At 34.4% G+C, this 110,538-nt stretch overlaps 4 protein-coding genes and 3 pseudogenes across 11 annotated transcripts in view; 3 read left to right on the forward strand and 4 right to left on the reverse strand.

Annotated features, from left to right (window-relative positions):
- LOC124839484 (receptor-like cytosolic serine/threonine-protein kinase RBK1) overlaps positions 1 to 2,297 on the reverse strand; it is a 3,273-nt gene extending 976 nt beyond the window's left edge. The window contains exons 1-5 of the mRNA XM_047315305.2: positions 1,340 to 2,297; positions 781 to 1,038; positions 504 to 655; positions 338 to 417; positions 111 to 249 (exon numbers count right to left, since the gene is read on the reverse strand). Of these exons, the coding sequence (XP_047171261.2) occupies positions 111 to 249; positions 338 to 417; positions 504 to 655; positions 781 to 1,038; positions 1,340 to 1,838 (1,128 nt within the window). The 5' untranslated portion in view covers positions 1,839 to 2,297. The remainder of the gene's footprint in view (positions 1 to 110; positions 250 to 337; positions 418 to 503; positions 656 to 780; positions 1,039 to 1,339) is intronic.
- Positions 2,298 to 27,077: 24,780 nt separating this feature from the next.
- LOC148206603 (uncharacterized) lies at positions 27,078 to 32,227 on the forward strand (annotated as a pseudogene).
- A 1,500-nt stretch (positions 32,228 to 33,727) lies between these two features.
- Positions 33,728 to 37,448, reverse strand: LOC124839485 (UDP-Glycosyltransferase superfamily protein). 3 transcript variants are annotated; one of them, XM_088104427.1, is made up of 2 exons: positions 35,778 to 37,448; positions 33,728 to 34,201 (listed from the first exon to the last, which is right to left on the reverse strand). In XM_088104427.1, exons 1-2 carry the CDS (start codon positions 37,136 to 37,138, stop codon positions 33,802 to 33,804), a joined length of 1,761 nt encoding a protein of 586 aa, XP_087960553.1. In that variant the 5' UTR covers positions 37,139 to 37,448; the 3' UTR covers positions 33,728 to 33,801. The 3 variants fall into 3 exon arrangements, with proteins under 3 accessions (XP_087960553.1, XP_087960554.1, XP_047171262.1); XM_088104428.1 differs by lacking the exon at positions 33,728 to 34,201 and adding an exon at positions 35,314 to 35,443 and having other exon boundaries at positions 35,778 to 37,416; XM_047315306.2 differs by lacking the exon at positions 33,728 to 34,201 and having other exon boundaries at positions 35,595 to 37,390.
- A 17,798-nt stretch (positions 37,449 to 55,246) lies between these two features.
- Positions 55,247 to 56,395, forward strand: LOC148206604 (uncharacterized; annotated as a pseudogene).
- A 14,396-nt stretch (positions 56,396 to 70,791) lies between these two features.
- On the reverse strand, positions 70,792 to 78,551 carry LOC124839489 (Transducin/WD40 repeat-like superfamily protein). Of its 6 annotated transcripts, XR_015783623.1 has the most exons (14): positions 78,376 to 78,551; positions 75,242 to 75,343; positions 75,056 to 75,147; positions 74,818 to 74,918; positions 74,346 to 74,446; positions 74,196 to 74,262; positions 73,986 to 74,085; positions 73,772 to 73,885; positions 73,525 to 73,662; positions 73,353 to 73,437; positions 73,013 to 73,062; positions 72,069 to 72,265; positions 71,703 to 71,916; positions 71,294 to 71,602 (listed from the first exon to the last, which is right to left on the reverse strand). XR_015783623.1 is itself a non-coding variant. In XM_088104431.1 (13 exons), exons 2-12 carry the CDS (start codon positions 75,246 to 75,248, stop codon positions 72,116 to 72,118), a joined length of 1,005 nt encoding a protein of 334 aa, XP_087960557.1. In that variant the 5' UTR covers positions 75,249 to 75,343; positions 78,376 to 78,551; the 3' UTR covers positions 70,792 to 70,929; positions 72,069 to 72,115. The 6 variants fall into 6 exon arrangements, 5 of the variants coding, with proteins under 5 accessions (XP_087960557.1, XP_087960556.1, XP_087960555.1 ...); XM_088104431.1 differs by lacking the exons at positions 71,294 to 71,602; positions 71,703 to 71,916 and adding an exon at positions 70,792 to 70,929; XM_088104430.1 differs by having other exon boundaries at positions 71,294 to 71,874.
- A 5,073-nt stretch (positions 78,552 to 83,624) lies between these two features.
- LOC148206605 (G-type lectin S-receptor-like serine/threonine-protein kinase SD2-2) lies at positions 83,625 to 85,244 on the forward strand (annotated as a pseudogene).
- Positions 85,245 to 91,662: 6,418 nt separating this feature from the next.
- On the reverse strand, positions 91,663 to 95,515 carry LOC124839491 (1-deoxy-D-xylulose-5-phosphate synthase 2, chloroplastic-like). Its single transcript, XM_047315313.2, has 10 exons — positions 95,340 to 95,515; positions 94,925 to 95,086; positions 94,625 to 94,789; positions 94,260 to 94,410; positions 93,897 to 94,168; positions 93,525 to 93,798; positions 92,974 to 93,281; positions 92,592 to 92,873; positions 92,215 to 92,499; positions 91,663 to 92,108 (listed from the first exon to the last, which is right to left on the reverse strand). Exons 1-10 carry the CDS (start codon positions 95,436 to 95,438, stop codon positions 91,962 to 91,964), a joined length of 2,145 nt encoding a protein of 714 aa, XP_047171269.1. The 5' UTR covers positions 95,439 to 95,515; the 3' UTR covers positions 91,663 to 91,961.
- Between the last annotated feature and the right edge of the window lie 15,023 nt (positions 95,516 to 110,538).

The following is a 110,538-nucleotide window of genomic DNA, read 5'->3' on the forward strand; positions in this document are numbered from 1 at the left end:
TTGTAATCCGGTCTTCCCTAATTATGAATCTTAGTTGAAAGTAATGCAGAAGATTGGAGAGAAGGTGAAGGAGACAAGGATTTGAGTAGAGCTAGCTTATCAGGACTTACCCAGATCACAAGACTTTCCCTGCTATTGGAATCAACTGCTCGACGCCCTGTTATAAGCTCGAGTAACAAAACCCCAAATGCAAAAACATCAGTCTTCTCATCAACTATTCCATGCATAAAGTACTCCGGAGCTAAATACCTGTAGCCATTGATCATGCAGCTTCTCAGTAAATGGAGTTGCAATGAGAAGAAAATATGCAAATTAAAACAAAGGCTGCAATGCGTACCCAAATGTGCCTTCTATTGGGAAGACAACATGGTGAGCCCATTTATCTGGGAGCCACTTTGCCAATCCAAAGTCTGATATCTGCAGTTTATCACAAGAAATTTTTTACCTTTCCACAAAACAAAGATCAAGTACACAATAGTACATTGTAGACTGACACAAAGTACCTCAGCTTCATTATTGTCGTTGAGTAATATATTTGAGGCTTTGATGTCTCTGTGAATGATTCTTCTCGGGCAATCGTGGTGGAGATACTGTAATCCTTTTGCAACCGCAACAGCTACTTTAAACCTTACAGTCCATTCCAGACATTGAGGTCCTGAAATATTACGTGTCATTTTTATTAGTCATGTAACCTTAACACTATTCATATAGGGAGTCTGTCTATGCTTGAAAATAGAAGAGATGAAATGAGAAGTGGGAGATAGAGGCATAGAGCTGCACCAAAGAGCAGAGAGGCAAGGCTGCCATGTGGGGCCAATTGTAGAACAAAATAGAGACCTTGGTCGATCCCAAACCCTATCAAGCGTGTTGCATTTGGGTGGTTAATGTGAGCAATGATTCCAAGCTCTGACAAGAAATCACCAACTGTATCCTCGATGTCCTTTTCATTCCTCATTAGCCTCTTAACTGCTACAACTCGACCATCAGGTAAGCATCCTTTGTAGACTTCAGCATGACCACCTTTTCCGATCATGTTCTCTGCATAAACACAAATATAAACATGCGCATACAATATCCAATATCCAAAAACGTGTAAAAATCTGTGAAATAATGATGATATGTAAGCGAAAACGTACCAAGTACTTATTTATATTACATATCTAACGCTCAATTAAACCAAATTTTTTTCAAGCATTTCTTAACCAACTCTATGAAGACGCAGCCGAAAATACCATAAATTAAGTTTGGCATCAAATAACCTTTAAAGTGTGAAGAAAGAACGTGCATAAATTGAAAAGTGAAAACGAAAAGGGATGCATAATTTGGCGTTGATTCATACCAGGGTTGAAATCGTCGGTTGCAGCGACGAGGTCAGCGTAATTGAAGTTTCTCCAAGAAGGCTTGGTGGCAATGCCGTCAATGTCAATACAAGAATCCAAATCATCGTCGTCATTGGCAGGTCGAATACGGGCCAACTTGTTCCTCAGGCTCCGGCGCGAGATCTCGTAACTCGCCCCAAGCAGAGGAATAGTCGAGAATCTTCTAACGGACTTGAACCTCAACACGTCGATCATCGTCTTCCATTGCTGGTTTTGCGGGTCTCTCAGGCACCGATTTGAGACCACTCCGGGCGATCCAAGCCCATTGTAGTTGCTGCTCCCCGTGCTGTCCGAATCCGTCCCCGAAACGGGAACCCCAAATACATCCCTCGGCGACGCCAATACGTCGTCGTCGCATGCAACCTCTTTCTTCGGGTTCCCCATTATCGACGGTAACTCCAGTTTCCGCGTCCATTTCTTTTCTTTGGTTTCTTTTCCCTTTTTCTCTACTTTCTCCATCTAAATAATAATAACAACAGCAATAAAACAAAAAAAGAAAACAAACCTCTACCTCGTACGGACAGTTGCACGGTCTTGTTTTCTTCGAGGAAAGGCTTGCAGTTATTTCTATGTTGATTTTATCGGAATGTAATCGCCATATGGCGTACTTTGTTGAAGAGGAAGTTGACAGGGTGAAGGAATTAAGGTTAGGGTTGTCAAGGAGGCATGGTTGGTTGTGTTAGTTTCCCCCTGGAAGGGTTTACTGGAAAGATTCGAAGTGGATGAAGGTGATCACGCCCTCACCAGAAAAAAAAAGAAAAAGGGTGGAGAATTTCAACGCTGAAAATTCCTTACCTCATTTTTCCTTCTGATGAGGGCGTGGAGTGGTGGATTGGAGCAGCGGGGATAAGAGAGAAGAAGGTGGTGTAATTCAAAATTGGTATATCTTTGAGCGGTGGTTATTCTTGGAAGGAGGAGGAGGAGACCATACCAGCTCATCAGGATGTTTCGAATCTTTACTATATTTATGCATTTATCTTATGTCATTCTACGTTTCTTTTTATGTTTTTGTTTTTCGACACATAACGCACCAAAGCCATGTAACAATATGCACGTAGCCTCATCATCATTTTCACTTACCTTAAGCTTTCATTTTAGGCTCTGAAAGTATTCAACTGAAAAAAGAAAAATCTTAAAACTATCATTATTTGTATCACCTTATTACATAAATTTGTCAAGTTTGGAGACTAAGATAATAATTACTAGTTGGTTTATTTAACATTTATTTTATGAATCTTAATCAACGTGAACATGAGATGATATATTTATATTATAGTAATATCAACATGAAATTTTAATCATACTCAGGAATAGTAAAATATAGCACGAAATATGGTGAAATAGTATCACAAGTTACAGGTAGGAAAATAGAACAAAATCTTAATAACGTTTACCTTTTAAAACGTTATCTAAATAGAAAAAATAATTTATTTATGGAAAACGTTTTTTTGACTATAGTTGCCAACTTTTTGACAACAAACAACATGTGGTGCTTTTTTATTGGTTAGTTTGTAATATTTTATTAAGAGAGTGCATTTTGTCATGGAGGGTATTTTTGGAAAGGCATTTGAGACTTTTTTTTTCTTCATTTTACAGTTTCATTTGAGACTTCCTCTCTCTCCACCATTTTCATTTTCCTCTTTTTCGTCTTTCTTCACCATTTTCACTTTCTGTGGAGCATTGCTTTCATTCTCGCGGGTTTTTCTGTCTATCGAAAGAAATTTCGCCTTCGTGTGTTCCTGTTTTCGGGTTGATGGCATTTTCCTCTTCTTTGTCTCTCCCCACCATTTTCACTTTGTCTTGAACATTGCTTTCACTCTCACGGGTCTTCCCCTCAATTGAAAATCATGATTATAAATGTTGGGTAATATGTACTGATAATATATTATATCAATAAAATTTCAATTTTGATCTAGTACCATACCTTGTTCGACCATATATATAGGTGCTCTACTCAAACTTAAACACTAAAAAAAGCCTCATCCATTCAAAAATATGAAAAAATTACGTAAAATGTCTTTGGCTACTTATGTGCCCACAACTGGCTCCTACAGAAGTTTTTGTACAAAACCATATTTTTGTTCGTGTAATCGTTTATAGGGTCCTTGTAATCGATTACAAAGGCCAAAAAGGCATACACTTGATAATCAAGGCATAATTTGAGAGGTCTTTGAGTATAGATTCCAACAAAACAAGAATCAACTCATTTGAAGTTCGGTGAAGAAAGTTATGAGCAAAACAACCAGTAAAGGTCAGAGGTGGCAGGAATGTATAAAACGTTAACTTTAAGGAATTAACTGCACCTACTCATATGTCCAAAAATCACAAAATTAGTAGTCATTGGAAAGAGTTTTGAGTCTATTTTCTAATAAAAAAAGAATCACATCATTTAGAGGTCTGTGGAAAAAGTTATGATTAAAATAGTCATCAAAGGTCAAAGTTATCAACATGTTATCTCACTCAAATTTCCTTTGGAGAGTGACGTTCTGACAGCTGGGTTCAGGACTTAGCTAACATGATCATCACTCCAACATTGGGTCTTTTGTCCAGCATGGGTTGCCCAAACCTAAGTTTTCAGGCTCTACTCACACTTAAATACTAAAAAGAAATCTCATCCATTAAAGAGATATGAAAAAATTAAGAAAAATGTCTTTGGTTACTTATGTGCCCACAACTAGCTCATGTAGCACAAATTTTTGTACAAAACCTATATTTTTTTTTGTGTAATCGTTTACAGGGTGCTTGTAATCGATTATAATGGTCAAAAAGGCCTACACTTGATTACCAATGCATAATTTGAAAGGTCTTTGAGTCTAGATTCCAACAAAACAAGAATCAACTCATTTGGAGTTCAGTGAAGAAAGTTATGAGCAAAATAACTAGCAAAGGTCAGAGGTGACATGAATGTATAAAACGTTAGCTTTGAGGAATTAACTGCACCTACTCAGATGTGCAAAATTCACAAATTAGTAGTCATTGAAAAGAGTTGTGAGTCTACTTTTTAATAAAAAAAGAATCACATCATTTGAAGGTCTGTGGAAAAAGTTATGATTAAAATAGTCAGCAAAGGTCAAAGTTGACAACATGTTATCTCACTCAAATTGCCTTTGGAAGTGACGTTCTCACAACTGGGTTCAAGACTTAGCTACCATGATCATCACACCAACATTGAATCTTTTGCTCCACCATAGGTTGCCTAGACCTCAGTTTTCAGGTTCTACTCATACTTAAACACTAAAAAGAAGTCTCATCCATTAAAGAGATATGAAAAAAATTAAGAAAAATGTCTTTGGTTACTTATGTGCCCACAGCTGGCTCCTGCTGAACAAGTTTTTGTGCAAAAGATTTTTTTTCATGTAATCATTTACAGGGTGCTTGTAATCGATTACAAGTGACAGAATACCCTACAAATGCTTGAATTCCAATAAAATTTTGTCAATTCATCATTATTAATGGATGATACTCAATCACATTGGACACTTTGTTTTTAACATTCCAAACAACAACTGACTTGACAATGCCAATAGGGAAAGGAATAACACTTCAAATAACATTCACAATAATGAATGCAAATCTCGATCCATTTTCATTAACGTTAAAAAAATGTTACAATACATTATTTTGTTCATCTATGTACAATGATCTCTTACTTTTTATATTAATTAAATACACAAATCAATCATGTTTCGTCCTATTTCCACTGTACAGAGTCGTAAGGGCTCTACTTTTGTATCGCTTTTGTGATCCGACCCTCACAAACCTCTCTGAAGTGGGTTGGTTGGTTTAAATGTCTCCCGGGCTTACAAAGGGAGTGTTCATGTAGGATTCTTAACGAGCCGTACTGTGTTCACCATCATCTTTATTCATCTATTTGTTCTTCTCTTCAACCAACTCTGCCTCCAAAGCAATAAAAACACAATTAAACAAAACCCCAACACCAAGAAATAAAACCCCAATTTAACAAAACACAAAACACAAAACCAAAACCGAAAACCCAAAACGAAAACCTAAAGCCAAACCCATAACGCATTTAAAAAAATGGAAAAACTCATTTACCTTGCTCGAACCACTAACGGATGCCATTGTGCACAATACCGTCAACGGGAACTTTTGGTCCGTCCCACGAAATTGAGGAGGTTGAACAAAGCTTGAAGAGAGGATGAAAATGGAGGGAGAACGAAAATGAAGAGGGAAAACGCAAAATGAGAAATATGAGATAATGGAGAGAGATGACGAAGATCCAGAGGTAATTTTGGAATCAACAACTTCTGAACGCTATGCTCCTTTCCACGTCCAATTTTGCATTAAATTCTTTTTCAAACGAAACAATCTTGTACTGACATGTGGCGTTGAAAGAAAGTTGACAAAGAAGAGTTGTTAATAAATAAATTATTTGTGATTGAGTTGTTAATAAATAAATTATTTGTGATTGAGTTGTTGCAAATTTAATAGAATTTTTTTTAAGTTTGTTCTCATTACAATATTTTGCCACGTAAGATTACCAAGCATATTTGAAAGTCCATTTGTGTATTTACGATCAATTAAATGAATTATTTGAGAAAAATGTTGACTGAAAACTCCAAAGGCAAATACTGCATGAAAATTACAATATATAGAAAAAAAATATTATAATATTTTCAAAAATATTTATTCTAAAGAAAAAAAATAAAATAAATGCATCTCAAGTTATCCAAAGAGATGATATTTGTTTTCAATTTCTTCAACAAAATATATGAAATTCAATTAATTAGTATTAAATTTAGCGTGGAATGTAGAAAGTAAGAAGATGAGCCGAGGACATTTCTTTAGATCCTTCTAATAATGACGACGTATGAGTATCGAACTAAAGTTTACTTATAAAAGACTATTTGTTATTAAAGTTAGTACAAATAATAATAGGAGAAATGATAATATTTTCTTTTTGTAAAATCATATATTTGTAGGTCTTTGTGTCTCCATAGACATAAGTAACAAAATATCTTTTTTCAATAACTTGGTTGCGTTTTGTGTGATTCATATGTTGTAAAATAATTAAATAATAGTTTTCATTTCTAACCGATTTAACTGTCATCTAGACACTATATTGTCTTGTTTTCTCTGTATAAATTTCTTGAGTGCGGATGTGGTGTTTTTTTGTTCTAGTTCTTGTTTAAAAAATCGTGTTGCACACATGCTAAATATTATACTGTAAAAACTGCGGTGGTTTTTGATGGAATGAACGCGGTTCTTTAAATAGCTACAAAATATAAAAGGAAACAGTTCTTCCTGCATTCTGTACCTCTAAAAATTCTAATTTTGCACTTTTCGTTAATAACTATTGGCATTTGAACGTGGGTTAACATTATACCAGCGTCAAACGATTGATATATTTTTTTAATTTCTTTTCATTTACTTTTTTATTTTTTATTTAATAATAATAATAATAAATTACAAAAATAAAATTCAATATTTTAAATTAAAAAATATTAAATTTAAAAATTTATTTGTTTTAATTCAATAATAAAAAAATAAATTATTTAATTAAATTAATATTTTTATCTAATTAAATATATATTAATATTTTAATTATAAAATATTATTTATTAAACAAAAGTAAATAAAACTTATTAAAAAATTAAAAACAAAAAAAATTAAAAAAATATCTCAAATATGGTTAACATATTTAATTTGAATTATTTATATGTTAACGGTATATCTAATTACGATTAACATATTTTTCATATAATATTATATATATATATATATATATATATTAATATTTTAATTTATAAAATATTATTTATTAAAAATAAATAAATAAAACATATTATAAAATTAAAATAAAAAAATTGAAAAAATATATAGGTTAAATATGTTTTTAGTTTCTCAACAATTTTAGATTTAGTCTATTTTTCAAACTTTGATACACTTTGATCTTTGTTCTTAAAGAAACTATAAATTTTCGTTCTCCAAAATCAATGCCGTTAAAAATAGGTTGAGCTGGCTAACGGTGTACCACGTTGTAAACTTAGAAACTCTTCCTCTGTCCACAACCACCCACACCTCCTCTTCTTTTTATCCTCCGTCAACAACGACGCGTTCTCCCCCCTCCACCACCAAACGTCTTTTCTCTTCCTCCCATCCGAAAAAGTGTTGCTACACTAGTGTCCCTAACCCACAAACTGCAGACCCACAAACTCAAGGTTCTATAATTGTCGCAACCCGTTCTTCTTCATTCTTCTTCTTCCTCACAAGCTCTTAGTTTTACCATCTCTTCCCCTTCCTCCAAGCTCTAAACCTTAATTTACAGCTTTAACAGTGTTTTTCGATAACACACTAACATTGAATTACAACTAGAACACAGCAACAAAATATAAGAAAATTGATGGTAAACTATGTGAAAAAAAAAAGTTTATTAGACTAGGTGGAAAATACAAGAACCACTTTTAATAACGCAACAAAAATACATTCCTAAATCAATGGTAGGAGACATGAAAAGTATATCAGACTAGGTTTTGTTGGATCATCCAACAGACTAGAATTCCTGAGACTAGGTGAATATCAATAAGTCTTGAAGTCTAATATATTATTAAGTATTGAAATCTTATATTTTGTAAATGCCATGTAAGCTATTTTAATAAACTTGAGTTTGATCTATTTTAATGTATACAATATTGATAACTTTTTGGCAAGTATACCTAATCGTTACAAGTAATACAGTGAATAAGTAAAGTATCGTTCTCCCAAGAGAATTTGAGTCGCGTTATTCTTTCAAGATTATTTATCAAAATCAATTATTGATGATAACATTTGATTTCAACTTTGAAAAATAGCATCAAATTAACAATGAAAAAAAAATTAAGATTGTAAAACTGGAATAAATATAACTGGAATTGGTCTTAGACTAACATTACAATAATATCCCGAACAACATACGTTCTCTATTCAAGCATTCACATAAGCGTATCTTGATTTAATTCCTTAAAGCAAGTTCTAAAATTATCTATTAAATTATTAATTCCTTACTTAATTTAACAGATAACTTTGCATTAATTTCAGATGTTGAGAATGACCAAAAGCACAGAAATTATTCCTAGCGTAGTTACTTTTAGTTTCTTTTCTTACGTTTCTGTTCTAAAAATACTTCCCCAGTACTAAAGGACGTTTAAATAAAATTATACTTCCATATAATCATAAGCAAGTCAAGAAAAGCACAAGAACACAAACATATATTGCACAGGAAAATTACATTAATGTAGAGTCATACAACCAATTCCAATGAACAGAAAAACTAGCCTCTCCTAGACATCTAGAACATACTCTTTACAGCAATTCCTTGCAGAAAGCGAAGTCTTGATGCCTTGAAGTGTCTCCTGATCGTCTCCTAAAGTTCTCCAGTATTTTTCGTGCTCTATTTCTGTTAGAAGATAGTTTCTGTCTTTCTGTCACGTCTTTTAAGCCAACATCATTTAATTAATTCGCTCAGCGCACAGGTGTGTATGCGCTGCGCGAATTTCTTAACTGCTGCTCTTCAACTGATGACATTCGCTCAACACATAGTGCTGGTGCGCTATGCGAATGGCTTCCTTCTGACACTGCGAATTATGGCTTGCACTTAGCGAATTATGACTGATAGCCTATAAACTTTCCTGTACAATAATTCCAAAACTTTGTACTTCGTATTACAACTTTTCAATGATTAACCACATGAATAATTACAAGATTGAACTTATTTATAAGTGTAAAAAAACTCTTTTTCACACTTATCAAATATATTTGTATGGTGAAGATTTGAGCAGTTGAAATTACAACTAGAGATAACCCAATTCCATCATCATCTTTCACTTCGAAATTTTAAAACTTCATGATTAACGATGATAGACTTTAAAAAACTTGAGATGAAGTTTAGTTAGGGGTTTAACTCAAATATAAAACTAATCGACAATTCTATCTTCATTTTTGTGTGATTTATTTGATGTTGATAAGAAAATATATAGTTGAGGATGATGTATGAAGATTTTGGATGGATGAGGAGAGCTTCTAGAGTAGTTGATAGGAAATTGGTTGAGGATGGACTAAGCCAAACTATATTGACACTTGCTTTACTGTAGCTACAGGCTGTGTTACTAAATTGGTTTGATAGTTTTGTTAATAAAGGAGATGATTTTCCTAATATACAGAAGGCATTTGAGATTTGGTGAAGAAGGACATTCATCAGACAATATTCAACTGAGCCTGATGATTCCTAGTTGCAAATAACTCTTTCTCATTACACCAACTGAAAGGTATGCAAGGGACAACTTAAAATAAAGAGATTAGTTCACAATTCTAAATAACAAGTGCCATTTTCCATTTGCACTTATGCTTTTTGGCCTGATAAGATCCAAAAATAGATGAAAGTCATGTTACTTGCACTCTGGGAAAGTTTTGTATTTAAAATGAACATTGAAAGGTCGGAGACTTTTCTAACAAATATTTCATATCACTTTATAAAATATATAAGAAAATTCATTTGTTTCAAAAAAGCTTCATGAAATTTAAAAAAAAAATCTAAATGATTAACATTGAATTATTTGACCAAAAATGGGTTTTAGACGAAAGAAGAATTTCAGAAGTCTACCCAACGAGGGAGTGTCTGTGGCACATTACTAGTCCAAGACAGGCAAAAAAAGTTATGAATTAAATTAACATTTTCAATACTATGAAAATTTAGGAACAATATGAAACTTTTTGCAAAAGCCAAAGATTAAAGAGAGTTACTAATATGTTTCCTATGACAACTTTTTGTCAGGTTTTTGAGTGATAAGTACACAGTAGCAGAAGGCGCTTATATAGGAGTGGCAACACCAGGAGAATATAGATCATGGCAAAGAGAATGCAAGGTTTAAGCAAACGATGGATGCATATGCTTCTTTAATAACCTAAAATTTGAGTTTTGTTTTCTTTTTCTGAGTCAAATAATCCAACACTTTGAATGCCTTCTTGTTTGCTCAGCGATACCAACTTTGGAGCAAAGCAAATGAGAAAGGATACTTCTCAATCGAGAATATATGTAGTGGGGATTACAATCTCTACGCATGGGTTCCAGGTTTCATTGGAGAGTATTGAAGTAATGTTCTCCTCATGATAACACTGTGAATACAATTAAGGTAAGAAACGCTTTTTGAATGTAATCTTTAAATGTGTTATTCATCTATGTGATTACAAACGTTTAAATAATAATAAAAGAAAGTAACTGCTCTTTCCCATTCTCCTAAATGAGTGATAAATCTCCTAACTGATCACGTTCCTAAAACTCAGCTCATCAACCCCTAATAATAGGTCAGCATAAGACCTTTATTTAACTGCATAAAATAAAAGACTTTTAAAAATATTTAAACTTAAATAAAGCAGCATAAAAAACCGTCTAACAGTCCCTACCTTAAACTAAAGTCCAAAGACCTTCAGTTTACTTCCGATGTTGTAATCATGCCCAGCATAATCTTAATCTACACAAACTGTTCCAGCTTGAGTGGTTTAGTCATTATGTCAGCTATTTGATTCTGAGTGTTGCAGTGACTTAACTTGATTTTCCCTTCCTTAACCAGATCTCTTAAGAAATGAAATTTAACATCAATATGTTTGCTTCTGCCATGCAATACTGAATTCTCTGACAACTTAATAGCTGAATTGTTATCACACATAATCAAACTATGCTTTTTGTCTTTTGAAACCTATGGTCTCCAAAATTCTCACGATCTAGATGCATTGACATGCACATGAAACTACAGCTATGTATTCAGACTCTATAGTAGATAATGTCACTATTAGTTGTTTTTTGGATGACCATGAAACTGCACCAGTTCCTAATGAAAAAACAAATTCTGATGTGCTCTTTCTATCATCTACATCACCTGCATAATCACTATCTGTATAGGCCATCAGAGTTATATCTTGTCCTTTCTTGTAAAGTATTCCCAGTTCTGTAGTTCCCTTTATATACCGTAGAATTCGTTTGACAACATGCCAATGAATCTCTGAAGGATTCTCCATGAATCTACTAATGAGGCTAACCACATACATTAGATCAGGTCGAGTTGCCGTTAGATACATGAGGCTTCCAACTGCTTGTTTGTAGAGTGTGGCATCTGCTTTAGGCCCTACATCATTTTTGGATAATTTCATTCTTGGGACTATTGGGTTCTTGACTGCATTGCATTCCATCATATTAAACCGAGCCAAAACTTCTTGTGCATATTTTCTGACATATAAAAATGCCATGTGAATTCTGCAAAACTTCAATTCCCAAAAAATACCTCATCTTCCCTAAATCAGTCATGTCAAAGGCTGACATCATAGACTCTTTAAACTCATCACACATACCTTTATCATTGCTGGTGTAAATCAAATCATCCACATATAGACTTACAATAAGAATTTTACCTTCCTTTGCTGACTTTGTGAACAAAGTGTGTTCGCAGAAACATCTTTCAAAGCCATTCTGCAAAAAATATGCTTCTATTTTGTTGTATCATGCTCTAGGTGCTTGTTTGAGTCCATAGAGTGCCTTCTTCAATTTATATACCTTTTCTTCCTCCCCCTTTTTGATGAATCCAGCTGGTTGTTGAACGTATATTTCCTCCTTCAGTTCTCCATGGAGGAATGCGCTTTTCACGTCTAGTTGAAATATGAACCATCCATTTTGTGCTACTATAGATAGAATTATGCGAATAGTATCTAATTTGGCCCCAGGTGCAAATACCTCAGTGTAATCCATACCGTAGTGTTGTGCATAGCCTTTTGCTACTAACCTTTCTTTAAACTTGTCAACTTCACCGTTCTCCTTGAGTTTTGTTTTGTAAACCCATTTTACTCCAATTGGTTTTACATCTTTGGGAGCATGAGTCAATTCCTAGGTTTTGTTTTTCTCTATAGCCTCCATCTCTTTCACCATTGCCTCTTGCCACTTCTTATTTCTAACTGCTTCTTCAAATGTTACTGGATCAGTTTCAGCTATCATAGCATCAAAGTATCTGCTTTCCCCTTCTTCATAGTCTGTCATCCACACTGGTTTTCTCCTATTTCTTCTCGCCCTCCCTTCAGTTGGAATCTCACGTGTTGGAGAGTGAGATTCGTTTCTGGTGTGTGTTTCTGCAACTACTGTTTCTGGTTGTTCTTTCTCTGATTCTGCAGGTTCTGATTCGGGTTGCTCCTCCTCTACTTCAGAATCTGTTTCACTGCTTTCTTCTTCTCTTTCAATAATTTCTTGGTGATTTTCTGCTTCATTCTGCTCCCATTTCCAGCATTTGTTTTCTTCAAATACAACATCCTTGTGATAATGCTAATTCTTACCATTATCTAGGCATCATTTTAGTAGCAAAATCAACTCTTCTTTAACTTATTACTTGCTTAAATCCTCTATTTTATTTAGTTTTAGTATTTATCTATATTTTGAGCTACATTATGTAAATAATACTCTAATCCCTTGTTTTCTTTGATCTATTTTGATGTTAGGAAGATCCTCCATTACATTGAAGAGCCTCGATGATCCAGGAAGTCATTGATTTAACAGTCATTTTAGCTTAAGCGAGAATAATTTAGCTTAAGCGAGAATGACTATCTTCTCCAAGAAGAATTCTCGCTTAAGCGAGAATAATTTAGCTTAAGCGAGAATTCGGGCAGTATATATACTCACGAGGCAGAAAGAAAAAAGGGTCTTTGGTTCTTTGGAGGTGCGATTTCACGTCTAGAGCTCATGGAGGGTGCGAGGAGCTTGTGGGAACATCTCCTCCTCTTCCTTTGGGTCTCCTTCTTCTTCCATCTTCCATGTTTGTAAGCTTTAGGGTTCTCCATGGAAATGGAGAACCAGATTCATCTTGTTAGGGTTAGATGTAGCCTATGAACTCTTGTGTAATGAATGATTATTTCGTATTTATAAACGCCTTTTCTATCTATTACTAGTATTCTTGTTTCCGATCTTAAAGCTTGCATGTAATGGGGACGTTCATGACTTGATTTTGGGGTTTCATTGAGCCAGGGATGGGATATGAAATCTTGAACTGAAACAAGAGTCCTTGTGGGTCATTGAGCCAGGGATGGGATATGATTCACATGTTGTCTTAGATCCTAGTTCTTAATGCGGGTTTGCTTGTTAGATTGTCCAAGGGATTGGAGTTTGATAAGGAAAACATAGGCTCTTTCACCTAAGGGATTAGGGCTAGAGTGTTTTAGTGGATTGACTTTAGTAAATTGATAGAGAGGAGATGAAATTGGTTATACACAAGAGTGCATTGGTGAAAACTAACCTTAACAATGTCATTTCATACCATTTGTAGTCCTTTCCATTTCCAAGTGCCTTCAATACCAAAGTCCAACCTTGTAATTACTTGTGAATTTATCTTTTTGCACATATTCTTAAATGATGAGTTGTTCTTGAGTCTAGATGAGTTGTTAATCGCACAATTTTCTAGTATTACGAGTCTCTTGGGAAAACGATACCTGGTCTTACCACGGTTTATTACTTGAACGATTTGGTGCACTTGCCAAAGAGTTTAACACCTTGCTGATTATTAATTTCTTTCTGATTGGATCAAAAAGTCTGTATGCCTTGGATTCATCACTGACTCCAAACAGAACACACAATCTGCACTTGTTATCAAGTTTAACTCGTTGTTGGTCTGGTATGTGGGCATGAGCAAGGCAACCAAACACACGAAAGTAATCAACAGATGGTTTTATTCCACTCCATGCTTCCTCTGGAGTCATATCTTGTACTGCAGATGTAGGACTTCTATTCAGAATGTGTGCACACCATTTTGTTGCTTCTGGCCAAAAGATTTTTGGAACCTGTCTTCCAATCAGTATAGTGCGAACCATATTCATGATAGTTCTGTTTTTCCTTTCAGCAACTCCATTCTCTGGGGAGTATAGGCAGCTGTTAGTTGCCTTCTTATCCCTTGATTTCTGCAAAATTCATCAAATTCTTTTGAGCAAAATTCTCCTCCTCTATCAGTTCTTAAGCAAATAATGCTTTCTCCAACTTCTTTTTCAACTAGAGCCTTGAAGTTTTTGAACAAGGAGAACGTTTCAGACTTTTCACTCAGAAAATATAGCCAAGTTTTCCTTGTTAAATCATCAATAAAGCTTAAAAAATATCTCTTTTTGCTGCTAGAAGTTGGCTGGATTGGTCCACACAAATTTGGATGAACAAGCTGCAATTTCCTAGATGCTCGCCATTCTCCTTTCTTGGACATAGTGAGTCTATGCTGTTTTCCTTCCAAACATTGTGTGCAAATTTCTTGAGGGGTTGTGATAGAAGGCAAACCTGTTACCATTTGCTTAGAAGCAAGATTGCTCAAACCATCATAGCTTAAGTGCCCGAGCCTGTTGTGCCAGAGTTGAAAACTGTTTTCTGCATTAATCCGAAAACACATATTTGTTCCCATAGTATTACTTTATCACGATGTGTAATTGTGCAAGCATTGCTTACAATTTTGATGCTTAGCCTCTTTTCCTGAAGTTGTCCTATGCTCAATAAATTATTTTTCAGTTGAGGAACGTAAAATACTTGCGTAATAACATGCATCAATCCATTTACCTCCATTCGAATACTCCCTTTCCCCATTACATTTATGTGAGTATTATTTCCCAGCTTGACTTTGCCTCTAAAGTTCTCATTTAACTCTGAGAACCATCCCTTGTTGCCACTTATGTGGTTGCTGCATCCTGAGTCCAAGAACCAATCAGTTTTCCTTCCTTCTTTGCTATTCACGAGAGCCATTAGTAAGATCTCTTCCTCATGTTCTTCCATTTCTGCATAATTTGCTTTCTTCTCCCACATCGGACATTCATATTGAAAATGTCCAAGTTTATGACATTTGAAACATTCAACTTCATTTTTGTTAAATGTTTGTCTCCCTCTTCCTCTACCTCGGAAGGCTCCCCTTGCTCTCCCTCTTCCTCTTCCTCTTCCATATTTCTCCTCAAATACAGATTGCATAACATGTTCTTCTTCCACTGAGCATGTCATTCGTTGCTCATGCACCAATAGACTGCTTTACAATTCATCTATAGTCATAGTGTTCATGTTGTTGGATTCCTCAATTGAGCATACTACATAATTGAATTTAGTAGTCATAGACCGCAAAATTTTTGCAGTTATGACACTCTCTTCTATTCTTTCTCCTGCTGCTTTCATGCTTTTGGCTATTTTTAAAGTTCAGCCAAAATATGAATTCACCGACTCTTCTTCTTTCATTTGAAATATCTCAAATTCCTTACGTAAGGCCTGCAACTGCGCACGTTTCACCCTGGTGGATCCTTGAAATTTCTGCTTCATGGAATCCCATATATTTTTGGACGTTTCATCGTTTAGGATTGTGTCCAAAATCTCTCTATCTATTGCTTGATAGAGATAATTCTTTATCTTCAAATCTTTAAGTTGTTGTTCTTCCAGTTTTTTGAGATCCGCATCTGTTGCATTTGTTTTGTCTGGAACACCATCAATTCCATGCTCCACCAAGCTCCAATACTCCTTAGAACGCAAGAAGTTTTCCATTAACTTTGCCCAATGGTCATAATAGTGACCATCAAATTTTGGAATAGCAGTTTGGACATATTTTTCGTTTTCTGCCATTTTTAATAGCACTCTCAAATTTCCTAAAACTCACAGTGTATCACTCTTCCCAACCCAATCCAGAAAGCAAAGCTCTTTAGTGTTTCTCTCTCACTCACGTGTGAATTTTCTTGGTTCAGGCCCCTGTGAAGGAGCTCTGATACCAAATTGTGAACACAATTAAGGTAAGAAACGCTTTCTGAATGTAATCTTTAAATGTGTTATTCATCTATGTGATTACAAACGTTTAAATAAGGTTTAATACCTATTTTGGTCCCTCGATTTGTAAGGTTTGTTCAAAGTTATCCTTCCTTTTTTTTAAAGTTCACTAACATCCTACTTTTCGCAAAAACAGTTTAAGTGGATCCTTTTTGCTTACAGCGTTAAAAAACTAACAGCAAAGTTGCTCTGGTGGCCAAAATTAGATGACCTGTCCATATAGTCCAATTAGTTGGCAAGTTCAGCCAATAAGAGAGTGCCACATGGCAGTCCTCTTTCCACTCAAAAGCTTTATCACACTTCTTCATCTTCATCATTAACCAATCATACTGTAATTCAGTTGCCAAGATTCAAAAAAATCAAAGTGAGGGAGAAAAACCTTCAGAGGGTGAAGACCAACGTTAACTGAGAAGAAGAATCTATTGTTTGATGAGCGTTTTCGGGATTATTGGCACTGTTGTTCTCTAATTCCTTCTTCTCCATTGTGAAATCCATAATCGCACGCTAAACCCTAATCCCCTTTTCCCCTCTTCCCAAACCCTAATCCCTAATTGCACATTGCTTCAGAAATAATTTAACGTAAAAATCCTCACAATCTTCCAATCTCAATGTTGCACCGTTGTCGTAAACCAAGATCGTCGTCGCCCCGTACGCCTCCGCTCTCTCCGCTACTGCGCTGCGCCCCATCTCCTCGCCCTTCCCGCACTCAAAACAAACAAAACAGTTTAGAAATACAGTGTAGGGAGGGGAGACAAATCCCTCCGGGGGCGGTGGGTTGAAGTCAATGTCTTCTAATGGGTTGACGTTGTCGAAGAAGAAGGTGTCGATGTCATAGGAGGGTTTGCATTTGGCGTAGAGGATGGAGGGGTGGTGTTAAGGTTTGGCGAAGAGGAGGGAGATGGTGTGCAGCGGCGAAGGGAGGAGAGAGAAGCGGAAAGAGGGAAAAACTAACAATGCCACGTAATAATAAACTGTACAGCTAATTCAGGTTTCGCCAGGTAAGCAACTCTACCGTTAATCTTTCTAACGCCGTAAGCAAAAAGGACTAACGTGCACCGTTTTTGCGAAAAGTAGGATGTTAATGAACTTTTGAAAAAAAGGAGGACAACTTTGAACAAACCCTACGAAACGAGGGACCAAAATAGGTATTAAACCTTTAAATAATAATAAAAGAAAGTAACTGCTCTTTCCCATTCTCCTAAATGAGTGGGAAATCTCCTAACTGATCACGTTCCTAAAAATCAGCTCATCAACCCCTAATAATAGGTCAGCATAAGACCTTTATTTAACTGCATAAAATAAGACTTTTAACAATATCTAAACTTAAATAAAGCAGCATAAAAAACTGTCTAACAAACACCAGGTTCTGTTTTCTGTTAAGTGCATATTGAATCAATATAATAAAGTATTAAACAATCATACCAAAAACTCATTTTCATCATCTAAATGCAAAATCAAAAGATCAATCTCTCATTTCTTTCATTTTTCATTGTGTTTAAGCTTAGGAGGAGAATTCCTTCCTACTCCTATTGATGGGTTGTTAGGTTTTTTTAACCTTCAACACACACGGTTTCTTTTGAAACTTCCAAATATACTGATTGAAAGCTAAAAATCTGAGGAATAATCAAAATTCGAGAATGTCAACCCATCAATGTTTGCGAGGAAGAAAGAGAATGAGGAAGAACGAGTTGTGACAATTGTAGAACCTTGAGTTTGCAGGTCTGCAGGTTCGTGGGTTAGGGATGCTGGTGTAACGACACTTTTTCCGGTGGAAGAAGCCGAGAAGAGGTTTGGTGGTGGAGGGAGGGAGAAGGCGTCGTTGCTGAAAGAGGATAAAAAGAAGCGGAGGTGGGGTGGTTGTGGAGAGAGGGAGAATTTCTAAGTTTACAATGTGGCACACTATTAGCCAGCCTATTTTTAACGACGTTGGTTTTGGAGGACGAAAATTTATAGTTTCCTTAAAGATAAGGATCAAAGTGTACCAAAGTTTGAAAGATGGACTAAATCTAAAATCGCTTGATAGTTGAGGGACGAAAAACATATTTAACCCAAAATGTATTAACCTTGAAAATACGGTTAACATATTCAATTTAAATTATGAATTATGTTAATTGTAATATATATTTTTATTTTATTTTAAATTTTATTATATGTTTTATTTATTTTTGTATAATAAATAAGGTTTTAATAGTTTTTAAATTTTATATATTTTAATATTGTAATTATTATAATTACTTATATTATTAATAATAATATTATTATAAATATTATTAGCATTATTAATTATTATTATTATTAATTAAAAACAAAAAAAAAAGTAAAGTAAAAAAAGATCTTAACTCGTGTTCAAACGTCGATGGATATTTATGGTATTTTCAAAGGTGTAGGATGAATATTGGGAGGTACAAGCAGAACTGCTCATATAAAAGTTACCTAGGAAATAAAAACGAACCACTAACATAAAGAAAAATTGACCAATACAATAACCAAAATACCGAATACTAATTGAACACAATAGTGACCATGTTCATCAAAATAAAAACTGAACCTAACAGAAACAGTGAAAAACAAAACTGCAAAACAAAACAGAAAATAAATACGTAAACCTAATGGCAAATAAATCCTAAATTTTAAGTTTATTCTAAAAAAATTCCTCCATAAAGTTAAGTTTTTCCTTTTTCATCCATCACCAAGTTTACTCGTTTCATGAAGAGTTGGATTCTTCATTTTCTTAATGTTGTTCGTGATGTGTTTTACCTTAAAAGAATTCTCTAATGCTTTGACCAACTTGTCATTGACATTTTCTCATTTGTTCTTTGTTTTGGCGGTCTTCTCAATAACCTTGTTCCGCCATAGTTTATGGCAACTTCAACAACATTATTTCCAAAATTCAATTTGTTAGTGGCTACTTCACTCTAATGGTGGTTCTTCATGCTGAAATTTTTCACTTTTTCTTAAAGCATCCAATTTAGCTTCTCTATACACTGTATCTCCTCATCCTTTTCTTTAATTTTCTTTTCTACGTCCGCCACCCTCACCATCATGACCTCCAACATCTTTGTCGATCTTTGTATGATCTCTAAAATTTCTAGTGAGCTCTTTATGGCCACTTTTGAGCTCTCTAGGTATAAAACCGGGCTCTCCTGCGGTTTCTTCTCCTTCTTAGCCCTTCACCAAGCTCTCCACCATGGTTTTCGAGCTCTTCACCTTGTCTATTGAGCTCTTTGATAGCTCGACATTAACTAGCTCGGTTGTCACATGCTCAAGCTCAAGGAACTCGGCCTCCCGCTACTCAGCTTCAAAGAACTCAACATTAGTTGGCCTCGCACCAACCAATTTAACACACCCTAGAAACAACTTGGCATAACTCGACCTAAGATAGCTTGACCAAAACTCCCCACAGCTCGGTGACACGTCGTCAGAGCTCATTGTGATCAACAATATCCCATCTCCTTGTTGTCTTCTTTGTAAGAAGATTTTTCTACTCTTTTACAGCTTGACATAATTTAGCAATGTGACCGAACTTACTACAGTTGTAGCACATGCTTGATTTGCACTCGTTTGCATAGTGACCTTGCTTGCCACACTTAAAACACTTCATTCTTGACCGATCCTCTCGTCCTTTCTCCTTTCCTTGGCCATGCCAATTCTATTGATCGATTTGCTCTTCACCATCATCCTCAAAATTACCCTGGCCTTGTCCACCTCGTCCTCAGCGTTCTCATCCTCTACCTTAGGGACCTTAGCTTTTAGTATTCTGAGTTTCGTTTGAGTCAAACTATGCTTGTAGTGCTTGGTCAAGAGGTTCAACCTGTTCATTCCAGTTCCATCTTGTTTGTTCGTGGGCTTCTAATGACCCAACAACTTCATCCACTATGAGAACTTCCAAGTCTTTCTATTCTTCAATAGTGCACATGATATTTTTGAAATCTTTTGTGAGTGGTCTCAAGATTTTTCCCACAACCTGACTAAGTGACATTTGTTCTCCATTCCTATCGAGTTGGTTGGGCACCTTCTCCACACGAGTTTTGTACTTGGTTACATGCTCTTTAGGCCTCATCTTTAGCTCTTCAAACTCCCCTCTAAGAGTTTGTATTTGAACTTGTCTGACGCAGTTGTCACCTTTATACGCAACCTTCAATATCACCCAGGTCTCCTTTGTTGATGCGACATTTACAATTTTTTTGAATCTTGACTACTGCATTGTAAAGAAAATATAACGTTAATTGATGAATTCATATTTATGCCCTCATTTAGCCTTTAATATTGCCTTCTTAATTGTTTTTTTTTACTTTAGTAGAATATTTTAATTAGGATTTGCTATAATTGGATTTATTTAGCATAAAATACAAAAACATGTTAAAAATAGCTTTTTAGTTCCATAAATGTTCTTTGGATATTTTGAGGTATGTTAGTACAGTTGCAGCTAAGTTTAACTCATTGAGGTGTGGAAATAAATTTGTTAAAATTTCATAACACCTTAAAGATAAATTCAAGAATAGAAAATAATCAAGACCACGAGGAATCCATCCAAGTATAACACGAAAAAGTGAAGAAATTTAGCTAAGCTAAGAAGAGGGAAGATGCAACAAAAATTGGATCTTGCAGTTTTCTCTATTTTTTTTCTACTAAAAGGGCTTTGGTAATTGATAAATGTTTATGATTAAAATAATTTGGGAAAAATATATCTTAAGATATTTTATTTGATATTGTTAAATAATTACCTTATTTAATTATATCTTTAATATCAAAAGATAATATTTACCAAATCTTTTTTTAATCTGGCATATATCTTCTCAAATATGTTTAGATCTCCACCACAATCAAGTATATTTTGAATATATTAGATTATTTAGAAGATAATTGGTGGAGATTACATTATCATAAAGAAGATTACAACAACAGAAAAGCCTGAAACAAAGAGTCCAATCCAATTTCTATATAAAGAGACTTAAGAAAGAACATTACGAGCTTAGGGAACCCTTTGGGGGGTTTAAATTTCGTCCACGCTCTCTTATCTTATGTTCTTCACCCTCTCTTCTTCTATTTTCATGTTATATCAACATTCCATGGAGTGCTAAACCTTTTGGGTTGATTCTACTATAATTTCTTAATTGGATTATGAGGTTTGATGAGTAAATTTGTTTGTTCTTTTTATTCTTTTTGTGATTTATTTCTATCTTTGTCTTTTGCTTCTTAATAAGGTAAAAGTAATTATTTTCACATTATAGCAAGTTAACATGGTCTTAAATCTACATAAGATATCAATCATATGAGTTCAAGAGTTTTTACTTTTAATTAAGAATTTACTTTGTGTTGAAAGGCTTTTTGGTCGCACTAAAGCCAACAAAACCTAGTCCTCACTAATGTAGTACAGGGGCAACCTAGGGAATCAATCCAAGGACTTGGTACTTATTAAATTTAAAATTGTAGAATTAAAACCTATTTACTTATTTACTAAAACTAAAACTAGGTAGGGAAAGAAAATAAATTATTAAAAATAAGAGAAACTAAATGCAAAGGCACGATTAAACCTATCTAGATTATGTATCCTGCTGTTATGAACCAGATGCAATGATGAATGAAAATGTAAACAAAATCTAATAAGCTAAAACCTGAAGATGGACTACTATTCTATTATTGTAAAAAAATAAAAAATTTTCAGAACCTAACTTATGAAAGCAATACCATGTAACATACTAAAAGCTAAAATAAGAAAGTAAACTATTTATGAAAGAACTGAAACCTGAAATAATCCTAATTGTACTAATGAAAAGCTCAAATGACAGTTTGAAAAGAAATCTCCAATGGAAACAACAAAATAGAAAATTGTAATAGAATTGAAGTAAATGTCCTAAATCTATCATCTATCAAATTAACCAAGTAAAAAAAAATCTTACAACGAAGTTAGGTAAAAATAATTTCAAGATTAAACAAACATTGAGTTGCTAAAAAGGGTCTCAGTCACTCTCAAGAATACATCCTGTAATATAAAGCCCACTTTAGGGTCTTTGAGTCCATATTTCAGAACTTGAAATGGTGACTCTCACTCAATTTATCTACCCAATATTTGTACAATTCAAAAGCGTGTTATAGTACTCATCAAAAACCTCATAAAACTACTCTAAAATAAAAAAGAATTAGAATCAAAACATATACTCTAAAATATGAAAAGCTCATCAAACTCAGAAACAATAATCAAAAGAGTAGGATCAATAATAGTGCAATTACAGAAACATAAATGGAATCAATAAAGGCCAATGACAATCAAATGTAAAGTGAATCAAGATTGAAACGTAAAAACTCTTATTGAAAACTGGAAATGAGATTTCAATTGATACCAGAAATCAAAGAAACCGCAAAGTTTGTCACCCAATGTGATCATCTTCGAGTTCCAGTGAAAAGAATAGAGTTCTCTCTCTATGAAAAGCTGATAAAGTCTAAAACTAAAGACAAGAATTTGGAAAAGGCACTACCCGTCTACTCTAAGCACACTGTCTGTCACTCAATGCACATATTTTGTTCATTACAAAACTTCTCGGGAAAGTCTAAAAAAGAAAAAGAAAGAAAGGGAGAAGAACTGAAAACAAACTTGGAAGCTTCTCGAGCATTCTTCAACTAACTTTATAATCGTTCTACTTCAAATGATCCAGCTCTGCAAGCCTCCGATCACGATTTTGGTTCGATTAGCTTCTGGGCCGACTTCCTTTTGAGCCGTGGAGCTTCTGGTTCTTCTCCTGGACAGCGACAATAAGCTCCTCTCTTCGATCTTTCACTTCACTCTTTGCCCTAGCTCATGGGTGAAGGAATTGGGGAAAGTCCCAAAATGAACGAGCTTGCTGCCTCTACCCTCTTTTGCATCAGAACACCAAAATGGTGTGTTTCATTAAGGCCTTGTTCACTTGAGTGGATTTGAGGGAGAGTAATTGAGGGGATTTGAGAGGATTTGAAAATAATTTTTTTTGTTGATTATTTGAATGAATTTGGAGGTAAATGAGATTGGATTTGGAAGTAAATTTTTTTAATCTGTCACGTCAATCTAATCCTACACTAATTGTCATAATCTTTACTTCCAAATTCATTCTCACTTACCTCCAAATTGACTCAAATAAACAACAAAAAAATTTATTTTCAAATCCTCTCAAATCCCCTCAATTACTCTCCCTCAAATCCACTCAAGTGAACAAGGCCTAAGTCTCATATAAGGAGCTTCAAATGAATTCCAGCACAACAGCCTAGCTCATTGCACACATTGTTGCAGCTTTTCAACCCTTCCTAGCCCATTTTATTCAGCCCAATTCAACTCCAGTAGCTTCATCGGCCCAAACTAGTAAAAGGGTAGTGGCTTTCCATTCAACACTGATCCAATTCGTGCATAGCGTCTTCGCACAACTTCATTTACGCCTTAGCCCACTCAATGATTTACTTCCAGATTAAAACATTGGGCTTTTTAATTTAGCCAAACAGCCCAAGAATTGATCTGCAAAAGGAAATTTAAGGGTTAAACAGTAAAAAGAAAAGCTAAAAGCCTACAAAAGCAAAAATAAATTATTTATTTTTCTGAATATTTTTATCTAAAGAGAAAAAAAAACTTATTTATTTAACTAAAAAGGGAAAATTAACATTATTTCTATCAAAATCCTTTTTTTATCCTATTTATACTAATCTATCTTAATTGTAGAAAATTAAAAGCTAAACTAACCTAAAAGAAAAGTATTATCATAGAAAAATAGGGGAAAATGGAGAGTTATCACTTTGATTAAAGTTAGAAACTTTCATATGATTGAATGAGATTTTGCCAATAATTGAGAATGTACTTCTTTGATTAGTGATAAAAACTTTAACAAGAATTAATCAAGAATGTACTTTGGTTAATTAGCTTTTTATTTGTTATAAGAGGTAAAAGAATAGACATGATTAGGCATAGTAATATTTAATTGAGAATGTATGGTTAAATTTATTATGATTAATCTACAAAGTTCTTACTTTATATGGTGAAAGAATTTTAGCTTAAACAAAATTTTTATTGATTTTCATATCCCTTATAGGTGGTGTAAGATTTGTAGCATAAACTTGATTAAATCACCTATATAAGTGTTAAGTGGGGCCGCTTGCATGAGATCTTGGTATGATCTCTAGAGCAATCATGAATATTGGACACGCGCATGGCCTAATAAGCGTAACACAATGATAACAACAAGGATTGTGGGGGTGTATTGGGATTGTGGGGGTGTATTGTGATTGATAAACAGTGTCTTTGATTCATATAGTTTGCTATACCAACTACATTGTGTGTTAAGTTTCTCAATTTAAGACTCGTTCATATAGCTTGCTACATGAGGTCTTATGCATTACAACATGTGAAACCCATAATAAAAGTTTCTTATATTTCTGTTGCAATATGTAGGGAATTTTTAACGTTAGATTTTTAAACGTTGGCCAACAATTTTTTTCTCTCATTAAAGTTTATAAGTTATTTATTTGTTATTCATTATTGTGGCAACAATTTTTTTTTTACCAAATTTATGCTCTATAAATAGAGCATTTCCTACACTTCAAAAAACACACCAAGTCAAGCTTTCTTTTCTCCTCTCAAAAGGAAATTTTATTCCTCAAGCTATCTTCTTAGTTTTTTCTTCCTTTATTTTCTTATCCTCTTTATATCTTTGGTTTATTCTCTTACTCACTTTAGAGTTTCTTAGTTCTGAGATCCTTAGAAATTTCTAAGAAGTTTCTGTTGTATACTAGGAGACTCGCGTAATACACCACGAATAAATCTATAAGGACAATGATCTACATGCCTCGAGAAATTTTGTTCGTGATTTAGTAAAAAATTTTACAACAAGATAGTATTGTGATATTCTAAAAGTTTTAATAATTAGAAGATTATATAAAAAATATGAATTAGTTTGTTAGTTTTAATTTAAAGAATTTATTTTATTTTAAAAGTTTTTCTAAAAAGATAAGATTTGGTGAATAATTATTTAGTTAGAAAACAAATATGTTAGAAATTGGTTGATATTCTTGGATATTATTACGAATTAAAAGATATCATTATTTTTGGTTAGATATTATGAGAATTTTTATATATTGTTATATATTATTGTTATATAATAAAATAATGTATTTTTCTTAAATATATGAAGCTTATAAATATGGAAGGACAATGTTTAGAGGGGGAATTTTAGTAGAAGTGTCGCAAGTCAAAGAAGAAGGAAAAAATTTTTAAAGGTTGAGTTTTTGTGGAGAAAAGGAAGAATTAAGAGTAAAATGTAAGAGGAGCTAACATTCTTGTTTTCATATTTTATGTTCTTGTCTTCTTTCTTGAATGTGTGCATGATAAATTGGGTTAAATTGTGGTTATTTGTTTGTTGTTTTTTTTTTTACATGTATATATGATTATTAGTGTTTTGTGGTTGTTTGTGGAAGGTTCTTAAAGTCAAAGCCAAAGAGTTTATGTATCTGGGTAGAGAAATTTATGAACTATGTGTGTGCTTGTTTATGGATGGTCCAAAGAGTGTTGGGAATGTCAAAGATAAGGGTTGATCTCTCTGGACAAAGAACTCTATTGATTGATGTTTGATATTTAGTTCTTGAATATCAAAGTCAAAGGGCTTATGTCTCTCTCGACGAAGAACTCTATGATTCAAAATTTTATTATTCTTTAAAAGATTATTGGTAGATTGTTTTCAATTAACTAAATTCTAGAATGACTATTCAAATGTTTTGGGATTTTAAACACTGAAGTTTATTTGCAAAATTAGGGTTTTTTATGTTGTTTTGTTAACTTACCCTACCATGTGTGGTTGTGGTTTCCAATAGGATGATCTTATTTTTAGCCAAGAAAATGAGTATAGGTTATTAAGAGAGTTTGTTTATAAAATAATGTCCTTTTTGTTTGATGGGTTTTTCAACAAAAGAAGAATAAGTTTTTATTTTAATTATTGTTGATTTACAGAACCAAAAACTTGAGGTGTTACAAATATTATATTTTTTCATTAGTTTCGTCTTTCACATAATGGACACAAACTCAAAAGTCACACTTAGGTTCATGTATGCAATAAATAAAAACAAGGTTTAATTACGTGTTTGGTCTTCATTTTGTAAGAAAATTTCAAATTGATCTCTTAATTTGTTTTTATTTAATTAGGTCCCTATTTTTTAAATGGGAAGCAATTTGGTCATTTTGATTAGTATTATACTAATAACATTAACTCATGTATCATGCAACAGTTGATGATTTATTTTATTTTTTCTTTATTTATTTTTTAGTATCTCTTTTTAAAAAATTGTCACGTGTTAAATGAGTGGTTTGTCATGTAAAAGAGACATTGTGATATAACTTGATATTGTCAAGTCTGATGTGAATTTTAAGATTATATAGATTTATAAATTTATATTTCAAATATTTGTATAGATTTATAAATTTATATCCAATTATTTAAAATATAAATTTAAATAAAAGATAATATTAAAGTATATTGTAATAAATATCAATACAAATACATTTAAAATTTAAAAATAAAATTTAAATAAGTTCAATGTAAAATATAAATTTAAATAAAATTAATCTTATGAAAAATATTTAATAAAAGTATTAATTTTCATAAAAATATGAATATAATATTTATATAAAAATTTAATTTAATTTGAGAAAAAATTATTCATTTTTTACATAACACTTGTCATGAGACTCAACACGTGATAATTTTTCTAAAAAATATTAAAAATAAAAAGTTAATAGTTTTTTGGGTTAAATATGTTTTTCGTCCCTTAAGTATCACACGATTTTGGTTTTAGTCCCTACTCAAAACTTTGATGGTTTTTAGTTCTCGAAGTTTTGAAACTCTTAGTATTAGTCCTTAAAAATGGATGGCGTTAAGTTTTAGTGGATGTGGCAAACGGCGATGCCAGGTTTGATGCCAGCTATCGTGCAAACGGCAAACGCCCTTTTTCTGCAGCTTTATGTGTTGGAATACTTGGTTGGGGTTTTTGCCTTGGTTGGTGTTATTCTTTTGTTGTTGAAAGGAAGAAAGAAACATTCAGGCCTCCAAAACAAATCAAGAAACGTTTATTCTTCTTCCTTCAGAAATACAATGTCCATGGAAAGTGGAGGTGTTTACTTTGGGATCTCTGTCTTCTCCTTCGACGAGCTCAGAGAGGCAACCAACAATTTTGATGAAGCTAGGAAGTTTGGGGAAGGAGGCTTTGGAACTGTTTACTTGGGTAAGAACTAAACTTAAAAATTACCTTTTTCCGTGATTTTGAAATTTTTCTTTAGATTTCGCCTTAATTTTACAGTAAAATCCAATTTAAAGAAAAGACCATTAACTTCTGCAAAATCATCAGTAGTTTGTACATGTTTGGTGAAGAAGAAAAAGAAGAAAAACAGCCCCTCATATAATTTACAAATTTTATTTTTATTTACAGGGACAATGAGAAAGAAAGAAATACACAAGAGAAAAGGGAACAACTAACAAAAACATCATATGTTCCCAGGTTCTTGTAATTGCTGCAAATCATAAAAAAGGATCAAAACAATCTCAAGAATCCAAAACTTTACAAATGAAAGGGGAAAAAATAGGCAGACTTTTTTGTACACGTTCCTCTGGCGATCAACGCAAAGTGAAAAATGAAAATTTTCCATTAAAAGAAATCCAAAGAACTAATCAGGGAAAGACCAATTCAAGACTATTTTCCCTGGAATAACGTAGCTGCAGTGAGATTTGTCTCTCCATCTGAAGCTGCCGTCTGAAATTGGTTATGAACATCTCTGCTCTCTTATCAATATCATCATCCGAGGGACAGCTTATGGTCCTCTGAAGGGTTTGCGCAGGAGGAGAAATGAAACCTTTCGAATCTGTTTCCTCTGAAGAAGAAGTAGCACACATCATCAATGTGGCACGACAGCTGGCATCAAACCTAGCATCGCCATTTGCCACATCTACTAAAACTTAACGCCATCCATTTTTAAGGACTAATACTAAGAGTTTCAAAACTTCGAGAACTAAAAACCATCAAAGTTTTGAATAGGGACTAAAACCAAAATCGTGTGATACTTAAGGGACGAAAAACATATTTAACCCTAGTTTTTTTTATGAAAATGGAGACTAAATATATAATTAAACTTAAAAATAATGATTTTATATGTGTGCTAAAAGAAACAATAGTGATAGATTGGTAGGACTATTTTTACATTAAGTACAATATAATAATGTAAAACAATAACGTTATCTAAAAATTGGAGATTTATACATTATTTTATAATATAATAATATAAATTGTCAGAGGTTGCTGCTTCTGATAATAATATAAATCGTCACTATTCACTTCAGCAATGGGAGAAGCATTAGAGTAACAGTCTAGTGTCCATTAAGTGAGTAACGTAAAGAGGTAAGAATATCACTTATTCGTTAAGGGAGGCATCAGAAAAGATTGAACTCTAAAGATTTTCTCATGTGAATCAAGCTGGAACTAACCCTTTCGTTTCATTCCTCCAGTAATTTGATTAGAATGAGTTTTATGAGTATCTAATTTCATAATTGTCCGTACCCTGTCAAGCTAGAATGAGAATCTTAATTTGAAACTTGTCTGTGGCACGAATACTCTAGTAGTGGCCAAGAAAATGTAACAACAGAAAGGCGCTGCCATTTTTCAAACATAGAATGAGAGAAACTGGAACATTAATTTGCAAGCCCTTGCGCATCTCTTTCACATCTCTCTCGCATCGAGCACAACAACCACCGCAATCACACCAAGCACGGCTACCACAAATTGATGGATAAAAAATCTTAATTTTACTTCTTGTAAACCTAATTTTGCTTGATTAATTGAAGATAAGTAAAAATCCTAATTTTTGAAGTAAATAAACTTATTTTCTAAGATTCATACAAAAATAGAAACGTGACACATAGTGGACAAATAAGTTCGCATCATCAGTGGTACACCTTAGTCATTTTAGAAAAAATTTAACGTTATTTTTCAAAAACTAAAAATTATAGTTTACTAAGAAAGAGGATAAAAGTGAATCGAAAGAAGGACAAAACCCAAAATTTAATTACTTAAAAAAATTATTAAAATAAAAAATAATTTATTTTTAATATAATTTGAAATCAAATTTTTTGTTACTGCTTTTTGAAAAATAAGAATATTATAATAAAAACTACTTATGGAAGTTATCAGGTATTATGCATATGCATAAACAAAGGATCGTGAATGAAAATGACTGGAAGTTGGAAGTTAATGTATTATTTTATTACTTTTAGTTTTTTGGTTTAATGTCTCAATAAGTCCCTATTTTTGTTCAGAATTTGAAATAGGTCCCTTTATTTTTTGACGTCTCAATTGGGTCCTTATTTTTGTTAATTTGATGCAAATAAATCATTTCCGTCAATTTCATCAAACGACGTTAATGAATGTGTGACGTGGCCTTACACGTGTCAATACTGTCCTCAGGCCACGTCACACATTCATTAACACCGTTTGATGAAATTGACGGAAAGGATTTATTTGCATCAAATTAACAAAAATAAGGACCCAATTGAGACGCCAACAAATAAAGGGACCTATTTCAAATTCTGAACAAAAATAGGGACCTATTGAGACATTAAACCTAGTTTTTTAAATATGGAAATTTATAATTTATAAGAAATTGAAAAACATTTAAATTGAATTGATTTTATTTTAAATTATTATATTTTTTAAATATTTATTTGGATAATATAATCCAAATTAAGTGAATTTCTATTTTTTTTATTTGGATAAAATATTTCAAGTTAGTAAGGTTAGATTCATGTAAGGTTCAACCAAACTAATCTGGGTTAGAGTCAAACTTAGTAAATCTAAATTCAAGTTGAGTTGATTTGATTTGAATTCAACTTCAGTCAAGTAAACTCGAACCTCGATCAAGCCACGTTGGCCTATATTGAAATCAGGTCAAGTCGCTTTGAGTTTAGGTCAAACCAAGTGGACTTAGGCCTAGTTGATTCAAGTCGAGGTAAGCCTACATTCAGTTGGACAACCCACATTTGGCTGAGTTAAGTTATGCCTAGTATGATCAAGACTACATAAAGCCTAGTTTGATCAAGACATGGTCAAGCAAGGTTGGTTCGAGTATACTCAAGCCTAAGTTGACTTAGGGCAGAGTTGAACTAAGTTGTTAATTGCCAAGTTGGGGAAATTCCATGTTTGTGGGAGTGGTGGTTTAACCATGTTCAATCAAGCTTTGTTGAACCGTAGTAGGTTTATTCTGATAAAGATCAGGTTAGGCCTAATTCGTTTAAGACTGTTAAGAAGTAGACTTTAAACTTAAATCAACCTTATAAAATCGATTTGTAAGGTGACGTTGGCACTCACATATATACATTAAATTGGCATTATCTCTAATCAATTTGAGACTTCTAGCATATCTCCTCAAGCTAAGGTATATACATCTTGTGCGTGGGACTAGACATTAATAGGTGGCCTGATAGCGGCCTGATAGTGGCCTGATAGCGGGTGGAATGATATGCCTAACACACACAAATCCCGCTAGGATATGCTTTGACCCATGACTTTGCTATCACGTTAAAAAGTGGACTTTAAGCCTAACTCAACCCTATAGAGTCGGTTTGTAAGGTGAGATTTGCACCCTCTTATATACTCTAAACTGACTTTATCTTTAATCGACGTGAAACTTTCGCTGCACCCTCTCACGTCGAGGTATATACATCTCTTGCATGAGATTATACATTATTGGGTGGTTCTATAGTGACCCAATTACAGGTAAAACAATAGACCCAACAAACAATAAATTTCACTAGGATAGACTCTAACAATGATTTTGATACCATACTAAGAAGCTGACTTTACGCTTAACTCAACCATACATTAAACCACATTTTATATTTAAGGGTTAAATATGTTTTTAGTCCCTAAACTATCAAACAAATTTGTTTTTAGTCCCTCTTTCAAACTAAGCTACATTTTGATCATTCTCCTTAAGGAAACCATAATTTTTCGTCCTCCAAAACTAACGGCGTTAAAAATAAGTTGAGGTGGCTAACGGTGGTATGACACATCGTTTTTTCTCTGACACCAGTTAATCTTTCTCAGCTCCTCTCCCTCCCTCACCCTCCGACTCTACCATAGCCACCTCCGGCGCCACCTCGAACATCTCCAGCGTCACCATCAACCTTGAAACCCCCATGTGCAACCACCCTCCACCACACTCACCTCCATAGCCAACATAAAACCTCCATCTCCACTGCCTAGAAAACCCCCAAATTGCGTATTAGTTCCTCTCCTCCCACCACCATAGAGACCCAAATCAGAAAACTAAAAACACCCAAACCTTCATCAGCGCAACGCCCCCTCCCCCCCACCCACCGCCTCATCAGCCCAACATCGCTTCCACTCGCTACCCCTTCTCGCGCCGCTTCCTCAAATTCCTCGCCATGTCCCTCACCGCAACACCTTCCAAAAATACCACCACAACCACTGCCCTCAACACCCTACCCCCGAGCCCCCACAACTTCGCGTCTCCCCAATCCCTCTCTAATTGGCTCAAACCCCGCCTCCCCTCTGAGTCCTTCGCCTCGTTGGGCGTCAAGCCCGGCACCAAAAACGTGCACAACCTCTGGCTCAAACTCTCCCAGGGAGAGAAACCTCCCTCGCCGATTCCAGTCCTCCGATTCGGATAGTCCACATCGTCCTTGTCTATGTCACCGCCAAACACGACAAGGTCCTCATCAAGTCGCACCAGGAATTGTCCGATGGCAACATCCGGAAGCGCGGCAGGCCCTTGTCGTAGAAGATGAAGCCCAACGAGGACCCCAAGTCTGCCGCCGTTAAAGGCATTTTCGAAGAGCTTGGCTCTGCGATTGTTGGTGCAGGACCCAATCCTGAAATCGTTGACATTGTCACCATCGATCCCAATTCGTACGAGATGCAGGTCGAAGAGCGCGAATCGGGTTCGTACCCGAGTTTGCCCGGTTGGGTGTTTTGTCGTTTCCTTCTTGAATGCCAATTACTTCATTTTGTTCAAATGAATTTAGAAATAGGAGTGGTAATCAGATAATGGGTTGAATGAGTTGTTGTTAAGTTGTAGCTAATGAATTCAGCTTGTGTTGGTAGTTGTGATGCGGAAGGGAAGGGAGGGTCGTCGGTGGCTGAGGAGACGGTGGGAACATCCATGGTGGGGGAATGAGGTTGGGTTGGTGGAACGACAGAAAATCTGAGGAAGATTGATGTCAGAAAAAAAAAATGATGTGACACTTCACCAGTCAGCCAGCTCAACATTTTTTTAACGTTGTTAGTTTTGGAGAACGAAAAATTATGATTTTTTTAAGTAGAAAGATCAAATTGTAGCTTAGTTTGAAAGGACGACTAAAAACAAATTTGTTTGATAGTTTAGGGACTAAAAACATACTTAATCCTATATTTAATTTGGATGGTTGGAGAAAATTATTTAATATAGAAAGTATAATAGGAAACTTGAAGATTCAGCTCGAACTCCTTAATGTGGATGAAAAATTACTCTTAAAGATTTATGATTTAAAAATTAAAAGACACAAAAATATTTAAGCACTTAAATTTTCTAACTTGAAATATTGTTAATTTTAAATTAGATTAGTTTGTATTTATTCTCTTATTTTAAAAAATATTATTAGAATATTCTCCATCAATCACAGGACAAACACCAAAAAATATTTAACAACAAAATATAAAAATTATTCATAAAAAACATCAACGTTAAGAACGTGTGCATCAACATTAATTTGACACGGATAAAGTGCATAACAAAAAACATCAACATCACCGTTAAAAAGTGTTTGTACATCACATTCATTTCAACCGATAAAGTGTACAATAATGACTAATAGTACATAGACATTTATATTTATTTAACACATATTATAACAGCAAAATAATTATAAAAAATAAACTTGTATATATTAAAAAAAAGTGTGATTTTTCTTATTACAATTTCTCATCATTTAACATGATCTTTGTCTTAATCTTGCAATCAAAACAATATTACATATTTCACTATGAATGCATAAATGGTAAAAAGAATTAAAAATGAATTAGTAATAACAAAGTATAGGAATTAACTCGACCAATCACGCGTCAAATTAAAATTAGTCAATTTCCATGCTACCTTCCCAATATGTATAACTAAGTTGCATTTTTCCGTCATATCCACTAGTGCATTAAGAGGATATGACACCGGTTACTTTTGGTTATAGGCACCGGTTCTACAACCGAAGTATATACCAGCGAGGTAAAAAGGGGTAGGTTTTATGCTTCGGTTGTGAACTGGGTTAAAAAAGATAGGATTTATGCCTCAGTTTTTGAATAACCGAGGCAGTAACGTGTTTGTTTTCTGATTCTACGACCTCGGTTAGAACCTAAACCGAGGTAGTAGGATTTTTTTTTTCAGATTCTAATTTCAAACTCCAGAACCCCAAACTGAAAAACGTTAAAAATGAAACAGAAAGCCAGAGATGAAACTCAGAGATGAAACAACAAATTACATACTCAGATGAAACAGCAAATTACATACTCAGATGAAACTGCAATATTACGTACTCAGATGAAACAACAATATTACAAGACACAATATTACAACATCCAATGTCAAAATTCTCTCTACAGAAGCAACGAAATTACATACTCAGAAGCAATATTACAACAATAGAAGAAACTCAGAGATGAAACAGGAAAGCCAGAGAAGCCAAATTTCTTCCTCTTCGCACATGGTGAAAAAGAAAGCCAAGTTTCTCTATTCTTCCCAACGGCGTGGTCAGAGGTCCAAAGGTTTGTAAAATACAAAAGCCTGAGATTTACCGTGTGAGCTTTTTCTCCTCCAAACCCCAACCGCCGCAGGCCCGCCATCCCTCCACCTCTGCAAATGGCTTTTGTCCCGCATGCCTCTGCAAACGCCTCGTCCTCCTCGACCCCAACAACAACAACAGCCTCGCCACTGCTCGCAAACCTCCATCCACTGCCGCCGTCACCGCCCTTAAAGCCCTCTTCCGCCCTAGAAACCCTAGAAGAAAAAGGAAACTTATTATGGACCGATTGATCGGTGTAAATCAAAGTTTAATCGGTGGAAAAAGTTTCTAACGGTGAAAACAAGCTTTTAATCGGTAGAATCGAAGGGAAATGGTGAAAAGGAGAAGAAACCCTAACGGAGGGTTTAGATCTATGAATGTTTCGGTGGAAAATGAAGGATAGAAGAAATGGAGATGATTATGTGAGTGTAGAAGGCTTACCGTGACGATGAAAGGCTTCCAATGAGGAGATCCCTCTCTCGAGCATCGTGGAACGGCAGCGGCCGACGGCGTGGTTGAACGACGGCTTTCGACAAGGGATGAACGCGGCTTGCGGCAAGGGTTGAACGACGGCTTGCGGCGTGCCCTGATGTTCGGGTTTGGTGGAGAAGAGACATTGGAGGCGAGAGGGCAGAGGGTGAGAGGGCGAGAGGGCGAGAGGGCAGAGGGCGAGAGGGCAGAGGGCAGAGGGTGAGAGTGCGAGATGGCAGAGGGCGAGAGTGCGAGATGGCAGAGGGCGAGAGTAGAGGGTTTACCTATTTTGTGGTAGAGGTGTAGAGGTGGCAGTGTGTTTATGCTTCGGTTCTGAGAGAGACCGAAGCAGTATACCTCTGTTTATGCTTCGGTTCTGAGAGAGACCGAAGCAGTATACCTATTTCGTAAAGCTGTCAGCTGTGTGTTCAGGCGTGTCAGGCGTGGTCAGTGGGAGAGTAGAGGGTTTATGCTTCGGTTTTCGGAGTAACCGAAATAGTAGGCGTGGTTTTAGGCACCGGTTTTGAGAGCAGCGAGGTGATATCACCATTATGCTTCGGGTGATCATGAAACCGAGACGTATAAATTGAACTTATTTTCAATTTTGCCATCGCGTTTTATTAGGCACCGGTTTGTTATAAAACAAAGTATAAGGTGAGATTTTAAAAGCAAATATTCTACTAGTGACCGTTTCCCTTGAACCTATCTTAACCAATATGGTCATGTTAATATTAAGATTCAATTAATTAATTAATTACATTGAAATTCAAATATAAAAATATAAAGTTATGAAAATACAGTAAATTAATATAAATTTAAAAAGTAAAACAAAGTTGAAATTCTTTTTTGGGGCCCTACAGTGTTTCCTCGCCTAGCCTGTGGGAAAAAAACAAGAGCTTTTTGGTGTTGTCATGAAGCTGTCTTTCAGGCCACCACGTTGAAAATAATGTAATGTGAGAAGAACTTGTCGGTGAGAAAAGCTTCTTCTGGGAAGGCAGACAGTGCTGATAAATGTTCTTAGATGTACAAATAAGCATAATTCTAATAACACAGAATTTAAAAATAAATCATTTGGGGAGGATGAGGACAGAATTACCATAATCAAACAAGGTGCCCAAGTGAGATTGATCAATCCACTACAAAAGCTAATATTCTCGTCCATATTATTGCAAATTAAAATTTTTAACGTTTCTTTTCAGATTATTTTCCATTACAAACGACAGGTAAAACCTTAGCATAAAAATCAGACATAAGAACAATGATAGTAGGGATTAACATTTAGAGAGGCTTTTAAGGTTGTGTATGAGATTATCGATATACCTATCCTGTCGCTCTCCATTGACAAACAAATCCTTCATCTCTTTTATTCTTTCTCTGTAGATCTTTCCCTCTTCTTCAACCACAACCAGTTTCAATGAGTCAGCGACCGAGTCACTCGAGAACGATCCATCTCGTTCATCTCTGGGCACAGAGTATCCCATCTTCTTCTCCTCCAACACCCTCGCATTTATCCCTTGGTCTGCCAAGAACGTTAATAGAACCAACGGTTTCTCGTTCTGAACAGCCTCCACCACAGATGTCCAACCGGAGTGAGTCAAGAACCCACCAACAGCCACGTGTTCCAATATCTTCAACTGCGGTGCCCAACTGCTGCACACAACTCCACGTCCCTTAATTCGTTCCTCGAACCCTTCCGGCAACCTCAGCACATCTGGGTCATACGGACCACGCTGAACCCTCAGCAACCACAAAAACGGAAGCTTCGATTTCTCCAAACCTAAAGCTATCTCCGTCACTTCATCTTGCGTCGGTTTCGCTTCGCTCCCGAACGCCACGTACACAACGCTCCCACGCGCCTGCTTGTCCAACCAGCCCTTCATCCACCTCCACGTGTCGTTGTCCTCGCTGCCAACAGGCGCCGTGCTGGGTAGCTGCCCCACCGGGAGAACTGGCTTCTGGTAAATGCTCTCCAGCAGATGAAACCACTCCGATTCGAACTCAGTGCATCCTCGAATAAAAACGATATCGCAGTTCTGAATACTGGCACCGAACCGGTACGTGTCGGCGACGCCGGAGTTGTTTTGGGAGGAGAGGCTGTCCACGATTCGCATGATCTCGTAGTAACGGAAGGCGACGGTGGTCGGGAAAGGGACCCACGGAGGAGCAACGATGTAGTCTTCAGGTTTTTGGCGGTATGAACTGTCGTGGCCCATGAGAACGGAAGGGGGTCCTAAGAAGCCGAGGAAGGGTGGAGTGCAAATGCTGTAAAAGGCCTTCCTTATGCCAAGTTTGGAAGCTACAGAAGCTGCCCAGAAGGGAGAGAAGTCGTAGAAGAGCCAATCGGCTTTGGAAGATTCGAGAAAATGGGTGAAGGGTTCTTCCAAAGTATCGTAGGCTTTCTTCAGGTATTGAACGACGTCGTAGGGGACGTCGGTGGTGGCCTCTGCATTTTCTGGAAGGTTTGGGACTTTGGGCAGCGGAAGCTTGACGAAGTCGATGAGTGTGGCCAAGTTTTGCGAGACTTTGGGGAGACGCTCTATGTTTCGAGGAGTGGATACGAAGCTCACACGGTGACCCTTTCCAGCAATGAGCTTGGCTAGCTCGAGGTTCGGGATCATGTGTCCAAAGGCTAGCCATGGAAGCATTACTATGTGGAGAACCTTTTCCTTATCATTGGCCATTTTTTCAGAGCAGGCTGCGTATGGTAGTTTTTCCTTTTTCTCACAATGCGAGATATGTTAATTTTTCTCAGGTTTTATTTTTCGTGGACTCTGACGACCAAACTGGAAATTACACTTCAACCGAAACAGTAAAAAGAAAATTTATAGCATTTCTCTGTTAATGATAGAAGATATTTAATGACTGAAAAGATAAAACAAAACAGACAAATCCATATTGCTCAAAACTTATTTACTATCAATTTTTAAAAGTTTGAGATTAGTAAGTTGGGAAACACTTGGCAAATAAAAGAAGTAGTAGTTATCCACAAGGACCATTTTAACATTTTTCATTTGCCATAAATAGTCATATTTAGCATAAATTATGTTTTATTATTTTAATGAAGTAGTGCATGTATTTTTTATTATTTATTGTAAGTTTGGAGGTAACCCTAACTTTTTATTCTCTCTATCGAAACCATTTTATTGTAAGTAAAATTTTTGTTTTGTACTTTTTTATAAAAATTGTGCATGACAAACAAGAATTTTTGTCATTTTTGTAATTGTTTATTTTAAAAAAATTATAATAAATTATATATAATAAAATAGGGTATGCTAAATACACCGTGCATGATAAACAAATATGAGTTTTCCAAAACGAAATGGTTATTCATCAGTACAATTTATTCGATTTTCTAATAAATCTCAAATTTGTTTGAGTGTTGGTCTGATGATTAGACTAATATACTATTGTAGGTTATATTAATTGAATTATGACGAAGGTAAGGAGAATCAAGTCGTAATTGAATAATTCAATTGCTAGCAAAATAAATGTTGAGAAAAAGAATTCGAAACCATGAAATGATGTGAAGGTCATACAGGAAGGACACAATATGAAATGATGTGAAGGTCATGTAGCAATGACACAGCATGTAGAAATAACTTAAAGGTCTGGAAATGGGTTGGAGAGTATATATGAATGGTCTAGAGGTCATATCATAAACGACTAGAAAGCCCTACAGGAAAAACAACTATTGTTACAAAAAAAAAAAAAAACCAACTCCAAACTCATTATTTTTAGGCTTCATAGGTTACTTCGTCTCCAAGTTAACAGCTGAATTTTCGTTTAGTACCCGATTTTAAAAATGCTTCTATTTTATCCCAAAGTAGTATAAATTGTATCAATTAGATCCCTTCCGTTAAATTCACATAAACGGATAACTCCAGCTGATGAATCTGCACTTTTTCTTCTCTCTCCTCTGCATTTCCTACAATGTTTCAGCTTTTTCTCTCTCTCTTCTTCCTCACTTTTTATGTTCTCCTCTACACCTTTGAATTTCTCCTGCAAAGCTTTGAGTTTCTCCCCAAGTTTAGGGAAACTTTGTGAAATAAGAAAGCATTGACCCTGAAACCAAGAGAGATAATTGCATATTCTAGTGTAAATATAGTTGTTGACTAGAGGCAATGTAAGGTTCATCTTATACTTGCAATTCAACCTATAGCCTTTTATATTGTCTCCATGTCTACCTTTCCTCCAGATAAACCAGACACTTTATTTTCTCTAATTTTTTCAACTTGTTGAAGAACAGCTCCCCTAAAAGATTATGGTGTTGTTTGCTAGAACCCAAGAACGATTTTTTTCCTTTTTATATATGTGAAAATTCCATCATGTTAGCATTTACCTTAAACCTTTGTTCTGTAGAATTCAGAACGTTCTTTCTTTATGAGGCCATCTAACTATTTGAACTGTTTTTTATTCTCTTTCTCAATTGCTTGACTACTGCCCAGGAATAATGTGGACGGTAAGATGCTAAATTTCATTCTGGAATATTTGCGAACCAATCCTCTTTCAAATATGCTTTTTACACCCTTGAACAAATTTTACTGCTAGGCTAAATCAATACATTCATAAGTCAACTTGCAATGCATTTGCTATGCGTATTCCTTCCAATTTCAATGACAAGGGTATGTTGTTGTAATTAGTCAGTACAAAGTGTTGTGTGTGTTGAGACATGTTCTTTGTCATTCATTAGTGCACAAACTTTTGCAATAGAGGCTATATATTATATTCCTCTATATTTCTGTAAATAGAAATTCTTGTGTTGGTTTGATTGCTTTGTACAGGATGGTCATGAAATCATCCGTCAGTATCTCGTGCTTGCTAGGGATCCAATAATCCTAAAAGCTGATAAGCCCTTTAAGGTAAAATCTCTTTTTGATGTATGACTATTGTCTCAATCATGACACAAGATTCTCTTCGACCAATTATTCATTATTTTCAGACAAGTATTGTGTTTACGCTGAATGAAGGTCCTGGAGTACTGTTTAAGGCTTTGGCTGTATTTGCATTGAGGGACATAAATTTATCCAAGGTTATTATTATCTATGGGAAAAAGTTTTTTTTCTTGCAAGTCTATCTCTATGCATGATTATTACAAGACAATTAACATTGTGTATATTTGAAATCAGATTGAAAGTCGTCCACAAAGAAATAGGCCATTAAGAGTTGTGAGTGCAGAGGAGAACAGAAAAAGTGAGGGAGAAGAGAGAGAGAAAAAGCTGGAACATTGCAGGAAATGTAGAGGAGAGAGAAGAAAAAGTGCAGATTCGTCAACTGGAGTTAACTCCGTTTATGTGAATTTAACGGAAGGGATCTAATTGATACAATTTATACTACTTTGGGATAAAATAGAAGCATTTTTAAAACTGGGTACTAAACGAAAATTCAGCTCTTAACTTGGGGACGAAGTAACCTATTAAGCCTTATTTTTAAAACTTTTCTCTTGATTTTTTAAAAAATAGACAGTAATGAAATCTTTTAAGAGATCAAATTATCCCAATGAAGACATCATATATCATATATGAGAGTGGATTTCACGAAAAAAAGAGTATGTTTAATCAACATCTAAATAATATATAATCTAGTGAGATTCGTATTATTGAGAAAACCTTTAATGTACTACCACTAGTAAAAAAAGCTTTTTTAACACGCTATTTATGCCTTGGTTTTATTGAAACCGAAGCGTATAAAAGCGCAATGGCATTTCCGTAAATATTGAGTTGTTATATACCTCGGTTATATAAGAACCGATGCCTATAGATGTTACTGCCTCGGGTAGAAGGCCAACCGAGACATATATATGAATTATAAATGATTTAGGCACCAGTTTGTTGTGTAACTGATGTAGTTAAAGGGTTTAGGCACCGGTTTTTCATATAACCGAGGTAGTAGCCCTTAGGTTAAAATCTAAAAGCGAAAAGCGAAGTTACTGTTCTTCTTTCTCTCTCGCGATTTCTCTCATCTTTGCCTCCCTCCCCCTCGCAATTTCTCCTCTACACCAAACCCCAGCATCAGGCCGCAACCATCACCAACCATTAGGGTCGCCGCAAGCACCACCGTTCAACCACGCCGTCGGCCACCACGCACAAACCCGCAAGCCGCCACCCAAAGCTGCCACCACAGCGCCTTTGTTCTCGTCCAAACTCCATGGACACCGCGACCACCATCTTCATCTTCTTCGCCATGAGCACATCCATGGCCGTCAACCGAAGAACGCAATCACAACCATTCCAAGTCGCGCGCAGCCATCACCTTCGTCCTCCTCGCGCACACACCTGCAAAGAGGAAAACTCAAACAGATCCAGAAACAGAACCCTAGGCGCGAATTTCATGTACCCCTCTTCTCCACCGTCGCGCCAGCCACCGCGTTCCAACCTTCTTCCATCACCATCATCAGATCTGCAACTCTGCGACAGAAACCCTTAATCGTGCCACCGTCACCAAAACGGCGCAACCATCTCCCTCGCGTTGCTTTTGGAGGCGCGATTTCTGAATTGGATCCCTGTGTGATTGTTATATGGTGTTAAATCTAGTTTCTGCAGGTCTGATTATGGTTGCAGGTGGAGGCAAGCAGCGGCGCGATTCTGATTTAGGGCTTCCGTTCAGTGTTTGCACATGGATGCTCACATCACCCTCTTCAATCTCTCCCTACCCTCCTACTATGCCGGCGCAATGGTCCTCCCGTCTCCAAACTCTACTGCTCCCTCCGATCAGAAGAAGATCTTATGGGACGTCTGCGCAAGGCCCTCGGCGGCATCGACGACGCCACCCACTTCCCTCTGCTACCCTTTATCCTCATCCTGTTCTCCCCTAGCGGGATGGGCACCCCCTGTCAAAGGATGACATTCATGGAAGATACCCAATCTGAAGGCTCCCAGAAGGAATCAGAATTTGGAAGAATTGATACTGCCTCGGTTCAAAGAGAATCGAGTCGAATTCTAGATATTGCTTCGGTTAAAGAGAACCGAGGCGAATCCTCCTGACTTTTTACCTCGCCTGCATATGCCTCGGTTCTCAAACCGATGTCTATGGTCGAAAATAACTGATGCCTATTCCTTTAACTGCACTAGTGTATGAATTACAATGTTTTATTATCTTTATAAAAGTGCTAGATTGTTAATAAACTATTTTTAGAATGGAAAAAATATTGTTTGTGTTCAAATTTAAATTAATATATAAAACTTAATAGTACAAATGTCAAAAGATATAATATCTTTTTAATTAGTAAAACTTGTGATTTGTTGATCACAAAGTCAATCCCTGTCTTAACCAAAATTAACTGCTTTTAAAATAATATTTTTATAGGTTAATTGAGTGTGGTTATACTTAAAAAAAATACTCAAAGATAGCCGAAAGTAATTAAGTGTCAAAGAATACTTGAAGAGTTATTTAGAAATAATTATAATATGAAATAATACTCAAAATTTTTGTCTAGAAGTAACTAATTTTCAAAGAATATTTTGCGAGGTTAACTAGGTGTGATTATGATTTGAAATAATACTATGAGGAATAGGTATGATTCGTGAGAATGCACGTTTGTACTTTACAAAAATAGTTATCCTAGTCAAACTTGACTAATCGGACGAGAATTAGATGTAGTTTAAGTTATTAAACAAACTATTATAAAAGTATTAAGTAATCTTTTCTTCCCTACACTAGTGCACTAAGAGGATATGACACCGGTTACTTTTGCTTATAGGCACCGGTTCTACAACCGAAGTATATACCAGCGAGGTAAAAAGGGGTAAGTTTTATGCCTCAGTTGTGAACTGGGTTAAAAAAGATAGGATTTATGCCTCGGTTTTTGAGTAACCGAGGCAGTAACGTGTTTATTTTTTAATTTTTTCCACCAGCCTCTGAGCCTCTATTCCTGGAACTCTCACGCAGAAACCCAAAAATTGAACAGTGAACAAGCAGATTCAGAAACCCAAAAATTGAAATTAAAATTGAATCAGGAAATAGGGAACAAGCAGATTGATTGTTCTTGTCAGCTTCATCACAGATGAATGTTTTTGAATCAGCAATACATGAACCCCGTTCAAATCCATAACCCCCAATCCAGTCAAAACCCCGTTCAAATCCCTAACCCCCAAATCCAGTCAAAACCCCATTGAAATCCCTAACCCCCAAATCGGATGACCAACAACAGCAGAGACGCTTTGCCGTGACCACCACTAGCACCAGAAGGGGGCTGGACCGGGTGTTAGGCCAGCGGCTCCACCATTGGCACGGGCCGCACTAGGCGGTGGAGTGAGATCTAAGATCGCGTCATGGGTTGGGGTTGCGGGGTGGGATGCAGCCATGGCTTTGGGCAGCGAAAACGGAGCGGCGGCGTTGAAGGAGAGGTGGCGACGGCGGAGCAACGAAGTGGTGGCGACGAAGAGGCAGAGCGACGGAGTGGTGGCTTTGAGATTTGAGCGAGAGAGAAGAGAGAAGAAGAGGAACTGTGAGAAGGAGATCTGAGCGTTTGAGAAAAAGAGGAAGAGTGAGAAGGGTACCGTGAAAGCAAAGCAACGAAGTGGCGACGACGGAGCAACGGAGCGGCGGAGCAGCGGAGTGGTGGCTTTGAGATTTGAGCGAGAGAGAAGAGAGAAGAAGAGGAACTGAGAAGGAGATATGAGTGAGAGAGAAAAAGAGGAACTGAAAACCATTATATTTTACGGTGCACTAATAGCGTGTTCAGGCACCGGTTCTGCGTCGAGCCGAGGCGGTATCTCCTTCATGACAGTTTTATGCCTCGGGTAGCTTAGACAACCGAGGTAGTAGCACTTTCAGGCACCAGTTCCCCATTAACCGAAACATATAATTTTCTAAAACCGAAGCGTATTGGGCGCCTTTAAAAGTTGTTTTTTTACTAGTGCTAATATATTACATTGTGTGCTATTTTATTGGTGTTGACTAAAGAAGGAAAGCATCTATTAAAAAGAATTTCAAAAGTTTTACCTTTTCTTATGAGGTATCACATTGTGTAAAATACATTCAATAAGTAGAGTTTCTCCTAAAAGGTTATCAAGTGCATTTGAATTAATTAGAGTTCATATTTTTTTAATAATACCTTATGTAACATAGTTGTCATTAAAGAATACATATTCACCATCTTTTTACTACCTTTAGACATGTTTTGTTTTAAATTAGCTAGATAAGTATGAATTAACCATAACAATTTAGTTTTACATTCTACAAAGTAACAAGTTTTCTTAGTTATTTTAGATTATACACATATATCACATTTACTACCTTGTTTATCATGCATATTAATTAATCTTAGTTGTTAAAATTTTATAATATACGAGGAATTTACATGTCCAAATATAGCATGACATACATAATATGAATCAACAATATAAGCAAAAGAACAAGATTCATTAATAATTTCACAAATGTTAAGTATAAAGGGACTTTGATCACAATATTTCTTTTTAAAAAAACATGTTATTCTTTGTCATAACAATCTTGATATATTCAAATAACACTTTAATCCCAACTTTGACAAGGCTACAAAGATTAGATTAACCCTGATTGATTACACATGTAACACATCACTTAATATCAGAGTTTTCCCATGTTTAGAACAACTTTTCCTTTCTTCAAAACATGAGTTGTCTTAGAATCACTACGATACACATGTTCTTTTCTATCCCCACATTAATGTAGGAGGTAAAAACACTTTTGTTTACACATGTGTCTGGTAACATTAGAGTTTAACATTTATTTGCTCACATTTGATCACAAAACTTATTTCAAAAAAATGATTATAACAATTATATATTTTCTTTTAGTTATATTTGCCTTAAAATTAACTTTACTCTTGTTATCAAGTTTTTTCTCGTGCCTTTTCGAAGTTTTAGTTGATAATGTCTTAGCCCTTGTAGTAGTACTTAATGGTATCTTCAGCTTTCAAAATATTCAGGAAATGTTCTGCAAATATTGCTTGATTCTAGAAACATTGTTTGACTTCTCTGGTGTAGATTTGGTGTTGGTGTTCATACCATAAGTTTGTAAGTCCTTAAGATTGTTGTACAAAAGCTGACAAAGAACACGAACAAAGTAGACTTCCTAAGGCATGTATATTCACTTCTTTTAAAGACTTATCTACGATGTGTTGTGTAAGTCCTCTAGGATACAACAACAATTTCTTATATTTTTTAAGAATCTTAGAACTAGCAAGAAACTCTTAAAAGAGTAAATAACCTAGAATAAAAAATAAAGAAAAGATAAAAGAATAAATGAAAGTGAGAAAAATATATGAATGTTGTGTGTTCTAGAAATGATAATGAGCACCTATTTATAAGTGATTAAAAACAAACGAAAGGAGCCTAACAACGAATTGTGAAAATACAACTATAACTTGCCGTTAAAGCCTCTATGATAGTGCATAAAAAAGAAACTCATGAAACTTAAAGTAGGGACAACAAATTTGATACAGAGCATCGCGTGATGTAGTATGCATCCAAAACGTGTTCTATTGCAATAGAAAATACCTTTTTACAATATATGTATATATATGGGGTTTGCTAACGCGTGTACGCCTGTTTTTCAGTTGGTACATTTTAGCAATGTGTACCGGGTTTTAGTAGACAAAAATATCTTCATATATCATGAATTCTAAGTTTTAAGGTTAAGGGTATTTTAATAATTTTCATTCTCAAAACTAAAAAGAAAAAAAGAAACCCCCCAAACCCTTACTCACCTCTCTCATTCCTCTCAACCCTTTCTCTTTCCTCTTTCTCACTCCAATCTTTTCTCTGTCATCCCTACTGTTGCCCCAATTGAAAAAAATCAGAAACACTTGTTGTTAGACAATCTTACAAAAAAATGATTTTATAATGAGTTTTCATCTTATAATTTTTGTCTTATCTAATTTTATCCAATTTTCACAAGTGTAAAGGAATTGGTAATTGACCTGGAAAAAATCAGAAATACTCGCGGTTAAACAATTTCTTACAAAAAATGATTTTATAATGAGTTTTTATTTTATAATTTTTGTCTTATCTAATTTTATGTAATTTTCACAAGCATAATGACATCAAAGGAATTGGTAATTGGCCTGGAAAAAAAATCAGAAACACTCAGTTGTTAAACAATTTCTTACAAAAAAATGACTTTATAATGAGTTTTCATTTTATAATTTTTGTCGTATATAATTTTATCTAATTTTCACAAGCATAATGACATCCGAAAAAATTGGTAATTGGCCTGGAGGGTTTTTTTAGAGATGATGATTCAACAAATACAGAAGATGAAATTAGAGAGGTTAGTGAAGATGGTGAAATTGAAGAGATCTTGAATGAACCTTTGCGTTGAAGGTGAATATGTCAATGACTCAACTCTTTACAAGGGAAAATTTTTTAAAGGCATGTGTTTCTGATTTTTTTCAATTAGGGCTACCGTAGGGATGACAGAGAAAATGTTGGAGTGAGAGATGAAAGAGAAAGGATTAAGAGGAATGAGAGAGGTGAATAAGGGTTTGGGGTTTTTTTTTTTAAGTTTTGAGAATGAAAATTATTAAAATACCCTTAACCTTAAAACTTGGAATCCATAATATATAAGGGTGTTTTTGTCTACTAAAATCCGGTACACATTGCTAAAATGTACCAACTGAAAAACAAGCATACGCGCGTTAGCAAACCCCTATATATATATATATATATATATATATATATATATATATATATATATATTGTTTTTTTCAATAATTTCTACCCACTTAAATACTTAAATACTTAAATCCTAATAGATTGAGAATGCATTTGTTTTACTAACTACAATTTTTGGAAGAGGTGAAGTATTTATTTTGTTTTTAGAGTGCAAATGCATTCTGTTTGAATTTATTTTTAAAATGTCACCCAAATCAAAATAAAAATAAAGTTAAAATGTGATTTGATTTTGTTTAATTTTAAGTAACATAACATCTAACGCAGCAACATCAATGCTTTGTGGTTTATTTTGAATGGATTTTATTATTACTATAAAATTGTAAAAAATCTTTTTAAAATTTGTTAAACTTTGGCAATCAATCATATAAACCTAAAATATATATACACACCATTGACTAATGAATTGTAATTGTAAAAAAATATTGTAAATATTCAAGAAACATAAATAAAGAACATTAACTACTGATTATTCACTTGTTGAATGATATCTTTAATTAATAACGATATTAGTGACAGGAAGTTTGTGCCGCTAAGTAGAAAACCATACTAAGTCAATAATTTGTCACTACATTACCGACTTGAATATTAATTAATTTGATTAGTAGCAGCGGAATTTTATCTGTCTCTATTGAGATTTGGGATTAATCTAAACAATAAATTGTCCATGGCTAAATTAGTCCAGCATTTAAGTTGACAAAAATTTAGCAACTGAATAGAAATTGAAATATTGGTCATTAGTTTCCAACCGAATATATCTTAATGACTTATAATAAATTAAATCGTAAAACAATATTTTTTTCAAATTTAAATATACGTAAATATAAATACAATTAAATCCTAAAATAAATTATATAACATATTTATAATAAAATACATAATTTTATAATTACAAATTACAACATAACTTTTTACCATATTTTAATAAATATAAACATCTTTTAAATACAATAAAATTAAGCCATAAGCAATATTCAAAAGACATATATGTACAAATTTATTAATTGCTAATTAAATTTTAATATATGATATTATATTTAATATAATAAATAATTTAATTTTTTTTTATTCTTTTTTATTAAAAATAAACCGTTATGTTAAAAGGTTCTATTTTTTATATTTAAAATGAAATTTTGATTGCCTTATAGATTATTTCAATTTTGAAAATTTAGTGATCCAGTCACAACTGTATATTTTGTCATTTTATTATCACTATTTACTGGTACTCAAATTTGATGTGACAACGCCTATGAAACCCTACCCTACGCCAAAGAAGCCAAAATTTCAGAGGTATCATAGGACCACTCAAACGCATTGTTTATTAATTAGGGTCACAAAACGCACGCTCCATCCTTGTCTCTCTGTCGTGGTCCATTTAAAATGATTGGGTCAGGCTGATCGTGTACTGTTCATGCGGATTTGTCATGGACGAAAATAATTGAGAAGATTTGCTGGACTCAGGTTTTTTCTATCACTTACATAATTGAGAAGATTTGCGGTGATTTAAAGTGAAAAGGTTTTTTTGCCCTCATAACATTTGATAATACCAAGTGCTAAAAACAATTATATTTGATATGTTAAGTCGATATTTGATTCCAGTGCAGTGATGGATAATATATAGTAATGCATAAACATTGTAATGCATAAACACTATGAGCATAAGGAGTATATACTGTGGCTGACTGGCTTTGGTGGGTTTTCCATTTACGAGTGCACATAGGCCTTGACTTGGACAACCCAAGTTTGTAAGTTTGGCAACCTTCACTTTGACAGCCCAAGTGTGGCAGCCTAGCAATGCAGAGATTTGGTTTTATGCTTCTTCTGTACTTTGACACAACTAGACACAAAAGCATTCACATGCAACACAGGAAAGATTCCTGGCCATACAATGTTTGATTTGGATTTGAAACAGGATTCAAGAAGATCGTAGACCATTTAAATGTGTTGGTTGGTGCATGTTCGGTTTGTGTATTAAGTGCGAGTTCGATGGTCTGTTATCAAGGAGTGTGAAGTATATCTCTTTGTCCGTCATCCTTCATCCTTATTGAGGTTGTTTGTGCTTGAGATATGTCCTTTGTGTTGAGTGCATTGAAGAGCATAGCTTCATCAGATTGATGAGGTTAGTTGTCCCTTCAAGTATCGGTTGGCAAGGCTTGTTTAATATTTGCAGGTTGGAGGCATGGTTGTGCAAAAGACATGATGAATGGAGAATGGTGTGTGCTGATGTTGGAACGTGGGTGCTTTCATTGTTGATAATGAAGATGCGTTGAAGATGGGGAAGGAAAGGTTGAATGAGGAAGAGGCGTTGAAGATGGAGAAGTTCGGCATGTGTGCTTGGTGCAGAAGTTGGGATGGCAAAGTTGTATTCGGTTACTGAGTTTAGCGTATTCGGTTACGCACAACAGTGAGAGGAAAGCATAATGGTGTATTCGGTTACCCAGAAATGTAATCGGTTACTGGGATGGTTTTTGCATTGTGTTTTTGTTTGCAGTCGCGGTGCCAGCAGCCTTCATCGTTCTTCCATGGTTTCTCTCGTTGGTTGTGTGATTGTTTAAGTGGTTGGTGGTGCACGTTGTGGGCGTGAAAAAGGATGAGGACATGCAGAGGTTCATGGAGCAGTGGATGGATGAGGGCGAGATGAGGAGGTCGACGAAGGAGTGGAGGATGGAGACTGTAGAAGTAGTGCGTGAGGGAGCGTTTGATGCAACAGTCGTTGAAGCAGTAGGAGTATGGAACAACAATGTAACACCCAAATATTTTAAAGGGTATTACTGATAGTAGAGACTAAATTAATTTGATATCTCATATAAACAATCAAACTTTATTTCAATTACTCCAAAGTACAATACCAAACTTACAAACTTTAAACAATATAGTCTTCACCACTTAACATAAATTTGAAATTTCAACTTATAAGTCTTACACAACATAATTTTCTCAATACAAATTTATTCTTTTTACAAAAATCCCTGAAAGTTTTCCCCCGCATCTCTCTCATCTCTAAGCTTTTTCAACCGCATCTGCAACATTATTTATTCACATATAACATGAGTTATATGATCATAGTACAAACAAATAAGGGTAAGCCAAACATATCATAAAATCATTAAACTTGTAATAAAAATATTCCAATCATGTATTTCTGCAATTGATAAAATATCATTATTCCGATGTCATTAATTCATCATTATCAAAATCATCTTTCTCATTTCCATAAACCTTACAAGTGTACCATGCTTACTCACGAAGCCTTATGGTCAGACCGCTCTCTGCCTGCTTCCTTAAGCCTCACCTATATACTATGTCTTACTTTCTGAAGCCTTATGGTCAGACCTCTCTCTGCCTGCTTCTATAAAACTTATGAACCATATATTTATGTCAAAGCCTTATGGTCAGACCACTTTCTGCCTGCTTTCATAAACCTCTGGTGTTACTTTGCTCATATCAAGCTCTCATGGTATAACTCGAACATACTACTTCAGTAGTATACATCATTTCATAAGTAATGATTTCTCATATCCACTCCAACATTTCATAAAATCAACAATTCATACCCTTTTTATCCACATAACTCAATCATGTTCATTCTTTAATCATAAATTCACAATAACCCGTTTTGGTGTCAATAAATTAAACATATTGTCAGATATCATACTTCATATTATAAACTCAATTTGCCCATAATGAGTATAACTCAACATATTTTCACCAATCAAAGATCATATATCAGCCAAAGTACATCAACATATCTTAGGAACTACATATTAAAGTCTAGGCTCAATGTAATGATAAATAAAATATATATGAAGTTTTTACCATGATAATATTATGCATCTACAATCAACTTGTTTTATTTTATTTTCATTCTAGTAGAGATTTTTCTTTACCCCAATTGGTCACCGGAGAGGACCCAGATGTCTGAACGCATCAAACTCACATTCGACGCCAGCACATATGACTAGTCACAACTGACTGGACCAGGCCAGGGCTGCTCTATGATCAGGGATGTGCCAACTCAGGTTTTTAAGGTTCCTCTATCCTACCAACAAAGAAAGGCCCTCAATAATTACCATTTAATTTATTTAAATTATCTACCATGTTCTCTTATGCTCTAAATTTGAAACGCCAAATTTTAATATTTTCACTTCCTCTCACAGCAATCTCAAACAATATCTGTACATCTATTTAATACCCATATACCAGCTATTACAAAACCCTTACTCCAGACCTTCCAACAAGATCAATTTCAGCCAACAAACTCATTCAAAATAGATTAAATTCATCACATCACAACATGTACAATTTCACAGTTTCAGTTATCACACCCAATATAATAAAAGTCATAAATAGTTTCACAAGAGCACACCAGTTCAACATTCATATGTAAATATTTTATAAAATAAATTCATACAAAAATAATTAGCTCCCATTACCATCAAAATAATATTAATATAAAAATTTAGGGGAAACAAGAAGTTGAATCTGGCAGAGCCGGTTAGGCAACTTCTCATCCTTCCAGAAAGATGCAATAAAAAAATAGATAAAACAATAAAATTTCTGGGGAAACAAGAAGTTGAATTTGGCAGAGCCGATTAGACAACTTCTCGTCCTTCCAAAAATACAATATAAATAAGAAATAAAAGGTGTGGGGAAATAAGAAGTTGAATTTGGCAGAGCCGGTTAGACAACTTCTCGTCCTTCCAAAAATACAATATAAAGATATAAGAAACAACCAAAGCTTTGGGGAAACAAGAAGTTGAATCTGGCAGAGCCGGTTAGACAACTTCTCGTCCTTCCAAAAATACAAAAGAAACAAATAAAGGTTCTCATTCAAAATTCAAGACCATACAGCAACAAAATACTACATATTCAAAATTTAGTACTAGAGAAAAGCAAAGTATAAGAGTGGCTTCCCTTACCTCTATCACAGACTTAATCTCCTCGCTCTCTGAAAACTTCCAGAATATCCCCTTTGCAATTAGAAATTCTTCCAACTCTCTTCTCTCAAAATTTTTTCTAAGTTCTTTGGTGTAAATTTTCAGCCTCCCCCCTTTGGCTATTTATAGCAAAAAAATTTACTATTCATTTTTACTATTCATTTTAACTATTCATTTTTTTATTCATTTTACTATTACAAAAATAATTTTTTATTTGCAAATTGATGAATTCTGATCTCAAAGCTACGTGGAACACTTATCCTTTCCAAAAATAATTTTTTTTTTACTATTCACTTTTTACTATTCACAATTTACTATTCACTATTTTTTTTTATCTAGTATCTGACTTACAAATATTTTCAAGGATCTTACAAACAACGTAACCGTTTCTTCTGTTTTTGTTGTAGGTGAAGGAGTTGTGAACTTTGTGGAAAGGCAGTGAAGGTGGTTGAGTTTGGTGAAGCCGCGAGGAGATAGTTGAAGTTGTTATAGGAATCTGTTGTTGTTACTGGAGCTTTGTGCTACACTTGTGAAGGGACCGAAGGTTGTGCAAGGGTGATAGTGTTTAGGTAACTCAGTTTCAGAGTGGTTGGAAGCTTGTTAACAATTTTGTATACTGTTGCAGGCCTAAATAAAGAGCAGGGTGGGTGGTGCGTCGTGAAAGTGGTGAAAGTGTGTTCCAGTAGGAGTTTCTTTCTTTGCATTGTGATAATTTGGGGTTCATTTGCCATGTATGATTGAAAGGCATCCAAGTTAAGTGATGACCCAATTAGAAAAACGATTTACGATTTTTGAAGCTTTGTGTTCATTTGGTTGAAGTTGGTTGAAGGTATATGATGTTTAAAATAGTAATGAATTGCCCTTCTTTACAATATATTTACTATAAATCTAAATCTGTTGGCATGTTTGGCATGTTAGGCTCATGATTTGGAATTTGATATTTGAATTTGACAAAGATTGAACAAAATTTGAGTGACATTGCATTGGAGGATCAGTACTGAAATTGTGTTTGGTGAAGCTTCAATAAAATTTGATTAGTCTTCAAGAGGTAATTCTTAAACCATCTTTGAACTAATTATAGTTTATGAATATATGAATGCGTGTTTACTTTTTTTTTATAACTGATATTGTCAATGTAATTTTGTATTATGTTTATTTAATGTATAGTATATATTTAATGTATTAATGTATAATATTTATTTAATATATGAATATATGATATATGATTGTGTTAATATATGATTGATTTATGTTTAATTATTATATCAATGATTTTAATTACAGTATGTATATTTGGTTAAGTAAATATAGATGGAAGAATATATAGATTTAGCATATTTGGTCCGTGAAGATATAGATGACGATGTGGTTGGTGTAGACTTCAATATTATCGCAATGATACGTCAACAATTACAAATTACCACTTCATTGGGTGCACTAACAATGTTATGCATTGTTGCACACGCGTTGAATATCTTGAATATGTACTCGAGTGATTCGAGTAGTGTAAGCAATTACCTACTAGACAGAGACCGTCGTATGGAGCAATTAATGTGCATACTAATCGGTGCCTCGACATTATTAGGATGGGTCCAGAGGCATTTATTAATCCTTGTGAGAGAGTAAGATCAAATGGGTTAGTTAAGGACGCCATTCGGTCCACAGTGGAGCAATAAGTTGCTCAATTTCTTCATATAATTGGGCATAATGTTAAGAATCGAAGTGTCGCATTTTTTTTCATCGATCTGGTTCGACGGTTAGCAGACACTTTCACAATGTGTTGGATGCTATCTTAACTTTGGAATCTGAATTTCTAATTCAACCCTCAGGAAATGAGGTTCATCCATATGTCTTGAACAACAATCGGTTTTACCCGTACTTTAAGGTACTCATTTGAATCGAATTCGTAGATGTTCTTTGATCAAATGATGATAACAAAGTTAGAGTTTTATTGATGTCTTGTTATTTGTATGTTTAGGATTGTTTAGGGGCCATAGACGGTACTCATGTTCGTGTAAAGGTGCCAACATGTGATGCTCCGAGATTTCGAGGAAGAAAATATTTGCCAACTCAAAATGTGTTTGCGGCGTGTGATTTTGACATGAAATTCACATGCGTTCTTGCTGGGTGGGAAGACACTGCATCTGATTCAAGAACTTTAAAAAATGTTGTTGATCGAGATGATCTGTTGGTTATCCCCCAAGGTGAGTGTCTACATTGTGATGTTCAATGTAGCTTTAAGTAGTCACTAATTACCTGTATATGTGAAAAATTGTAGGAAAATACTACCTCGGTGATGCTGGATTTATGTTGAAAAGCACAGTTTTGACTCCATATAGAGGCGTAAGATATCACCTTAAAGAATATACACGTAGAGGACCACAAAATCCACGCGAGTTGTTTAATCATCAACATTCATCGTTGAGAAATGTTATTGAAAGAACTTTCAGTGTGTTGAGAAAACGATTCCCTATCATTGGAAGTGGAATTGAACCACACTATGGATTGGAGACAATGACAAACATTATATTAGGTTGTTGTATCTTACACAACTTCCTTCGTGGCGTGGATAACGATGACTCATTACTTGATGAAGTTGATAATGAGTTCAATGAAAGGGATGAGCATAATGTTTCATCATCTCAAGTTAGAGAAGAGGACCATATGATTGGTACTACTATCAGGAATTCTATAGTAGATCATATGTGGCGAGATTATCAAAACTCGTAGTTAATGTATTTTATTGTGTTTTTTTCAGTATTTGATGTTATAGGTATGACAAAAACATTATATTAAGTTTGTTTAATGTTATCTTCTTACCATTTTGTTTGTGAAATAGGTATAAAATGAACAGAGGTAAGGGAGTCGACATTGAGTCCTCCGATCCTACTAGAGAGTTCATGAAGTGGACAGAGGACATCGACGCACGTCTTCTATACTCTATGATTGAGGAATCACTAATCGGTAATAGGGTTGACGGAAGCTGGACATCCCAAGCATATAGTAACATAGTTGATCATCTTCATAACTCTGGGTATGTCGCAATTACGAAAAATAATGTTAAAAATCGTCAGAAAGTCTTGAAAGATAAATGGCGTGAGGTACATGACATTTTTTCTACATTGAGTGGATTTGCGTGGAACCCAGTTAGTATGTCATTTCAAGCTGAGGACGAAGTTTGGATGGACCTGATTCAGGTATTTATAAAAAGACTAAGATGTTGTGGATCCTTATAATACATAATATGAACCAGTGTGTTTGTTCTGTTTGTTGTTTCAGTCGAGGCCAACTGCCGCAAAGTGGAGAGTTGATAGTATGAAACACTACGATTTAATGGTGGAGTTATGGGCTGCTGATCGAGCTACTGGGAGTGGTGTTCGAACCGCTCGTCAAGCACGTCGACAGCGGGTTGGGCCTCGTGTCAGTGTTGATTTGAATCAAAATATTGAGTACATTCCAGAACAGCCTGAGTGGACGGGGTATAACCCAACTCCACCATCACCTCCTCCATTTGTGGATGAATATAGTCCAGGACAGACTCAATCCGTGCCTTCCGTCTCATCCGATGGAACTTCATCCTCACGAGGTTCGAAAAGGAAGGCACCCATGGTCGATGTAATTGATTCTCAATTTGATAAGTTGACGACCAGCTTGGATGGTTTCGCAAATGTCCTAAGCTCATCAAATTTACTTTTTGGTGCAATTTCTGATGCAGCCGTGCGTCAAGTCTCAGCAATGAAAGATAGAAATCAAATACTATGTTCCCAAACCGAGATCCTTCGTCGCACCCCGAATTACACATCTACAGAGGCGGACATTTATGAAATGTTGAGTGCTATGAACATTGCTGATGAAAATTTGCTAGAGCAATGTTATGATTTCTTATGTGGAAACCCCACATGTATAAAGAGGTTGATGGGACTTCCACCACACAAGCGGTGAAATAAATTATGTAAAATGATCTCGGGAGGTGACTGTTAGGAAGTGTTATCTGACTAGTTGTATTACTATTATATTGAATAATGTATCTGTGATGTAATTATGACTTATTGGTTTTCCATCCATTTTCAATTTTTAAGTTATGGTTATGGTTACGATCTAATGTTTTGTCCTTGCTTGTTGTTATTTTTAAATATAAATAATTTCTTATAACTTACTTTGTTATTGTTTTCGCCAATTGCTTTGTTCAAGAAATTGTCAAATGGCCTCATCATCAACCAAAAGACCAAGAAAAAGTCGTAAGGGAAAAGAAACCCTCATTGAGGCAGAAGATGCAGCCCATGTCAGACCATCTGTAGAAGAATAATTAGATCAACATCGTTTCTTCACTCACAGCCATCAGATGGAAAATTATGCAGCTGATTTCTATACAAGGAATATTGTTGGTCCAAAGATAATGAATTTCGAATCATTTGCCGGTTCAGGGTTATTTTTCCAACATCATCTTCTATTTCAAGGGGTGGTCGAATTTCTTACATTGTAGGGACCCTACTATCCGGATTTAATCAAAGTTTTTTATTCAAATATGAAGATTTCTAGAAATGGATATTTGCTTAGTGAGATAAACAAGAGAAGAATTAGATTGAAACCAGCTGATTGGTTAAATGTAGCTAATATGAAGTATGAGGGTCAAAAATTGTGTTTTACAAATATCCCAGAGGACTTCCCATATGACCGGGAGATGGCATTAGCTACTATGGTTATACCAGAAATGCAGGGTCACCGTGTTAAAACGGTTGGTTGTTTGAATATTAATGATAGACTTCTGCATTATGTTATTGTGCACATGTTGACTCCACAACCAGGGAATTTTGCTAGGTTATTGCAGGAAGATATCTTTATGATATGGGTGCTTAAAAATAATATAGCTATCAATTGGCCTCATCACATCATGCATCATATGCTTAAATGCAAGGTCGGTGACACACCCCTACCATATGGTTTCCTTATCACACAAATCATGCAATATTATGGAGTTCATGTTGATGCCGATGCCAACACTCATCTTGGGACCCGACATCATTTTTCAATTAATTCTTTGAAGAGGTTGAATATTGTTAATGTCAACGGTGTTTGGCAACACGATGTCGGTGATGATGAAGAACAAGAGCAACCAGACCATCATGACAACCCTATGCAACCTCCTCCACCTCTTTCAAATCTTAATATGATGACTCAAATGTGGGAAGGGGTACAAGACTTGCAACACAGAATGCAGGGTATGGAACAAATGCAGGTGCGGGTTCAACGTATTGAAGATAACTTGGCAAACCTTTCCCTCGGCATGAATCGCTAATTTGCTCACCTCAATCAGAATGTTAACTTGATTCTTCACCATTTGGATGATTAAGTTAATTTTTATTATTTTAATGTATTACGTGACTTTTTTTAGCTTAAATTGACTTATGTGTTTGAAATATTACATTACCTATTTTTCCATGTTATTATCTTTCACATCAGCTTTGTTACTATTATTTATTGTGAGCCTGCTCATCTGCAAATTAAATGGACTCTTCAATCATTGATGAACTGCAAAAACAAATTAATCAATCAATAAGACTATGTGCTGCTCTTGAACGACATACACAGGCCATGGAGCGTCGAATATCCCTGGTAAATGCTAAGATTCAATCATCTAATCCAACTACAGAAGAAATTGAAAACTTATTACGGACTATAAACATTGAAGATCATAATTTATTCAGACAGTGCTTCGACTTTGTATTTGCGCATCCATCCCATACAAGACGTCTAATAGGGATGCCAATACAATATCGTTTCAATGCATTGCAACGATACCTTACTGAAGCAACGTCATCATGAACTATTACAAATATATTTGTATGTTTAAATGTTGCCACTTTTTTTTAGGTCATGTAATATTATAACATCCTTTAATTATTTGTTTGTTAAAAATTAATCATTCTCACTTCCGTAACAAATAAATTGATACTACTTGGTAGTAAATTATATTACAAACAAATACTACATTTAAAAATAAATTCATTTTACTACATTATAATTTTTATAATTTTTAAAAATTAATTTAAAAATTATTTAAAATTTTTGTCTCTTTATAAACATTTTTACAATTAAATATAACATTTATAAATAACATTTTATATTACTTTAATAACTGGGAGCATTTTGATAATCTTCAATTTCTACCAATTAAACTAATTTTTAAATCTATCATATCAATCAAATCCTACACTAATTCTCAGAAACTTTACTTCCAAATCTACTCTCAATTACGCACAAATTCACTCTCATTTACCCACAAATACACTCAAAAAAACAACTACAAAATTAGCTTCAAATCCATTCAAATCATCTCCTTCCATCATCTCCCCAAAATACACCCAAAAGAACAAAGCCTTAGACTGTATTCGTACGAAGATATTTTATTGTTGAAGCGAATTAACAAATACATATTTTTCATTTTAATCACAGATTGAGGGAATTGGGGTGACCCAAAAGTGATGATTCAGGGATAAATGATTTTTTAATCAACGACGATATATGTTTAGTTTGGAGACGATTTAAGAGTAAATTTTAGTTTTGTCCTGAATAATTCTAATAATTTCAAAAAGTCACTCACATCATAAATCGTTGTAATCAATTTCACTTTTCGTATGTATTCGATTTCACAAATTATGTATTTGATTATATAAAACATGATTCCAGTTTATTAATAATATGAATGAAATGATAATAACCATAAATAAAAAAATAATAATAATAATAATAATAATAATATTAATATTAAATATTAAATAAGTAAAAATAATGAATGGGAAAGTACATGCATTACTTAAATACAAAAAAAAAATATTTTTATTTTATTTTTATCTACTTATAATATTTTTTAATAATAAAAAAATTATATATAAATATAATTTTATATTATTTTTACCATTAAGGACATTTTTGTAGTTTTTAATTTTTATTAATTAAAATATTTTTTTATTTATCATATGGATCAAATCCTATACAAACATAAATTTTACTTTCAAATTCACTCTCAATCATTTCCAAATCTTTTAAAGAAACCAACACACAATTTACTTTCAAATCTCCAGAAGTCCATTAATTCATTCTCCCTCAAATCCACTCCCTCAAGTGAACACACCCTTAAGAGTGAATTTATTTTTACAATTCGATTTGTCGAGTTTTTAGGTTAATAAGTTGATTTTTGTTTTTTTTTTCTATCACCAAAAATGTAATTTTATATGAAAAATGGATAGGTTGAAAAAGGTTATTATGTTGGGCTATCGAGCGGGATGTCAAGAAGCTAGGCGAGTTACTAGGCTGCTAGGCGGGTTGTCGGACTGATGTCAAATTATCAGGGTATTAGGTTGACGTTGGGTTGTTGGGTTGTGAGACTACATTTGAATAATTTATTAGTCATTTTAATATAACATCATTGTCTACATTTGAATTTTCCAAAATATATCAAAATATGTTCACACATTAAATTTTTTTTGTTCACACAATCATTTGATCACTATAATACTAAAAAATTAACATAGAAATAGTGGACATGTGGAGATGAGCAGAGAATAAGAATTCCTTAAATGAGATGAGGGAGAATATTGACAAAAGTTATGAACATGCTCCAATTTTTAGAAGTAAATGTGAAGTGTTCTCGCGGGTTATGAACAAAGCGAGTTCCATTTAGATTTTAATGATGTCAGATTGGCAGACTTACGTACTAAACTGGACGGGACGAGTTGAAATGAGCTGACAAGTTAAAAACATTATCCTAACTCACCTTTTTGGCTGGACTGACGGACTGACCTGCCAAGCTCTGTAACATCCCAAATTTAATAATATAAAACTACTAAATTGAACATTATATTTATAATGATAAAACAAGAATTACAGATTTGGTGAATAAAAAAACTTTTCGCCTGAAGAACAAAATAACTACCTATACTATAAACTTCATTTCCCGCCTTCAGCTACGTCAACTGAAAAGACTGCATCTCTAAGCTCACACCATTAAGGTGATCATCGCGAAAGAGAAGCAACATACAAAGACAAACCACAGAAAAGCAAGAGTAAGCTAGAGTATTAAAAGATTTTACATACTATTTTAAACAATAACAATAGACATGCATATAATGAATCAAACAACACAACAACTTGCCCAATCCACTTGAAAACCTTTTTACTATCCGGATAGATGCATTGATATCAGACTCGTGGGGAACCTGCACCCGTCTATGGTAGAGCAACCTAGATCAGAAATAATAACAATAATCACATCCTCAACCACCACCAATAATACCATACACCAAGGTTAATCCGTCAAACATCTATGACCTTAACTAGTGACCATATACTAGGACCTCCTGCTACTCTCCACGACATAATCACCCATCTCTACATGAAATGGGGTTATTGAGAGTGTCAGGATCATTCCCCAATCCTGGAGCCCCTATATCAATACATAACACCACATAACCAACTTAGGATATTCCTCCTTGGAATTCCTTTCTCACATGATATTTGAACAACATCATCACATCACATCCACAATCATTTTTATAATTTATTTTCATACCACATTTGCATACTATCACTGCTCATATAATCTCATGAATACTTATACATCACTCATAATGAATCAGAACATAACTCAATTCAAATCAAAGACAAAGAAAGAAAACGTGAACTAAAACTTGGACTAGTCGCTGAGCGAATCCACTCACTGAGCGAAAGTCCTCAAACAGAAAACCCATTCTACAACCACTTGTTGAGCGAATCCACTTGTTGAGCGAAAGTCCTTAGACAAAAAACCCATTCTACAACCACTCGCTTAGCGAACCCACTCGTTGAGCGAAAGTCCTCAGACAGAAAACCCATTCTACAACCACTCGCTGAGTGAATCCACTCGCTGAGCAAAAGTCCTCAGACAGAAAACTCATTCTACAACCATTCGCTGAGCGAATCCACTCACTAAGCGAAAGTCCTCAAACAGAAAACTCATTCTACAACCACTCGCTGAGCGAATCCACTCATTGAGCGAGTCTGCATAATTTGCAGCACCTATTATGCAGAATTACACAACCTATACCAAACTTATCAACTCCAACTATTTTTCCCAACTTCTAACCCTCCTAGATTGTTTTATATAAACTTAACTAAGTGTGTTTAAATCCTTCTAACATCAATCTAAATAAGTAGCTACAATATCTCAATCAAAAACTCACAAAAGCTCAACTTAGAGACTCAAATTGAATTCTACCACTTGTGGTACAATTTCGAGTAACTTAAGGGCTCTAACAAATCCCAAATGACTTACCAAAACTCTTCAAACTGACCATTTGAGCATATAACCTCTAACTCAAGTTTTCACTAGTTCACTTCCTTAGTTTGAGTTCTAAAACAAGTTGAACTCTACACAATTACCACCACTCACTCCTAACTAAAATTTCTACCAAATAAAGTGTTGAACATGACTCAAACCAATCCATAAGCAACCCAAACTTCATCAAATCAATTCACCAACCATTCCTCATCATTTCACTACCTTAAACCTCCATTTTAGCCCAATTAACTTACAACCAAGACTAACCTTTTTTCTTCCAACAATTCAATCAACATAATTCACTTTATCAACATCAAATTCAACATCACCAACACACATATCACAGATTCAACATAATTATATACCATTTATCATTACCCAAAGCATCAAACAAAAAAATTGATTTCTATACCTACACTCATAACAGAATTTTACTTCAACCATTCAATAATCATACATTCTTTAACATGCACAATTAACATGATTTAAAGAAAACTCTAGCTTCCCTTACCTCTATACCAACTTCCAAACTTTAAAAACGTTCTGTCAATTACTCGAACCGTAAGGAATACTTAGACGAACCTACGAAACACCAAATTGGAAACAAACAGAGTTCTTAAAACTCTAGATGAATCAAGAACATGTAGGAGATGCATGATTACACATGCAACAGAACAACATTACTCTAAAACAAATTTAGGAACGAAAGGGGAAAAAAGAGTCGAAACTTACTTGCTCTATTGAAGAAACTGATCGGGTAGAAACGTACACCTCGTTGTCGTGGTCGATTAGGTACCTCCTGATCGTCAAATAGATGACTCCAGAGTTAGAACTCTTAGAGAGAAGGTAGAGAACTTTAGAAAAGTGGTTTCTAGAAAGATGGTACGTTTTAAAATAATGAAACTTGTTTATAACAAAACTATTTATAATAAAATCGTTTAATAATAAATTAATCGAGTCTTACTATTTTTATGTTATCACCACTTCTAAGAGTTTTACAAGCTAAACCCGTTTTACGAGTCCTAACAATAATATTATTTACCTATATAATTTTCTTACACATTTTTTTGCTTTTAATTTTACTAAATATAAATTACAGGGACAAAAATATTGAATATAAATTACTTTTTCTTAACACTAGTAGAATCATTTGAATTATTTCTTAATCGTGGACTACAATTCACATAATTCATGTGAAATAGCTTGGTTTGTATAAAAATTAGTGTCTCTTTTATATAAGAATACATTTTATATTTGTGTACTCGCACCTTTATTTTCAAACTTTTATCAAAGCAAGTCTTCCGCATTCCTGCAAAACAACTATATATTTGCTTTTAAAATTTTAGGTTAAATTAATTTTGTTAACAATTTTGGTTAAAAAAATTCAAATAAGTTTTTTATATATAAAAATGTTATATTAATATTTTAAATAATTTTTTATTATATATTTGTTAATTATTTTTAAACTAGGTTCAATAAGATTATTAATTCCGTTTAAAAGGTTACTTTTAGTTTTATAAAAATATGGGTTAATTATTTTTAAACTAGTTTTAACTACTTACTTTTTAAAAAAATTAAAATTTAAAATAAAAAATAATTCAAAAATATATTTTTATTATATAATTAAAAGAATAAAAATATACAATAAAAAATAATAACAAAAATCTATTTTTAATTATTATTAAAGTAATTTAATATGTAATTATTTTAACTTATTTAATTAATGTGTAAATATTACATTAACCTACCTACACTACTAAATTTTAGTCAAGTTTCTACTATTTACTAACACTTAAAATAAAAAAAGCTCACTTGGTTCTAATGTCTTCAATGTCTGGAGCTTTTATTATTGGAGATGAATCATTAAAGATCTACAAAATAAAATAATGAAGTTAAAAAAATATTGTAATGAACAATTAGATAAGTATTTAATTAGTTTTTTAATACCTTATTCCTTGAAACAGTAATGTTTGTACAAATAATGGTGTGCATGAGTTTCATTACGTACCCACACTCATAGAAGAACATGGTATTTTGTTTCAAACTCTTTTTAATTTTCTTTCTAATGTATTATCAATACTGGATAGCTAAATGATGACTTGTATTATAATCTATATGCCAGTGAACATAGAGCTTATCAACCTAATCTTAAATATCTAAGAGTATGAGGTATCTAATTAAGTTAATGTTACCCAATCTTAAGAAAAGGAAAATAGGTTTCAAAATATCTGATAATCTAGCATCAAAATTCTAGTATTATTTATATTATTATAATAGTTATTTTAGAAAAATAAAATTAATTAAAATAAAACTAGTAATAATGAAAAAAATAATAAAAGGAAAAAGAAAAATAATAATATATAATCTGATTTAATATATTTTAAATATATTAATTTGTATTAAAATATTACTTTAAATTAAATAATTCTTAAATTTTGAAATTAAAAACATAATTTTAAAAAAAATTGTTATTGGATTTTGAAATATGTTCACATAATTAAAATTTAAAAAAATTGTTTTTTATTCAAAATTTAATAACTATTTAATTTAATTTAAAATTCTAATGTTATTTGATATTGTTTATGTTGAATATGGGTCCGAGGTTGTTGCTTCATGCGCTTCCTTTCTACGCGCTTCCTTTCTACCAAAGTGCACAACAAAGGGTTCAACTCTCCTTCTCCGATCGGTTCAGTGAAGGGTCCTGCAAGGAAATATTCCGACGCTCAAGTTAGTGAGGTGTCGTCTAAGGTCTTAAATTATCTCAGAAAAATCAAACTTTACCTGGTCATTAGTTCTGTATTTATAGGCTTTGTAATTATCCAACCCATTGAATGTCATTTAATGCAATATATTTTGTGCCTCATCGTTTGCTGATTTCCTTAATCCTCGTCCACATCATATAGTACACAAGCCTCCCAAGCCCGAACGGCTTTCGAGGCGTGAAGGGTTTGAAACGCATAGTCTTTAGAAAGAGCGCGAAAGGGATCAGTAGTGGTTGTCGTGTCCGTTGATCGTGGGGCACGTGTGATCGTGGGATTCGTGCCATTTGAAATACGAAGAGCCTCGCACCCCTGACCGTTTGATCTCACCATGAGGAATGGCCACGATGAACTCTTGGAAATGTCCTGTCACACTATAAAAGGTGATCAAAATCACCCTGATTGCTTCGTCTTCCTATTTTCCTCACCACTAGACCTCCAAGACAACCCATCTCAAGTAACCATGTCTTCTTCACTCTTCTCGTCTGATGAAGTCGTCAGCGAAGGTCAGGGGTACGCTGATGGTGGAAAAGAGCCCACTGCCTTTGTAGGATCCTCCATCTTGGGTTCTACTTAGAAGAATAAAAATAATAAATATTTTAATAAATCCGATAGTTTGATTGAATTTTGAAATCTGATAGTTTTTTATTAAATTTTAAAATTTAATAAAAATTCAGTCCAATTTAAAAATTTTTTGATGGAGATGCAATTGGATTTCAAAATTAGTTTAAGTATTTTTCTCATGAAATATAATAAATATTTTAAGAAAAATTGAAAATACAGATCGAAAGTTTTATAGGTGTAGGATGAAACATTCTAAATTTAAAGTTGACTTCAACGGTTGGATAGGATTTTGGTCCACTCTATTTAATTGGATTGTTGTAGTGATATTATCACCATATCCACTATTATTATGGTTTTTTGGTAAATATTTTACAATTTATATACGTGACAGTATTATTACTGATGTTACAATGGGTCCAATTTTCTTTATTGGACAATGAATAGAGACATTCAAGGCGGGGTCCGTAATTTTGGATTATGCATGTGAAAGGAACAGAACAGCAGACACTATCATTTCTCATCAAATTTACATCTGCTTGTTTTGTCCAACACGAGATGAATGATAATGAAAATAATATAACATGTTTTGTCCAAAAAACACATGACAAATATTTTTCTAAACATCATGCGGTTCGAGAATTATTTTTTATTTTATTTATTGGAAGAGAAAAAAGTAAACAAAAATTAAATATATCCAAGCTCAATTCAACTAAGCATAATGTTGATTGACTTAAATACTTTTTTGTTTTCTATTTTTTTGGACTTTATGAGATTTATTTTTTGAATGTTCAATGTAATTCAATTTTGGTAATTTATATTTAATTTGGTAATTTTTTTTCATATAGTCTAAATTGTTAGCAATATTTGAATGAGTTGTTTGATTTTTGCTTACGTGACCCATTTAGCACAGTGTGAGTTAGAATCTGACCAATAACAAGTTGTCACGTGGTATCTACCAATGACACAAATTTGACCAATGCAATGCTTCCACATCATCGTCTTCAACCTCCAATCTTAATCTCGATCTTCCCCAACATCCATCAACTCAAAACCCTAAGACTGTCATACATTAACACGGTGCAACACTAGAACCACCAGCCACACATAATCATTTTTGCCTATCACACCATCCATGAACCTGCAACCTAAATCGCGCCTCCTCTACCGCAATCCATGAATCACCTTGCGCCACGAGCATTTAAAGAAACCACCTTGAGTTCATGTCTTCACGTTGTGCTAGAACTACCATGCACATAAAGGGGACGAACCAACAAACCACAAATCTCTACCGTGAGCCACCATGCACTTGCACTTCGAAACACCACGTGAAATCCCTAATCGTGATTTCATCACCAATGCAAAGATTTGAAATCATATAACCAAAACCCTAACCGCAACAAAACGAGCCACCACGAGCCTTATCACCTCACCACAAATTACAACTAAAACCACATCAGGAGACCACCTCATAGCAACACGGGAACTCTAGGGTTTCTTGCCACTAGATCTAACCTCCACCATGAATCTTGCCAACATTCAACCTCCATTGTAGTACTTGAAAGAGAGAAAAACAAGAGTATGAAACATAATTCTAACAAGGATGTAGGCATAGTCGTGGCTTTTGTGCATGGATGATTCATGATGGATTGAATCTGTGCGTAGAAGTCAATGGTTTGAAAGGATTAAGGGTTTTGATTTAGGTCTTGGTCGTGGTGTTAATGGGAACACGATTCAAGTGACGAACAAGGTGGCTGAAAGCATGAAGATGTTGTGGTGGTTCTAGTGGAAAGACATGAAGGTTGTGTAAGTGGTTAGAAGCATGGTGATTAACGGTGGTGGCTAGAGTTTCTAATGTTTTAGGAGGTTGAAGATAATGATGTGACAACATAAAATTGGTCAGATTTGTGTATGGTAGATAAATACCGCGTGGTAGCTTTTTATTGACCAGATTCTAACTTACATTATATTAAACGAGTCACGTAAGCAAAAATCGAACAACTCATTCAAATACTTTCAACGTATGCAGTCTGTCGGTAACAATTTAGATCATAAAAATAATCAAATTGAACATAAATTACCAAAACTATGATTACATTGAACATAAAAAAAATAAATCTCATAAAGAAAATCAACGAAAATAGAAAAAAAATATTTAAACTGTGTTGATTGTATCAAATTTGACTTACCGAAATGCAACCTAACATGCCTCTTAACCCATATCCAAATGAGCTACTTGAGTTGGATCCGATTCAATCTTGTCTATGCTTTTATTGCTATTTTTATCATGTGAACTTTTTTTATCTAGACATTTGGTCTTGTAGAATTCTTTTTCCCAATTGGCATAACCAAATCTTGTAAATTCTGTCAAATTGACTTCTTTAACTGATAAGTAGTTTATTTGCTTATTATCAACATTGTGGAATTGTATGTTTACGTATACATCAGATAGTTCATTTTTCACTTTTTAATCAAGATTCACAACTAGTAGAGACATTTACAAAATATTCCATTTTCCAAACTCATTGATGAACAAATGCTAAACCCTTTACCAATAACAATAATATGATTGTTAAAGAAAAAACCCTGTAATTAGTCAAGGAAGCCTTTACTTATTATTTAATCTTAATTACAAATTAATAATAATTTTCAAGACCTTACTAGTCTTATTACATTTAGACACGACACAATCAAATCGATAATAATTAAAGAATGGATTAATTAGGAAATAAAAAATTAAAGGTTACCATCCTAGTCAAGGTTTTCTTTAAGATGAACTACCAACTATAATAAGAGATTTTGATCCAAAATAGATGCTCTGATTTAAGGGTTTTCCCTTGAATGAAAGCAATCCGAAAAATGTAGATAGTGGAAACCAAGGTATTTTTGACATGTGAAGAAGATTGGTAGATGAACACCTAAATAGTAAATAAAATTGAATGGTGGATGAACACCTAAATAGTAAATAAAATTGAATGGTGGGTAGACCAAGAAAAAAAATACGAAAGCTAAAATAGTAAAAGAAAAAAAAAAAGTAATGAGATGTAAAAAGTATACAGAGAGTCACCATGTCATAATATTACCTAATCCGGAGAGACCGTACATTCATTGCGAGAACAACAATTATACGTAGAAAATAATATTTTCACACTTTTAAAAAAGCTACATCTATTTTAATTATATAATATTATATATCATAATTTAAAGTAAAAAATAAAATAAATAAATTTAAAATATTAGTTTTTAAAATTATTAAATAGACAATCTTTTATTTAATGAACTTCAAAATATCAACCCTCGTCATATATTTACACCCGTGAGTCAATCTTCTGTTTGTAGTGAAGAAAAAGTGGGACAGAAATTGAATTTTGAAGAACGGGAGATTGAGAAAATTTGAAATTAAAAAAAAAGTTGAGTATGAAAATTCAGGTAGTGCAGAGGATGGTACATGTTCATCTTCTTCTTAGTTTTTTCTCATTTCCTTCGACTGCACCTACTTATTGCAAGGACAATAATGGTATCTATTTACACCCGTGACTCAATCTTTCTCTGTAGTCAAGAAAACTGAGACAGAAATTGAATTTTCATAGAAAAAATTTGAACAATTAAAAAAATAACTTGTGTAAAATAAACTTTTTTTCTTAAATGGGAACTGATAAGTTATATATTATATTGTTTTATACAACTTATGTTAAAAATGATTTATAATTAATTATGAGTATCAGGGGTTAAATATATTTGTAATTTTTAAATTTTTGGTTCTCAAATTTTAAAAATAAACGAATATAATTTTTTAATTCAACAATACTAATTTTTTACGTGTTACACAATATTCTAAATCAAAATTTGAACTAAAACATGTTAAATGTAACATCCCAAAATATAGCATAATATTATATCATAGATTAATCACATATAATAATAAAATAGATCAGTTCAATCAGAGTTAGTAAAGTATTTAACATTGTAGTTATCCAAAATAACCATAAAACTTACTTTACAAAGTAACATAAGTCTGATAAAATTTAAAATCATAAATCGAACGGTGATACAATACCCTATATAAACCGATCGGTTTACAAAAGATAGGTTAAGCCTATTGAACGAACGGTCCATTCTAAAACTATACACAACTGATGACCGAGCAGTCATAACTTAAGCGACAGGATCTTCGCCTTCTAATACTTGCTCCACCGAACACTCGTCACCTTCTGCTCACATAAACAGGATGATCATCGCAAGGGAAAAGAAAACCGAACGGACAAGACAAGACAGAACAAGAAAATAGGATAAGCTATTGTAGTTTAATTATAAACACATATATGCATTTCATGCAAGTTCAATCCATATGAAACCGAACAGTACATCATAGAACAATGAGTACAACTCATCACATACAACCAAAACATCATAATTCATATAAATATATATAAACCGAACACTATGACTTGACCATCCGGATTTTATGAATATGTAGCTACAGTCGTCCTTGCACTTGTGGTAGTGTAACAGCTGACACCAATCAAGCTACTACCCAAGGTTAATCCCATAATACCTACCTCGACACCATGAGGTGGTAGGACCTCCTGCTATTCTCACAAATGATATACCTCCTTCTATGTGAGAATGATACTCATAGAATTTCAGGATGAACGCCAGCTTAACATATCCATATTCATACTTTACAAATCAATAACCATACACGAGACATTTCACCTTGGAATTCTCTTCTACAGTATTCAAAAGTTCAACCTTCTCATTTTTACCACAATCTATCATTCATTATTTATATTTCCATTCACAGAATAAAGAGAACATGTGAACGTTGGAGACCAAACACCTTCACAGTTACCCAACCGAGAGAACCGAACGGTTCATAACAAACAAAATAAAAGAAACTAATCGAACGCTATTATTGACCGACCACCATAGAAACCAAATACTAGACACTTATCCCAACCCAAAGAGTTTAAACAACACGATCATAACTTACACTGAAAACTCTTAAAAACTTATAACGAATATCATACTAGATCGAGTACTTAGAGATTTTTGGATACTCTATCCAGACTGAAACACTAGTTTAATATTCTAACACTGCGATTAGACCGAATGGTCATAAATATATAATACTGCTAATAGACCGAACCCAGTTAATGGCTGAGTAAGTAACACAGTCGAACGGTCAACAAAATAAATCTCTGAATAACACTTCTTAAACCAAAACAAGATATTTTTCTTAATTTCTAACCCTCCAAACGTGATTTCTAAGTTATTTTAAATCTATTCCACTGAACGTATTACACATTGCTCATCACTCACATTTTCACACACTCTGTTCTCTCACCCAGATTGACCGAACGTTCTACAATAGGAACTCCAATCCAGTTTACAAGTCTCGGCCAAACACAGAATTTGAATACAATTCAATCAAAAATATCATCATTCATACATGCAAACGTTCACACATCAACTTCAAACACAGAAAAATATAATTAAATCACTAGCTTCGCTTACCTTGAATAAACGAGACACTTCCTAAGCTTCTACAACTTTAACTAACCAGCAACCACTTCTAAAGCAACCTACTACAATTTCGATCGGTGAAAAAGGACCAACCAGAGGATTAAAACAGAAACAGGTTCAGAAAAAGATAGATGAAGAACACATGCAAGCTTAACAGTGCTTGCATGTTCCAGAAATACCGAAACTTAAAAAGAACGAATGAGTTTACTTACCCACTTCACACAGCAACTAGATTGATGGAAAAAAACTTTTTGCCACCGAGAACGAACTCACACACAGCCTAGGTGATGATCAGAAGAAGGATAAAGTGAGGATTTTTAGAGAAAAGAAGGAAGATTGTAGAAAGAAGAGGAAAAATTCAGAATTCTGGAGAGAAGAGGTGCATGCAAAAGTGGCTCAACATTTGAAAATTTTGCTTATATACTACCGTCAAAAACCGATCGACCAACCAGATACGCATACCTATCTTCCACTTTCTGAATTTTTTAAACCCTCACACTAACATGTGGATTCCACTAAAAGCTGAATTTAATGGTTCTACATTAAACAACATAAATAATTTAAATACTAATTTGATACATCTACAAAATTTAACATAATTAGAATTCAGAATAAAAAAACAATATTTATTTATTATTTAAAATTTAAGAACTAAATTATATTAAAGTTTACCATAAAAACATATTTTAAAAACATATTTTAATATCACATGTATAACTATTACTATTTAGACTTAATTAATAATTTAATTTTCAAAATTAAATTTTTTATTATTACATTTGTTTTTCACTTATTTGAGTTCTTCACAAGAAAAACTTAATATAATATCTTATGTTAAATTGTCATTATTTAAATTGTTATGTGTCAAAATAAGAATCATTTTTCATTTTAAAACTCTTAGTATTGATATGTAATATAGAAAATGATTTAGATTTTGACATAGATCCAAATTTTGATATGTTAACACTTTTAAACAACATTAACATTAATATAACAAAAAAATCATATTGAATTTTTTTTTGAGAAAAATAAAATTCAATGAAATAGAAAAATATAAAAAAAATATAAACACAAAAAGCAAGTTAATAAGTAAATATAGTATTTTACTTACATAACTTATAAAAGTTAATATTGAAATTTAAGTTAATATTGAAATTTGAAAGTAAGTTGTCTAAATGGTTTATTTTTGCCATTTTAGTATAATTTCATTATAAAATAACAAAAATAGTAAAATACTGTAATTTAAAAAGAAAATATATATCGAGTTTGAGCAAGTAGTGCCATTTCCCCAACTTCAAAACAAATGTATCATGAAACAATTTTATTGTGGAAGAACCTAAGTAATGCCAAGTCATCAGTACTTCTTTTACTGCTTCAAACAACTTTAATCAAGCTTAATCACAAATTTTATAAACAAAAAGAAATATCGTTACATGTTAACACAATTTCAATTTTGTAATAAAATAAATTTACCATGTCATCTTAAACTATGATAACTTCAATTTTTTTAAATAAATCATCATAACTTAAAACAACTTCAACTAATCTACAATAAAATCGATTAACATAACATAACTTTTTGTCTATACCATTTCTGTAATTTCATGAAATTACACCAAAATAATTTTAAAAAAAATTCTTAATGGTCGTGTTTTCACACCAATGCACCCTCTTCTTCCTCCGGTGCTCGACACATGCATGATGGTTCCAAAGAATTTTTCCCTACGTTACAAAAATTCTATTTTAGTTCTAAATCTAAAATGTTAAATTTTTGCCCATTGATGTAAAAAATAAAATCATCTACATCTATAGTAAAATTATACATGTATGCATCCATAAATACATCTTATTTGTTAAATTTCAATAAAATTATTCTTTAAAATAAAAATTCAAATAATTTTTTTTTTACTTTAAGTGAAAATAAAACTATATTTTAACGAATTAATAGGAAAAGAGGTAAACTTTTAAAATTTTAATTAAAGTGTTAAAAAATAAAAAATAGAAATAAATTTAATCTTTTCAAAATTCATTTGTTTTTGCACCCAAACACATTTCATATCTAATAATTGCATGAAGTAAAAGAGTCTGAGAAAAAACAACCACATTAAGTTATCTTTTTCTTGTTGGGATTTGTAGTATAATTTCCTCCCAGAGGTGATCAAGTAGAATGGTTTAACAGACTGGCATGACACTTCATTAACTTCCATTGCATACAGATATAACCAAGCAGTTTATATTTTCCTTAGGTAACAACTACGACCAAGAAGATCCCTTATATTCTCTCATCTCTGCAAAACACAACAATCCCTCATCTACTGATTGCTGCCAGCAGAAGTACAGTTCTGCAATAACTAATTTTTTGGTGAAGCCCCCATAAAAATTGGTCAAAATATTTCTGAAAGTGGAAAAGTACCATAGCCATAAGGAAGAAAGGCAAGCAGGGAACTCCTTCCCCAGTTCAGCAAGGAAAAAAAAATCAGTGGTTGATTCCCTACCTCAAGTATGCATGTCAAATTTATGATCGTAAGCATCAAATCCGAAACAAAACCAGAATTCAACCTTTCACAAGGACAGTTTTTTTTCCATCAGCTTTTCCTAAGACAGGTTAAAAGCTTGACTAACAGGGGCACGGACAAGCAGTCTCTAGCAATATAAGTCACCAATGATCTAGCGGAACATGTGGAGCAATTATAATCAAATGAACACCTACTGCAAGCATGTTGACAGAAAGAAGATATATATACATTTAAATATTTTAACGTGTACAGATTAGAAGGATCATTGAAGTACCCATTGCTCTTCAGAGAAGAATATTTACAAACCATGACAAAACTTGTCACTGTGGCAGTAAAAAATATTACCTTTCAGTGGGTTGATGGGCAATCAATAATTTTACCATGCATTGTTTCTACTTTCTTCCAACATAGGATCCCAACTTAGACAAATCTGGAATCCAGAATGACAACTCAGATGATCCAGTAGCAAACATTAGACTTCCAGGAGCCCACTTTATTACAGGAGGTCCGGTATCAGAAGTTGCACTCCTCCAACTTGCAACCTAGACAAGGCAAAAAGAATTAACATTGGAATTAAAAAGTTCAAATTTCACGCACAACTTGCCAGGCTTCAAAATAATGTATTCTGTTATTTCTATACAATAAAACAGACTCAGAAAGTAAAATGGACAAATACTAAAGAATTATTAACAATTATAACCGGCTCCTATCCCATTAAAAGTTATGACTTAATGTATACTGTAGGCACAAATGAAGGAAAAAGGAGACAGTTATTGAAAAGAGATTAGTTGTCTAGTGAGATCTAATGTCAACTAAAAAGAAAGAAAAAGTCCTGTAAAAACTGCTTTTTTATGTATTCTGATATGTAGGAGTAGATTCGTCTAGTTTGAAACTATATTTCAATATTCTCTAGTACTCTTTTTTGCAATCTATATATTATATACTATATCTGACAATATACTCACGCAAGCATAGTCATTTAGAGGTAATAAGTAAATTATTATAAGTTGCTATAATAGATTATGGGTGTTTTCTTCTGCTTAATTTCATGTCAAGACTAATCTCACTCCATTATTATCAGTTTGCAATTAGGAAATAAATTACTGTATTCACAATCAAATGGTAGAACATTCTGAAAAATGAAACAGGAATAACATGATAGTAAAGTTGAAAGCATATCATCCTGATAGGACAAAAACTATATTAACAGTTATTAAATTATTATCCAAACAAAAATATGTACAGAAAATAGCTATATTATGACAAAGAAAGGATATAGCGTATCATACTTCTTTGCCACTTCGAACACTCCATGCATAGATGCTTCCATCCCCAGAACCTGTCAAAAAATCGAAGTGTAAAACTATCAAGTTAAGCATAACAAACCAGCACAGGCAGTAAGAAGCAACCAACAGGATCACATAAATAGGAAAAAAAATTGAAAATACAAGACAGAAAAAGCGCACCATGATGCATGCATTTTAAAATAATCATAACCAATCCAAATCTTTCTTCCAAAACGCTATTTTAGGAAGAAAAAACAGTGTAATAAAGATCTAAATGTTCAAATAATAAGTATACCAAATGAATAACGATCACAAGTTCTTGGAATGATCTGAAAATGCTTACCAGATATTACAAACATTCCCTCGGGGCTGAAAGAAGCTTCTAATGTGGAGTTGCATGAGACAGGCGTGACATTATATGTGGATAACTATGTAAATGTAATGAGAGAAAAAATCACACACAACCTTTCAATTCAAAGCACAATAAATTAAGTGAAACAAGGAAAGATACTGACAAGTGTGCCGCGAAATGAGTCAAGCACGTGAATATGCCCATCTGCTGTTGTTAAAAGAATGAGACTCCCATCATTACTAAATTTCACAACATTTGCATCAGAAGTATCTCCCCCAACGGAAAATATCTCAAAGGGACCCTGTAGCAGGTGAAATTCACCATATTAGATTATAACTGTATGTCACAATTAACAGATAACAAAAGCCAAGCTTTATACATATTCGTATTCTCATTTTGAATTTGCAAACCTTTTCATACTTGCGAGCATCAAACATTCTTACAAATCCTCCAAAGGCAACTGCAAAGACAAGTCCTTGATCGTCATATGATATAGCAGGTCTTCCTTTTACACGTAACAGTCCCTATTTATTTTTAATGTAAGAAGCCCCTATAAAAGTTATATGACGTATAATAAACAAAAGGACATAAAATAAGCAAGTAACTGCATGCACATGACACTACCTGGCATTTTTCAGCCCTTTGATCCCATAGTAAAACAGTTCGATCTAGAGAACCAGATATAAAGCAGTCCTTCCGAGAGCACAAGCTTAGCGACACCACCCTGGCAAAAAGCTGATATTCTTTTAGAACAATCAAATGGAATGAACATGTGTATTGTATTATATGATATGAGATTTAAATGTATATATTACAAAATGACAGATACCAAACCTGTCATGGTGACCTTTGAAATATCGCAAATACTTGTTATCATGCAACGATAGAAGCCGCAAAGATTCTGGATTTATGGAAAATTTTTAGTGAGTATACAAAATTTACTGCCGATGCCAAGTTCATTGAAGATGAAAGCAAGAGACACACCATCCCAACCATTTTTTGAAGAGTATATGACTGTTGTAGGATGAGATGTGAAGCAAACGAGATCAACCCCATACTTTTTGCTATTAATTGTCTTCAAACAACTGATGGCAAATATGTTGATGCACACATGTAGATTAGTTACAAAAACGGAAGGATGACAAGAAATTTCAAAGAATCAAATAACATGATTAAATTTGCTACATAGTACATGTTAACCATTTAGCTGTAAATGATGGAACAATTTGTAGTTGTCAAATTACATCTGTGTCATTTATAAATGTTAATAAACCCAATCTATTGAAAGTATTTGTCACATCAAATCAAATAATGATGCAATCTTCTTAAATCATACTAGAGATGTAAATCGATATGAGAATGCAACAATGTCAATAAACTTCAGGATAAAAAGATTGTATCTAATCATTCATTCAATTGTCTATATAATTAGAGCTACAGATAAAATGGGGCTTACGTTCCACTGGTAACCTCATACAGTCGAATGGATTCATCATCACTAGCAGTCACCAGATAACTGGATGCCCTGTGAAAGTCCAAGGAACTAATTCTACCATTCTGAAAAACATATGCACACAAAAATTAAGGAAAAGAGTACAATGAAAAACAAATTTGAGGTTGCCAAATCCCAAAACATTAGAAGCACTGCCCTGATCTAAAATAAGAACAGAAAACGTAATGGTAGAATTGCTTACATAGTCTTTGAAGGCCATTCCTACTTCCATACTCTGAAGAATTTCTTCGCTGAGCTCCAAAGACACCTTCTCTTCTCTCTCAGTTTGTGTCCCTACGAACACTCAAAGCATAAGAAAATCAAGGGAAAAGGAAAATAGAGCAGAGAAAAAATATAACATCAAAACCCAATAACAATTTTGAAATACCTCCCATCGTTTTGCTAAATTTTGCCTTAGTTGAAGAAGACTGAGGGGAATAAGATTGTGACTGTGCCCGTTCAAAAATTGGAAGAAACCTTACTCCAGCACCTACACAGTGTTTGCATTGCATATGAAATAATAGGGAGAACAGAAAACAACATGGAAAGACATAAGACTGTGAGCAAGGTAGGCTAGCATGTAGAAAATCAGACGAGTTTACGTTCCCACACCCTTGAAACCTAATTAATTCTAAACCTAGTTAATTCATAAGTAGAATTATTTTCTAGTAGGTTCGTGAGAACTGGAACAAACTCGCCATAAGACCAAATTCTTTTTTATAAACTTGCATATTTTTTGTCATCAACCAAAATAAATTCCTTCAAGAACTTCTTTTTTTCATAGTATCTGTATACTTTATGTTTTTTCTTTGAAGATTATTTTCCATCAATATACCCAATTTCAATGGTTTATTATTAGAGGTACTAACTCGATAGGATGCTACGAAGCTTAGGAAGAATATACACATATGATACATAGATGTGTTAAGAGTTAAATCTCTTGATTGGTTTAAATCGTAAACTAATCTTATGAGAATCTTGAAGAAAAACAAATCAATCACTAGATAAACATGTGATTAAAAATAAGTAAAGAACTATTAATTTATTTAAAAAACAATTAAGATGTATATAATAGAATTGAAGTATTCTACCCAATAAAATCGAGATGGAGTACACATGAACGAAATAATGAAAAGTAAACTACATAATTATGAATAAAATTGAAATAGATGACAAATGATGGAATAACTTCCAAAATGGTTAAATAAGTAAAATCCTTGTTTTGGACCCCATAAACACTTACACACTTCTATATTCCAATTTTTTATTTTTTCTAGTATGTAAATAAATTGCGAAAATAGTCCAAGTAATAAAAGCCCAAGTTTCCTTTGGATCCCAATTCCAATACGATCCCCATGCCTCATTAGCCCATACTGCTCCTGATATATTACCTATTGTTAAAAAGATCCCAATGATACATACATACATATACATATATATATATATATATATATATATATATATATATATATATATATATATATATATATATATATATATATATATATATATATATATATATATATATATATATATATATATATATATATATATATATATATACTTCATTTTCTTCTACAAAATGGTGGAAATTTTATAATACCATATACATAGTTTAACTCTTAAATCGTTGTCACACACATGGGAAAAAGTTGTATTGAAAGTTTGAAAGCTGTAAGATTTCAAACTTCACAAATAAGAGATACTTTATTTGAATTAGCTGAAGCTAGTAATGATCCTAAAATAAAAAGTGAAATTGATTGTTTAGTAACTTATGAGATAGAAAACTTTGAATTTTTGTTAGGCTTGAATATTTGGCATAACATTTTATTAGCAGCTAACTCAGTTAGTAAGAATTTACAATCAAAAGGTATGTGCATTGATGAAACTATTGAACAGCTAAAAGGTCTTCTTTCATTTTTTGAAAAGTATAGAGAAATTATAGGATTGGAAAATGATAAACCAATCGAGATTGTTAATTTAAAAAGAATAGATTTTTTCCAAATGCATATATAGCTTATAGAATAATGTTAACAATTAAAATATCATTTGTTCCAGTCAAAAGGAGATTTTCAAAGCTGAAGATAATAAAAACTTATTTAAGATCAGCGATGTCTCAACAAAGATTAAACGAATTTGCTACATATAACATCTCCACTAGGCAGAGTGATGACATATTAGCAAGAAAAGAAACTTTATATTTTCAGGAATTTTTCGCCTTCCACAGTTTATTCCCAAAATGATATCATCAATACAAAGTTCCAAACTACAAAAAATTAGCATATCAACATTCTTTTACCATCCAATACACACAAAAAAAAAAGATGTAAAGAGTGCACACAAAATCGTATAGGTGAAACTATGGAAGTAGTTCCTGACTCTGCTATGTGTGATATGAGTGTTTTTGTGGACCTAACTATATAGGTGATATAATAGCTAAGCCAGCTGTTGTAAACACTTAGTATTGCAGGTTCTTTGTCACCATTTGTTGTAACTAACTTACTGAAGTCAATTATGCTAAGCTTCTTCCACTTAGCTAGATCTATAGTGCGGTCTGCAAGGCTTTACGTCTGTATAAAAACTAAAATATGTACTTCAAACAGGTAATGCAAGAAACCATTTTCATTTTATACAAATTCTATTCTCTTCTCTTTCTCAGTTCTATATTATTGTCTTCAACGTACCTTTCTCTTTTTGTATTTTCTGATAATGATGCTTTAAATATTTTTATTGATTTGTTTTCTCTCGAGTTCTTCATACCATTTTATGACTTCTTCATTTCGACATGTTGCAGAGGAGGGGAAATCTAAATGCTCTAGGGTGAATCTTGATGAGATCTCAAATACCTACGTTAGAGGTGTACACGTTGGTCCTTACAATTCACTTATTTTTTTCTTCAGCCATCACGAGTCCCAAATTTTAATTGGATTTGGTTGTTTCCCTATAGCAGTAAATGTGAGCTTTTTTACTTTTTACTTTATTCTTATCTATGAAAGTATTTTTGCTTTTTATACGATAATTATTTTCATACTGATATAAAATCGAGTTAACATCAGGATGCATATGTTTCTTTATTAGGATTCATTTAAGTTTAGTTACTTAACAGTATCTTTATTGAAGTGGTACAGGCATGAACTTCTTGAAAATTCTGGCATTCTGTACCAACCCTGTAAGTTTAAAACTATTGTTAAAAGTATACACACCTTATTGCATGAATAACACTTTCTCTAAAACAGAACCAAGCATGAATAACGGGACATAGAAATAGGCAGAAAAGGCACTATCTCTTACTGAACTGAAACATTGAAACAGGCAGAGAAACCCATTGCCATAAACAAACTCTGCACATTGTATAACACAAATTGTATACCGATTCACCAAATCTTACTCAGACAACAAAATAAAACCTAAACCCTAAATTATAGACAGAAAATGAAAAGTAATAAAATCAATTTAAAAAAAAAAATAACCAAAACAAGAGGAAAACCCTAAATTGCATAGCTCAGTGTGAAAGATACTAACCTGTATTCACTATTCAAGAACTTAACCTCTGGTGTTGAGAGGAAGATGAACAGAAGTGAGACGGTGGTGTTGAGAGGGAGGAGACGCACAAAAGTGAGGCGGTATGGTGGTGTTGGGAGGTAGAGCACAGAAGTGAGGCGGTGCAGTAGTGTGGAGAAGTGGTACCTCCTTATTTGCATTTAGGCAACAATTTTATATATATATATATATATATATATATATATATATATATATATATATATATATAATAAAAGCTAACGTGTCTACTGTCTGTTGTTTTTCAGTTAGTACATTCTAGCAATATATATGGATTCTAAGTTTTAAGGTTAAGGGTATTTTAATAATTTTCATTCTCAAAATTTAAAAAATAAAAAAAAGAAACCCCAAACCCTTATTCATTTCTCTCATTCCTCGCAATCTTTTCTCTTTGATCCCTACTATAGCCCCAATTGAAAAAATAAGAAATACTACCGTTAAACCATCTTACAAAAAAAATGATTTTATAATGAGTTTTCATCTTATAATATTTGTCTTATATAATTTTATTCAATTTTCACAAGCAACGAATTGATAATTGACTTGGAAAAAAATCAGAAATACTTGTTTTTAAACAATTTCTTATAAAAAATGATTTTATAATGAGTTTTTATTTTATAATTTTTGTCTTATCTAATTTTATCTAATTTTCACAAGCACAATGACATCAAAGGAATTGGTAATTGGCTTGGAAAAATCAGAAACACTCGTTGTTAAACAATTTCTTACAAAAAAATGACTTTATAATGAGTTTTCATTTTATAATTTTGTCGTCGTATATAATTTTATCTAATTTTCACAAACATAATGACATCTGAAAGAATTAGTAATTAATTTTGTCGTATATGCAAATGATGAAATTAGGGAGGTTAATGAAGGAATCTTGAATGAACCTTTGCCTGAAGGTGAATATGTCAATGACTCAACTCTTTAAACAGGCAAATTGTTTAAAGGCAAGTGTTTCTGATTTTTTTCAATTGGAGATAAAGTAGGATGACAGATAAATGTTGGAGTGAGAGAGATGAAAGAGGAAGGATTGAGAGAAATGAGAGAGGTGAGTAAGGGTTTCGGGGGTTTCTTTTTTTTTTTTAAGTTTTGAGAATAAAAATGATTAAAATAACTTAGAATCCATATATATAAGGATATTTTTGTCTACTAAAATCCGGTACACATTGCTAAAATGTACCAACTGGTAGCAAACCCATATATATATATATATATATATATATATATATATATATATATATATATATATATATATATGTATAAACTTCCGTAACTATTAGAAATCATGCAATACAAATTCATCTTTTATAACGGATGCATATTCACATAAAAGCTCACAATCAATTTTATTGTGATTTGATGTTCATGTTTATGAATAAAGATTTTAAGTTTTTATACAAATTTTTAGTATAAAGTATAACCTAGGTTAAGTCACAGTGACACATCAAATTGTATTCAATTTTTAATATTCATATATTAAAAAGAAAAATTAAATTGAAATAGTGATTGAAACAAAATTTAAATTATAATACTAATTGACACAAAATTACAATGTAATCGCGATCAAAAACAAATTAAGAGAAGAGGAGAGGTTAATTCATATTAAAAACTAAATAATTCTTATTGTCAAATTTCTCTAAAAAATTCATATCCAAATTTAAATATTTAACGGATTTAATTAATTGAGTAACAATTATACGAATTAAATCAAAATATTATTCAATTTAATTTGTACATAGATATCAAATTAGGATTCAATCAATTCTTAATTTCATTTCTAAAATCAAAAACACAAATTATAACTATAAAGTAAAATTCCGAAATTAGAGAGAAAATAAGTTGAAACATTAAATAACTGATGCAAAACTCAATTCAAATTTTGTTATCTTTAATTATGTGAATTTATTCTTAAGAATTAGTTCTCCATTGATAAAGAAAGGAGAAAATGTTAATGAAAGAAGATGAGTCAATTTCATAAATTGAGAGAAATAAAAAGAAAAAGAGGCCATTTATGAAACTAAAAACTAAAAAAATATTTTTTGGTCAGTAAAAATTTAGGCTAAATATATTCTATTAAGTCTAAAGTAAACATGGACCTAAATGCCTACTCTAACTAAATTCATAAATCCTAAACTTTTTTGAAACTAATGCAATTAAAATCAGTCAAAAATAAAACCTATGTAAAAAATGATGCTCAAAACATCGAGCAAAAGTCGCGTTAGCTACAGAAACAAAATTAAAACAAATCTAAATTGAACCCAATTTATTGCTACTGAAATGAAATGAGTTAACAACTTAAAATAAATCATATGAAAAGTGTTTTTAATGTATAATAAATCTATAAATGTGTTCACATGTTCACATAATTAGTCACCTATACCAAATAACGTAATTGGGCTTAATAACAATACTGAATTCAACGATTCATTTATATGATATTATTGGTGAATACACGCTTGAAATTAACAATCATTATCCATACAACTTCCAAAATAAAATCTCTTTGTATATTTTTATTCATGATCTTCAACCATAATTTATTACTTTAACGGAGATCACATATCATCTTATATATGATAGTGATAATCATGTCTCTAGCCTTACATAGGTCAAGTGATGTAATCCTTAAAAGGATGAGAGGATAGTGATAAATTTAAAAAGATGTTGCAAAAGAGAAACTCCATTGAAGAACATTAAAAGGTTGTAGAAGCATATGTTCCATTCATTTTCAGTGTTCGGGTATAAGAACAAACTTAGTGTTCTAGTGTCCAAACATAAGAGTAAAATTGACGATCTAGTAGTCTTAAGTACAAGATCAACTTGGTGTTCTTGTGCCGAGTACAAAAGTATTACAGTAAAAAACCATAAGGTGGCAACAACAAAAGACCAAGAGGTGGTCGCAATGATAAAAGACTAGGAGGTGCCTATAAAGAAAGAGCACAAAGGTGGCAATGAGAAATGACCATAAAGGTGGCATCCAAGTTACTTAAGCGGCACCAAAAGCCTCCAAGCATGGCACTATAAGCCCTCCAAGCGAGACATTAAAAGTCCTCCACATGAGGCACTAAATCCCTTCAAACAAGGCACCATAAGTCCTCAAGGCGAGACACCAAGGTACTTCACTATGTAACTTTCATAAAAAAGACCTACAGACGAGTCACCGTGCTACTTCGCTAAGAAAATCGAGTTACTTCATCAAGTAACCAATTAAAAGCCCTTCAGGTAACGCAAGACATCAAGTCATTCAAACAAAATAAAAGAAAAAACACTAAGCTTTTCTAGTAAAAGTGAACAATTCATTAGACAATGTATAAGATAAGTTCGGTGTCCGAGTACCTAGACTAGGGAGACTTATGGCCTACCTGGTCCAATAGACATACTAAAAAGCATTTTCCAACAAGGCCTATTAAGCATCTTCACTCTGGAAGAGTCCAAACCTATGTCTATTGGAACAATATTTACATATCATAACTAATCTCAACAATTTGGTATTATGATTATTATTCTTGATGAGGTATTATTATGTTATTATTAAATATACTTTGCTATTATATACTTTGAGGTAAATATTATTTCAATGATAACATAGGTCCACGACCTATATGAATCCTATAAATACAACTAGTATTTTTCAAGGAATACACACTTAATACACATTTTCTTACTGATTTAAAAGTTGGAGAATCTTTGGTAAGTGTACCTCTCTCCACTCAAAAGCAAAAAACCTCATTCTGACCATCAAAATTCAAGCCACAACTAAAATTAAGCAACGACTAAAATTTTGCCACTTATCCACGCTCAAAGTTCCTAATAAGATCAAATAGTACTTCAAAAGGAATTTTAAATAACTAAATTAATAAATTAGAAATTCTATTAAAAGATAAATAACAAATTTGTTATTATTTTTCTGGACACATTGTAAATTTTGTCTCATGATTATCTCTCTCACGAAGCTCTCTAGCATATGGAGATAAGTTTCTTCCTGGAATTTCATATATTTATTTGCATTTCTGTATAAAAAAATTTCCTATTTTATTAGTTTCACATTGTATAACTTAAAACTAAAAAATAACTTCTAAATATTTATTTTCTAGAAAAATGGTTTTAGAATACACCATTCGAAAGTAAAAGATGACTTATGAATTATAAAATCCAAAAGTAAAAAAATAACTTCCAAAATTTGAGAGAATTAAGAAAAAAAAAGCTTCTATATTATGTAATCTTAAAGTCATTTGGCTTTTGGATTGAACCATCCATACATTATCTGGCATGCACAATTCATATATCATTTATTTTCTAGATTTTGTAATCTGGAAACTATTTTTAACTTTTGGGATTACACAATCTATAAATCTTTTTTAATTTTTAAATTGTACAATTCAAGTATTTTTTTTTATTTACATTGCACAATCAAAATGAAATATTTTTATATGGGTGCAAAAAGAAATTAGTGCAGGTAGAAGCTGGTTTGCAGTACTCAGATTGAAAAGATGTTTTTTTTTCTTTATTGTAGAGTAAACATATATATTGGATCAAAAATCTCAAATTAGTTCGTGTATCTAAAGGTTTTCTTATATTTGTCATAATTTGACGTGAAAACATAACCATATACACACATCAAGCTAGTAGAACAAACATATACTTAGATTATTATCAAATAACTGATATTGCATGCAGCTGGTTGAAGAGGTTACCAAGACAAAATATATATTGTTTTCTTTATACATAAATTTCATTTACTCTAGAAGTGTCTTCCATTATGATTGCTACATTATCATTAATTTAATAAAATATTCTTTAATATTTGATGTCATTTTCTCATTTATTTCATTTCAATCTTTAATTGGACTTAGTCCAAGAGTTGATTTCTTCAATTTATTTTAATCTGCATTGAATATTGTAAAGCTACTTCTATAAAAGTCCATTCAAAGAATTTGCTTTTAAATCTGAAAAGAATGGTGTGGTCAATGTTACTATTTCTAGGGGCAAGGGTTTGTCTAGGTGAAAATATAACGGTCTGGTGCTTCTCATTAGAAGTTTTGAAAATTCTGATCTGTGTCTAAAATGTGATGCGAACATGTGAATACTATATTATATATCTGGTATTTTTGCGTCTTTTGTAGCCTGATAAGTTTTGTTTTGGAATGAATCATAGCTTTCGAAGGATATATGGAATATATTTCTGTTTAAATATATTGTCTGCTTGAATGGACTTAGTCAAGTATGTTATTCTCATGGAATCAGAGATTGAAAAAGGTTTTTAATTATAATTGTATTTTTATTTTCGATTTAAAAATTAAATTTTATTTTTGGTTTATATATAAATATTTAATTTCTATTTAGTTTTTTTAAGTTTGATTAATTTTAATAGGCTTAATAGCCTTTTTATATCCCAGATTTGCTTATTTTTCTCAATTAGGTTTTTCCTTCTAAAAGTGTGTCAAATTGGTCTTTACAACCAAACGGAGTTAAGAGATTGATTATCTGGCATAGTGCAGTGATAACGTGTCAATTTTAAGTTGTATGTGTGGTGACGTGTCAGTGAATTAGAGGCTGACATAAGATTGGGTGTCAATTAAAACTGCATCCAATGTTCCTCTTTTTTCTTCTCTTCATTCTCATTCTCCACACTTCCTCCTCTCTGCCACCATCATTCTCCAAGGCAACGCTACTCTGCAAAACCTCAACAACACTTTCCAACTTGGCTTCTTCAATTTCTTCCCAAGTCCAGGCCGTCGAAATTCTACCTCGCCATCCGCCGCACCTCTTTGCCCAACCCCAACACCATCTGGGTCGTCAACCGCCTTCATCCCTCCCCCTTCCAAGCCGCTTCATCCCTTGAACTCACCCCAACCAGTAAGTTAACCCACTTCAACACTACTATCTGGACATTTGTCGTCGCTGCCACCACCACCAACCTCACCCTCAAGCTTCTAGATTTCGGAAACCTCGTCCTCCTCACTTTCGACGGCGTTGTTTCATGGCAGACCTTTGATTCCCCCTCGGACACGTGGCTCTCCTACCTCTATGCCTTTCACTTTGTTGCGCCGTTCTCCCTTGTCGCGGCCTTCGGTTTCTCCAAACGCACCATCAAGACGAGCTTCTGACCGCCGATGATGTTCCGCCTCAAGCCCTTCAGGCAGTTCAAACAGTAATCGTGGAACAACCAATCGAGGTCTTGGCAGATGTTTTGGTTCAAGTCGGAGACTCTATGCCAGGTTTGAGGACTCTACGGGGGTTCGAGGTTTGCACTGGGGAAGCATCCAACATCTGTGAGTGTGTGAGTGGGTTTGAGCCTTTGATGGTCATGGGTGGGGTTCTGATGATTACTGTCAAGGTTGTCACCGTGTGGACGCCGGGTGTGATGGGGATGATGGGTTTAAAGATCTTGAAGCTGTGAGGTTTGGATTCGGGAATGATAGTCTGGTTAAGGGGAAATCTAGAAGCTTTTGCGAGCGCGAGTGCTTAGGTGATTGTGGGTGCGTTGGGTTGAGTTTCGAAAAGCATAGTGGGTTATGCAAGAAATTTTGTTGTTCGCTTTCAAATTTTCAGAATTTAACTGTCGATTCAGAATTTAACTGTCGATTCAGAATTTAACTGTCGATGGTGAGAGTGGGGTTTTGCATGTTAGGGTTTCGAGCGGGGGATCTGGGAGGAAGGTGTTTGATTGGAAGGTTTTGAGTGAGGTTGTTATTGGGTCGATTGTGATTTTAGGGGTGGTGGTGGTGACATTGTTGGTGGTGGTGAAGAGGAGGGTTGAGAGGAAGAAATTGGAAGAGGATGAGGAAGATGGGTTTTTGGATGAAAAATTACGTCAGCCTCACTGACATGTCACCACGCATACAATTTCAAATTGACATGTTATCACTGTACTGTACCAGATCATCAATCCTTAACACCGTTTGTTTCTATTTAACAGAAGAGACAATTTTGATGCAAAATTTATTAAGTAAGGACCAAGTTGACACTTTTTTAAAACCAGGAACCAAATTGACACAATCGAGTAAAACTGGAGACAAAAGAGGCTATTAAGCCATTTTAATATAATATCTGGGTTTTAAATTCTATAATTTTTTTTTAATTTTTAATTAGTTTATTTAAAAAAATTTAATAAGCTAAAAGAATCTACAGAATATACGAGTTAAAACGATAAGAAAATGTATAATATATATTTTAAAGAGTAAAAAAAAAAAGATGAACATAAAAAAAGATTTTATAAGAATGAAAAGTTGAGTAAACTATTTCTAAAGATCAAAATGAAATATGACCTTTATTTTATGGATTAAAAATACATTTAAAATCATATTATACATATTTTGTTTAAGGATATTGAAGCATTAGCAATATAATTATTTTGAGGGATATTATTTGTCTAGTGAATTTTACAAAATTGAAAAGATATACAATGTAATAGAGTGATAAACACACTATATTATTGCGTAAACGATTAAATAAGTTGTTGCATGAATAATACAAAATTTCAATTAATAAAAAGAATTACACACTGAATAAATAACAAATTATCGTTCATATATCACTTTTAACAAACAAACAACAAATTATATGTATCAACAATTGAAAATTGAGTCTTCTACAATCGTCACAACAATTGTATACATCATGTTCTAATTTTTACTTTTGAATGATAACTTCCCTAACGAGGATTATGTTGATTCCTTTTGTCAAATAAAAACACTGTGACCCAAACCTTAACTTCTCTTTATCTTAGAATCCCAGAAAACATCATCTCATATACATAATATAGTTACAAAATCCTCAAAATCCAAACGGTCTTCCCATGAAAACTCTTTAGAAGTAAAATTAGAGTTCCCTGTTAACAAATTTGAACAATTAGAATTTTTCTTTTCGTGAGTTTTTGTTCTTTATTTCAAATCTAAAACTAAAAAAAAGTATTCTTAAAAGATTATATAAAGAAAACAGTGACAAGTTAGACAAAATTGATAAATGTTTTATATTAATAAGTGTACTATTTATCCAACACATCAAATTATAAAAATTTGATCTCCAAGTTGAGATGAAATTGATGGGTACCAATCAGATCGGCTGATTAAGCTAAACATGTTAATAATCATATTTAACATAATTGAATCATAATTAGGTTGATTTTAATTAAAAATTCGTGAAAAAAAATCAAAAAATACAAGTCAAAGGTATAATTATTGAAACTTTTGCGACGCATTTATTACCACATTAATTGTTAAACCATTCAAATCTTGAACTAATTTAAGCATTTGAGTATCTTTAGCATGTACAACCGATTTGGAGAAAATGAACAACAATGAAAAGAGTTTAGGAGTGAAAAAGACAGCTTGATAAAAATACTCAACCTCATACACCTGAAACATTTTGATGTCCACCATGGGACCGAGCGGAATCTTTAAACCTACATGTTGACCATAAGGAATATGATGAGCAACCAAGGACAAAAGGGGACCGTCAACAATCAAATAGACTCGTGGAGATTATGAGATGAATGCAACGGTAGATGGGCAATATGTAGAGGAAGTACGAGGAGGAAATAAGGATGCTAAGAGCCGAGAGTGAGATTATTCAGCAAAAGAAGGAACAAAGGTCATATGTTGTCCACCCCAACCCTTCAGGTCTAGTTAAGCAACATCGAGATGAGTTAGAATGAACAATCCAAGCTAGTATCTTTGTTGCAAGGAAGGATCTTCGAGATTCCATCACAACCATTAAGACGACCAATCTATTGTCATTCGTCCTAGGAATCAGAGAAGCCCCTCTTCCTAGTAACTAGATGGTGCAAATATTTGACAAGTACGATTGGTCTACGGACCCCACGAGCATATCCAAATCTTTATGAATTAGATGGCGTTGTACACCACGAGTAACTCCATATGGTATCTGGTTTTCTCTACCTCGTTGAAGAGAGAAGCCCTAGCCTAATTTTCTACATTGTCGGCCAATTTTATTGACTACTTTGTAACCATTTAAGCAAAGTTTGGGGCCTAGTTTGCAATGAGCCAATCGCCTTAACTAACGTTTATTGTTCTCGTCAACATCAGGCAAGACAAGGACGAATCTCTTTGGGCTTTCATAGAAAGGATCATAAGAAAATGGTGCATAAGAAACCATCCAAGGGGAAGGAGAGACCAAAAGGCCCCTGCTTCAGTAACTACAACCCTCTCAACGTTCCATGGACCAAGATATTGGAAGAGACCCTCAACGCTGATTTGTTGTTGGGCTCAAGGAAGAAATTGACCCCCTAACACCGATGGTAATACGCATTGCCTATACCATTGAAACCTCGGCCTCACTACCAAGGAAAGCTTAATGTTAAGGGACAAAATCAAGGAGCTGGTAAGGGTCAACCACCTAAAATAGTTTGTCAAGAAGGACCAAGTGCAAAGGAGCCCGCCTAGCCAAGAGCATAAAACTAGTGGAGGAGAGAATCTTCCTAACGTAAGAGTAGGAGTAGAAGCTGCAACAGGGACTGTCCATTGAGAGGTTATATCAACACGATCTCAGGAGGATTCATAGGAGGAGGATAACATTGACATGTAATAGGCACATTAGAGCTCTCAAGTTGATGCATTCAGTGGAGCTCAATGAGGACTTCAAGGCGCTAGACCCTGATCAAGATGATGTGATGGTTATCTCTATCGAGTTGGCTGACTATGGGACTGGGAAGGTCCTAATTCATCAAGGAACCTTAGTTAATATTTTTTATTGGAAAATATTCATAAAGATGAATATTTCTGAAGACTTAATTGTATTTTTTTAACGAGAAAATTTTCGGTTTCTTTGACAAACGAGTGGACATGCATGAGTACCTAGACTTACAGACCAGGATTGAATCAAGGAAGGATGACCAAGAGGTCAAAGTACACTGCTTGTTGGTTAAAGGTAACATGTAGGGATGCCAAAATAATTCGCGCCCGCGAATATCCACGGAAAAAATCCGCGACGGATAGTTGGTATCCACGAATATATTATTTGCGGATTGAGAATAACAGTTATTTTAATACCCGCTTCTAAACTGATCGGGTACGGATATTACACTATTTGACATGCAAATACTTGTTACCCGCTAAATAATTGAAATTATGTTTTTATCCTTGGGTTTAAATTAGGTTTTATTCTTTTGCCTCTTTGCCTTTTCTTGCATCTGTGCAACAACCTCTTTACTTATCCATTGACTTTATTTGGATATTTGTTTTAAATATTATATGTATTTTTTTTGCAATTTAATTTGGATTTCATTTAAAAACTTATAAAATAATTTTTTAAAAATATTCAAGGGTTGAAAACGGGTATCCAACGGGTATCTGCGGGTTGAAAAAAATTGGCGAATTTTTTTATACAGATATCTAGCGGGTAGCGGGTCAGATAACAGGTACAGTTTTATCTAATGGGTCGGATTATGGGTAGGCACTATCCATGCCCAACCCGACCCATTGTCATTCCTAGTAACATGTCTTACAACATACTAATGGGTCGATCGTGCTTGAATGCATTCGACACAATCTTATCCACCCACACTTGGCCATGAAGTTCCATTCATATAAGGGAGGAATTTGCATCGGACAAGCTAACCAATTGATCACCCGAGAATGCTACGTTGAAGGCCAGAAGATCAGAGGTGGAATGGCCAACCTAGATCCCTCGACCAACACAGATGGTCAGATAGAGCCTCAAAGGGAAATAACGATTCTCAAGATAGGTCAATAGGACAACCAAGTTACCAAGTTCGGTAGCGACTTGAGCCGTGAGTAGGAGCAGAAGTTGGTGAAGGTGCTCCTTAAGAATAAAGACCTATTCGTAGGCATACACTCAACAATAATGTCGCACAAGCTGACTATCTTCAAGGAGGCAAGGTCAATCACCTAGAAGAAGTGTATGCTTGGGGAAGAAAGGCGAAAGGCGACAAAGGCCAAGGTGAAGAAGCGGGGAAGTTCTTAGGCTTCATGCTCACCGCTTGGGGCATAGAAGAAAATTCAGTTAAGTACACCGCGTTCCTCAACTTCACTAATGTGTTTCCCTTAGTCTCTTTATATAGGAATTAGATTAGGCTTTGTTTTGAGTTTTTCTGTTATCATAATCTCCTTTATGATAATTTAATCTGCTCTAATTATCTTTTAAATAATCCAATATCTTCAAGATATATTTTATTGTTTGGAGATATAAAAATATTTGAGAATATCTTTTCTAGATTAATTTTTTTTTTTACAAATATTATCTTTTGATATTTACTAATAAGTTAAATAAGGTAATTATTTAACAATATCAAATAAAATATCTTAATAAATATTTTCCTCAAATTATCTTTTATCATAAACATTTATCAAAGTCCTTTTTAAAGAAAAATAAAGAAAACCGCAAGATCCAATTTTTGTTACTTGTTCCATCTTCTTAGCTTAGCCAAATTTCTTCACTTTTTCATGCCATGCTTGGATTGACTTCTTATGGTCTTGATTATTTGTTATTCTTGAATTTATCTTTAAGGTGTCATTAAACTATAACCAATTTATTTACATATCTCAATAAGCTCAACTTAGCTGCAGTTGCACTAACAGACTTCAAAATATCCAAAGAACATTTACGTAACTAAAAAACTATTTTTAACATGTTTTTGTATCTCATACTAAATATGTTTAACATGTTTTTGTATCCCAATTATGAAAAATCCTAATTAAAATATTCTATTAAAGTACAAAAACCAATTAAGAATCCAATATTAAAGGCTAAATGAGGACATAAATATGCATTCATCAATCATCCCCATCAAAGAATAAGTTGGACCCTTATTGGTAATTGCGATCTTGAAAAATCCATCCTTGAAGCCTTTGTAGGAGGTTGCATACAGCTGAAAAAGCTTTCGATCATTCTCTCTTATTAACGAAACCAATCCTTTGCAAGCGTTTAGATGGGTACGGTACTGGTGGAGGAACAAAGCGGGAGTTAGGTTGATACCTAATGCCTTTCATAAGATGCGAAATGCTTGCATAGTAACATAGGCATTCGAGTGGAGATGAGTGTGAGCAATGTTCAACTCCTATAAGACTCCATCTTGAAAATCATTAAACGAAATGTGAATGCACAACCTAGTGAAGGAACAAGTAGATAAATGAGAAGTCCAACTATGAAGTACCTTTATCGTGGCACACCCGATCATTCCCTCGGTAGATGGAAAGCCACACATAGTCATCCACCACATTGTCCTTCTAAATGTAGGACTAATAGGCAAGCTCAACTAGATTATTGCCCCACCTAAAGTGGGTGGCATATTCACGCACTTTATGTGCCGGCCACGCATACATGAGGACTTCAGGCAGGTTTTGATCTCCCCTTCTAATGAATTGTCCACTTGGATTTCTCTACCAGTGTCGGTGTTCACCCCCTATGCAACCTCTCCTTGCGAACCTTGTTTCATGACCGGTCCTTCTTTTTCAGTTGAAGCTTTATTAACAGGTTAAATTAGTGTTGCAACACTATTTACAAAATGTTGAACCCCTCTCGGATGACCCTCGATCACTTAACGACAACCCGAGTGATGATGAATACGTCATTTGTATACCTTTTGTCCTCCCAACCAGAGGAGTCTCCTGAAGAAATGTTGATGGTAAATATTTTATTACCTTGAAAAAAAGAATTAATTGTTGAACAATGCAAAGATGAGTAAAATTGTGAAAATGACAAAACCACTTAACTCCCGTTTATAGAAATTCTCAGAACAATCAACATAATAAAAAATATTTGTCTTGTACAATTTTTTTTTCTACTTTATAGTTTTACTAACTACTTTTTTAAATTTGAATAATATTTTTTCAATTTTTATTTTTAGTAATTACTTTTTGTAATTCAAATATTTGATTATAATAGTTAAAATTTATTTTATAATTTAATAAAATTTTACTATAATAAACAAAAAATGACTAATATGCAACTGTTTATAATATATTATGTACTAATACTTTAATTTTGGTCACATATATATTTAGATACTTTTGAATATTATGTTAATTTTTATCAGTGAAATATTTAATCTATAAAACAATGATACTCTTATGATAACAATAATTTATTAGATTGACAACCTTAATACATATTATTTTACTTTGGATTCATACAATACTCCATTCTCATATGTATCATGTTTTTAAAAGTTATTATACACCTTTCAATATACATATAAATGTTATATCATATCTATTATTTTCAAAATACATATATATCATATCTATTATTTTCAAAACAAATGTATTAACGTATTGTATTCTATACACATAGCATGCGTGTGTCTGTAAACTTTGAGGTTGGATTTTATATATATTAACATAACTAATTAATTAAGATTGATACATTACTATGCCTTGATTGATTCTCGAGCTGCAAGAATAAATTAAACTCATTATTTCTCATACTATTTCTTCGGCCCGACCTGAGAATCCTAAACGACAATTCTAGAGTAACTATTTACAGCTTCCTGTAAACCGCACTGCCGACGGAACTGAATGCATCTTTCAGGTTCCAGGTTGAGATCCTCATTCCATTTCGCGTTTCTATTTGAACAGAAGAACTTCTTTTGGCCTTTGAAGAAGAGACAGGACTGTGGCCGCAATATGCTTTGATGAAAGCCCTGCTTCTTCAACCTGATCCTGGGGTGACCCATGATCAATGTACCTGTCAGGAAGCATCATTGCTCTCCACTGCAGGTAAAACCAAATTGGATTGTTGTTAGAAATGCACAAAATAGGGACGTATCTGAAAATGAAAATCATATAGAGAGCGACTTCTCCATGGAGGAAGGTTTACCTTTACAGGTCCATCGAGAATACCAGATAAGCTCAAGAATTGAGAAACATGTGATCCAAAACCACCGATAGAACCCTCTTCCACCGTGATCAGTATTTCATGCTCTTTAGCCAGTAGCCTGATGAGATCGGTATCCAAAGGTTTGCAAAACCTAGCATCAGCGATTGTCACATTAACGCCTACTTCTTTAAGCAATTCCGAGGCATGCCTGCATTGTTGGACTACTGAACCATATCCCAAGATAGCAACTCTGCTGCCTTCCATCAGAATTCTGCCTTTTCCTATCTACATGAACAAAACAATTTCAGTTCAGTGGCCAGACTATTGAGTTACCATTCTGTTTAGGATATACATATATATCAGTCTCTGACCCTCACCTCAAGTGGGGTTCCTTTGTTGTTAATTGGCAAAGTGGCTCCAATTCCATTTCCCCTTGGAAATCTGAAGCAGCTTGGTCTGTCATCTATAGTTGCTGCTGTTGCAACCATGTGCATCAGTTCAGCTTCATCAGAAGGAGCCATGACCACCATGTTGGGCAGGCAAGCCATGTAGGCGATATCAAAAGCTCCACAATGCGTTGGTCCATCTGCTCCAACCAAACCAGCTCTATCCATGGCAAATCGAACAGGTAGCTTTTGAAGATCAACATCATGGACTACCTAGATAGACGTAATAAATCACAGTGATGATGTTTTCTTATCGCAGTTAATAACTCAAATAAATTAGATAGATAAGGAATCAGTGACCATATTGGCTTACCTGATCATATCCACGTTGCAGGAATGACGAATAAATGGCACAAAAGGGCTTGAGGCCTTCAGCAGCTAACCCAGCAGCAAATGTAACAGCATGTTGTTCAGCTATCCCCACATCGAAACAGCGGTCGGGAAACCTTTTGTGGAAATAATTTAGGCCTGTACCACCACCCATTGCTGCGTGAATGGCCACTACCTTGTCGTCTATTTCAGCCTCCTGTATCAAAGACTCAGCAAAGTACTGTGTGTATGAAAGTGTTGAGGATTTTGCCTTAAACTGCTTCCCTGTTTTTGGATCAAACTTTACAACCCCTGAAAATATGAGAAAGGATAAGTGTGTGTTTCGATTCCAGTATTAGTTTTAAATCACGCAAATTATTAGCTACCTTAGTAAATAATTACTCACTTCACTTGGTTTCAAGTTGAGAGATTAATTGTAAGTTCAAAATTGATTGAGTTATATTAACAGTGGGTAACTTTTGCATTAGGTCTAAGAATTGATTTCACAATTTCAAGTTTCTCACATTGCTTTATTAAGAAATATCCCTTTCTCACCGTGCATTCTATCAGCTGCTTTTTCTGCTGGGGGGTATCCCTTCCCTTTTTCTGTCACAATATGAATCAAAACTGGACCTGGAGCAGGCATTGATTTGACCTTTTCAAAGATGGTGACCAGATCTTCAATGTTATGACCATCCACAGGACCTATGTAGTATAAGCCAAGTTCTTCAAATAATGTAGATCCAGAACCGCTGATCATGCCTCTTGCATACTCATCCACTTTGGCTGCAACCTGGTGTGTTTGTCCTCCAATTTGTTTGGTGATGCTCTTCAGGAAAAAAATTGGAGTCAAATAAACGCCACAATTTGTCATGATCACTGAGATCATGACGTTGACTGCGAATATGATAAGTTTAAGAGGCTTACTTTTGCAGCTTCTCTGAGTTTGCGGAATTCTGTACTCGCTTGAATTTTGCTCAAAGCACTGCTGAGGGCACCGACAGGACTTGCGGGGCCATCAAGTGTGGCCGTTGGTAAAGAGACTTGCTTGTTGTCATTAAGTACTACTATCATGTTAGAATCAAGGAACCCAGCATTGTTCAGGGCCTCGTAAGCTTGGCCTGCTGTCAATGCCCCATCCCCTATCACTGATATGATGCTGTTCTTCTTCCCCAGTAGATCACGTGCAACAGCCATGCCTAATAAATATTCAGAATTGTTGCTCAATCGGTGAAATAAGTGCTTCTGCACATATGAATATGTATTGATCTTAAAATATAAGAATCTCACCAAGACCAGCAGATATGCTTGTAGAACTGTGTCCTACCCCAAAAGCATCATGAGTACTCTCATCCCTTTTAGGAAAACCTGCTAGCCCCGAAGTCTTCCTAATGGTGTGCATCCTGGACCTTCTACCTGTAAGAATCTTATGTGGGTATGCCTGCAATTTGATTACCTTTTAGAATCTCACATAGCACACGCACCAAACATGGTATAATGATGGAAAATTGTATTGTACAGAAGAGAATAAAAAAAATATAGAACTCTAATTTTGTCACGAGCAATGAATTTTCTCTAAATGAAAACTATATTTCTTTTGTTGCTATTTAACTTGTGTTAGAAAAGAAGAAGAAATGAATAAGACGAAAGATTACCTGATGACCAACATCCCATATAATTTTGTCTTCAGGGGTGTCGAAAACATGATGCAAAGCCACTGCTAACTCCACCACTCCCAAGCTTGAACTAAGATGCCCACCAGTGTTTGACACACTGTGCACAATATCTGCCCTCAGCTCTGCTGCAAGTTGCTCTAGATCCTGACAAATACATTCAACACTTTTCACAAACAAACCAACAAAACTCACGGAAAACAAAAACTCTTGTGTCAGCCACGGACAAGAAATATGCTGTGGCATGTCCTTTAGACCTTAAAATGATTCCTAATTTTAAACCTGAGTGGACAGATTCTTCATATGAATTGGGTGGTTGACTGTGTCCAACAATGGTGTTTGAGGTTTCTCTCCTGAGTAATTGATCTTCCACCCATCTTTCTCTTTCCTGATAACAGTCTTCTCGACTTCACCCGAGTCACTTGCTGAAACTCTCACGCAGAACTGACAAACAAAATAACACATCATCCATCTTTGCACCATCAGTGAAAAAATAATGGTGAATTTGTTGTTAACAAAAGGAAGAAGAGTGATTGCTTAAGGAATCAAAACCCGAACACGAAATGAAGGAAAAAGAAAAGCACTATATGATGTTGACAGAGATGGTGTTTAGTGTGGTTAAATTGGTAGAGCAGAAAGAGCACTGGAAAGTGTTGTTAGAGAGATGCAGAGTTGTACGTATGATTGATTCACCAACCTTTTTTCTGGTATCATAGTATGGAGTTGGAGCTTTGGGTTTGTGGGTTTGGGAGAAAGAATGGTTTGGCTTAACAAAGGTACCACCACAGAAGGCCATGGCTGCTGAGAGCAGATAGAGAAAGAGGTGATAATTATGAAGCAAAGCTTCCTTCGCGTTGGTATTGCATTTAAACTGAATTCTGGAACTACCCTTTATAGGGAGCTAAGTGCATTAACAAACAAAACCAAGCCTCAACAATTCATTTTATTTGGAAAATAAAACTCACACCCCTAAAAAAAATACATCCAATTATTTCTTTGTTTATTTGGCCTACTGCACTCTGTCTTTGAAATATAAAACATATTAGAATTCCTGCCTTAAAATAATTGAAAAATTAATAAGAAAACTGAAATAAGAAGTTTTAAAATTATTCGTAGAAAAAAGTCAATCTGAACATAAAGGTAAGGTCTGCAGAAATGACCGGATCAAGCAGCCGAAGTTATATTTTGTAATCCATTTTCTATTTTTAAAATCTAATCATGTTGGTCTTCTGCTGAAGATGTTGAATAAGTTGTAAACGTTGAATATTGTTACTACCATAGTAGATAAAAAAATATTTTTTATTAAGATAAAGGTAGATACTCAGTGTGTTTTTGCTATAGTTTAAAAAAAAAAAGTAAAAGAAAGAAAAGAAGTTAAAATAAAACATTTGTAGGATGATTGTTATAAGAAAAATTGATATTATTCACATTAAAATTTGTTGATAAATGTTGATAATTACACAAATGAACATAATATTAATATATGCTAATAAATATTCTAATATTTTTAATAAAAATATATTACCCAAATGAACACAATGCTAAGAATTTAAAATAATATACCATTTATAAATTCTCAAAACCCAAAATTACACGAATGTATAAAATCTAACATGTTATTTGAGTTTAGGAAAAATGGGTTTTTCAGATAAATCTTTTTACTAATTTTGTAGTATAATAGTAAAAAAGAGTTGCTAGTATTCATATATTAGTAAAAAAGAGTGATGTTTGTTTATATGTTTTTTTTAGATATTAAATAAATATATTGTTAGATGATATAGAAAAAAATGTAAGAAGCAAATGATCTAAAAGTACAAAAGTCAAATGATAAAAAAAATATAAAGAGTAGAAGATTTAAAATTGGAAATGTTAGTCCATGTAAAGATGAAACAAAAGTTTCATTATTGGATATGGAAACACGAATAAATATACTCTTTTACTTAAAATATAAAGATGAGATAATGAAATTTATATCTGTTCTTAGTTGTCATCCTATTATTAAAGTATTAATTAAATTTTATTAAAATTAAATTTTTATATTAATTGCAATATTAAAAGTATTTATTGATATATTTATTATGGAAAGAATAATAGATAGTAAAATCATAAATAAAAAATATATATATTTATTATATAAAACTGTAATACATATAAAACCTCTTAAAGGCACGCTGGCACCATTAGGCCAAGGATAATTTAGGAAAACACAATAACAGAAAAAAAGAAGAAGGGAGCATGAGTCATAATAACAAAAATTATCATTTTAATATCTATATCTATACATAAGTCGTTTTGTTTCTGTACATAGTTTCTTATTAATTTTACTTTTTAATTAATCGTTATTTTAAACTAAAATAATTATGTTTTTGTTTTTATCATGTAAAAATTCGTCAATCTAAATTTAATTATTATATAAATCAAAATAATTATGTTACCATTTTTCCTTTTTAATAATTAATTTTTTAAATTCAAAAAGTTATTTATAATAAAAAATTATTTAATAATTTTTTTTACTTATTTTTAATAAAAATCATTTTACAATTTAATATTTTTGCTAAAACATTGTTTGCTTGCCCAACGATAATGCTTAAGGACTGTGTTTGTGTGAACACTTATATCAATGTCATCATTATGCATAGTGCAGACTAAATATACACTGTTGTATGAATTAAATACGTTCTACTACGTTGAATTTCAATTACTCAACCGTCTAAAGTTTTGGAATTACAATACACAAAAATTAAATTTGAAAAAATAAACTAAGAAAATTTTGAAAATTATAAAAGAAGATAAATTAAGAACAATTAAATACTTACATTGTTAGTACTAAATGTTTTACTTTAAATAAATGAAAATTAAATACATAAAAATTTTATATTTGAGGGACCTTACTGTTTTGTAGAGTTATTGTTAATGGGTTTCACCCTACCACATACAAGATTAAATCGTTAAAGCCTTTGACTAAGATAAAACTTATACACTAAGATTTCATGTCCCTATCAACATATATATTACCATTCTCTACTTGAGATTGGATGATTATTAGAGAGTCACAATAACTCCCAATATAAAATTATATATAACACACATACTACTTTTAGATTAGTACCAATCATTCACATATCATTATAAACCAACCATTATTTTAACATCCACATAATCACACACATTAAACATATAATAAGAGATATATGCAAATTTAGTTAAAATATTTTCACTAAGCCACAAGATCTTCTCGCTCAGCGAGTAGTGTCAGACAACACACTCGCTCTGCCATCAGATCTACTCACTTACTAGGTGATGCTTGACAGTACATTCATTCAGCCACCAGATATGCTCGCTCAGTGTCTAACAACACACCCGTCCAATGACCAAATAGCTTGTTTAACAAGAATACCATTAGAACTTACATATTTAAATTCTCCCAAAAGTTGCCCAATGAGTATATTTTTGCCTAGCAACAGTCAAGTTAGTGAACTCTCTAACTTTGGTATCGTCCAACGATATTTTTCTCACCAACGACTACCAAGTCAGTAGCTTTCTAACTTTGACTTCGTTTAGCGAGTATATGTTTACCTAACAAGTTTGCATAACTATGAAGTTTATGTATGTCATTCTAGCCCTGGGTCTAACACTAGCCTCAAACGTCAAATTAAAAACCATCAAATTATACACAATTCAATGACTCATCAATTCACCTCAAATACAATCTCAACCATATACCATATCAACATTTCAACATACGATCACTAAAGACGATTCAAAAGTCCTAACTCAACTGAACATGTTATAATTCATTAGGCAACTCAGTTTCATAAACCAACTATCATACAAGCCTACAATCAGCGATTATAAGTTGTCATCCGTTAAAATCAATGTAATTAGCTCCCTTTACTTGATAGATGATCAAACCGCTTCAGAATCCTTAAAACACCTTTAGATGCACAAGAAGCTCTATCTGTCCCTATGAACAACAAAAATAAGATCACGACACACCATTAAGACCACTAATTTGCAGATACTCTTAAAGATGATTCAGACCCACATGCAAATTAGAACAATATACATGAATAGAAAACACACAAACTAAGGAAAAAGAATAGAAACTAACATACTCTATTGCAAAAATTAAACAAACAAAATTGAAGATCTTGCCTCAAGGATTATTCTGGCGGTTTCCAATATTCAAACTAACGAATAGATGGTTAAAAAATCTTAAGAAAATAATGAAACTCATTTATAAGAATTTTATTTATACTTTAAATTTTTATTATTAAAATAATTGAGATTCATAATTCTAAACATATTATAAGTTCTAACATGAATTTCTAGACTTTTCCATGTTATATATGTTATATGTAACTAAAATTTATAGTACATAAATATTTTTAAATATCTAAATTGCATTATAATTAAAATTAATAATGAATTTAGATTTATGATAAAGTATTATATTATAATGTTAGCATTATTTTAAATATAAAATAAATATTATAGCATTTTGAGTTCCTATTTTTAAGGAACATAAAGTGGTCCATTAAGCCATTATTTTTATCCTTTTAACTGCTATGGAGCAGTTATTAATTTTTAAACGTAAAGGCCATTTATTTTGAAACCTGTGATGGCCAAACTTTATATAAGGGAATGAGTTACTCTCAGTTTTGATCACTAAGTCTACTCCTCTATTCAGAAAAACACACCATCGAGTTTGAATGAGTTAAGGTTTACAAAACAAACTGTTTGTGTTTAGATTTACAAAATTGCAATGGCAGGAGATACACACATTATTATTTGATTTTTGCTTCCGGTGTTTTTGATCTGAATGTGTTACTGTGATGTTAATATAACATGTTTAGGTCAATTTCATACTCTGCTATTTTATCATTTTTTATCAGAGTTGTTTATTCCTCTGCCTTGCATGTTTTTCGTTGATTTGGATTTTAGATTTATGGGTTTTATTATTTTGATTCTTTTGATCCAAATAATATTTCCCAAATTAAACGTTAAACCTGATTATAATTTTTCTTGTAATCTTAAACGGAGCTTTTATTTTTTTAAAGCGAATAAAATTAGCCAAATCGTCATTAGGATTCCGGGTTGACGATGAACCGTTTCGTTTAAATTTTTTTTTTCTTCTTCGCCTTGGAGTCGTCTTTCCCGGCGTGACAATATGGTGCTTGACCTGCGACGATATCTGGTTGTTCATCGGAGTTTGTAGGTGTTATGTAGTAAGATATTTTACATAAAATATCTTAGACGGTTAAGTAACTAACCACATTTTTAGGTAAGGTGGTTATTTTTATTTGACTTATAAATACAATGACAGGTGCAAAAGTCCAGGTACGTTCTCTTTACTCTAGAGACCCTAGAATAATACTTCAGAGCAGTATCATAATACCACTTGAGAGCTGAGGCTCCATAATTCACATCTGACTTGAGCGTCGGAGTATCTTTGCAGGTACCTCCCCCTCCTTTGGCGAGTATGAAGAGCAAACAATTGGAGAAGAGCAAGCGTCCCAGACAGCGTCCCAGACAGCCAGGAGCACATAAAGACACACCGGACAAATGTACACCGAAACATTTTGGGCGCCCACCAGTGGGGCCGAGGTGTCACTCACAAAAACCGCAAGAGGAGCACTCGGCCTCGAGGAATCACTTTTTCGGAAAGAGCTACTCCATCAAATCCCTGCATCACTGCCAAGATTCTCCTCCGTGAGCCATTGACGCCACCACGAGCACCTCTGTGAAATCGCGCCCGTGAGCACATCAGCGAAATCCCACCCCTTTGCGGGTCAGATTCAGCGCAAGAACAACCCCCAAATCAGGTCCGCCCATCAGCCTCCGTCGCGCCACCAGGTGCTGCTGTCACAGGAGCACCATTAGGTCATCTCCCTCGTCTCCACTGTCGCACAATCCGCAAATCAAAAACCCTAAATTCCCAAATCGCCTCCCAAACACGATCACGCTGATCCCACGACAGTGGTGGAGACCACCGAACTCCTGTCCACGGTGTATCTCAACAAGAACAGCCCACACCAGCACCTTCAATGGCGTCACTCTTCAGATCCCAGAACGTGCAATCTAAGCCAACCCCAATTCGAAAACTTCACAACCTCTACTCGCAAAAAAAACCACAATTCCCACCAATGAAAATCCAATTACACCAGGAATCCCTAATTTCCCAATTTCCACAAACCCCAACCCCAAGTTGAGCCCAGGCGGAATCTGCCGTGTAAAATGCAGACACATTCCCGCCAATATGCAAGAGCTGGTGCGCAAAACTAGGGTTTCTGTTCAAGAACTTCGAAGGCCCCTCAGCTGCATTGACCATGGTGGAGGACCTTACTCAGATCGCTCACTTGCTCAACAGCCCCATGAAGCACCGATTCTAAGGTTTTTTAGAGTAAAAAGGGATTTGACAGAGAGGCGAGAAGAAGACGGTTGTCACCCAGGGACAAACCCTTTCGCCGTCTTGTCGGACCCATTCTCCACGTCTTCCGCAACACTCGCGCCATCCACGCGTCGTTCGGTTCTGCCTCCACGTCATACAACCCAATTTCTATTCCCCAATTTCCTGGTCGACCACAAAGAACGAGCAAGTACTCCAACGTTCGTTCCACTCGGCTCCACCAGCGCTCGGTCATGCATGGTCTCACAACACTCAATCGTTCGGCAATTCGGTCTCACCGCCGTTCGGCAATTTTCAGCATAAAGCATCCATCAGTCGTCCTCAATAACGTTCGTCCTAACACGTCCAGCGTTCAGCCTCGCGTACGTTCTGCCATTCGACTTAGAGGACGCTCGACAATCCAAGGCTACGAGCGCTCCAAGATTCGGCCACTCGACGACAACGATGTTCGTCCTCTTGGCCTTAATCGTTCGTCACTTCGCTCGTCACCGACGTTCGTTCTCTTGGCCTCAATCGTTCGGCCATTAGATTTTCGGACGTTCGGCCTAGAGCGTTCGTCACTTCGTTCATCATCGACGTTCGGTCTCTAGCGCTCGGCCTCGCGTACCACTCGAACGCTCGACAATCAGTGTGTACGAGCGTCCAAACAGTCAACCTTTCGGCCCCGCCGTTCGGATTCGGACGCTCGACAATCCCCGTGTACGAGCGTCCTTGCCGTCGGCCGCTCGGCCTCGAAGGTGTTCAACCTTTGGTTCAAACGCTCGACAGCCTATGTATACGAGCGTTCAAACAGTTAGCCGTTCGGCATCCCTTCGGTTTCAACCGCTCGACCTCACGTTCGGTCTCTACTGCTCGACCATTCTTCAACACGAGCGCTCCAGCATTCAGCCATACTCTTGTCCGGCCTCCTGATCGGCACCTCGGCCTCATTGACGTTCGGCCGTTTGGCCTCCAACCTCGATCGTTCGGTCATTTGCGTCTCACACGTTCGAGCATTCCTTCTCGCGGCCGTTCGACCCAGAGCGTTCGTCACTTCGCTCTTCATTGACGTTCGGTCTCTAGCGCTCGGCCTCCTATGCCACTCGGTCACCAACGTTCGGCCATCCGTGGCTCCAAGCGTTCGGCCATCCGTGGCCTCAACCGTTCGGCCACTCGTCTCAACATCGTTCGTCCACTCGGTCCCCAACGTTCGGCCACTCGTTTCCGTAACGTTCGTCCAAACCGTCCTCACGTTCAACCGCTCGAGAATCCATTTGGTTTCGGCCGCTCGACAAGCCATGTGACGAGCGTTCAAACCGTCCTCGTGTATGGCCTCACATTCCACCCAGTCGCTCGACAACCTATGTGTCGAGCATTCAAACCATACTAATGTTCGGCCTCCTGACGCTCGGCACCTAGGCCTTAACCTGTCGAAACTTTGGTCTATGTGACGTTCGGCCATTTGACCTCACCGTTCGACAATCCATGGTCACAAGCGTTTCAACACTCTCCCATTGGGCCTAGGTGACGCTCGGCCCTTCGGCCTCTATCGTTCGACCATCCATCGGCACGAGCCATCAAGCACTGGGCCATCCGACCCCACTGATGTTCCGCCAGTTGAACTCTAACGTTCGTCCTTACTAATGACCGCCCATTGGTCCTGACGTTCGGCGTCTTGGCCTCAACCTTTCGGCCAACAACTTTCATTGACGTTCGGAAAAAAATAAGCATGAAGCGTTTCAGCATTCGTTCTGACGCCCGTTCGACATCAAGCGTTCAGCAATTCGCTCACCGTGGACGTTCGGTCTCTACCGCTCGACAAACCAAGTGACGAGCGTTCAACCTACATGTCGAGCGTCCAAACCTACGTGTCGAGCGTCCAAACCTACGTGTCGAGCGTCCAAACCGTCCTCACGTTCAACCGCTCGACACTCCATTTGGTTTCGGCCGCTCGACAAGCCTTGTGATGAGCGTTCAACCCGTCCACGCGTTCAACCTATGTGTCGAGCGTCCAAAGCGTCCTCACGTTCCACCGCTCGACAATCCCTTCGGTTTCAACCATTTGGTATCACATGTGGTCACTCCTCCGGACTCAAACGTTCGGCCTTTCGGCTTCGAGCGCTCCAACATTTGGTCACTCGACGCCAACGACGTTCGTTCTCTTGGGCCCAATCGTTCGGCCATTAAAACTCACGGACGTTCGGCTTAGAGCGTTCGTCGCCTCGCTCGACATCGACGTCAAACAGTCGGCCGTTCGGATTCGAACGCTCGACAGTGCCTGTGTACGAGCGTCCTAGCATTCGAGCGCTACAGTCGTTCGACCCAGCTAATGATCAGCCATCCGCGGTCAATAACGTTCGTTTGCTAGGCCTCAATCGTTCGGCCACTAGATTTCACGGACGTTCGGCCAACCCGCCTCAATCGTTCGGCTTTCCGTGGCCTACAGCGTCCAACATTTTGCCTCACTGATGTCGCCGCTCCCATTCTTCCCCATTGTCGTTCGCCACTTTCCAGGTCGACCATACTTCAACACAAGTGTCCACCATTCGTCCTAATGGACGTTCGGCCACCAGGTTTGCAACTTGACCAAACGGTCTCACCTATATGCTTAATATTATTTCTTATAGTGCAGATAAGCATATCTTGTACGTAAAAGCGGACACCTGAGAGCCGTTCATCCTGAGGCACTCCTAGACCCGGTAGATGTTCGCCCTAGAAACACCCAGGTGCATTGATAAAGGATACACTCCCGCTGGTAGATGTTCGCCCTAGAACACCTAGGTGCATTGAACAAAGGGACACACTCCCGCTGGTAGATGTTCGCCCTAGAACACCTAGACCATCAAACCTAGGGGACCATCCTCTAGCCTATGTTCGCCTAAGAACATCAAATTTTCAAAGATTCTGTTAGTTCGACATCGAATGCGTTCGTCATTTGGTTTCAACGCTCGACATTCAAATGTCAACGAACGTTCACAAAGTCGGTCGTTCGGCCTCAACGCTCCACCATCAATGTCAACGAACGTTCACAAAGCCGGTCGCTCGGCCTCAACGCTCGACCATCAATGTCAACGAACGTTCACACAGTCAGTCGTCCGTCCTCCCTTCGGTCTCAACCACTCGGCCTCACATGTCACTCGGCTTCTACCGCTCGGCCATACATATCCTCACGTTTGGCCTCGGTCATTCAAGCTTTTTGCCGTTCGTATCCGCCTCTTTTTGGCCCATCACACTCAACTGCTCGGTCATCCTGGGTTTAAAACGTTCAGTCCACACAGGAGCGGCAACCAGAAACACACTCCCCAACACAGCCTCCCTCAAACCCATAAGTCCTATAGTTACCGCGTCCATAAAACAGAACGGTTAACTCGGACTTGGGGGGCATGTTATGTAGTAAGATATTTACATAAAATATCTTAGACGGTTAAGTAACTAACCACATTTTTAGGTAAGGTGGTTATTTTTATTTGACTTATAAATACAATGACAGGGCAAAAGTCCAGGTACTATTGAGAATCTTTCGATTTCTTAACGGTTTTAGGTTTAGACCGTTCTTCACTGTTCTGGTTGAACAGTGGGTTGTTTTTGTTCTCTTTTTCCCTTTCAGGACTCTATATATATAGAGTCCCTTTTTCCCTTTCCCGGTTAATGAAATCATACACTTTGTATCTTGAATGTATTCAGTTTTAATAAAAGAAGAGGTTTTTCTTACTCACCGTTTCAAGATCTTCATCTTTGCCTTCTGTACCGAGAGCATCCACGGCCGTGTAGGAGCTCCTCCGGCCACCAACGTCCGTCTCGCTCTCTTCTTCTCTTCAGAGAGAGTCTCTGACATTTCTCTCTCTGTTTTCCTTTCTCTTTGCACAAATGCCACGCGTACACATTATCAACCTACGTTTCAATCTTATGGGCCGAATGGTATGTGGGCTTCTAAGTGCACAGTATCTGACCCAAACTAATAGGTACATTCTCTTTATGCTCTAGAGACCCTAGAATAATACTTCAGAGCAGTATCATAATTACCACTTGAGAGCTGAGGCTCCATAATTCACATCTGACTTGAGCGTCGGAGTATCTTTGCAGGTACCTCCCCTCCTTTGGCGAGTATAAAGAGCAACAATTGGAGAAGAGCAAGCGTCCCAGACAGCGTCCCAGACAGCCAAGAGCAATAAAGACACACCGGACAAATGTACACCGAAACAGTAGGATTTCCCATAACGTCGTGAGATTAACCACAGATGAGCGACTATTTTCTGTGCTTGTGTTTCTTCACCAATTTCTGCAGTGACTCGTCCTTGTTTGGATTCTTTCGACTTTAGCCATTCTTGAACTGTGTTGTCCCTTGATGAAGGGAATGAAGAAGGGTCTGTTGTTTTTTCGTGGTGAAGAATTGGGTCTTTAAAGATAGAGAAAGGGTTTATGCGCGTCGTAATTACAGCTTTGTCCTTGAACCCGTATTTTCTTTTCACTCGTTTTTGCGTGTTGCTCTGTCACGCACATGAGAATTAAGCCTCTGCCACACACATGAGAACTAAGTTGTTCCTAATTTTGGTCATTTTAATGACCTCTCGCAGCTTTATTTGCATTGCAGCTTTATTCTCTTTTCACGCAACATTAAATATTGTTAATGGATGCATTGGTGCTTTTATATTCAAATAATGATATAATAATAATTATTATTTTTATTTAGCATATAATATAAAACACGTTTTATAATAATACGTGTTTATGATACGCAGACATATCATGTTTTATATATATATGTTAAAATGTTTTTAGACTAATAATAATTATGTATATTTTATGGATATTATTTGTATGTATATATTTGTTGTTATAATGTACAAATAAAATATGCATTATTATTATATATTTGCATATTAAGAATTTTATGTAAATATTTATATATTATTAATGTTTTAGTAGTAATATAATTTTAATAAATTAAAGAGTAGCCACAACATCTTTAATCAATTAAAATTGTATATAAAGTTTTGCTACATGAGAAACATTAGTTGTAAATAATTATATTTAATATGATAAAATCTACCCACAGGAATTTTTTCATATTTATATGATTAATTAGGATAAAATATTAAATTATATTTCTTAATTTACCCACAGGAATTAAGAAAAAGGAACATAATTTGATAGTTTTATCATTAATATAATGAGTCTAATTGAGTAAGACTTTAGCCCACAGGCAAGTTTTATGTTAATAAACTCATTGGAAAAGACATGTTTGCATTGGTAAACATGACATTTATTTTAGTCTAAAATTATATAATAAGCATGTAACTTTGAATTTGCAGTTTCTCAATCTGTGAATTTTTCTGATATCAAGTGTGGTATTCCTGAGTTGAAAGGAGATAATTATAAGGTTTGGAAGGAAAGAGTTCTTCTTCATTTAGGCTGGATGGACATTGACTATGCTATTAGAAAACCAGAACCACCGGGTATTACGAATACTAGCACTCCAGATGCCATTGATCTTTATGAAAAATGGGAGAGGTCAAATCGTCTCTCTGTAACGTTCATAAAAACCAACATTTCCGCTGGGATCCGGGGTTCAGTTGACCAATATGAGAATGTCAAAGATTTACTAAGGGCTATTGATGAGGAGTTTACGACATCTGATAAATCTCCATTTGCTTTTGTCTGTTATGAATCTAATTTGACTAGTTTTAATCATAACACATGGTGGATTGATTCTGGTTCTAAATCCATGTTTCTAATACCTTACAGGGTATGCAAAACTTAAGGAGGCCAGTGGGAAGTGAGCAATATATCTACTCAGGTAGTAAGATGAACTCACATGTGGAGGCCATTGGAACGTGCAGCTTAGTTTTAAGTAGTGGTTTTGTTTTGCATTTGGAAAAGACATTTTATGTTCCTTGTTTTTCTAAGAATTTGATTTCTGTTTCAAGACTTATACCTTTAGGTTTTTCTTTTAATTTTTCAAATTCTGGTTTTACCTTAATGAATAAATCTAAAGTTATTGGTTTTGGTGAATTGTGTGATGGTCTTTATTCCATTATTTTGCAAAACAATGTCGCTTATGATTCTATGCACGTTACTGCTGGGTTAAAAAGATGTGTTATGAATGAGGATTCTTCTGTTTTATGGCACCGTAGATTGGGACATATCTCCATTGAGAGAATTAAGCGATTAGTAAATGAAGGAGTACTTAGTACTTTGGATTTTACTGATTTTGAGACTTGCGTGGATTGCATAAAGGGTAAGCAAACTAACAAGTCCAAAAGAGGTGCTAAGAGGATATGGACGCATGTAGTCTGAAATACTTCATCACCTTTATAGATGACTACTCACGTTATATGTATCTCTACTTACTTCGTTCTAATGATGAAGCTTTGGATGCCTTTAAAATTTTTAAGGCTGAAGTTGAGCTACAATGCGGAAAACAAATTAAGATTGTGAGATCGGATAGAGGTGGAGAGTATTATGGTAGATACACGGAGAATGGACAAGCACTTGGTCCGTTTGCGAAGTTTCTTCAAGAACATGGAATTGTTGTCCAATACACTATGCCTGGTTCTCCAGATCAGAATGGTGTGGCAGAAAGAAGGAATAGAACTTTAATGGACGTGGTGAGAAGTATGAGGAGTACTTCAAAACTTCCTCAATTCTTGTGGACTAAAGCACTGAAAACGGCTGTGTATATATTAAATCGAGTTCCAACCAAGGCCGTCTTAAAGACACCGTTTGAGTTATTCAAAGGTTGGAAACCAAGTTTGCGACATATACGCGTTTGGGGATGTCCGTCTGAAGTGAGAATTTATAATATTCCACAAGAGAAGAAACTAGACCCAAGGACTATTAGTGGGTATTTCATTGGATATGCTGAAAAGTCTAAGGGATATAGATTCTATTGTCCATCGCATAAAACTAGGATTATGGAGTCAAGAAATCCAAAATTTCTTGAGAATGACTTGATTAGTGGGAGTGATCAGTTTCCAAACATTGGGAATGAAAGAGATCACTATGAAGCTCAACCCTCTAGCTCAAGTGATAGATTGATTGTCATTCACACCCCTCAAACACAACTGGGTGTTAGACAAACAATAATTGAAGCTTCACAACCTGCTGAAAATGACCTTACAGATCAAGTTGCTAATGAGGAACAACAAGATGGTGTTGAACAACCTACTGAACAGTTAATTGAGCAACAATTTTCTCAAGAAAATGATGAGGCAACATTAAGAAGATCTACTAGAGTTAAAAGGCCAGCAATTCCTAGTGATTATGTAGTGTATTTGCAAGAAGTTGACTACAATATTGGAGCTGCAAATGATCCTGAAACATTTTCACAAGCCATGAGTTCTAAAGAATCAGACCTATGGTATGACGCCATGAAAGATGAGATGGATTCTATGGCATCCAACAAAGTCTGGGATCTCGTTCAGTTGCCTAATGGTGTAAAATCCATTGGATGTAGATGGGTCTTTAAAACCAAGAAAGACTCAAAAGGCAACATTGAGAGACATAAGGCAAGACTTGTTGCCAAAGGTTCACTTAGAGAGATGGAATTGACTACACGGAGACTTTTTCTCCTGTATCTAAGAAAGATTCCTTCCGAGTAATTATGGCATTAGTAGCTCATTTTGATTTTGAGTTACATCAAATGGATGTGAAAACAACATTCCTTAATGGTCATCTGGAAGAAGAGGTTTACATGAAACAACCTGAAGGATTCTCTTCTAAAGACAATGAGCACTTAGTTTGCAGGCTTAATAAATCCATCTATGGATTAAAACAAGCCTCTCGCCAATGGTATCTAAAATTTCATGATGTTATCACTTCATTCGGTTTTGAAGAAAATGTCATGGATCAATGTATATACCAAAAGGTCAGTGGGAGTAAGATTTGTTTCCTTGTATTATATGTGGATGATATTTTGCTTGCAACCAACGATAAGGGTTTGCTATATGAAGTGAAACAATTTCTCTCAAAGAACTTTGACATGAAGTGTTAGCAAAAATCAAAGATGAAGTTTTGATGATGAACAGATTCGCACAAGTCAAGATTCATAAAGACAAATTGAAGATCTCTGTATTTTATAAAGCTTTTATAATAATCAAAGTTGATGTAATAGTGCTCAAATATGTATTAGGGTTGATTCTTGTAATTTATATTTGATTTATTTAGTTAATCGATTATTCCTGAGAATAATCAATTAACACTAGCCGTTGGGGGTTTCAGATTTGAAAAACTAGTCGTTGTACTCATTATTAATCGATTAATATTTATGTTAATCGATTAAATGCGTTAGATGGCCCGTTTTCGAAGAATGGAAGGGTATTAGGCTGAGTCTATAAAATGGCTCACTCTTTATCTCAAAAATAACTCTTCCCTTGTGCAAAAGATCTCTGAACTCTTTGAGAACTCTGTGAGATTGTTGAAGCTAAGGAAACTCTTGTCTGCAAGTCCTGAAGTGGTACTGTGGTGACAGAGGAATAGCTTGTTCATCCTTGGTGTGTCTGAGGAAGTGTCTGGAAGAGGATCATCCTTCGTGAAGCATTCGAAGGAGGTGGTCATCCTTTGTGAAGATTCAAAGGAGGTGTAAGTTCATCTCTTGTGGTTTCAAGAGAGGTGGTAATTTCTAAACTGTTACAAATTGTTTTTCTGTGTGACTAATATTTGTAACTGTTTTGTGATAGTGAAAAAGGTTTATCTTGTTTGAGATAAGCGACTGGACGTAGGATCCTAGTGATCTGAACCAGGATAAAATCACCTGTGCAATTTTTCTCTTTCCCTTACTCTGTTATTTACATTCAATTATCTGCTTAGTAAGAAAGAATTGAGAGAAAAATATTAAAAAGGCATAATAAGAGAATATAACCAATTCACCCCCCCCCCTCTTGGTTTGTTACCACGCTAATAATTCCGCTGCAGCGATTCTAACATGAAGGATATGGGAGAGGCATCTTATGTCATTGGCATTAAGATCCATAGGGAAAGATCTCGAGGCATTTTGGGTTTGTCTCAAGAGACCTATATCAACAAAGTTTTAGAGAGGTTTAACATGAAGAATTGTTCACCAAGTGTAGCTCCCATCGTGAAAGGTGATAAACTCAATTTGAATCAATGTCCGAAAAATGATTTTGAGCGGGAACACATGAAGAATATTTCATATGCTTCAGCTATTGGAAGCCTTATGTATGCTCAGGTTTGCACTAGACCTGACATTGCATATGTTGTTGGAGTTTTGGGAAGATATCAGAGTAATCCAGGTGTTGACCACTGGAAAGCTGCAAAGAAGGTAATGAGATATCTTCAAGGGACAAAAGATTACATGCTTATATATAGACAAACTAAATGTTTGGAAGTGATTGGCTACTCTGATTCAGACTATGCTGGCTGCGTTGATTCACGAAAATCAACATCTGGTTATATTTTTATGTTAGCTGGTGGAGCTGTATCTTGGAGAAGTGCCAAGCAGACGTTAACTGCCACTTCTACTATGGAAGCTGAGTTCGTTTCTTATTTT

The sequence above is a fragment of the Vigna umbellata genome, chromosome 1 (genome assembly GCF_029865625.1).
Source record: "Vigna umbellata cultivar VRB3 chromosome 1, Vumbellata_1.0, whole genome shotgun sequence".
In the NCBI taxonomy this organism is placed as follows: domain Eukaryota; kingdom Viridiplantae; phylum Streptophyta; class Magnoliopsida; order Fabales; family Fabaceae; genus Vigna; species Vigna umbellata.

What these genes read in the sequence shown, in the direction of transcription:
- LOC124839489 (XM_088104431.1), bottom strand. An exon ending in TTCAAAGGTCACCATGACAG is followed by an intron (nt 74,086 to 74,195) that starts GTTTGGTATCTG and finishes GCTTTTTGCCAG; the next exon opens with GGTGGTGTCGCTAAGCTTGT. An exon ending in ATGCTCGCAAGTATGAAAAG is followed by an intron (nt 73,663 to 73,771) that starts GTTTGCAAATTC and finishes CACCTGCTACAG; the next exon opens with GGTCCCTTTGAGATATTTTC.
- LOC124839485 (XM_088104427.1), bottom strand. Translation starts at nt 37,138, where the DNA reads ATGGCCAATGATAAGGAAAAGGTTCTCCACATAGTAATGCTTCCATGG. An exon ending in AATGGAGAGCGACAGGATAG is followed by an intron (nt 34,202 to 35,777) that starts GTATATCGATAA and finishes TTTTTCTTCTAG; the next exon opens with GGTTTCTAGGGCGGAAGAGG.
- LOC124839491 (XM_047315313.2), bottom strand. Translation starts at nt 95,438, where the DNA reads ATGGCCTTCTGTGGTGGTACCTTTGTTAAGCCAAACCATTCTTTCTCC. An exon ending in AGCAGCTGATAGAATGCACG is followed by an intron (nt 93,282 to 93,524) that starts GTGAGAAAGGGA and finishes TCATATTTTCAG; the next exon opens with GGGTTGTAAAGTTTGATCCA. An exon ending in TGCAACGTGGATATGATCAG is followed by an intron (nt 92,874 to 92,973) that starts GTAAGCCAATAT and finishes ACGTCTATCTAG; the next exon opens with GTAGTCCATGATGTTGATCT.